General features: G+C 35.6%; 2 protein-coding genes and 1 non-coding gene across 4 annotated transcripts; 1 reads left to right on the forward strand and 2 right to left on the reverse strand.

Moving 5' to 3' along the window:
* Positions 1-5,835: 5,835 nt before the first annotated feature.
* Positions 5,836-5,916, reverse strand: LOC149816994 (small nucleolar RNA Z195/SNORD33/SNORD32 family). Its single transcript, XR_016427772.1, has one exon. It is a non-coding gene; the product is annotated as a small nucleolar RNA Z195/SNORD33/SNORD32 family (small nucleolar RNA).
* A 24,209-nt stretch (positions 5,917-30,125) lies between these two features.
* Positions 30,126-92,799, forward strand: LOC149816995 (nudix hydrolase 26, chloroplastic-like). 2 transcript variants are annotated; one of them, XM_089987572.1, is made up of 6 exons: positions 30,126-30,388; positions 45,151-45,201; positions 67,562-67,654; positions 78,833-78,927; positions 91,701-91,815; positions 92,056-92,799. In XM_089987572.1, the coding sequence occupies exons 1-6, from the start codon at positions 30,143-30,145 to the stop codon at positions 92,131-92,133; spliced, it is 678 nt and encodes a 225-aa protein (XP_089843698.1). In that variant the 5' UTR covers positions 30,126-30,142; the 3' UTR covers positions 92,134-92,799. The 2 variants fall into 2 exon arrangements, with proteins under 2 accessions (XP_089843698.1, XP_089843700.1); XM_089987574.1 differs by having other exon boundaries at positions 30,130-30,388; positions 91,678-91,815.
* A 1,767-nt stretch (positions 92,800-94,566) lies between these two features.
* Positions 94,567-111,250, reverse strand: LOC149816996 (uricase / urate oxidase / nodulin 35). Its single transcript, XM_089987913.1, has 8 exons — positions 110,972-111,250; positions 110,727-110,819; positions 108,549-108,624; positions 108,087-108,196; positions 96,526-96,617; positions 95,695-95,844; positions 95,535-95,613; positions 94,567-94,776 (listed from the first exon to the last, which is right to left on the reverse strand). The coding sequence occupies exons 1-8, from the start codon at positions 111,182-111,184 to the stop codon at positions 94,687-94,689; spliced, it is 903 nt and encodes a 300-aa protein (XP_089844039.1). The 5' UTR covers positions 111,185-111,250; the 3' UTR covers positions 94,567-94,686.
* Positions 111,251-144,179: the final 32,929 nt, after the last annotated feature.

A 144,179-nucleotide genomic window follows, 5' to 3' on the forward strand; every position in this document is an offset into this window, starting at 1 on the left:
GCTCAGAGAGAGAGTAGTGTCGATCATAACAGCCAATTCCATAATGGTGCTAGAGAACGTTTCAACATCGAAAATAATTGATCAACTACAATAAGATGTGGAGTTCGAGCAAAGGCTCAACAAACTTATACGGTATTTGAGTTCGATCGGCCACCATCCGCCAATTGGACCCAATCATTCGATAGTCTTCGTGGCAGACGAAATGACCCATGCAGTAGTGGGAGGCAGATCCAATGCCTCTCCCTCTTTCTGTTTGTTACTCACACTGGATGCCCCTCTACCCACCTCTTTCCTGGCAAGGCAGAGCCCACACTTCAGCATGATGCCACCTAAACAGAGCACATCGCACAAGACCAACCCACCAGCAGAGGGCACACTCTACTTCCCTCTACTTTTTCGACTGGCAAGAATGACCCACTGTCGGACTGTTGTGTAAAACCTATATATTTTAATGCTATAAATAAATAAATCAGCTTTATCTTCAAGTTAAAAGCATGTTTCTATCTTTTAAATGTCAATTATGGGTATTTTACATTCTCGAATACTTTTTTTTGGTTAATAAGGGTAAAATAGTTATTTTAAGAATTATTTTAAACAAAATATTTTTAAATATTGAAATTATCATGAAAACTAATGGTTTTAGTGAGTCACAACTCATCTGAGTGTTTTTTAGGTGTTTTGAACTTAACTACATAGTTTTTTGGTGGTTTTTGAAAGAAATTTTAATGATGGGTATTTTGGTCATAAAACAATTTATGAGAAATATTTTAATCAAATAAACTATTATTTTAGAAAGTATCAAAACCATTAACTATTTAGAGTTAGTATAATTATTTAATATGAATAAAATATAAAAAAATATTTAAAAATAATAATAGAATTTATTATGGACCCGAATCTCATATGGGTTTCAATCCAAAGCAGGGTTTTATGGATTTTAGAATAAGTAAAAAGATCTCTAACTATATATATATATATATATTATTTTTGAAATATAAAATACAATATATATGTAAATACTACATAGTATTAATTTTTTTTAAGGGTTCTAGACTTTTTCTTTCCCCCCTTTCACCAAGCTTTTTCTCCATCATGTCCGTCCTCATCGTCTTTGGATTCATTGACATCGTCTTGTCTGGCATGGTCGATTATGTCCTCGATCTCCAGGAGAGCCTCCTCCTGGCTCCCCCCTCAAGGGCAAGGTCGCTCGCAAGTATATTGTCGACATTAAAAAGGGGATGATCAGGATCAGGATGAAGATAGGCTTGACCCCTCTGCATCATCACCCTTTGTATCAGCCTTGGATCCATCTTCCTGTGGTGTGTCAAGAAATTGGGGTGGTTGGACTCCTTCTACATCTCGGTGATGTTCGTCACCACCGTTGGGTATGATCACTACAAGAAAAATGCAGATTAGCGATGGATGCTTTTTGTCGCTAACGTGTTTAGCGACAGATTCGCAACGGAAAGCGTTCGTCGCATAATCCTAGTCGCTAAAATATGATAGAATTTATCTGTCGCTAATTAGTGATGGATTAGCAACGAACATGGTTCGTCGCTAATCCTTTGCTAAATAAGGAGTGATTTGGTTTTGCGAAAGAATGTATTTCGTTGATAAATTTAACGACGAATATGTATCTGTCGCTAATGTTCATCGCCAATTTAGCGAGGGATTCGCGATGGATTAAATTTCATCGCAAAATATTGACTGATTTAAATTGGCGACAGATATTAGCTATGGATAATATCTGTCGCAAATGTTAAAAAATATATATATATTTTTTAAATATGAATATCAAGAAAAAATTCTCGTTATACAATTTATATAATCTGTGTATAAAAAACAAAGTACACATAAAAAATACATATACAAAGCAGGTGAAACAAATTTAACACAAGTTATAAGTTAAACAAATTTAACAACCCAGTATAGTCTTTGCAAAGTTTTAATTAGTTACAAGTACGTGAAACAAATTAAACACATGAATTCAATCCTCGTCAAGATTCGGGGCATCATTCTCTTCATTGTCTCGATCCGCCCCTCCACCAGTTCCTCTACGCTGATCATCTCCAGCATTCTATAAAAGAACCAAGACCTTAGTATTGATAAACAAAATATAATGAAATAAATTATATGCAATGCACCTAATCTAATGCAATCAAAGTAAATGACTGAATGACACACAGACTAACAATAAAGTGAAGGACAATAACAGAATTCAGATATGTGTTCTAAGGCTGACAAAACAAAATCATAGTGATTCAATCATGCAAATATGTGTTCTAAGATTGTCAAAAAAATGTCACAGTGATTCACGCATGCATATAATGTTTATAAGGGTGTCAAATAAATGTGTTATGTATCACAATCATGCATATATGTGTTATAAGGCAGTCAAAAAACTTTCATAGTGATGAAATCATGCTTACATGTGTCCTAAGGTTGTCAAAAAACTTTCATAGTGATTCAATCATGCACATATGTGTTCTAAGGCAGTAAAAAAAATTCATAGTGATTCAATCATGCATATATGTGTTTTACGTTAGTAAAACAATTTCATAGTAACAAAATCATGCTTATATGTGTTCTAAGGTTGTCAAAAACTTTCATAGTGATTCAATCATGCATATATGTGTTATAGGGTAGTCAAAAAACTTTCATAGTGATGAAATCATGCTTATATATGTTCTAAGGTTGTCAAAAAACTTTCATAGTGATTCAATCATGCATATATGTGTTCTAAAGGTGTCAAAAAAATTCATAGAGATTTAATCATGCATATATGTATTCAATCATGCATATACTAGCTTGAAATCTAACGATATGAAACAAATTACATGAATCTTTATACCTATGTAAACACCCCAAATTTTCTACCTTCAGTCACAAACCCTTTCCTTTTGCCACTGTGACCCACTCTCTACCGCCTTCAGGGAACCAGTTGGTCGACATCTGAGTCAGGGTTGTTCATAGCCCAAATTTTACAACAAATTTCAATACTTCATCCTACAATCAAGATTCAATCATCATTTTGGCTTAATCACAATTATCAGTTCTCATCCTCAGATGAGAATTTCATATTCTTTGTATCTGCCAGGGGTTTGGGATTTCAAGTCCCTTATCCAAAGTTTACATTTTATGTGTCATTGCATATCACTGCATGCATTCGGCATATCATCTCATATCATTTCATGGCATTGCATCTCATTTTCGAGATCCAGCACTCCTGTTTTTCAAAATCTTTAATCTAGATTCGATTTTAAAACTTTTCTTTCAAAATCAATTCCAAATACCTAGGTTTTTAAATCAACATTTCGTCATTTGTTAACCCCCAGGATCTTGTATTCTTTTATTTCAAAATATTTTCTATACAAAATGATCTGGATTCATTTTAAAATCAATTTTTAATTGATTTAAGTTCTCAAATGAGACCCATCTAGGTAGTGTTGCTTCTCGATTCTTTAATTCTTCACATTTCTCAACTTTTCAGAGTCCTAGTCGGATCAGGACTCTATCTTTTTACCTTTTAAACCTTTTTCAAAATTTTATTTTAGTTTTAAATCATAGGTAGTCTTATTCCTTATCTATTCTTGTCATTTTGGCCAAAATCTCAGAGTTTCAATCAGATTAAGACTCTTTTTCAGAGTTTCGGTCGGATTAGGACTCTACTTTTCACCCCTATTTTTATCACTTATTTTGAGAAAAACTTTCATTTTGGCCAAAATTTTAGAGTTTCAATCGAATTAGGACTCTACCCCAGAGTCTTAATCGAATCAGGACTCTATCCTGATTTCAATTTTTTATTTCTTTTTCACTTGTTTTCAAAAGTCCTTTTTAAAATCTCGTCAATTGCTTCTCAAAAAACCAAAAATTCTTAAAGTTTTAGTCGAATTAGGACCCTTCCTCAGAGTCCTAGTCGGATCAGGATTCTGAACCCGACTTCAATTTCTATCTTATTTTTGTCTGCTTTCTAAAATTCTCTCATTTGTTTTCTAGAAAACCCTAAATTTTAAGAGTTTTAGTCTAATTAAGACTCGATCTCATAATCCCAGCTGGATCAAAACTCTAATTTTGATTTCAGTTTTCATCTTGTTTTCACCTATTTTTGCGAAAAGCTCTCAAAATCTTCTTGTCTGTTTTCAGAAAAATCAAAATTTCAAGAGTTTCAGTTGAACTAGAACTCTAACTCTAACTCTAACTTTGTTTTTCAGTTCATTTTATCAAATTCTAAGAAAACCTTTTAAAATTCCTTTATTTATTTTTCAAAAATGCCAAAAAGCTAGAGTTTCAGTCCGATCAGGACTCTGCCCCAGAGTCCTAATCCAGTTAGGACTCTATTCTAATTTTTGTTTCTACTTCCATTTTCATTCTTTCTACTTGTTTTTCAAAAATTAGTCTGTTTTGCAGAGTTTCAGTTGATTTAGGACTCTATTTCAGAGTTTTCAGTTGAGTTAGGACTCTATTTTGCAGAGTTCCCACCAGCTGTTTTTATTGTTGCAGTCTTCATATTGTGCAGCATGTCGGCAAATCGATTGGAAGCCACCTTCTGCCACACTACCCTCACATCCTTCTCCTCGTTCGCAGTCGCGAAGCGATGCGAAACCTATAAATACTTTCAGAAAGTTAACACACATGACTATAAAAAAAATTAAATATGAAACACATTAGTTATGATAAACTATTACATACCATGAATGAGGACAATAATTTCTCCAACACCTCATTCGGGTATTCTTTCCATTGAGCGACCAGTCATGTAAGATGCTAAAGTAGTGACTTCCTAATTTCTTGTATTGTATTAGGAATGGCAGTGGACTAGGGCGGGGGTGGGGGACAAGGTCTCCACTCCCGCCCCGTTTCAAAATTTTAACCTTCATCCCCGGTCCATCCCTGTGGTGGGGGAGACTTTGGACCTCCACCCTCGCCCCGTCTCAAAATAATAATACTTGTCCCCACCCCCGCCCCGCCCCACCCTGTCCCCGCCACACCCCACCTCGTCTGTCCCCGTCTATATGAAGATTGCATTTTCCTTGCCATATTCAATAAAAAAATATGCAATGTCCAAAAATATTTGCTTCTTTGTTTGATCAAGTCCATCATAACTTATTTTTAAACTCTAATGAATATCTTTATGTTGATTCTTTAAGGTCTTCAAGATGCTTTCCCATTCCTCTATATTGTTCTTATCAAAAAACAATGAGCCCAATACTTCAAGTGTTAATGGTAGCCCACCGGTACTCTGCACAACTTTCTTAGATAATTTTTTCAAAAAAGTGAATTTATTTTTAATCAAACGCTACAAAATTTGCTAATTGAGAGTAGATAACAAATTTTAAATAATGTGAACATAACTTTATGAAAGCTTTTTAAGATTTTCAGTGAAAAACAACCCACAAAAAACCAGAACTTCATTACTTGAAAATTTGTATATTTATGTCAAGAAAAAGTTGATCTAACAAACTATGCAGATTTGGTTGAAGCAATTAACTGAAAAAGCAAAACAGTAATAGTTCCACCATAATATGAACCTAGAACAAATAAAAATCAGATAAAAAAAAAATTTATGTGCAACCTCAGCCAAAAGATGGTGAATGGTTAATGAATAATCATTGTCACGCTCAATAACAGAATTTGATATCATCATTGATTACACCAACATAAAAAATCAGACAAAAAAACTTTAGGTCGCAGTTGGTTGCACACATTTATCATACCAACAAATAGAAATCTTGATCCAATGCAATTTTAAAGAAAATGGGTGCACCCAGATAGACCCTTCAAAATCCCACAGAAGCAAAAAAAACATATTAATGCAGAGAGAGAGAGAGAGAGAGAGAGAGATCAGATGGTAGTGCATGTTATAGATTCATCACTTTGTTACAAATTTGATTGGGTTTAACCATCATCACATCTCCTCAATTCAGTACCCCAAATTGAAAAAGGATTTAATGTACGAAATGAAGAAACTCGCACAAAGAAATAGAAAAGGGTGAAACAAAAAAAGAGTGAGATACGGTAATCCTTTCAAATGTACAGAACTCAGAGCTAGATTTTCTACTTCTACAGAACAAAAAGGGCTTCTGGCTGCAGCTTCTCAAAGATGCTATAAAAGAAGAAAACAAAAATTTACCTTATCTCGCTCCTTTGGGCGGCGACGATCAGTAGAGATGCTACAGTATTTTGTCTAATAAGATTTAGGGTTAGGGTTAGTAAGTTAGTAGTATATATAAACATGGTTGTTTTGTAATTTTATTAATGAACTTAGGGTATTTTAGTAATATTATTAATGGGGGTGGGGATGGGGCGAGGCGGGGGAAAGTGTAAGTCCATCCCGGCCTCCATTCCCGTTTCATTTCCTTCATCCTCGGTCCAAACGGGGCAAGGCGGGGCGAAGCCTCGTTGTCCTCCGGTCCACTATCATCCCTATATTGTATGGCTCGAACCTCACGCTGCACATCCCTATATTGTATGGCTCAAACCTCGCGCTGTACATGAATTAATACACATTAATAATCGACTGTCGATATACACTATTTATAAGATAAGTATTGGACAAGTGACAATAAAATACTTACGGTCGACTATCGATATATACTATTTGAATGAGTCATCGTGTGTCAGATTCAGAAGACCCTGCATCCGACGTTGTCGCGTGATGTGTATGAGTAGCTGGTGTAGGTGGGTCATGTGTAGGCGAAACATCAGCTACAGAACAATGAATTAGAAATTCACATAATGCATATTTAAACTAATCAAGTATATAATTATTTAAATGATATACCTATCGAAGCATTATGTTTCATATATTTTCATGTTTCTTGATTAGGTTTAGGTTAGATATAGTCTAGAATAACGTGTTTCATGTTTTGTTTATTTCGATGTTCTTTAGATCAATCAAATAACAGTTTTTTCTTAGTAGCCGATATATCTTCTTGTATTGCATTATTGTTCTTTGTTAGAATAGCATAGATTGGAGTTAGGCATTTTCTTTTGTTAGTAAATAGTGAGTTTTGTTTTATGTTATTTCTTGAAATTTTCCTTTTCATAGATTATATTAGAAATAGTTAGGTTTATGCAATTATCGTTTTTCTTTTAGTGTGCTTAAGTTAGTCGAATTTTTAATATGGTGTTTTTCTTAGCTTTAATTCACGTTGAAGTTTGTTTTTTTATCAAAAAGAATAGTTTGATTTGTTGTCCTTATTAGTAGTCAACGTTAGTTTTAATTCAGAAAAATTATTTTTAGTAATTAGTTTAGATAATAATCATTTTAGATTAATTCTCGTTTACTTAAGTAGATTAATTGCTAACTGGATCTTGTTAAGCAGTAATTTGTTTTTATCAGCAATTTTAAATTTTGTTAACTCCCATTTTTCAGTACTTAGATTAGGCTTAGTTCTGTATTTAATGTTAGAATAGAGACATGTAATTAGATTTAATTAGCTTATAAAATTTAACTAGCCGGTTTAGTCTTTATTTCACTTATTGGTTTTACTAGATTAAAGTAGATTACTTTCTCAAAGCGCGTCCTACTGTAGCTAACATCCAAGTTTACTTAGTCAACTTAGTTTTATTTAATTCATGAAATCCTAGTTTAGATTAGTTTTGTTTGCATAGTTTAGATTAGTTAATCAAAAGCTAACCGATTCTTGTTTCTTTAGTTTAGTAATTAGGTAACATTAGTTAAATCTTTATGTTATTGCACTAGAGCTTTGTCAAGTAAGTTTGTTCTTATTTTGAATTACTGTATAGCAAGTAGGTAGTTAGTTGTTAATTTTTTTAGTTAGTGTGCTAATGGTTAAGTCTTGAAATTTGGTTAGTCATTCTCTCATAATTCTTGATTTGTTGTTAGTAATTTGTTATTAGTTCTTGAATTATAGTTAGTTAGCTTGTTTTGCTATTTTGTCTTTTAGTGTTAGTTCTTTCAAGTTTGTTATTAGCTAGTTCATGTTCATAGTTAGTTTTTGTTTTTAGTTTAGTTTAAAAAAATAACTAGCAAATTTAAATGAGAATCAGCATTATCGGCACATCCAAATTTCTTTTTCTCTATAACAGCTGATTGATTGCTTGTATAGGAATCTTGGACAGACCTTACACAGGTCAGCGTAATGGCCAAGTCAAAATATGAGTTTGCAAACTTGTTTTTTAGAGAACCAACACAATAAGACAGTCGGTTAGTCATGAAAAAATTAACCTAGACATAACTAAACCCGATCTATCCACCAAGTGTGAGTTGACATATTGGTTCAGAGCTACATATGCATACAACAAATCTGAACTGAAACTGAGTATGTACACTAGTTGCAGAACTGCCTGAGTAAAGGTAGCACTTCTGGACCAAATCTATCTACGTGAGAATAAATTAACAAATTTCTTCAGATCTGCCTATGTAAATGCAACAGATCTGATTCAGATCTGTCCTCAAGATAAGCAAAGCAATCATACCCTTACAGCATCACAGACGCATGCTATATGCATATACATTCAACTCATAAACAGTCTTAAAAACTCCTAAGAATCAAAACAGAATTTTAACCAATTATATATCGATGTCAAGACCTATTTTGGACAACCTAACGATGTCCAATATATTTTTGATATAACACGATCTTGAAATAACTTGACTATTAAGCATTGAAAGTACTGTAAAGAAATAAAATATCGTTGTTATGCTCCTTAGCAAAAAAATGGCTCTACTATTCTTATACAGCCAACCGATTTTCATCATATGCAAAATGTCTAACAATCGATTTTAGAAATAGTCATATCAACAACTATAAAAAAAAAATATGCTGGAATCTTGTAACAGGTTTGGTTTTGATTAGATATGATCCAATTCAGACCTCAATGGGTCATCCATGGTTAGCCCCATATATATATATATATATATATATATATATATATATATATATATATATATGTTAGGACCTGTGATAGGCCTGGTTTGGGTCAGATTCGACCCCAAACCAGCACCACAATGGAGCCAGCAAAAACTGTATATACACATATTCAAGCTATGTGCGTAAATAAAAACAAAGTCTCATGAAAGATAAATATATGCATATATATGTTTATCATGCTAAAATAGAAAAATAAAATCGACAAGAATATTAAATATATATTTGTAAACACCTCAAATTTTCCAGGTCCGTTCAAAACACCCTCCTTTCACAGATGCCAACTCCCTGCAGGGCAACGTACGAGTCTCACCCCTAGGTTTAACTCAGTCTAGAGGTCAGTTTACCCCCATTTTGTTAATAAAATTATCATTTTACCCTTGAGTCCCCTTAGCTCTTCGTGAGTCAGACATAGCCAAACTCATCTTAAGTTCAGAAGAGTTAGAATGTCAATCATTTCTAGCTCCCTTGAGCTCATGAGAAAAAGTGTCAGTCCATTTGGGCTAAATTTAGTTCATTTCAGGCGAAATGAGCTCATTTTCAGCTCAACTTTCACCCAATTATCCCCTAATGAGTTAAATCTAGTAGATTCTATCCTTATGGTCTAATTTGAGTTTATCAGAAGATTAAATGGTATAGTCCTAAGTCACTGCTCACAGTCATGGACCTTTATTTTAGCTCATTTTAGCTCAATTCAGTCCAAATTGAGTTAACCCCAATCAGTTCAGATAGTGTTTTAGCTCCGAATTTAGTTCACCTCAGTATAACTGACTTCTAATTCAGTCTATTTCAATTCTATTCAGTTCAAACCAGTCTAGTACCGTGTTGCGTTGCCCCTGTAGGGCAAAAACAAAAATAATAATAATTTCTTCATAATATCATTTTTATCAATTTTCAAACTGGGACAAGTCCCAATTTGGACTCGAATCAATTCCTTTATCTGATATTTTATCAGTATCCGAGATTCAATCCACATTTTAATTTGGATATTAGATCCAATGTCGGATCTGATGTCAATTTTCTATCATGGACCTGGATTCTTCATTCAATTCATTCTATTATCCATATTCAGAGTCCAATTTACCTTTTGAACCCAGAATATCTTATTAGATATCCAAGATCCAATTAATCATTTTAGATCTATTTCCATATGGATCCACCTTCTGATCTATTTAGAAGGATAAAGTGGATCAAATTTCTGAACTCAGACTCAGATCCATTTCTTTGTCTAATATCTGAGACACAGTTTCACTTCTTGGATTCTGATCCAAATCCAAGATCCAATTCTATTTTTGGGCTTGATCCAATATCCAAATCCAAATTTCATCATGAGCCTGGATATTTATTTCAATTCATTTTATAAATCCATATTCAAAGTTCGATTATTATTTTCGAACTAATTTCTTTTGTTTTTATCTTTTATCGAGATTCAGATCTACTTTATTCAAAATTTCGGATCCAGCTTCAAAATCCATTTTTTATTCATTTTTCAAAATCAATCCTTGAATTTCAAATCCAAATTCATCATTTTTACAAAATCTTTTGAAAATTAGTTTGGATGTAATGTATAACTCGATTTGGATTTTGAAGAAAAATCAAGAAAAACAAAATGGATCTTAGATCCAGTCAAGATCAATTAAATTCAAAAATCAAAATTCTCTTTTTAATTTCTTTCATTTTCACTTTCTCTTTTAAATCCTCTCATTTGTTAGCTTTCTAAATCAAAAAGAAAAAAAATATTTTTTTTCTAAAGGGGGCACCACTTGGCATTTTCTCTCAATTCCAAAAATGATTTTCAATTTAAACTCTTTTCTTTAGTTTAAACACCTTGTTTTTCACTTGGTTTTAACTTTCCCCTTTGTTTTTAAACAAATCTACATGTGCACACACATGAAGTGGTGCCACATGTCATTATTTTTCTAAAAAAACAAAAATGCCCCAAGGGTAGGGTTGGAATTTTCATAAAATTCCAACCCTAAACCCTAATTTCTGCCTATAAAAAGGCTCAAGGGGTTGGGGGGCAAGTCCCAATGAGTCCAGCCCTCTCTCTCTTCCCTTTCCCTTTTCCTTCTTTCTTCAATTCTTCTTCTTCTCTCCTTTTTTTCTCCTCTAGTTGCCGCCCCCTTGGTGCCTCCTTCTCCATTAGAATTGAAGATCAATTACAGCAAAGAGGAAGATCACCTCCATCAACAGGTATACCTCCTCCTCTTCTTCTTCTCATTTCATTTTTTTTGTTGCTTTGGTTGATCATTTTGTTGTATTTTCATTTTAGTCATCATGAAGATGAAATTTGATCTTCTATAGATCATTTTTTTCTTCAATCAGCTATATCAATTGTTCAATGCCTTGTTTTTTTTATTTTTGCTTTGTTAATTCTGTATTAGATGTTATTTTACTGTTTTCTTTCTTCTAAAATTCAAAAATATTTCATCTAAGCTTTATTTTTCATTTTATGCATTGATAGATTAAATGCTTTCATTCTCTTTTCTATCCTGCATGCATTTTGATTGTAGATTTATGCTAGCATATTAAATTTGAATATTTTCCTTGCATTTTTTATCTAAATTTTTTATGGGTGATTCATGACTGTATCTCCATGAATCTGTGAATTTTTAATGATTTTTGGGGATATGTGAACCCACTTTAAAAATTGAGAATCAGACCCCTATCATTCTGCACCGTCAGGATTTTAGTAGAATCATGACCGACTTGCCGGAATGATTTCTCCCTAACCGAAGATGATCTCTATGATCCCTAAATGGTGGTGTCTCTAGAATTGAATTTAGTTTATTCATGCCAAATTTTCGCAATTTCTATGATCATTTCATACCTGATTTTGATCGAAAACCACAACCTAGTCACTCTGTGTCATTTTAATTGCTCACGCTTTAGTCCATTTTGTCAAAGTCATATCTTCCTAATGAAAGATAATTTTCTAGATCTGTAAAAGGAGTTTTATTCATTTGCATGTCTAATTCATCCCTGAAAATGTCAGTAATTTCTATGGTCGATTTCTATTTTATTTTTATTTAAAATTGAAACCCTATCTGTCTGCAACCTTAGGCGTTGATCGGGTCCAAGATCAACTTGTTGCAGTCATATCTTCCTAATGGAAGATCATTTTCTAGATCTTTAAAAAGAAATTTCTTCCTTCAAATATGCATGCTAATTTTCATAAATTTTTATTCTCATTTTATATTTCATTTTAACAAAAAACTGGAACCCTATTGTTTTGTATTGTCAGACAGTGCTCAGATCTTGAGCCAACTTGCATGAATCAGATCTCCCTAATGAGGGATCAATTTTAAGATCTGTAAAAAGAGTTTTCTTTCTTTGCATGTTTATTTTATCTCTGCAAATTGTTAGCAATTTTCATACATCTTTTATATTTGATTTTGATCAAAAATCAAAACCCTGTTATTTTGCATCATTAAGCATTGCTTAGATCTCATCTTATTTTGTCTTAATCAGATCTCTCTAACCAGAAATGGTTTTTAAGATCTGTAAATAAGGTTTTCTTTCATTATGTGTCTAGTTTATCCTTGTTGATTTTTATAAATTTTCATTCTCATTTGCTATTTCAGTTCTGTTAAAAGCCAATACTGGTTATAGAACTTCATTTTTGTAACAAGTTCATTTCTAAAGATAGAACAGTGACTTACCAATGTCACCATTCCCAACCCAAATTTGATTTTCCATTTCTGTAAATTATAGTAGTTTTTTTATTGTGTTAAGCAAGTTCTCCCACAAATTTGAGTGAAATTGAGTCAGTTTAGCCTTTAAAATACCTAAATTACAAAAACCAGACTCTTAAAATTCAATCTCCTCTTTCTAAAATTAATTCTCCAATTCAGGTTTTCTTGTAAATATTGATTCTGCAAATTCTTGTTTTAATTTCATAAAAAAAAACTAATTCAGGTTTTCTTGAATTTTTCAATTCTAGATTATTTCTAGAATTGTTAGGGGTCTACATATCAATTTTCATAAATTTCTATGGTCATTTAATATTTCATTCATTGCATTTTTCAAAACTAGTTTTCTAAAAGTTATAATTTTGCTAAAATAGGGGTAAATTAGACCTTTTTGCATTTAATTTCTCAAATTTCAAATATTATTTCTATGATTTAAAACTTTGATAATGTTTTTAATCACATTAATGAGCTCCCCAACCAATTTCATAAATTTTTGAGCTTCTATGTGATAAATATTTCAAAATACATTTCAGAAAACCCTAAATTTTAAGGCCATAGTCTTAAAATTAGGGGTATTTTGATCATTTTGCCCTATTTTCAAAATTTATTTTTTAAAATAGGTTTATTTTAATAGTTTATTATATCATGCATTCATATTTTACTTTATTTTATGATTTTAATTTTACGAAAGGCATGAAAAAGGCTCATTTGTGAAAAATATCCTTCAAATTTTGGATATTGTTGGATAAATCCAGAAAAGCCTACATTTTCTATTAGGTGTTTGCTAATTTTGCAGGAAAAACTCAAGATGATGTTCTTCTTTATTTTCTTTTCATTTTCTCATTTCATTATTCAATTATTCAATGTAAATTATAATAAATATCAAAAATAGTAAAAAAAATTCTTTCTGCATTAGCAAAATTGTATTTATTTTTGAATATTAAACTGCTAGGGCTTGGCATACGTATTTTCCAATTCCACGGTGGCAAAAACATGAATGACACATTCACCTTCTTCTAAGAATTTAATAAACTTAATAAAATTCGTATTTGTGGCCATAGTTAGAATACAAATAAAATTCAGATTTATTAATTTCTTTTAAGTTGCAATAAGTCTACATCCTTAGGCTATTTTAAAAAACTATTGCATATTTTAAAGTTTTCCAAGATATTTTCAAAAAAATGTATTTAAAACATATTTGTGGCCATAGTCATGGATATCTGGCAAATTCATTTTTATTTTTATAAAAATACAATTTCAATTTTGATTTCAATTTTGATTTCAATTTTGATTTCAATTTCAAAATTCAACTTCAAACTCCCATTTCAATTACAATTTCAAATTCAAATTCAAATTCAAATTCAAATTCAAATTCAAATTCAAATTCAAATTCAATTTCAAATTCAATTTCAAATTCAATTTCAAATTCAATTTCAAATTCAAATTCAAATTCAAATTCAATTTCAATTTCAATTTCAATTTCAATTTCAATTTCAATTTCAAATTCAAATTCAAATTCAAAATTCAATTTCAAACTCCGATTTTGATTTCAAATCCATATTCAATTTCAAGGCAATTTCAATTTTGATTTTAATTTCAATTTCAAATTTTAATTTCAATTTCAATTTCAATTTCAATTTCAATTTCAATTTGAATTTCAAATTCAAATTCAATTTCAATTGTAAATTTCAATTTCAATTTCAACTCTAATCTCAGTCTCAATTTCAACTTTAATTTCAATTTCAATTTCAATTTCAATTTCAATTTCAATTTCAATTTCAATTTCAATTTCAATTTCAATTTCAATTTCAATTTCAATTTCAATTTCAATGTCAATTTCAATTTCAATTTCAATTTCAATTTCAATTTCAATTTCAACTTTCAAATTTCAAAACAAACATCTCATTTTTCAAGCATTTTTTAAAAATTTAAATTTTCCAAAACCCCTTTAATTTCATAATATTTTCCAAGTGATTTTTAAAGTATTTTTAAATTGGTTTTAAATCATTTTCAAAATCATCTCAAAATAATTTCAAGTCATTTTCTAAATGATTTTCGAAATATTTTCAAAGTTAATTTTAAAATCATGTCAAAATGATTTCAGGATATTTTCCAAATAATTTTTCAAACACTTTTCAAAATAATTTCGAAATCATTTCAAATTATTGTCCAAATATTTTCAAAGTATTTTTGAATTAATTTTGAAATCATTTCAATTCAATTTTCAAATATTTTCAAAGTAACTTCGAAATCATTTCAAAGTAATTTTTCAAAGTATTTCCAAAATAATTTTTTGAAATCACTTGGAGTTCGATTTAAAGCATTTTAAAGCAAATCTCAATCTCAAAACCATTATAAGCATGCATCAAGATTTTTCTTGAAAATTTCTTAAAAATCACAACATTTTCATTTCTGCATTCTAGGATTTAGAATAATTTCTTAGGCATTTTAAGCAAAGCAAGGCATAAAGTTTAATCATTGGTTCAATTACCCCTGGTAAAGACGCCAGGAACAGTTGAACCTCGTACTGATAGGCGGATCCTATTTCTTAGCTTTTCTCGCAAATTTTCAAAACGAATGCATATTCATATACAAAAGTTTCTTTTTAAAAGAAATTTTTACAACAATCATAGTATCTTATATACATATTCATAAGGTCAAGTAGACTTGCAAAAGTTTCTTTCTAAAAGAATTTTTTTGCAACAATCATAGTATCTTATATACATATTCATATACACAAATAGGAAAAGTTGTTAAGATGTATTACATATGTATTTAGTTCCACAATAAGAAAAGTCTACTACTATCGAGATCACACGTATTTTTAGAAGTAGATGCTTTAAGGAAATCAACATAAAAATAAAAAATCATCACTCTATATAAGAATATATATATATATATATATATATATCATTTTTTAAGCAGATTTTCCTTTTCCCCATGAAATATCTTTGCATAAATCGAGTTATACTTATTTCTTCATTGTTCGAACCTAGAGAAAAACCCATACTTTCAATTGAAAATAGAAAAAAGACCAAAAAATATTCGTCAAATAATTTGAATGGAAGATAATCTCTTATCCTTCTTCTTTCCTTTTTCTTTTCCTTTTCTTTCTTCTCTCTCTCTCTCTCCCTCTATCTCTCTTTAGAATAACGATTCTAGTGGAAGAGAAAAACTCAATTCTTATATAAGTTTTCTCTAGATTTATTTCTACTTTATCTCTTCTTAACATATAATTTTACTTAATTTTAACTATTGCATTGACTTTAAAGTTTTAAATTGGTTGGTCTTGGATTTCAAATTTGGATCTGAATCCATATCCAAAATCCATATGGATCGCAACCTGTATCAAATCCTAATTAATATGGGTCTTAGATTGGGTTCAAATCCATATCAACTTGGATCAAACAAATCGAATCTAATCTGATCCGATCTAGAAAATGGTAAAATAGAGGCGAGTTATTTCTGAATAAATACAATTTTTCGGCCAACCACAACCTGAATTTAGAAAAATGAAATATCAATATTCTTAGAATTATGAGACACATCTAATGATATACTACCTAAATTTTGGCTGAATTTCACTTGAATTTTGCTCAATTTTGGATGATTTTAAAGGTAAAAAACAAAAAGTTTTACAAGTATTATTTTCCTCATTTTGTTCTTGTCAATGGGTCTTGGGCCATGCCCAGACTCAACTGACGTCATCTAAAAATGAAGATTTCTATCAACTTACAAAATACTTAACCAAATTTTTAGAAATTTTAGAATTTAAAATTATAGAAAAATACATGATATTACAATTTGTAATATGCAATGTGTGTTGAAAGCATGTGTAAAATGATTATCTGCCTAAATGATTGGTTATAAAACAAATAAAACATGTTTATGTATATTGATTCAGTCTACCTGTGTTGGTATTCTCTACCAGGCTTTTGATCATGCATATATTTTGCATTGTTATTCATCTTATTTCATGTATGATTCAATTAAAAATCGCTTTAAAAATTTATTTTTATTGCTAGTTTTGAGAAACCGCATTTAAATTGAATTTATCGAAAAATTACGTATTTCAAAGCTTACCCTACATTTTTAGTGTTTTTATTAGTTTTAGATTTTCTTAATTGTATTTTATTTAGGTTAGGTTTGAATTAACCAATATTAATTAGTTTAGAAAGTTGTGTTTTTTAGAAAAACACATTTTCCATAAGAGACCCTGTTTTAGAAATTATTGAAAATCTTTAAACACTTTTTGAAAAGTCGGCTTTAACCTAATTAGAGCATTATAAATACATCTTTTACAGCAAGAGGAGACATTTTTCCATATTGGAAAACATGCCCCTTGCTTCTTGCCTCCCTCTTCTCTCTCTCGCTTACTCTCTCTCACTCTCTCTCACTCTTTTGCCATTTTTTTCTCTACTATTCTCCTTTTCTTCTTATTCTCCCTCTTTTTCTTCATGCTTCGAACCCTTTCGTCATCGGCGGCTTCTTCTTCATCGGGGCAGTGTGGATGCAGACAGATTGACCACCTTCTCTTCTCAACCCATTCATCGGAAGCGATCTACGATGTTATCTTCTTTTTCTCTCTTTTTCATCGTAAATCTAGATTTTTCATTGCATTAATCATTGCATAGCATATAGTTTTAGTTGTTCATAGCATCTGCCTATTTCATCTAATTTATTTTATGTTTTGCATCTGGAAAAAAAAAATCAATGAAGTATAGTTTAACATCTAGCATTTTAGTTGTTCTTATTAGTCATTTTTTTTAGTAGGTTTTATTTACTGCATGCTATTATTTTTTTATTCAGTCTATAGTTGCTTCATGAGTAATTCAGTGTCTTACCTCATTCAGTCTATGCAATTTTTATTCTTATCATATAGTTTTTTTTTTACTTTGTAGCTTCTTAGTAATAGCCGATTCAATCAACGGTTTCTTTAGTTTTGTCCTTAGCCTCTTTCAAGCAAGGGTTATAGTTTTTAAGTTTCTTTGCAGCAGCGTTTCTTTAGTTGTTTTGAATCAACTTTAGTTATTAGTTTACTAGTTGTCATTTTTTGTAGCCTAGCTAATCAGACGTTTCTTTTTTTGTACCTTATTAGTTAAGCCCATTAGTCATGTATCCCATACGGTATTTCAATTAACATAGTTATTTCCTTAAGTTATTTCTCTGCAACAATCATTGATTTCATTTAGTTGTTTTTTTTAGTTCTTATCTCAGTGGTTACTTTATTAGTTTACCTCATTAGTTGTTTACCTTAGACAGTCTTTGTGTTGCATATAGTCTGCAGAGTATTGCATTCGATTTTCATAGATGATGGGTAGTTTGCTTTGACATTTTTACTGAATAGTTAGTATTATAATATGATGGGTAGATTAAGCATTATGTTATTTAGTTAAATTAATATTTTTAGTCAATGTTTGCCTCTAGTTACTATATTCATATATGTTGCTAATTAATTAGATTTTTACGTACATGGTATAGTATTTAGTGGGTAGTGCATTCAGCCTGCATGTGTTTACATTAACCTTAGTTTAATTAGCTTAATTTATCTCTTCTTAAGTTATTTATTCCAATCAACATGTCACCTAATTTAGGTATTCAGAATTTCCTTTAGTTTGTCTCATAAGTAGTCAACTTTAATTAGATTATTAAATAATCAATTCTAGTCCATGTTTAGTTAGATCATCTATCGTTAATTAGATTATTATTTGATTAGTTCATAAAAGTAGATTGAATTCATGTTAGTTGATTTTAGAGTTAGCAATTTTTATTTAGCATGCATATTTAATTAGTAAGATAACCAATTTTATTTGTATTGCTTCATTTGATTTGCATCATAGTTTAGGTTACTTTTATATTTCAATTTTATTTATTAGTTTACATTCATAAACCGTATAGCAGCATATCTCATGTTCATTTAGTTCAATTGGTTATTAGTTGGTTTCTTGAATCAGTTTGTTGCAATTTAGTTCTTGATTGTTAGTTAGGTGCTTTTGCTATTTTGTCTTCTAGTGTTAGGTTGTTATATTAGTTTGTTCATAGTTAGTTCATGTTTTTAGTTTATTTTCAGTTAGTTGAATCTTGTTTTTGCTAAATTTTTTAGTCATTAGTTAGTGAATTCTTGTTTAGGTCGATTTATACTGCTTTGTTTCTTGTTTTTGTTTTGCAAGGAAGAGTTGAAAACTGCGGTAAAACCCTTTTCGTGTCCTCAAAGTACCCTCTGAGGTCCCCTCAAGCCCTCAGAAGTGCTCTCGAGGAGCCCTCAGAGGACAGAAGAAAACATGCATTACCTATTCCATTAGAAAAGGGATACAAGGGGACAAAGACTCAAGAACTAAAGACCCTCCTTTTAGTTTTTGATTAAGATTTTAATTCTTTTATTTATTAATTGAGTTTGTAATAATGTCACTAATTATTGTTTAAAGTCCTCTGTAGAGGGTTACACTCTCTTCCTTATTAATTCAATTAATTAATTTTTTTTTGACAATAAAGAGTAGTTAGATTGTGTGTTGAATATGGAGTATTTCTCATTCCCTGAGTTAGACCCGAACTCCACCACTCGTGTGAACCGGTTTTTATTATTTGGTGTCTGACTTTAACACCTATTTTCCTTAAAAATATTATTTTGAAATTTATTTTCATAAAACTCACACCAGCTTTCACGAGTCTGACCCTTTTTATGGGTTTTCAGGTAAAGTATGATGTATAGCTGCAGAGCGGATGTGGGATGTTGTGGTGACATCGATAACTAGTATTTTTCTTTTCTAAGGATAATTTTGAAAAAAACATTTATTGTTATTTTAGACTAAAAATACTCTGATATAAATTTTAAATTATTGAGACTGAATTAAACTTTAATAGTGAGTGTTATTCATACTTTAATTCAGTTGTAATGATTGTTGGTTATGTAACCTGCCCATAATGTTTAACAAAAAGAAGGTTGTTTTCATTTATTAAAAAAAAATCATGAATTATTTTTGAGTTAAAATTTTAGGGCATTACAATGACCCAAGGTGGGTACAGGAACGTCATGGTCGCTCATTGGTGGAGATGACGGAAGGCCCAAAGCAAGACATGATGAGAGGTGATGCGAAGCGTGCCCCCCTCCTAGAACAACAGACACACAAGTTGGAAGGCGGGAAATTTGTCTCTCCACCTGACAGTAATGATGGGTGAGTAGGAGATCTCTTATCAGAAATGGGTTATGAGTGGTTCCTCCTGAATTTAGCTTCCCTCTAAAAGGTTGTGTGAGCCTTACTCTCCAACTCTAGTTGGCCCTAAACCAAAACTACCTCCCTGTTTTCCTAATCTCTCTCAAGCCTTGTCCACTCCTTATCGACCCTACAATCTGAGTTAAGACTCAAATCTATCTTCACTGAACCCAAACACTACTACCAGACCTAGACAACTTCCAAAAGGTTCTCAGAAAGGGTATGTTGGCACATAGTACCAAGATCTCGCAAGCATCCTTCATACATTTAAGAAGAAGGGTTATTCTTCCAGACGCAAACCATCAACAGAAGACATGATCGGCCTGCAAGAGTTGAAGATTCAATCTCTAAGCATGGTTCAACAATGAAGTGAATCTCAACCATCAAAAAATTAGACTTCGATCAATGCATCAGAAATGGTTATGATAGAAGAAGTTGTTAATAAGATTCAAGGTGTAGTATGAGAGAACCAGACCATGGCTTCTTGAAGGAACCCATTCCCCCTCCAGTCTGATTGATAAAGATAATCACATGAAAATTTGTACTCTAGCTACAACATGAATGATCCCACAGAACAAGTTCTGAAAGTTCTTAAGAACTCTTCAACTGAAACAACAGTGAGATGGAGAAAACTAGAAGGTCAACACAATGGACAAGACATTCCTCATTTAGTAAGGATTAATGTTAAACAACCATAGTACAACTCTAATTTTGTAATGACCCAAAATTTAACCCAAATTTTTGAGGATTTTTTTTATACTAGCAAAAATATTTAATGTAAACCAGTTAAGCATCTCAGGTACGTCATAGAAAAATCAAAGCAAATGCCATCCATTTTATTTCTAATAACAAATAATAATAAACCAAGTATTCTAAATATTCTAATAATAGAATTAAAACTAACTAATCTATTTCTAAACATCCCAAGAACATAAATAACTCATGTATCATGACCCGTACATCATCCCACAACCGCTCTGATTTTTTTATTGTTCTCTTAAAAAATGGTAAAGTAATTGAATCAGACTACAACCAGTCTAAGTAGGATAATACTATGATTATGTAGATGTATTTTGTAACAAGCATGTGCACGGTAATTGAATTTTCAATGAAAAGCATAGTTGAGATAAAGCATGACATATTTAAACAAGTAACAAAGAACCAATCAATTGCATATCATATTTTTTATTCATAAACTAGCATAAAATGAATAATACATGTTCAAGCATAGAATCTCATAATTTTTCATATGATTGAAAAACATAAAAAGTTTAATTTAAGTTTTTCTTGAATTATCCTGCAGGTACTCACAAGTCAAGGCAACCGTAACAGAAGAAAACATTTGGGGGTTTATTATGTTTGGTGTTTTATTTACCCGAATGTCTAGCTGAAACTGAAATCTTAAGGGAGCGGTTAAATAACCGAGATAACTTCTCGAAAGCCAAACAATAGGATGCATCCCTAACTTCTGTAAAAGAACTTTGAGCTACCACCTAAGATAATTTAGTAGTCTAGGTCCCCTAACTCTGGGGAGTGGGGACCAACGACCCATTATCGCTCGAAGCAAAATAATACATGTCATCGGAGTTATGTACCACTTACTCTCTCCAAGGTAAGCTCGAGTCTGAGTGGTTTGCTTATCTTTATAATTTTATTACCAGATTTTTTCAGGGTTTCACAACTCTAAACCCAGTAACTCAAAGACACTGGGGTTCGCAACAATTATAAATCATACTAAAATAGTAGTATATTCTCAATCATTCATACCTTAGATAGGTATGTTACCAATTTTATCCATTTAATAGTGCAGTCCCACCCAAAGTGCTCTCATACCTTTAAACCAGATAAGCACAAATGCCCCAGTACCTTTAAACTAGTGAGGCATAAATTATTGTATTTTAATGTACTTGTGTATTCACGTTAAACTCGAGGATCAATGTGAAACCCTCTATACCCTAGCTTGGCAACTCATGTGTCAGCATCAAACCAACCCGCGGGTTCGATTATTAATTCATTATTTAAGAATTGTGGGTACATTACATGTTCAAGAGAATCACATAACAGTAGATGTAAATCCTCATATTGTTATTCATTTTATCAAGCATAATTTTATGATTACTCAATCTTGAACCTAACACTATATATGAATAGGGTAGAGATAGTCATTCCTTTGTATTAAAAAAATGATAAACAATTAAATAATTTCAGAAACAGACAATACATAGTTCAAATATGCAGATTCAAAGATTTTCATATTAAACCTATATTCGAGATACTTTTCCAAAGCACTTTCAACTATATAATGAAAATAAAATATGAACCATGCATAAAGCAACAGGAGAATTGGCTTGCATATGACCTTGAATAAACCATGAATATGGCCAAGATAAACATGTTCACCTCTGAATATGTTTCACAAATGAATTAAGAGCACAATTGCATGGTAAAGATGCTTTCTACAAACAATATGATATACTTGAAACTTTTCTATAGTTAGCAGTCAAATCTCAGACAAATTTCCTCTTGTACAATAACTGATTACTACAACTATCACACTTTATCGTTTATCTTGAATCCACAATGGACCAATTCATGAAAACTTGAAAATAAATCGATAGAGTGTGATTGCATGCAATAAACAATTTCAGTAAACCATCTTTATTTATATCCTACATGAATCATCTGTATGCAATTAGATGGGATCTTTTAGTCAAAAATAAATTATATTTTCTTTACTACATCATATTAATCATTGACAATTGTATATCAGAACTTAGAACTAGTAGTTCAATAAGAGGTGATTAGATGCAGAAGCATAATTTAAACTGTAGGTTTTATACTTCCATAGATTTTAGAATCTCAGTTTTCCAGATGATGAAAAGTTGTACTGAAAAAAAATCTGGATTCTCTACGTGGTGTGCATCTCTTGGGTTTTTAGTGAGATTTGCTGGAGATTTCTCATAGAATTTAGGCCAAAGTGAGATTGAGCTACCCATCATGCATGAAGTTATCACAAGCTCTATCAAAACTATTTCATTATTTGTTAGAGACCGAACTATCCACCAAAATTGGTTATACCAATTTTAACCAACTTCAGCGAGAAACACCAACAAAGCCAGGAATCTTGTCAAGTGCATATCAATTGAAAACAATAAACAAGAACCCTACTGTTACCGATCCCCAAATCCCCTCTATATATCATTTTTAGGGTACTCATGCAAATCGTATGTCATCAAACAAATAACGCATTTCCAGAGATTTTAAATGATTCAGATCGTTTCCAACAATATTTACATATATAAAAAATTTAAAGAATTTTTCAAAAAGGGCCACATAATACAGTAAAATTTTTAATGCCAAAGTACACAGATCAGGCAACCCACAAATTGAATGTGAATACTAGATAAAGTATTTTCTTGATCTAAGCAGGTAACACCGATATGTTTTTATGACACCTCTAAAAAAAATCCACAAAGAAAACACAGAACAAACATATTTGAAGTTTTGATCAGTTTATTTATGCATATTATTCTTTGAATTTAACATTAAAAGATAAATTGGCAGTTCATCAAGTTCCATCGTGGTTCCAGTTAACATGATTTAGAAATATACATATATGCGCACATAGATTTTATTTAAAACGAAATACAAAAACAAAACAAAATTCTATTCTGCCTCACTTCACAACATTACATTACACAGACCGAAATTTATTTCAGAGAGTTTAATACATATTTCCAAGTTAAATCACACTGATCAAATAACCTGTATATTATAACACACGCAAAACAGGGATTAACCTCTTTCAGGTAATATAAATCAGAACATATTTTTTTTCATTAAAACGAAATACAAAAACAAAACAAAAATCTATTTTGTTGCACTTCACAATATTAGATTACGCCGACCAAAATTTCTATATATCCAGAATACTATAGCATGTGTCAAAGCAAAACACGTAAAGCATGGTTTACAAAGTTTGCTTTCACACTAATCGGTCACACCAGAAAAATGAGTTTTGGTATTGACAGATTAACATCCAAATGAATCCCTTATTTTTATCTCTACCTAAATCCCATTCCTTTTTTTTATTTGGGTTTAACAACAAGACATTGCATGCTTGAACAAGGCACACTTGCAAACATCACAGCGAATTCTACCTATGAATCGCAAATCCTTGATTTTTTTGTCGATTTTTCCCTTCTAGCTGCCATGACTCCAAGCAATCGTCACACTGGATCGTGTAAAGGAGAGAGAGAGAGAGGATGAGGGTAGGTCTTAAAGAGACGAGGGAGAGAGAGTTGGAGGAAAATGGGTAATTTCAAGTAAATTACCCTGGATCCATAAATAAAATTTTAATTGGACCATATGCTTCCAATATACAATCTTCATTAAAATATCAAAATTTTGATGTCCAAAATCGAAATAAGGTAATTTGGATCCAGACCTTTCTGACATAATTTTTTTAGATTCAAACATTTGGTAAAATACTAGGGACCCAAATAAACTACCATGGACTCTATATGAAGTTTTTCCCATTTAAAATCCGACTAAAAGTTCTTGGATCCACAAAATGTGCATAGGATCCAATATTAAATCTGACTATGATACCAAGGTTCTGATACAATTGACTCAAATATATTATTAGATATCCAATTAAGATGTTCGGGATCCAAGATTGAATGATCGAATAGGATATTAGAGATTTGACATTGAAGATCCAACTAGGATATTCGTGATCCAAATAAGAATAAAGAATAAAACAATGAGAATATCCTCATATCGACTTATGAATATAAAATTCAAATTTATTTAGCCGATAAAATTCACAAGTGTTACATTCTTTCTCCATAAAAAGAATTTCGTCCTCTAAATTCTCATTCAAGGGCCACTTGAAAAAACTGGGTACTTTTCTCTTATGCTGGCCTCAGGTTCCCATGTGCTTTCGTCGATATCATGATGTTGTCATCTAATCATGATGAAAGGGATGGTCTTGGTTCTCAGCACTCATTCACTTCGCTCAAAAATTTTCACCGACTTTTCTTCAACAGTTAGGTCTTCCCGTATATCCACATCTTCGTACTGAATGACATGGGATGGTTCGTGGATATAATTTATCATCATAGACACATGAAAAACATTATAGATCTATGCGTACTAAGAAGGTAGAGCTACTCGATAGGTTGTTTCACCAACATGCCTGAAAGTGAAGTAAAAACGCAGTCTATCATGTAATGCTATCATTCACTTTCCTTATTCTCAAAATAAACATGCTCATGTCCAACTTATGACTAATACGTGCATGATTTCAATTATAAATTTATGTCATTTATCAGAACATTTATGCACTTTGCATTAAAAAATCATAATGGAACATGTCCTATTTCGACCCTTCCTGTGTGTCACACACACATGCACCTCACGTGCATCAACTAAGCCCTTGGCTTGTATCAGCAGGTCAAATCACATGACCAAACATAAATATATATATTTTTATTCACATGTAAGAAATTCATATGCAATAATCATGCAAAACCTTAAAAGTCACTACATGTTCACAATATATAATTATGCACGTTAAAGAAGTTATCATAAAAAATCTAATTAACTATTTATCTTGCTTATTCAAACCCATCTGGTATAATAGAGGGTATAAACATTTATAAACAATCATATGAGTATTTATTATTCTATATATTTTTTATTGCCCTCCTATGACTTAACTAGTTCTTTTTTTGAACAATTCAACACAGCAAAACAATGGTTGGGAGAACAGACCCATGGTCCCAAGTCTTGGCCTAAGCTAAACCAAAATCGTCGGCAAAAAAAGAATGGTCATGCATCCCTAACTCTAACTTAAAGAAAACATATCAAGCATTTAAAGGTAAAGACATGATATATTATTCATCAATCGTTAAGTGAGAGATAAGGGAACAACGTCCTATGAGTCATTCATTTCAATCATTCGAACATAAATCATTTCATTACTTAATATTCTATTCAACTTTAACTCACATAATAAAGCATAATCTATATGCATTCAAGCCATATAAGTCATCGCATAAATAAATAAATAAATAAATATATATATATATGTATATATATATATGACATTTAAATCATTGCATCATTTTTATATGCATTCATAATTCTTATAAAAAAAAAGTCAAGTCACATTTGACCATTCTAGCGTGAAACACACGCACATAGCTTCTAAGTAATTTAGTTAGGTATTCATAATACACATCAATCATGATACATATGTATGATATATTTACTCAGACAATCATAATGCAATCAATTGCAATAAAACTATATAGGTGTGATGTATTATTTACCTAATAAGTCAAAACTAGTCATTTGTAGGCATATTGTGTCATTCACCTATATGCTAACATAAGTATCACAATCATAACCTCATATTAAGATCTAGGATCTGATTTTCATATATGAGTTCAGTATATAATCATGCTACAACAAAAAAGCAAAATCTACAGATTCATAATTGGCTATTTCAATCAACTTAGAAAATTATCGCAATTCATCATATATAAAGAAGTATAATATTTTAGAATGTGAACATTTTTAAATTCTGTCATTTCATTTCGATTATGTACTTGCATATAGTTTAGAACTTTAAATTTTTACATAACACTTCAGTTATCTTAAAACATGATACATTTTATGATGCAATGCTATGGTAGACTTGGTACACACTGATTCACGATCCAGGATCCAAACGGATCCAAATGCACGCGGAAGCTTATACGATGTAGAGTCTGAACAAAACTCTGGAAAAATAGATTTTCGGGACCTGTGCACTCTGCTTCGACAAAAGTGGTCCAAACAAAAGTCGTGCACAACTCGCACAACTTTCCAACGAATCCAGACATACTAGATTTGGGGCAGGAACGTCCACTCTACGGACTCGACACCAGAACTACTAAACAAGTCCAACTCAGATTATCGTATTTCAGAGACAGATTATTTGAAGCAAATTTTGACCCCTCAATCATTGGCATTTGCAAAAACTCACAACTGACGAAATGAAGGTCAGATTTAAACCTTTCCATAACACTAAAGATTGTAATTTTTAGAATTTTCTACAATCCTTTACAAATTTTTGAATTTCAAAATGATATGAATTATTGTCACATAAATTAAACAATACAGAAATTCGACAGTAACAGAAAAGATCAATATTTTCGGGGAATAAATAAATCTATTCAACAAAATCTAAAAACATAAAAAATGCAGATTTAGATCTTAGCTTTTTATATAATAAAAAAATATTTAAATTTCATTTAATCAATCTTCAAATATCGCGAAAATACCAAACACAACTACGTTGGTTCTGTAGCAAAAATGTCACAGGGGACTTTTATCAGTTCGATGACTTGACAACAAAAAATGAAGGCCTAAACCAACGAATTTAAAAAACTTTCAACTACAAAGTGGTAGGAAATTATCTTAGCTTTTTAAAAAGCCAAAGAACGCGAAAAATTGTTTAGAAACGAATCCTACACGAATGTTTTATCAGGGATGTTTCTGACGAACTGAGACAACGTTTTCACAGAGTTTTCTTGTAACAACGAATTCTAAAACACACAAAGTATTTCAGGGATTATCTTGATTAAGCAAACCAACTTTTACATAAAAATAATATTCATGCATTCAAAAACAGAATAATAAACGGATCACGATTACCATCAAATGAAAGAGCAACTAAAGTTTCATATGTTAAAAGAAACAAACAAGAATAACCAATGATTTATCTGGCTTGAAAATAGAAGTGGCCATCGTTGGGAAGCAACCGACACCACGAGGAACACGACGAAAAAAAAATGAATTTTCAGCCACCATGCACAAGGTTGGCAACACATCAATGGTAATCTTCACAAGAGCACCTTCCACGCAAAAACAAAGTTCATTTTTTTTTCGCACCAAGATAGCTTTCTTTCTAGCACCAACCACACCAAAACTCAATTTTTTTTTCTCTAGAACCAACCACACCACCAATTTCGAAAATAAAGAAGACCCCCTAACTCTTTGGTTGACCTCCCCTAATTAAGGGCTTGGTGCTTGGGAAGGGCCACATTAAAGAGGCAATGTGCCTTCCCAAGCCTTGCCCCAAAACAATATTGACTAGGCTATTTTTAGCCAATGAAAAATAAATGGTCCAACAACCATATTTTTGACTTTGGACTGGTCAACACATATTTGAATGGTGTTTAAGATGGACCACACAAATGTGGCGCCACCTAGGACCCTTTCTTGAAAGCGGGCCTGGATCTGGAACGTGCAATAAAATAGACCCTGCACCAAAACACATTAGAGAAGCAAATTTTACGAAAAAAAAATTATCCATATTGCCCGTACACCCTCTATTACCACAAAAAAGATCCTACAGGGCACCAGAACAATCCGAATCCGTAAAATCCGGCTCTTAAAAAAATAAAAATAAAAATATGTTTAATGTGATTCCTCACATGCCAAAATAGAATCGAAATAATACAAATGCAATCTCTGAGAAAGATGCAAAATATCTCAAAAATTGAAACATGATAATCCAAATGTGTATGGGTTGGCAGAGATCCAATTGGACCTTAATAGTCTTGCATGATTGGATCGGCCTCAGATCGCATCTTGGATTGGATCTTTGAAATTGAATTTGGATCCAATGTCTTCAAATCTCGGATCTTCAGGATGCTATGTATCATTTTATCTTTCACATTTCTTTTTTCACGTGTGAGAATTCTTAGAGTAATAAATTCAATCAAGTTGTGTTTATAAATGATTCTGTACTGGATATGATACTGAGAGACTAATATGCACTCGTACTTGCGCTCAAGTGGGCCGTCTAGTATTTAGAACGGTTGAGATATAACCATACATGATTTTGTTGGCATATTATTTTCTAGAATCATGTGAATTATTTATATAAATAAACTTTTTAAATTTTTTCTAAAAATTTAAGGTTTGAAAAAGTCTTAAAAGGTTAGATTTTTAAAGCACGTTAGAAATTTTGTTGATACAGTTGGCAAAAATTGCTCATGAAAGCTTATAATAGTCATGGAAAGACCATTCCCTGATTGTTTTCTTTACGGGGAAGATTGCTAAAATTTGTATGCAGTTTTACATATCAATGAATTGGTAGGGGTCTAAAAAAAGAAAAGAAAAGAAAAGAAAAGAAAAGAAAAGAAAAAGATAAGTAGAAGTTCAATTTCCATTTGTCTTCATCTTTTCTAAACCGAGCTATCAAATGGTCATGTTTGAGTCAGTTTATGTTTAGATTAAATAGAACTGTTTGGGTTGGATATAAAAGAAATACCATATATACAATTTCTAGTATAAATTAGATTCATAAATAAATAACATGTAATCATTTGGCTCAAATATGAAAACCGAGTCAAGCACAAACGGATTGGGGTCTACATTCACCATATTCAAGAACTACCTAGTTTTTGGAACAAGTTGAGATTTTAGACCTAACTTGAATGCATTAAGACAGGGTCGAGTCAGGTTTAATCGGTTTGGGATATCATGCCGGTTTGGGTATACCCAACCTAGTTACACCCGTAGCTATAAGCAAAACTGATCAAGATTTCTCACTGTTAAGAGATTGAGTTTAATCACGTTGTTTAACCAGATTGTAGGTTCCAATGGATCTAATTTAGTCAAATCTCTGTTTCAAACCCAATGCATTACATGTATTGGATTTTACAAATAGGATTCAACCATAGATACTTCTATCTGTGTTTGGACTCAGATGACAGATCCATATTTCTATTGGATCAATTTGGATCCAATTCAAATCCGATTCAACCACTCTTTTTTACATGAAATCCCATGTTTCCAACCTTTTGTTGTTGTATCATGTACGATCAATGTCACAAACGTTCGTGGACACGAGTACGACTCGCAAAGCTTGACTTTTTTTCTTGGAAAAGTCATGGAATTTTTTAATTTTAATCAATAAAAACTATTTTTTGATATTTAATAGTAAAAATAAGTTTTTTATTGCAAATAAAAATGAAAATAACATTAAAATTAATATCTGTATATGCCGGTGTTCGTATCGTCGTGTCTGCCCGTGCCACCAGGGACGTGGAGCACGATCGTGTCAATTTCTGGTCAGGATTCAGCCCAAACCACATTGGATTTAGTTGGATTTGGATCATGATTTGGATCTGTTGCATAATATTCGGATGCGACCCGCTTTCACCCCTGGCCCTGGAGCCAGCACGAGAGAGGAGTGGCGTTTTCGTAGTTTCAAGCTGACAGGTGGCTTGGAAATGTCAAAAGGACGTTACTGGACTCAAGAAAGGGGAGGTCGGTGGGAGGGATGGCCATTCTCTTGCGCATCCGCATCCCTTCCGACAGCTCCTCCCTTCTCCGTCATCTTCCCAAGGGCGTCTCCCGCCTGAAGTTTCCGACCTCGAAACCCGTCTCTTTTACGTCTTCTACCATTCTGCGAGCAGCTCGCGGAGCCTCTGCCTCTTCGTCGTCTCCTTCCCCGTCGATGGAGGCTCCGCCCGACGGTTACAGGAACAACGTGGGAATCTGCCTCGTGAATCCTTCTAACCGAAAGGTGAGAATTTTCCTATTGTCTGTCGGATTTTCTAGGGTCTCCTTCGCGATCGATTGCTTTCCTAGGGGGTTCTCGTACGCACGGAGCGTAGGATCGAGTTGAGAGAACCGGTGTGCCTAGGGCTTCCTTCTGATGCCTAAAGCGAGGGAAAGCTATTATCGGACGATCTCCTCCTCTAATTCCTGGCGAAAATATGTGTGCGTGTTCTGGGGAATTTGATCTCTTCCACTAATTCCTCTAATTCCAAAAGACCATCGCTGTGGCCCTGTCCGTTTCTGTTTGAATGCTACATAACTTCAAAATTGCGTGTTATCGAACCGGATACATTTGTTCATATGTGCAAGGACATTAATGAGGTGGATCGTGATTGATTGTATCTAGTTTTGGGTAAATATTCATTTGTGGACAGGATCCAGTTAAATAGATTACAACCTTAACTGTTATAGGCTTGCTATGAAGCTACTATGTCTAAGCCCCTTTGAATTATGTGGCAACTGGGCAAAGTGCCTTGATTTAAAGAACAAAAAATCATTTCATGTGTCCAAGCAAGACTCTTTGCCTTTTTTTTTTAAACTAATTTATTATCTCTTTGATGGGTGCCTTCTTGTTTATAAGACAACACTGGGGTTGATTGAAGAATGGTCCCTTGTTGGTTTATATCTGAGTAGAATATTCTAGTTGTAGATTTCATATCCAGCTTTGGCCTAGATTTTGTGGGATGAAACTTCTAACTTTGATACTAGATGTAAGTCTGGATTTAATTGGACTCAATTGCAAATGTTTCAGATCTATTGAAGGTTTGGATATTGAAACTATGACTGACTCCCTTATAAATTGGTTTTGAGCTTAATAAAGTGAGCCTCATTGCAATTGGATCGGATCTGCAAAATTTGAATACTCGATATTATCAGAGTCTGGTCTTAAAAAGTTCATGCTTGGGATCTAACCCAAGATCCAGATTTCTTGAATTTTACATGTAAAGCATATAAAAGAAAAGAAAGATTGTTATCGAACTTGGTTCTTTGTATCCATGCTTGGACTTAGAAATGGTCCAGCTGAGCGTAGGTCAAAGTGGACCTAAGATTAGGGCCTCAAATTTGGATCTGAATCTGTTACTACCCAGGTCCTCATTTTAGTTGATCTAAATTTGATGTTTTATAACATATCTAGTACTTTAATGTTCATATGCTTTTGATGGAAAAGGTAAATGAGTAATGGGTAGTCATTACTAGGTTTGGATCTAAATCTGGTCATATATACCAATTAAAGAATGTCTTTAGGACTTGTATTTTATTCTAGGGACCTAAGCAAGTGGCACATTTGCTGATTGAAGTTCTGTTTGACATGCTCTTTTTAATCTAGTTGTTTGTCATTGTGTAAATGCCGAGAAAAGTGAGAGCAAACTGCAATATTGTCACTGCATGTAGATCATATGCATAAAACACATAAATGATCTATTAGACTAGAACCCAGTTAAAATTCTTAATTGGAGATGAACAATATGAAAGAAACATTTTATATCCTTGGCATTAAAAAGACTAGAGGTAAACCTCTAAGTTGCTAACTTTGACTCAGGAAAATGTTGTGTATGAGACTTGGATAAACTTTATTGTGGGTGTTGTAAATGATGTCAAAGTAACGTTGTTTCACAATAACACAGTGAAAATAAATTCTCTGATTCCTTAAAGAGGCCAAAGTTTAAGATCTAAACAAGTTGGAACATCTTGAATGTTCTGGTGTGACTTTTATTGGTCATATAAGCGGCTGTAAGTCATCATCAGGTACACTTTTCTCCTTGGGGGAGATTGTATTTTGAGAACATATTTTTATAGCTTTACATATATAGGAGGTTAAATGCACCATGTAGACCTTTGGGGTTGAATAACCCAATTTATAAAGATCTGGATCCGGATATAAACAAGAAAGGTATATTGAGATAATTAGGTAGTGATTAACCTGGTGAGTGTTGACAAGGTTGTGTTGGAAATAGACACTAAGGCTCTGTTTGAAAGATGGTGTTGGAGATGAGATGAGAGGGGTGATGGGAGTAGAGAAGAAAATGGGTTATGAGAGTGGAGTTGTCAACTACATCCTTGTGAGGATGTAGTTGAAAAAGGCCCATCTCCACTATTTTCTCTACTCCCATCACCCTTCCTATCTCCCAAAACCTGGCTTCCAAACATCAATGAGGGTAAATGGAGTAGGTAGTATTTATTAACTCCCCATCTCCCCTCTCATCTCTAGCTCCCAAACAAAGACTAAAGTCTACATGGAAATGAGTGCATTGGTGGAATGATAACTTATTGTTGGATAACAGGACCCATTGAAGGGTTAGATATGTTAATGGGACTTAAAGCATGTCATGGAGATTATAGGATTAAGCTAATATCATGATAAAAGTTACAATAAGCATGAACCCACATGATGATTGGTTGGTGACTGGGATACCATCTGGATAAAGCTGATTTGAGTGTGAATAATCCCATGGTGCTAGCTATGCGATTGATCATGATCAGCTTCAAAGTCTAATGGCATGAATCTGGCATACATCATGCAGGCCATTAACGTAGGTTTATGGTCAAGTGAATATTGGTCATGATATAACGATTAACGACCACTTTGTAGAAATATTCTCTTATGAATGGTGTATTATGCTAAATTATTTATGAACATTATAGATAGTTACAAACAAACAATTTTGATAAGTCAGCCAACCTCATGACGTCAGTATAGAAATAAGCTTGGACGTGATTAACCCTCATGACAAGAATCACACAAAAGAGTGGGAATGAAATATCACCGTGTATGATATGATTCAAAAAATGAAATTATTGTATATATTCCTTCTAGCAATATGATTGTGCATTCACTAACAAGGAGAATTCCTGAGAAATTATTTGTAAAGCATATTGGTTTCATGAAAATCAGATATCTGAGGAAAAGATAAACAAGAGAGGATGGAGAAATTCAGGAACACGTTGATGAGGGAGACCTTCGTTTTATAGATAAGGAGGCAAAAATGAAAGATGATCTTCATGACCTTTGTGAGGAGGTGTTTTGGAAGCAAAAGTCTTGGGTTCATTCGCTTGCAGAATGGGACAAGAACACACATTTTTTTCATGCGAAGTTTAAGTAAAATCTTATGTTGAATGCTTAGTTGTCAAAAGCGGCGCCTAGGCTACCTAGGTGGGCTAGGCGCAAGGCCACTGCCTAGGCTTATGCGTCTAGGCGGTAGGGCTTTCTTTTTCCACCTAGGTCCTGCCTAAGTTGCCTAGGCAGCGCCTAGGCCGTAGAGACATTGTTGTCATTTTTTTTTAATGTTTTATGTCTCCTTTATTTCTTTTTTCTTCTTTCTCACTCTAAAAGCTTTCTTTTTTGTTCTCTCATTTTCTTCTTTTTTGTTTTTCTTTTTTACCTTCTTATTTTTTTCTTCTCTTTTTATTCTTCCTCCTTTCACCCCTCTGCCTTCTCTTTTTCTTCCTCTTCTTCTTCTTTCTTTTTCCCCTGTTTTTTGTTTTCATTTTTCTTCTTCTTCCTCCTCCCTCCCCTCCATTCTCTTCTTTTTTTTCTTCCTCTTCTTTATTTTTTCTTCCTTTTTCTCTCTTTTTTCCTTCTTTCTTATTTTTGTTGTTTACATGTTTGCCTGTGTTTTTGACACACACATATATAAATTCTTTTTTTTTCAGTTTATATATATATATATATATATATCCTGTCCCCTTTTTCTTTACGTCACCATTAAGACCATCCAAATATCAAAGTTTTCGGTGTTTTATGCTCAGTTTGAACCATTAGATGTGTTTATCAATACTTATTTATTAAGAACCTTATTTATTAAGAAACAAACTTTGTTTCAAATTGATTTAATGTAAAAATGTGATCATTTTATCATGAAATTCTAATACAATATCAACCGATGATGTTTTTACCTCTTTAAAATACACATTTGAGCATAAGTATGCTTAATCAATTACATGTTTTCTATTCACTAACAATCATAAACACATCTAACGGTTTATATCTAAAACATCTAAAAACTATGATTTTTGGAGGGTCCTAATAGTGGCCTAACGAAACAGGGGCAGGATAATCCCCATTCTCTCTCTCTCTCTATATATATGTATATGTTTTATGTTTAATTTTATGTAATTTCATGAATTTTGTGACATGTTATACTGAATTGCACACTTCATCCATAATTACAATAATATGTTGTTACTAAATTTAACTATTTATTATAATATTTTTGCTTTTGTTGATATTTTATTTTTTGGTCCCGACTAGTCCTTTTAGGGATCTTTCACCTAGGCTCCGAATGGGGCTTTTGACAACTAAGGTTGAATGGTATCCAGATCCTTCAAAAGTATAATAGAGAATTTTGTTATAACCGAGGTGATGCCATTAAAGAAGCTACTGATTTTTACACATTTGTTTTCAAAGGAACCTTGTCAGGTGGATTCTTTCAGTCGTGTGAGCTACCCTCAGGTGACGTTGAGTGAGAACCAGGACCTTCTTAAGCCGGTTTCTAATGAAGAGGTGAAACATGCGGTGTTTGAGCTTAAAGGTGATAGCTCACCGGGGCATGATGGTTTTTCAGGTATGTTTTTTCATGCCTTTTGGGAAGTTGTTAAAAAGGATGTTTAGAAAGACCATCATTAATTTTTTTGAGACTGGTAGATTGTTGAGACAGATCCATTCTACTCTCTCATACCAAAAGTGGTTGAGGCTATGAGGCTTACAAATTTTTTGACCTATAAGCCTCTGTAATTTTATTTACAAAGTTATCACCAAGGTCATTGTAAACCGAATGAGGCCCATCTTATAGAAACTCATCTCTCATAATCAGTGGGCATTTTTGAAGGGTCGGAACATTGAAGAGAGCATTCTTGTTGCTCATGAATTGTTTGACACTACGAGTCATAACAAAAAAATCCAATTTCTTGTTCAAGATCGATCTGGTTAAGGTGTCTGACAGTGTTGATTGGGATTTTCTGAGGTCCTCCCTATGATGGTTTGGCTTTGATGAGCGCTGGATTGACAGGATTATGATGTGTGTTTCTTCCTCGAGTTTTTCTATTCTTATTAATGGCCATCCCGGTCCAGTGTTTTTCAGTTCCAGGGGCATACGACAAGGGGATCCCATGTCCTCGTATCTGTTTTTGATTGTGATGGAATGTCTTACTAGACGCCTTCAAGAAGAGGAAGCTAATGGCAATATTGTCCCTGTGGTAGTGAATGGTTTCACTTGGAGTCATAGTTTTTATGTTGATGACTCCTTATTTTTTGTTAGGGACAAAGGAAGATCAGTGGAGAATTTTATTCAAGTGATGGGTGAGTTTGAAGAGGTGTCTGGGCCAAGAGTTAGTAAGGAGAAATCCATTATTATTCCTTTTTCGTATTCATAATTCTCGGATCCATCAAGTCAAAAATCTATGTCAGTGGCAACAAGATGAGCTTCCCTTTAATTACTTAGGACTACCATTTTTTCAAGGTGGTCTCCAGTCATTGTAGTTCCTTGTTTTTTAAATTTCAGAAAAAAATTAGACTCTTGGAGTGGCAATCTTCTTTCCTTGGCGGGTAGAGTTAATTTCAGTTTTGGCATCTCTTCCAGTATATTGGATGATGTGTTATCTCTTAAATTGTAATTCATAAGACAATGTATTTTATATACATATTTTATATATATAAAAGAATATACATATACATATATATGTACATGTATCCATCTACTTATATATATAAAATATATATTTCTTTAGTTGTAGGGGTATTTTAGTCATTTCTACATTTACTCATATTCATGTTTTTGAATATGATTGTAATTCCTCCTTTTTATTTTTTCTTATTTTTGTAATTTTTTTCATTTCTTATTTTTGTTCTTTTATGTAATATTTCTGTACACAGTCAGTGGCTGACTGTGTACAGTTTACAATAGTCAGCCACTGAGTGTTGTACACAGTTTAAAAGGTAGACATTGGGCTAATTCCCAACGTCTCTAATAAGAGCCGTTGGGAATAGCCCAATGTCTCTTTTAAGCCCTTATAAATAAGGGCTATGTGAGCCCATTCAAGGAAAGTATTACATTAAGGAGTTGTCTCTTGAAGCTTATAAACACTGTGCATTTATTGCACTTCTTTTGTGGTGTAAAGCTTATAAACACTGTGCATTTATTGCACTTCTTTTGTTGTGTAAAGCTTATAAACGCCGTGCATTTATTTTGTGTCTTTAGTATTTAAAGTATCAAGTTATTTGAAAACTTGATTGTTTGCAAGGATTATTCACATGGTAGCAAGGTTGGAGAAAGAAAGATCGTGTGGATTCTCACTTTTTGAGTGCCTCAAAAAGCATGCCTTCGATTTTTTGGTGATTTGAGTGGATCCTCTTGTTCATCCAATATTTTAGAAGACTCTTCTATCAAGAAAGGTCTAAAAATCCTTTGTGGTACATATTCTTTTTCATTATCTCTCCTTTCTAGTGGGTAAAAAAAACTCTCATTTTTCTCTCGGCTTCAAACTTAATGGGACCAACTATCACGCCGGAAACATGAAGGCTCATATTAAAGGAAAATGACTTTGGGGCTATGTCCAAGGCTAGATTCCTGAACCGGAGCCAAAGATAACCTTGATGGAGAAAGGAGAAATAAAAATCCTTGAAGGCGAAGAAAGAGCCAAGGCTCTTGAAGACTACACCAAAAAGCATGAAGAATGAGAGATGAGGAATTTTAAAATCCTCTCATGAATTTTCTCATCCGTAGAAACAAGAATTAACACCAATATTATCAAGTTTAAGAAGGCTTCTCAAGCGTGGGAGTACCTTGAGAAGATGTACACCTCTAGGGACTTATCCCATAAATATTACCTCCAAAAGAGGGCGCTAACTCTTCATCAATGAGAGATGACTATAAGGGAGTCTTTTGCTGAACTCTCTTCTATTTGGGATGAGCTTGCTATGCTCGAACCCAAGTAGAGTGGAGAAGCCATAGAGCTTCGTCATAAACAATTGGAAGAAGATAGATTTTTTAATTTTTTGAATCTGCCTAATTCGAACAAATCCAGCCTTCTCTTTTATCCGCCTTTCCCTCTCTCTTGAAGATGTAATTACTAAACTGAGTGGGGAAGAGACTCGTATGGGTATAAGCAAGAACAACCCAAGTGTTCTAGCTACACCTTCCAATAATGAAGAAAATGAAGGAGTTAATGCCGTCTCATGACCGGGGAGCAACTTAAGGACCTACAAGCCTCTTCACTTCAAGAATCAAAACTCAATTGGTCAAGGAGGGAAGAAGGACTATAGCAAGCTTTTATGCCATTTTTGTAAGGAACCGGAGCATATCAAGCCTATTTGCCCAAAGTGAAAAAAGTTACTTGCCATGGCTACTACATCCCAACCTCAAAGGGAAGAGTGCTCGTCATCTTCAAATGGAGCTCTCTCATTGCAAAAAATTGTGGATGCACTTAAACCTCTTCTAAAATGGGCTATTTCTGGAGCCACCATGTCAACCTCTTCTCTTCCCGGTAAGACCTCTTGGCTTTTAGATTCGGGTGCTTCTTTTCACATTACCCCAAGTTTTAGTTTTTTTTTCGAATACTCAAAAAATCCCTCTCCATCTTTTGTTTCAACCGCGGATGAAACATCTCTTGAATTAAAAAGAATAGAAAATTTTAAAAAACAAGGGTTCTTTATTCCAAAAATTAGATTTATACCCAAATTAAACTTAAATTTGCTTTTCGTTTCTCAACTCTCGGATCATGGGTGTGATATAAAGTTTTCATCTAACAAAGGTTGGATACAGGATCGCCGGTCCGGGAGATTGATTGGGGAAGGCTGTAGGAAGGGCGATTTATACTATGTCGATTCCCTTTAAATTCCAAAGAACCCGTTTTGTAATGTTGTCCAACAAAAGGGTATTAATGTGTGGCACAAGAGACTTGGACATCCAAATATTGCAAAAATTTCTCATTTACCTTTTTGTTAAAAGTCTATGTAAAAGTGATTTCAGTTGTAACGACTGTATTCTTGGGAAAATGAAAAAATGCCTTTTTGCCAAAGATCTATGTTTACAACAAGACCTTTTGAAATTATCCATTCGGATGTATGGGGACCGACACCCATCCTATCAAAAGGAGGCTTTGCATATTATATTATTTTTGTTGACGACTACACGAGATATTGTTGGATTTATTTTCTTAAACATAAATATGAAGTTTTCTCGATTTTTAAAACCTATCATATGATGATTAAAAATCAATTCAATGAGAATCTAAAAATTTTTAGTACCGACTCTGGTGGAGAATACCTTTCAAGTGAATTAAAAAATTATCTTAAAAGTCATGGTATTCTTGACCAAAGATCTTGTCCGAAAATCCCTCAACAAAATGGATTAGCTGAAAGGAAGCATAGACATATAATAGAGACAACTCGAATATTACTTGTTTCTCAAAACATCCCAAAAGGTTTTTGGGCTGATAAATCGGCTACCTTCTAAAAACTTGAACAATATCTCGCTTTTTGAAAAATTGTATACCAAAGAACCCGACTATAGTCGGTTGAGAATTTTCGGTTGTAAATGCTTCGTTCTTACTGACAAGAACGACAAGCTTTCACCAAAAGCCATTGCCTGTGCTTTTCTTGGATATTTCGAAACCCAAAAAGGGTTTCATTGTTATGATATTAAGAATGACAAGCTATATGTTTCTAGAAATGTGAGTTTTCTGGAAAATGTTAATGGTTTTGAAAGGAGTGAACCTTTTGAAGAAAACATAGATTACTCTTTTTTATTTGAAATGTTAGCACATGATGATAGTGATGACAATTTCATTCATAATGACGTCAATGATAAAGAAGATGGCTCTTCCCATCCACCTATCTCTCAACATAGAAATGAAGGAGCATTGAGAGATCCTATAACATATACCCATAGAGATAGAAACAATTTTAGGAGTGCAATTGAAAAATTCAGTGAACCTAGTGGGTCCAATTCAACAAATGATGAAAACCTACGAAGAACTGAGAGAAATAGAAAGATGCCTTCTAAGTTTATTTCATATGATTCGTTTACTCCTAAATATAGAACCTGCCTTAGCGCCATTCATTCCTATATAGGACCCAGAAACTTCTAAGAAACCAAAAAGAATGATGAATGGCTGAAAGCAATGGAATGTGGGCTTTCGACTCTCAACAAGGCAAAGACTTGTGAGTTTCAAGATCTTCCTAAGGGTAAGAAAGCAATAGGGTGTAGATGAGTATTTAAGGTAAAAACTAAGAGTGATGGATCTTTTGAGAGATATAATGCTCAATTAGTTGTAAAGGGATATAGTCAAAAATACGAGATTGACTATGAAAAAACTTTTGCCCCTGTGGCTCGAATGGTCACTGTTCGATGTCTTATTACCGTTGCCTCAATCAACAAATGAAACATCTATCAAATAGATGTTAAAAACGCCTTCCTAAATGGTGATGTGAATGAAAATGTATATATGGATGCTCCACCAGGAATGGAGACTCCCAAAGGAAAAGTGCTTCGCTTTCGAAAAACATTTTATGGTTTAAAACAAGCCTCCAAGGCTTGGTATGATAGATTTAACTCCGTAATGTTAAAAACTGGTTTTTCTTTCTGTTTCACTGACACTGCCTTATTTGTTATTATTTGTTAGAAAAACCAATACAGGGATTGTCATTCTGCTCTTATATGTGAATGATATGCTTATAACCGGAAGTGATTCTAAAGGGGTTAAAGAATAAAATCAATTTTGAAGGATATGTTTGAAATGTCTGATTTGGGATTTCTAACTTATTTTTTGGGTATTGAAATAACATACTCTCATAGAGAGTATTTTTTATTTCAAACTAAGCTTGCCTATGAGATTATTGACATGTTAGGTATTACAGATGATAAGGTTTGTGAAACTCCTGTTATAGTAGGAGCAAAAATGAAGATTGATGATATTATTTCTCTCTCCGATCCCACCCTCTACAGACAGCTTGTGGGATCTTTGATGTATTTGAGTACTACTAGACAAGATATCTCTCATGCAGTTTATATTGCAAGTCAGTTCCAACATACACCAACATCAGTTCACATGAGTGCCATCTTGCGAATTGTGAGATACATAAAGGGCACACTAAACAAGGGAGTATTCTTATCCTTTTCTTCTGAATTAAAATTAATTGCTCATACTGACTCTGACTGGGGAGGTGACCCAAATAACCGTCACTCCACCACTAGTTTTTGTGTGTTTTTAGGAGACTCGCTGATTTAATGGAGATGTAAGAAGCAACAAAAAGTGTCTCTATCCTCAACAAAAGCTGAATATCGTGCCAGGACGACTACAACAACAACAACTACGCCTTCATCCCAAAACAAATTTGTGGTCGACGATATGAAAAAAAAAATCATTCTGGGTCTTTCACATGAATCCTTCTCCTCCAATCATTTCTATCCAATGCCATGTCCTCGAGGTTCAAAGCATTCATATCCTTTCCTATCATCTCCATCCAAGTCTTCCTAGGCCTACCTAGACCTCTTTTAACTAATATATTTTTTCATTTCTCCATCCTTCTAACTGAAGCATCATTAGGCCTTCGTCGAATATGTCTAAACCATCGTAAACGATTCTCTCTCATCTTATTTTCAATGGGTGCAACGCCTACCTTCTTTTGTATCTCCTCGTTCCGAATCTTATCTTTTATTGTATTTCTACACATCCATCTGAGCATACGCATCTCAGCTACACTCATTTTTTGAATATGATGTCTCTTGGCAGCCCAACATTCCGTACCATATAGCAAAGCGGGCCTAATAGTCGTCCTATAAAACTTTCCCTTCAACCGCAATGACATTCTACGATCGCACAACACTCCTGTTGCACTTTTTCATTTCATCCACCCAACCTTTATCCTATGATTTACATCTCCATCAATTTCTCCATACTTTTGAATGATAAATTCCAAATATTTGAAACAATCATCCGCGGGTATTTCTTGCTCACCAAGCTTCACTACACTCCCATCACTACTTCGTTGCTTACTAAACTGACATTCCAAATGTAAAGAATAGTGGAGACGCGGGGAACGATGAAAATTGTATGGATTCATCAACTATTAGAAGACATGAGAATCTCAATAGAAGGGCCCACCAAGTTATGCTGTGATAACAAGAGTGCAATATACATTGCAAAAAATCATACTTTTCATGAGTGAACTAAACACATTGAGATGAACTGTCACTATGTTCGGGAAGCGTATCTGAAAGGAGTTATAGATCTTCCATATGTAACTTCAGAATATCAGTTGACAGATTTCTTCACTAAAGCTTTGTGTGCTCCGCGGTTCAATTTTCTTCTTGGCAACTTTCGGTCATCTTGCCCTAAGTTTGAGGGGGGGGGTGTTAAATTGTAATTCATAAGACAATGTATTATATATATATATATTTTATATATATAAAAGAAGATACACATACATATATATGTACATGTATCCATCTACTTCTATATATAAAATATATATTTCTTTAGTTGTAGGGGTATTTTAGTCATTTCTACATTTTGCACATATTCATGTTTTTGAATATGATTGTAATTCCTCCTTTTTATTTTTTCTTATTTGTGTAATTTTTTTCATTTCTTAATATTTCTATAACTGACTGTGTACTGTATACAACAGTCAGCCCCTGAGTGTTGTACACAGTTTAAAAGGTAGCCGTTGGGCTAATTCCCAATGTCTCTAATAAGAGCCGTTGGGCTATTCCCAACGTCTCTTTTAAGCCCTTATAAATAAGGGCTATGTGAGCCCATTGAAGGAAAGTATTACAGTAAGGAGTTGTCTCCCTTAGCTTATAAACACTGTGCATTTATTGCACTTTAAACACTGTGCATTTATTGCACTTCTTTTGTTGTGTAAAGCTTATAAACACTGCATTTATTTTGTGTCTTGAGTATTTGAAGTATCAAGTTATTTGAAAACTTGATTGTTTGCAAGGATTATTCACATTATCTGCTCCCCAAATCTATTGTGAACAAAATGGAAATAACCATGAGGCCATTTTTATGGTGTGGTTCTAATTCTCACCAACAAAATAGGATTCATCTACTTAAATGGGAAGATGCGTGCAAACCACGTCAAGAGGGGGGATTTGATATTAAGTGGCCTTAGGAGGTGAATCTTGCTCTCTTAGCTAAAGGAGCTTAGAAAATTGCGTGTGCCACCGGCACATCTGGATCTCCAAGCATTTCCCAAGAGCAGCATTCACTCTTATGCTCATTGTAGAGAAGAAGCTTCTTACGATGGACAGGTTGCAACATATGGATTTATGCGATGGCCAATAGGTATGCTTTGTGCCTTGAAGTGGAAGAAACTGTTGAACATTTATTTTTATAAAGCAAAGTGGCTTGCAGGGTGTGGGCGCACGTGACCAGAATTTTTGGCATTCACTGGAAGATGAAGCAATCATTAAAGCATTGGGCTCAACTTAGACTTCCTCAAAAACAGATTAGACAGAACTGGCTCCTTGCATTTCAATTAGTGGTGCGATTTATTTGGGAGGCGTGGAATAAGATCTTTTTTAGGAATGAGTAGGTTTTGATGGAGACTCATGTTGAAGGAATTTATTTAAAATTTGTGAGCAATTGCTATCGCTTTTGCATAAGTCGATGCATTCTATCAGTCTTCGTTGGCTCTATGCAAATTGGTGGCATCCTCCTCCAGCAGGATGGATTCAGTTATGTCTTTAGTAGGTTCAAACATTTCTGGCGTGTGGGTTATACCTTGAGGAATGAAGAAGGTTTTTTTTATGAAGGCGGGATGGCTTTGTAGGCAGGCTGGTGTCTCTACTCGGGAATGGAATTGGTGGAAGGAGATCCTGGAAGGAGTTCACGTTGAATGTGTAATTGTGGAGAGTTCTAGGAAAGATGTGGTTCGAGTGGCGAATAATGCGTTGGAAGGTAGAATTAATGATCATATTATAAACTCCTACATAGTGGAATTTTTCTTGAGATTTAAGCGTTTCAAATGTGCCTGGACTTCAGAAGAATGCATCTATACCTTGGTGCACCTGGCGAAACTTGGGGTCCTGGTTAGTGACCATTGTTGTAAGGATAAACCTCTTGACTGGTATCCCTTTGTAATATAAGGAACACTCTTGATTTTTTGATGTAACTGGTAGGGGTCTGCCTAATCCCCAAAAAATAAAAATCAGATATCTGAATTTGTGAAAGTATCATGATGGAAAAATCAGTGTAGATGAAAATACCCTCATGATGTCATGATGGAAAAGCTACTGGGAACTGGAATAACCCTTACGCCAATTGTATGATAAATAGTGGGAATATAATTTAATGAACTTTACGGATTAGTGGGAGATGTTGGTAACATAGCCTATGAATCAACACTTTATGGAAGGAGGTCCTCCATTTCTCATAATGTGTTGGGGGCTACTTTAATTCAAAAAGCTGTTTTAAGAATCTAAAACCCCTATCACTTACCCCCTAACACTTGACAAATTTAGTGATCTAACTGTTCTAGAAATGAAAGAGTAGGCCTTTTTCCTTGTGAATTTAAGCATGGACAAACCTGATTCTATAAATAGAGGTGGCTTGTGAAAGAAAATATATGCACTCGTAAAAAGAATGTAGAGAAAGCTGAAAACTATCTTGCTATTCTTCCTATTTCGCTCCCTGAATCACCAGTAGAAAATTGCTAGGGGGTTTTAAATTTGAGCTTAAAACTGTTTTTGAATTAAGGTAGCTGCCAACATGTTATGGAATGCAGATCCACCTTTTATAACATATTGCTTCATATGCACACTTTACCATCCTCTCCCACGGTTCCATCATAATATCGTGAAGGTATTTTCTTTTATACAGATTATCTATCACGATACTTTTAAAAATTCAGACATACAAATAATTCTTTTTTTTTCACATTTTGGTTGGATATGCCTTCATGATGTCATGATGGAAAAGCTCTTGGGGACATGAATAACCATTATAGAGTATATCACAAATAGGGGAGCAGAATTTAACATAGCTCATGGAGTAGTAGGAGATGCTGCTCACATTTGCCTATGAAGCTCCACGTTATAGAAGGTGCACTCACCTTACGGAACATGTTGGGGGCTACTTTAAGCCAAAGTTTAGAATTCCCTAATAATTTTCTAAAACCTACAAAATCCTAATTAAGATAACCATTTGTGAAATGAAAGATAAAGACCATTTTTCCTAGCGATTGTTAGGCATGGAGAAACCCATCTCTATAAGTAGAGATGGTCTGTAAAGGAAATATACAAGCATACATAAAAAGAAAAATATGCGAAATACATAAAGAACTGAAGAATATCCTATTGTTCAGTGAGAATTTCTAGTCTCATGATCGATTCCTCCTCTTCCATTCCTCTAACTACCATTGCCATCTCTCTCTCTCTCTCTCCCCCAATGCTTAGGTACCTTCAATTTTTTTTTCCATGGGATCCTTCTTTTTTCTTCTCTTCGATAAAGATTTTCCTGTGAATTAGAAGTTGAATATTGTCAAAATCCATTCGACTTTATTTTCTAGTGCTTTTAATTTATCCTCTTGAATAGTTTCTTTTTCATTTTTTTCATTTTTTTTGTCCAGTAATGGGAAATTGATACAAGAATTTGTGTATTTCTTTGGGAACTAGTAAACTCTGTTCACTCTTTCTGTTTAGAGGCTATAGAATTGTTGCTTTTATCACCATCTCTTGTATAAGACTGTTTGCACTAATCTAAATGGTGGTTTGGTGAACATAGATCTTTGCGGCATCAAGGCTGGATGTTCCCGGGGCTTGGCAGATGCCTCAGGTATTAAAAGATCTGTTTACTCAAGGTTTCTAGCTATATCATTTGCGAATATGGTTTTGTTTTTTGAAGATTTTTGCAAACTGCTTGCTTGAAGCATTTGGCATGTTGGTTGCAATATGAAAGTCCTAGTGGGAATCAGCTGGCATTATCCAAAACTTGAATGTTACAAATCATGAACGGTTTTCTTTTCGGAGGTGGTTGGCTTTGGATTGTATCTTCTACGTGTTTCTATGGATATAGAAAGTGGCCGTACATGTCAGGAACTCCTATGCCTGGGAGAGCCAGTTTAATTACTAGCGTATCATGTGAAGAGTGCCATCATGATGGTTTGGCAGTCTAGACTCTAGACCCTACAGTGAAACCATGACTTTTGACGAGTAACTAGTGAGAACATTCATTGGAATTAGATTTTAAATTTTTAGCTCAGTTTGGATGTTACAGTGTGGGTCATTTCTCAACATCTATCTTATTCTGCAGCTCTGATTATCTGGTACTGCATATCTTGTCCTGTCTATGTTTTTATAGTTGTGGCATGTTCTCCCCTCCCTCTCTCATGATCTTATGTTGAGCACCGGGTGTATGTGGGAATGGCAGCATGTAATTTTTGAAATTGCAAGCAATTTGCGGAAAAATGCATAAAGATCTGGACTGCAGCAGTGCAGATGAAGTCAGTAAGTTCATCATTCTGCCAAGGTCTCAGGACATTGGGAAGTACTTCAATGTACATGGGATAGTAAGATGTGGCTGTTGGCATGTGGGACTGAGTTATTCTTGTCTACATTAACAGTCAGAACTATGTGTTTGACTTGTGATTTCCTCTTGACTTAGTTTTCCCTGACTGTGATTAAGCATTGCTCCTCGTTTGCTTCTAGGTTCATTTTGTAATTAACATGCATACCCTTCATGATATGCTTCATATTTCTAGAGTGTACACCAAGTGGTTTTAAAGCTCTATGGCGTTTGAACTTTTAATGAAAAATTTGCATCTTCATGCTTTTGAATGTTAATAGTCCATATGATGCATAAAGAACTGCATCCAAAAGGATCAAAATCCAATTAGAAGAATCTTTCAGAAGTATATCACAGTTATAATCTTCAATGTAAAAAATTTCCTCTTGGAATTAGTTGTTTCATATTTTAGAAAGGCAACAATAAAGGCTCTTCTTGTCACTCACCTAACTGTTTCCTCTTCCATTGTTGCATCCTAACTTCCTTTGAAGTTGAAGATAGAAACTCATAAAAGCAAAAGACTATCTAATTCAAGATTAATCTTTCTTTGAGAAGAGAGTTGCATGATAGAGTACGCCTCAATCTGTCTAAAATACAAAACCCTACAGGATTGCATATTTATCCTATATGCACATGTATCCAAATAAATTGGCAAAAACAGATAAAGTTTCAGATTCTGATATATGTAGATGTCATCTGCACACTTGGTAACTATGTTACATAGGTGCGGGTGCGAGGATGCGACACTTTAAAAAAACTTGGGTGCGGGGGTGTGGGAGGGTATATATATATTAATATATATGTTTTTTAATATATATATATATATGTAATTTTTTTATATTTTAACATATATATAACCTACCTATCCATAAAGCAAGCTCCCAATTGAAAAATCTGTTTTTCACCAGAAATAATAAAAATTAGGATCCAAATTCAGATGCAGAAAATTCATATCGAATCAGGATCCGATTAGTTAATCGGGTATGTAGCCTAATCGGGTTGCCAATGGATTCAGCCATTCAACAATAAAATAATTGCTTGAAATTAAAGCAAACTTCTCCCCATTTATTGTAGAAATTCATTCCAATGCAGTCTTCACTTTTTTTATTAATGCATTTATGACAAAGCTCTATAAAAAGTATAAAAGAATGTACATGGCTCAGAAGCTGTGTAAAAACAGTAAAAGAAAATATGTACAACTTAGAGCATTTAATACAACAACAACAACAACTACGCCTTCATCCCAAAACAATTGGGGTCGGCGATATGAACCAAAAAAGAAAATCATTCTGGGTCTTCCACATGAATCCTTCTCCTCCAATCATTTCTATCCAATGCCATGTCCTCGGTGAGGTTCAAAGCATTCATATCCTTTTCTATCACCTCCATCCATGTCTTCTTAGGCCTACCCCGACCTCTTTTAACTAATATATTTTCTCATTTCTCCATCCTTCTAACTGGAGCATCATTAGGCCTTCGTCGAATATGTCCAAACCACCGTAAACGATTCTCTCTCATCTTATTTTCAATAGGTGCAACACCTACCTTCTTACGTATCTCCTCGTTCTGAATCTTATCTTTTATTATATTTCTACACATCCATCTGAGCATACGCATCTCAGCTACACTCATTTTTTGAATATGATGTCTCTTGGTAGCCCAACATTCCGTATCATATAGTAAAGTGGGCCTAATGGTCATCCTATAAAACTTTCCCTTCAACCGCAATGACATTCTACGATCGCACAACACTCCAGTTGCACTCTTCCATTTCATCCACCCAACCTTTATCCTATGATTTACATCTCCATCAATTTCTCCATACTTTTGAATGATAAATTCCAAATATTTGAAACAATCATCCACCGATATTTCTTGCTCACCAAGCTTCACTACACTCCCATCACTACTCCGTTGCTTACTAAATCGACATTCCATGTATTCTGTCTTACTCTTACTCAACTTAAAACCTCTTGCTTCCAATGTCTGTCTCCATAATTCTAACTTAGCATTAACCCCAGCTCTAGACTCATCAATCAAAACAATGTTATAGGAAAATTGTTTGTCACCCCTCCACAAGTGCGGACATTGGTTACTACTCCTTCGTACATATCTTTAATTATACTAATGTACTTGAGAGAAACACCTTTCTTCATCATTGTCCACCAGAGAACGTCCTTAGGTACGCTATCATATGCCTTCTCCAAATCAATAAAAACCATATGCAAATCTTTGTTCCTCTCTCTATTTCTCTCAATAAGTTGTCTAAGAAGATGTATAGCTTCCATAGTTGATCTTCCAGGCATAAAACCAAATTGATTCTCCGATATCATGAGAACCTTCTTAAGTTTCATAGTATGACTCATGAGTTTTATACCACGATAGTTTGCGCAATCTTGTGTATCATCCTTATTCTTATATAGAGGCACCAAAGTACTCTTTCTCCACTCATTAGGCATCTTATTTGTCCGCCAAATCTTGTTAAAAAGATTTGTCAACCATTCTAAACCTTTCTCTCCCAAGCATTTTCAAGCCTCGATAGGTATACCATCTGGGCCAACTGCCCTTCTTGATTTCATTTTCTTCAAAGCCTCTGCAATTTCTTTCTTTTGAATCTTGCGCATGAAGTCACGATTCATCTCATGAAAAGGAATGGAGAAGTCTCCAAGATCCTCAACATAACTTTCATTAAATAGCTTATCAAAATAATCTTTCCATCTCTCCTTAATCTCCTCATCTTTGACTAAAACCCTTTGTGTTTCATCTTTGATACATCTAACCATACCCAGATCCCTCGATTTCCTATCTTTCATCTTTGCAAGCCTATAAATATCCTTCTCGCCCTCTTTGGTATCCAACTTGTCATAAACCTCCTTATATACCTTATCCCTCGCGTTCTGAACTATTTTTTTAGCTTCCTTCTTTGTTATCATATACTTCTCCAAATTCTCATTATCACGACTCTTACTTAGATTTCTATAACACTCTCTTTTAACCTTAATAGCTAATTTGACATCCTCGTTCCACCACAATGTATCCTTACCTAGCGGTGCACCGCCTTTAGACTCACCCAATACCTCCTTAGCCATCTTTCTCATGCCACCCGCTATCTTATTCCATATTGATTCTGAATCCTCCTCGAGACACCAATCAACTTTCTTAACTACCCGCTCTACAAACATTCCTTGTTTAGCTCATTTCAGTGCTCACCACTTAATTCTAGGATCTATCCTATGTCTATCCCTTTGCGGTATTGTCTAACTCTAAGATTTAAAATTAAGACTTTATGTTGTGTAGCTACAGTTTCTCCCGGTATAACCTTACAATCGATGCAACAACTCCTATCTCTCTTTCTAAGTAGGAAAAAATCTATCTGATTCGTATTAACCCCACTTTTAAATGTTACTAGGTGAGACTCACTCTTTCTAAATCAAGTGTTTGCTAAGATCATATCATAGGACAAACCAAAATCTAAAATCCTTTCTCCACTTTCGTTTCTTTCTCCTATACCATAGCCTCCATGGATACTCTCAAATCCATCCCTACTAATGCCTACATGCCCATTAAGGTCACCGTCGATGAAAAGCCTTTCTCCATAAGATATCCCTTGTACTACTCCATTTAAATCTTCCCAAAATTGACGCTCAATGGAATCATCTAAACCTACTTGAGGTGCATAAACACTAATAATATTAATAATATCCGTACCTAATACTAATTTAATAAGTAAAATCCTATCACCCTTCCTACGAACCTCAACTACATTATCTATAAACTCACGACTCATAACAATCCCTACTCCATTCTTATTCCTATTTATTCCTGTATACCAAATCTTATATCCCCAAGGTTTTATCACTTTTGCTTTCTCACCTACCCATTGTAAAAGTATATTCAACAAGATACTTTAGTCGATAACGCAACAACCTTAAGGATAAATGTGTGAACATACACACCCAAGAACACTTGTGCACAACAAGCACAACACACCGAATCACAAATGTGCACTTGCACCCATAAGTTTCATAAACACTAAAGAGGTTGGGCTATAATCCCAAATCCCTTAACTAAATACAAGAGGAGCTGCCCATATATATAGGGCTTGGAGGAGGCCTTGGGAGGGGCTCCACATAGTAGTTGGAGCCCCTCCAACGGTCACAAATGTGACCGTTGGAGGGGTCCAACGACTAGTGGGTTGGGCCCCTCCCAATGCTAGTACAAGCATTAAATGCGAAAAATAAAAAAGAATAAAGAAAAAGAAAAAAGAAAATAATTACAAAAACATATTCTTGAAAAAGAATATGTGTAAAATTCCTAAACTACCCTTACTAGGAATATATATTATATATATATAATTGGTAAATACATATACATATATTATATATATGTATATGTATTACCTTATATATATAAAATATATATGCGAAATTACAAGTTTGATTACATAATTTAACACCCCCCCTCAAACTTAGGGCAAGATGACCGAAAGTTTGCCAAGAAGAAAGTTGAACCGTGGGGCGCACAGTGCTTTAGTAAAGAAGTCTGCCAACTGATATTCGGACGTGACATAGGGAAGATCAATAACTCCTCGGAGATATGCTTCACGAACATAGTGACAGTCCATTTCGATGTGTTTAGTCCGCTCATGAAAGGTGTGATTCTTTGCAATGTAGATTGCACTCTTGTTGTCGCAGCATAGCTTGGTGGGTCCTTCAATTTTGATCCCCATGTCTTCTAGCAGTTGGTGAATCCAAACAATCTCCATGGTAGTAGTTGCCATGGCCCGGTATTCAGCTTCAGTTGAGGAGAGCGACACCTTTTGTTGTTTCTTGCATCTCCACGAGATTAGTGAGTCTCCTAAGAACACACAAAAACTAGTGGTGGAGTGACAGTTATTTGGGTCACCTCCCCAATCTGAGTCAGTATAAGCAATCAATTTTAAGTCAGAAGAAGAGGACAAAAAAACTCCCTTATTTAGAGTACCCTTTATGTATCTTACGACCCGTAAGATGGCACTCATGTGAACGGATGTAGGAGCATGCTGGAACTGACTTGCAGTGTGGACTGCATGGGATATATCTGGTCTGGTAATACTCAGATACATCAAAGATCCTACAAGCTGTCTGTAGGGTGTCGGATCCAAAAGGGGAACCCCATCATCAATTTTCATCTTTGCTCCTACAACCGCAGGAGTTTCACAAAGCTTTTCATCTGTAATACCTGACCTGTCAATGATCTCAGAAGCAAGCTTAGTTTGAGATAAGAAATATCCTCTAAGAGAGTATGCTACTTCAATTCCCCAAAAATAAGTCAGAAAACCCAAGTCAGACATTTCAAATTTATCTTTTAAGATAGATTTTATACTCTTAACCCCGTTAGAATCACTCCCAGTGATGAGCATGTCATCAACATACAGAAGTAAAGTTACAATCCCTGCATTGGATTTTCTAACAAATAGAGCAGTGTCAGTAAAGCAAGAGGAAAAACCATTTTCAATTATAACAGAGTTAAATCTATCATACCAAGCCTTGGGGGCTTGCTTTAGACCATAGAGTGTTTTCTGAAGACGAAGCACCTTTCCCTTAGGAGTCTCCATTCCAGGAGGAGCATCCATGTAAACTTCTTCGCTTAAGTCGCCATTTAAAAAGGCATTTTTCACATCCATTTGATAGATGTTCCATTTGTTGATAGAGGCAACGGTTATAAGACATCGAACGATGACCATACGAGCTACAGGAGCAAAAGTTTCTTTATAGTCAATACCATATTCTTGACTATATCCTTTTGCAACCAAGCGAGCTTTGTACCTTTCAAGGGATCCATCACTTTTAGTTTTTACTTTAAAAACCCATCGGCACCCTATTGTTTTCTTGCCTTCAGGAAGATTTTGAAATTCCCAGGTTTTGGCTCTTCTTAGGGACTCAAGTTCATTGTCCATGGCACTAATCCATTCAGGGGACTTTCGTGCTTCTTCAAAATTTCTCGGTTCGGTATAAGAGTGGATGGCACTAAGGCAGGCTCTATATCTTGGTGAAAAAGAGTCATAGGAAATGAACCTAGAAGGAGGCCTTGTACTTCTCTCAGTTCTACAAGGGATCACTTCATTCTGAGAGGTACTGAAACTGGCATCATTATATCTGTCAAGAGCACTCCTAAAGTTGTTTTGATCTCTATGAGAGTAGGTGATAGGATCTCTAGGTAATTCAATAGGTTGATGTGACGAAGGTGGTAAGGAGATGTTTTCCTCGGTTTCAAATTCATTTGTGTTACTTTGATCTGACTCATTATCACTAGTTTCATCGTCCTTGTTTAGTAAGTCAAATAAAAAGGAATAATCCATATTTTCATTATGGGGGTCACAACGTTCAAATCCACTAATATTTTCCAAGAAACTTACGTTTCTGGAAACATACAATTTATCACTTTTGATATCATAACAACGAAACCCTTTTTGGGTTTCAGAATAGCCAAGAAAGGCACAAGGAATGGCTTTAGGAGAAAGTTTGTCATTCTTATCAGTGAGAACAAAACATTTACACCCAAAGACCCTTAACCTGCTATAATCAGGTTCCTTATCATACAGTTTTTCAAAAGGGGAAATTTTGTTTAAATATTTCGATGGTAGTCGGTTTATGAGATAGACAGAAGTAAGGGCTGCCTCAGCCCAAAGATTTTTTGGAATGTTTTGAGAAATGAGCAAAGTCCTAGTTGTTTCAATGATGTGCCTGTGCTTTCGTTCGGCTAACCTATTTTGTTGAGGGGTTTTCAGACAAGATTTTTGGTGAAGAATACCAAAATTTTCAAGATAACTTTTAAATTCATTTGAGAGGTATTCTCCTCCAGAGTCAGACCTAAAGATTTTCAAACATCCATTGAATTGATTTGAAATCATCATGTAAAAATTTTTAAAGGTTGAAAAAACTTCATGTTTATGTTTAAGGAAATAGATCCAACAAAACCTAGTATAGTCATCCACAAAGATCACATAATATGAAAATCCTCCTTTTGACATTACCGGAGCCGGTCCCCATACATCAGAATGGACAATTTCAAATGGTTTTGTCGTAAACATGGATCTTTGAGGAAAAGGCAAACATTTCATTTTCCCAAGAATGCATTCATTACACAAAAAATCACTTTTACAAAGATGTTTAACAAAAGGCAAATAGGAGATTTTAACTATATTGGGATGACCCAATCTCTTATGCCATACATGAATATCTTTGTTTTGAACGACGTTGCAAAATTGACTCTTGGGAACTTGAAGAAAATCAACGTAGTAGAGGTCTCCTCTTCTAGAGCCTTCCCCAATCAATCTCCCGGACTGGCGATCCTGTATCCAACACTTATTAGAAGAAAATTTTATATCGCAACCATGGTCCGAGAGTTGGGAAACGGAAAGAAGATTTAGGTTAAGGTTTGAAATAAAACGAATTTTTGGAACAAAGAAGTCTTGTTTTTCAAAATTCCCTATTCCTTTAATCTCAAGAGATGTTCCGTCCGCGGTTGATACAAAGGATGGAAAAGAGTTTTTAGAAAAATTTGAAAGAGAGCAATAGCTAGGGGTCATGTGAAAGGATGCTCCGGAATCTAAAAGCCAAGATGTCTTACCAAGGGAAGGAGATGACATAGCGGCTCCGGAAGTGCCTCCCTTGAGAAGAGGTTGTAGAGCTTCTACGATTTGTTGAAGAGAAAAAGACTCACTTGATGAGGAAGGGCGTTCTTCAATTTGAGATGCCATAGCCGTTGCAATCAATTTCTTCCATTTAGGACACAAAGGTTTGATATGTCCGGGTTCTTTACAATGATAGCAAGTCACTTTGTTATAGTCTCTTTTACCATACCGATCATTTCCTCCTTGACCTTGATTCTTGAAATGAGGAGGTCTATAGGTCCTCATGTTATTTCCCGGTCTTGACACGGCATTAGCCATTTCACCGTCTTCTTGAGTAGAGGAAGTAACAAGAATGCTAGGATTATTTTTGCCAATCCCCATACGGGTTTCTTCACCACTTAGCTTGGTGATAACATCTTCAAGAGAGGGGGATGTGAAGGCGGAGAGAAGAGAGGACCGAACTTGTTCAAATTCGGGTCTGAGGCCATTCAAAAAATTAAAGAACCGATCTTCTTCAAGTTGTTTGTGCCTTAATTCGATTGCCTCACCACTCCATTTAGGTTCAAGATGGCAAGCTCATCCCAAATGGAGGATAATTCGGCTAAGTACTCCCGAATGGTCATGTCATTTTGTTGGAGAGTCAAAGCCCTCTTTTGGAGAAAGTACTTGTGGGATAGATCTCTTGAGGTGTACATTTTCTCAAGATATATCTAAGCTTCGGAGGCCCTTTTAAATTTGATGATATTGGCGTTTATCTTGGTTTCAACGGATGAAAATATCCAAGATAAGATCTTGAAGTTCTTCATTTCCCAATCATCATGTTTCTTGGAATACTCTTCAAGAGCCTTTTGTCTTTCATCCCCTTCAAGGATCTTAATATCCGCTCCTTCAATAATGGTAATTTTGGGTTCCGGTTCCGGTATGGATCCATGAACGTAACCCCAAAGCCCCTTTCCCTTAATATGAGCTTCCATATTACCGGCCCAAACATGATAGTTTGAGCCATTAAGCTTAAACCCAAGGGAGAAATGGGAGTCTTTTTCGCCCATTAGAGAGGAAAGAATGCAAGGGATAGTACGTACCTTAATTACTTTTCGCGTCTTTCTTGACAAGAGAGGAGCCTAAAATATTGCTCGAAGAAGGTGATCCTTTTTTATTTCAAAAAACTTGAAGGCACGCTTTTCGAGGAATGCAAGAGGAGGCGAATCATAATTCTTCTTCTTCAACGAGGCTCTGATACCATGTAAAAGTATCTTCAACAAGATACTTTAGTCGATAACGCAACAACCTTAAGGATAAATGTGTGAACATACACACCCAAGAACACTTGTGCACAACAAGCACAACACACCGAATCACAAATGTGCACTTGCACCCATAAGTTTCATAAACACTAAAGAGGTTGGGCTATAATCCCAAATCCCTTAACTAAATACAAGAGGAGCTGCCCATGTATATAGGGCTTGGAGGAGGCCTTGGGAGGGGCTCCACATAGTCGTTGGAGCCCCTCCAACGGTCACAAATGTGACCGTTGGAGGGGTCCAACGACTAGTGGGTTGGGCCCCTCCCAATGCTAGTACAAGCATTAAATGCGAAAAATAAAAAAGAATAAAGAAAAAAAAAGAAAATAATTACAAAAACATATTCTTGAAAAAGAATATGTGTAAAATTCCTAAATTACCCTTACTAGGAATATATATATTTTATATATATAATTGGTAAATACATATACATATATTATATATATGTATATGTATTACCTTATATATATAAAATATATATGCGAAATTACAAGTTTGATTACATAATTTAACACCCATTTGGTCTCTTGTAGACATAAAATATCAATCTTTCTCCTATACATAACATCTACTAACTCTACCAGCTTACCAGTTAAAGACCCTATGTTCCAAGTGGCTAACCGAATTTTATGGTCTTGGACTAACTTCTTTACCCCCACCCGTCCAACAAAGTAAGGGAACCCTTGCCTATTTGACACCACACCCGGGTGCCGGTGTGACACGTCGTTTCCGGGCGACGACCTAGCAACCCTTGCCCATTTATCACTGCCTCCGGGCCTATAGAGTACAGCGCGTCGTTCAGTAAGGAACGCCCCAACGAAATTCTCACTCAGAGCATTTAATGCACAATATTTTTGGCTGACACTCAGACAAAACTTTAAATATTTTTAATGTGAATAATCTTTTATAACTCTTTGTAAAAATATAAAAGAATGTCATTAGCTCAACTTTTTATGGCAAAGCTTTGTAAAAATTAAAAACAGTAAAATAATGTATGTGGCTCAAAACATTTAATGCACAGGTTTCAAAAACTTTGTAAAATAAGCAGCTGACGCTGGGATAAAATTTTAAATATTTTTAAATAATCTTGGATGCGGGTTGACCGCACCCAGGGTTGTGTTGACCGCACCATTGCGGCGGCCTCTATACCGAGTCCCTATGACATAGCTTAGTAACATGCATAATTGATTATTAATTCCCTGTTATGTGAAAGTTACAATGACTTACCATTGTGTTCAGAAACCACTTGTTAACAACCCAATGACAGAGGATCATGTTTCTATTGTGTGAAAAAGCAGTTGGAGCGTAGATGTCATTGGCACTGTAAAGTTGACCATGGTCAGTAGGTTTTCATTCTTAGCTTGAGCCCAAACTATGCATCATCTAGTATCAGATACCAACTTTATAATTATAAAAAAGAGGTTGAATGAGAGAGTTGTGTACTTCAGTGAACTGTAAATAGGCTAAAGTAGCAACTTTTTTGGATGCACTTTTTATGTAGTTAATATCCCACTTAGGCTACCTAGGCAAAATCATACCGCCTAGGAGTGCTTAGGTGCCTAGGCCAAGGTTGCCAAATTAGGAATCAGAATCGGGAAACGATACGGGAAGCAGAAGTGAGAAGCGAGCAAGAAATGAGGAATAAAAAAGAAAGCCATATGAGAATTAAATGAGAATCAAAATGGAAGCCATATGAGAATTGAATGAGAATATAAATGGAATGCAAATAAAAACTAAAATAAAAATGACTTCTTAAATTTCATGATTTTTAAGGGTAATAATTATTTTTTTGTCGAAATCTAAAAAAGATTACTACTAATTAAGAGAAAGCACATGAGAAGTGAGTAGGAAGTGTGAGAGAAAGCACATAAAAAACATGAAAAGAAACGCGAGATAACACAAAAGACGCATGGATAGGGCTGGTAAACGAACCGAGCAACTTGTGGCTTGACTTGGTTCAGCTCGTCTCAAACTCGTTCATGTTCGATTAGTTTGTATGGTGAGCCGAACACGAGCTCATTCGTTATACATAGCCGAGTTGAACGCAAACAAGGGGTGTTCGTCTCGGCTGAACTCATATAAGCTCGTTTAGATAGCTTGTGTAGAATTTATTGCACAATAAATGTCAAAAAGGCATGCTAGCTCAATTTGGTTGTTGGACTTGCTTGCGGGTTGAAAGTTTCATTCCTGTTATGAACCCTTTCAATTTTTTTTTATTTAGGCAAGCCAACTCGTGAAATGAAATGGGGATCTTCGAAACACGAGCTTTGATTAACAAGCGCAAGTGTCAAGAATGACACTAAAGAATAACCCTTAAAAAGGGTATAACTGGAAACAAAATAAAAATAAAAATGTATTCTTTATTGATATGAAAAACCAATTGCTTAAGAAGCATTGGAGTGAAATACAAGAGGGGCTGCACCCCTTTATATACACAGCTGAAAGAGGACTCAATAGAGCTGTTGGGCACAGTCCAACAGCTCTATTTAGAGCTGTTGGAATGTGTCAGTCCAACAGCTCTATTGCTAGTCAAGTCTGGACAGGACTTGACTAGCAACAGTCATTCTAGTTCAAACTGAACTAGATGACATAAAGACAAAAAATAAAAATAAAGGAAAAAAAATACAGAAAAGAAAGAAATTAAAAATGTATTTATATATATATATAATAATATAATATTATTATATATACATATATGTACAGTTTTACATTTTAACACTCCCCCTCAAACTTACGGTACAATGAGCGAAAGTTTGTCTAAGAGAAAGTGAAATCGGGGAGCAGCGAGAGGCTTTGTAAAGAGGTCTGCTAACTGATATTCTGAAGTGACATATGGCAGATCAATTATCCCGTGTAGATATTCCTCTCTGACGTAGTGACAATCCATTTCGATGTGTTTGGTGCGTTCGTGGAATGTTCTGTTACTGGCAATGTAGATCGCACTTTTGTTGTCACAACACATTTGTGAAGCCTTTGTTGCTTCAACTCCCATGTCAGCAAGCAGTCGTCGGAGCCAAACTACTTCCATGGTCGTGGTTGCCATGGCTCTGTATTCAGCTTCGGTGGATGAGAGAGATACCTTCTGCTGCTTTTTACACCTCCACGAGATTAATGATTCCCCTAAAAAGACACAAAAGCCAGTGGTTGAGTGTCTGTTATTGGGATCACCTCCCCAATCAGCATCAGTATATGCAATTAAATCAAGAGAAGAGGAGGAAGATAAGAAAAGTCCTCGTGAAAGAGAGGACTTGATGTATCTGATAATACGCATGACTGCTCCCATATGAACAGAAGTAGGAACATGTTGAAATTGACTTGCTGTATGAACAGCATGTGCTATATCTGGTCTGGTAATGGATAGATAGGAAAGTGCCCCGACAAGCTGTCTGTAAGGAGTAGGGTCTGCAAGAAGTTCTCCATCATCAATCTTCATTTTAACATTAACAACTTCTGGAGTGTCAACTTTCTTATCATCAGTAATACCAGACCTGAAAACAATATCAAAAGCAAATTTAGTCTGAGATAATAAATATCCTCTAGGAGAATAAGCAACTTCAATGCCTAAAAAATATCTCAACAAGCCCAAATCAGTCATTTCAAAATGAGATTTAAGAAGTGTTTTGATTGTTTCAACTCCCTGTTTATCGCTTCCGGTGATGATCATATCATCCACATAGAGAAGAAGCACAATGATCCCTGCATCAGAATTCTTAATAAACAAAGCAGTGTCAGTTAAACAGAATTGAAAACCAATATCAATCATAACACGACTAAACCTATCATACCAAGCTTTTGGTGCTTGTTTAAGTCCATAAAGAGCTTTTTCTAAGCGAAGGACTTTACCCTTAGGAATACTTAGACCAGGAGGGGGTTCCATATATACTTCTTCAACTAGCTTTCCATTTAAAAAAGCATTTTTGACATCCATTTGAAAAATAGACCATTTTTTGATAGAAGCTAAGGCAATTAAGGTTCGGACAGTAGTCATACGAGCCACCGGAGCAAAGGTTTCTTCATAATCAATCCCATATTCTTGGGCATAACCTTTGGCTACTAAACGGGCTTTATATCTTTCAAGAGTACCATCACTCTTGGTTTTAATTTTATAAACCCATCGACATCCTATAGTTTTCTTCCCTGGAGGAAGATCTTGAATATTCCATGTAGAAGCCTTTTCAAGTGCATCTAATTCAACTTTCATGGCTTCTATCCATTTGATATCATTTTTTGCTTGAAAATATGTGGATGGTTCTTCATATGAGTGAATTAATGCAATAACTGCCCTATATGTGGGTGAGAAAGACTCGTATGATACAAACTTTTCTGGAGGCCTCGAGATTCGGGATGATTGTCTAGTTGGAATGTTAGAATATTTCTCAAGTGCACATGGAGTATTAGACTCTTGTCGCCTGGAATATTGAATACTAGTATCTCTATGAACTTCTTCATTTTCAACATTAAGATCAATAATTCTTGGATCATCATCAAAGTTACAATCAAGGTCATATTCATCAGATGTTGATGTTAGATCTAGCAAAAAGGAGTACTCAGTGACGTCTTTTAATTTTCTAAAATCAAAGAAGCTCTCCTTTTCAAGAAAGGAAACATTTCTAGACACATATAGTTTATTATTTTTGAAGTCAAAACATCTATAACCTTTCTGGTTTTCAGCATATCCTAAAAAGGCACAAGGAATCGCACGAGGGGAAAGTTTATCATTTTTGTCAGTAAATATGAAACATTTGCACCCAAATATTCTTAATCTAGAGTAGTCTGGAGAAATGTTCATAAGTTTTTCAATGGGAGTGATATTTTGTAACGAAGAAGATGGCATCCTATTAATGAGATAGGTGGCAGTTAATGCAGCTTCTGCCCAAAAGTCTTTAGGGACTTGATTTGCTATTAATAAAGTTCTAGTGGTTTCTATAATATGGCGATGTTTTCGTTCTGCCAGTCCATTTTGTTGAGGTGTATAAGGACAAGATCTTTGGTGTGTGATGCCATGCAATTTAAGATAATTTTGAAAATCTGTGGATAAAAACTCTCCCCCTGAATCTGTGCGAAAAATAGTAATATCATTTTGAAATTTGTTTTTAACCATATTATGAAAAGTTTGAAAGTATGAAAATACTTCAGACTTATGTTTGAGAAAGTACATCCACGTATGTCGGGAGAAATCATCGACAAAAATAACATAGTAAACAAATCCTCCTTTAGAAATTACTGGTGCAGGACCCCAAACATCCGAGTGTATTAATTCAAGTGGTCTTGAAGAGAAAAAGGTTCTGTTCTGAAATGGTAATCTTTTCATTTTGCCGAGAATACAATCTTTACAATCAAATGATTCAGAGTTACAAAATTTCCCTAGATTTGGAAAATGTTGGATTTTGGCTACATGTGGGTGACCAAGTCTCTTATGCCACAGTTCCAACTCTATTTTTTGAATATTATAACAAAAAGCTTTTTTCGGCATTTCCAAAAAATCCATGTAATAGAGTCCTCCTTCTCTATGGCCTTCCCCAATCAGCTTGCCTGACTGGCGATCCTGTACCCAACAACCATGAGAAGAAAAAGAAATATTACACCCATAATCAGAAATTTGAGATACAGATAAAAGATTTAAATTTAATTTGGGAACATGTCTAATTTCTGGAATAAAAATTTTTTTTGTTTTATAAATTTTTTCAAAATCTCCTATTCCTTCTATTTCAAGAGAAGTCCCATCAGCAGTAAAGACCTTTGACACACTTGTTTTATTTTTAACACATTTGGATAGACTTTGATTATTTGGGGTCATATGAAAAGATGCACCAGAGTCAAGAAGCCAAGAAATTTTACCTAAATCAGAAAAAGATGAGGCTGCTGCGCCGGTTGAAGCTTCAGATGAGGAAGAGGCACCTTTGATGAGAGGCTGAAGGATCTCCATTAGTTGGGCCAGGGAAACTGGTGCATCCTGATCTTTAGGCTCCGATCCAGCAATTGTAGCTCTTTTTTCTCTCAGCTCCTTAAGTTTGGGACATTGTGGCCTGTAGTGTCCCGGTTCATGACAGTGATGACAAATAACTTTCTTCTTATCATAGTCACCATTTTGTCGGTTAAAGTGAGGAGGCCTATATGATCGAACATGATTCCCTGGTCTAGACACGGCTAAAACGGAATCATCTTCAATTTTTAAAGAACCTTTCCGGAGACGATTTTCTTCCATTGTTAACTCTTCAATAGTTTCAACAATAGAAGGAATTTTTCCCCGGTGAAGTAGGGCCGATTTAGTGGTTTCAAATTCCGGCCTTAATCCAGTGATAAACTGGTAAAAATGTTCAACATCGAGTTGTTTCTGACGAAGCTCGATGTCTTCGGCACAATGCCACTTTGGTTCTAAAAGGGAAAGTTCTTCCAAAAGTTCGGACAACCCATTGTAATATTCACGAATAGTTTTGTCTCCTTGTGTCATCATTCGAACTTTTTCTTGGAGGTTGCACACGTGTGCAATATCTTTAAGGGAATACATATTCTTAAGGTATTCCCATGCCTTATCGGCATGATCAAATTTGGCAAGACTTGAGCATTTTTTAATGTCAACGCTATTGATAAGCCATGACATTATCTTCGCATGAGATATTCTCCATTCTTTCCATTTCTTCTCGTATGAGGCAATAGCCTTGATTTTCTCTTCTTCTGATAGAGGGACGTCTTTATCTCCCTCCTTTTTAGTAAGAGATAGTTTAGGTTCTGAATCGGAACCATCCACAATCCCCCATAAGCCTTTTCCCCATATATGGTGCTTCATGATTGAAGCCCATGTTACATAGTTCGTATCGCTTAATTTCATAGGCATGATGGTGACTTTATCATTGTCATCCATCGATTACAAGGAGAGAAAGAATAGGGATAGAAGAGAAACAAGAAGGAAAATGAGAAAGAAAAAAAAAAAAAAAACAATACAACAAAATGTGAAATCTTCTCCAACTTCTCTTCAAGTGGCGAACACTTTTGCAAACGGGCACGGAAACCGAGGCAGCTTTTCCTCAAGATTTAGTACTTCCGCGGCTCTGATACCATGAAATGAAATGGGGATCTTCGAAACACGAGCTTTGATTAACAAGCGCAAGTGTCAAGAATGACACTAAAGAATAACCCTTAAAAAGGGTATAACTGGAAACAAAATAAAAATAAAAATGTATTCTTTATTGATATGAAAAACCAATTGCTTAAGAAGCATTGGAGTGAAATACAAGAGGGGCTGCACCCCTTTATATACACAGCTGAAAGAGGACTCAATAGAGCTGTTGGGCACAGTCCAACAGCTCTATTTAGAGCTGTTGGAATGTGTCAGTCCAACAGCTCTATTGCTAGTCAAGTCTGGACAGGACTTGACTAGCAACAGTCATTCTAGTTCAAACTGAACTAGATGACATAAAGACAAAAAATAAAAATAAAGGAAAAAAAATACAGAAAAGAAAGAAATTAAAAATGTATTTATATATATATATAATAATATAATATTATTATATATACATATATGTACAGTTTTACATTTTAACAACTCGGATTCGGCTCGGGCCTATACGAGCTGAACTTGGATCGGCTCACACAAATCATATGAGCCGAGTCCGAACACTATATGGCTGGAAACGAGCCAAGCCCGAACAATCCCTGTTCGGTTCGTTCAGTTCGTTTACCAGCCCTACGCATGGATGAAGCATATGGAAAGCATAGGAGAAGCATGGGAGAATCGAGATTCCCATCAAGTTTCGAAAGTGAGGAATATCGTGCTTCCGAAGCAAGTTTTTGGGGAGCGCACTTCCCACTTATCTAAGAAGCTTCTTGTAACTCTTGCCTACTCTAGTACTTAGGTTTTGTTTGGGGGGGTTTTCCATTGTTGGTATTTTACATTTGTTTTCATAATATTTAAAAGATTATAATCACGTTCCGATTGCGCATTTTGAAATATTTAAGTTTTTAAACATTTTTTTTCTTATTTTTATGTTTTTATATATTTTTAAGTACTTTTATACTTTTGTGCATCTCTAAGTGACATATCTAAACAAATGTTTGTTTACATGGAGTTGAATGTTCAAAATGTAATTATGTTTCAATTGTTTAGATTCATTCAAAAATGAATTATTATTATTATTATTATTTTAAGTTTTGGTTGTTTAACTTCATAAACTGTATTGAATATGTAATTCTTTTATTATTTTTAAGAACTTGTAGCTTTTTAAAATTTTAGTTTTTTTTTTATCTCGACTAGGCCGACTAGTGTTGCCTAAGCACTGATTGGGCCTTTCAATGGGGCTGGCGCCTAGGTGCCGACTAGCGCATTTGACTACTTAGTGTATTTTAACTGTAACGACCCCAAATTGACCCTCAAAAAATGCGGATTTTTTTTTTTGAAAACAATTGCGGAAAACCTCCCAAGGACCTGCGACTTCGCATTACAAATTTAATATTCCCATTCCATCAACCATTCTAAACATAGAGTCAATTTAAAACTATGAATTGAACTTCATTTATTTAATCAAATAAGTAAAGAGAGTTCAAAAATTCAAAATCAACTCTATTCCATCCTGTGCACATTATAACCCGGGCCACCAAACCATAAACCGCGAGTCCTCCAGCCAGCCAGTCCCTCTCATCACTGAGCCTTAGTGCCTGAAAAACATTTTTAGAAAACGTGGTAAGAACCGAAGTCCTCGTACAAATTCTTCTAAAAATCCAACAGTTCAAGCAAGAATTCAACAATTTCATGCTAAATCAAACATAATTTAGTGATGTATGAAACTAATGTTAAACATTTAAAGATGCATGGATCAATGCAACATGTATGAATAACTTTTTAAGCTAATTATCAGAGTTGCTTTTGCATGCATGTTCCTATTTAATGCACACAAATTTCATTTTCACTTTCTTACCAACCCGCAGATACTTAAAACAGGTAAAATTCTCGAGGTTCAAGCCAGTTCCCAGTTGTAACTTAACACCGAATTTGTATTTTAATTATGGTCTCTTGCCATCTTAATTAGTTAAGAGTTATTTATATAAGAACAATTATGCAAATCATCATGCAATAACAAATTTGGGTCCTTGCCATATTAATTTAACAATGTAATTAATTCAGAAACCAACTTTACAGAAATCATTTTGCAATGCATAAACAATTCCACTAACTCATGAGCAATACATGCTCCTGGCTTCCATGAGTCCATCAATGGTTTACATGCAACCACTATTAAATTTAATAAATAATTCATGATATTGCAAAATTTCAGTGAACATAAATTACATACACACACACATATATATATATATATATATATACACACACACAAACTTATGTTCACGATACACAATATCAATGCATATTCATGGACAATGAATGAATGCGATCTCATCAGATTTATCACATCAGCCAAAAACCCAAAACTTTAAAACCGATCAGTTTCAGCATCTATTTATCTCAGACTTAAATAAATATCCAAAACCGATCAGATTTCACAATTTCAATAGAAATCAGATTTTTATCAGGTTAAATAAAAATGCAGATTATAAGAACTTTAAGAATATCAAATTTTCAAATTGATTTCCTATATGCATTGACTGCTGCACCAATGCACATCCACATCACATAGACGAATGCACATTTGATCAAGCACATATATATGTACATATCGGTATTGCAATCGAAAACTGGATTGTATACCGATCTGTATATATCTATGCACAATATTATGTACATAGAAAGCTTGTTGTCCCGCATATATATATATATATATATATATATATATATATATATATATATATATATATATATATATATATATATATATATATATATATAAATTTGTACAACAATCCGAAACCAGATTGCATAAAGAGCTGTATAGATACATGTGACAACAATATACATGCTATAACGTGCTTGAAGCTGCTGCACATAGGTGAGCAGCAATATGTATACCATAATTGCTGTTGCTATATATATATATATGTATATATATATATATATATATATATATATATATATATATATATATATATATATATATATATATATATATATATATATATATATATATATGCTTGCTGTTTTTGCACATATATGAGCAGCGACATGCTAACAGCATGCTTGCTGTCGCTGCACATATATGAGCAATGATACGCGGACAGCATGTTTGCTGCCGCTGCACAAGTATGAACAGCACAGTGACAGCGTCACTGTCGTGATATATATATATATATATATATATATATATATATATATATATATATATAGCGATATGACAGTTATCAACAAAACATGCTGATTCATTCACATGCCCAGTAAAAACAGCAAAACATATTGGTTTATTCACATGATCAGTATATAAGAAAACATACAATCTCATATGAATTTAAATCTGATCATGCAAAACAATGATAGCAGAAAATTAAATACAAAAACAACTACTGATTCAACTTTCAGGATCGTGGATCTGATTCAAGAAAAAAAAACGCATATCAGGGTAATAAATCTCAGAAACACGCAGCCTTAACAAGAAATCATGTCTATGCTATGGCTAAGAAAATCGATGTCTGGAATTAATGTCATATATATATAATGTAGATACTGTAATGAAAAGAGGCGGAAGCACCAATAGAGCGAAAGGCACTCTTTAAGAGTGACCACAAGTGCCAAGAACACAAGCACTAAAAGTGCACACACAAAACTCTCAAAAGTAGAAAATGACTTAAAGTCATAAGTTGGATATTATTGAAGAAAGGAAAAGAATGGTGAAAACCCAATACATTTACAAGGGGGAGCCTCCTCTATATATAGAGGAGGAGAGCATAAAGGAGGACCATAAAGGAGGCTCCCTTCTAGTCGTTGGAAGCCCCAACGGTCATAAATATGACTGTTGGGGCCCCAACGACTAGATAGGTGGGGCCCCTTATGGTCCTAAAAAGTAGAAACTGAAAAAGTAAAAAGGAAAAAGAAAAAGGGGAAAAAGAAAGAAAAAAGAAAAAAGTAAAAAAAGAAAAGGTACAAGTGGAATTACCAAAACACCCCTATCGGGTTTTTGGTTTATACAAAACAGAAAAAATATATTATGTATATATACATATATACGTATATATACTTATATATATATGAATGTATATATATAAGTATATGTATATATATATATATTTATATATACATAATTTAACAGATACACATACATATGCTGGAAGGGGAAAATCGAGTCAACCAAATATGATTCCGTATTTGTAAAAATTTATAAATCTGTATGAAAATATATAGATTTGATTTCACTTCAAATCCATACTTGATTTAATCCATGCTACTCTTCCTAATCATCGGAATAGAGAGAAGAACCTGTACCTTAATTGAAGATTTGCAAAAATCTTAGAGGAAGGAGACATTGAAGGCTTCTTCTTCTTCCTCTCTCTCTCCCTATTAACGTTTTTTTCTCTTTCCTTTATCTCTCTCTCTCTCTCTAAGTGACGATTTGAGAGAGAGAGAGTCTCTCTCTTATAATAGAGAGGTTTCTAGGGGGGGGGGAGGGGTGACAACCCCTTCTAGATGGGTAGGGGTACAATTCTACCCAAGGTAGAACTCTACCTCTACCTACCTCTTATATGGATTTATCTTATATTTTATTTTTTTATAAATTATCTTGTGGAAGTTTCTACGGCAGGGGGGGGGGGACCCCCTTCTAGATGAGATACAAGTAGGGTAGAGTTTAAAACTCTACCTTATTATTTCTTCTTTAAATACATATTTCACTTTTATGTTCTTAAAGTTTAAATTCATTTTTATTTTAAAAAGGTATGGATGGATTATGGGTCCGGGTTGGACCCATGATCTAAATCTGTATCCATTTCCAATTGGATATCAGCCCATTCATGGACACTAGTCAATATGGATCCTGAACTAGGTCCAGATCCATATTAACATCAATCCAAATATAAACGAAGCGGGTCGAGTCCGATCCAAATCGGAAAAGACCTAAAAATAGAGATGGTCAATTCAGAAAAATGCATTTTTTGAACCAACCGATATCCAAATTCGACAAATCAGATCTCCTACGAGATCTACGTTTTGAAAAAGATCTAACTATGGTCCAAAATCCATTTCGCTTGAAGTTAACCTGAATTTCGCTCGAATTTAAATGTTAAAATAAATAAATTTCACATATTTTACTTACCATATATGGATCTTGTCAATGGGCCCTGGACCATGTCCAGACCCATGTTGATGTCTGTCCATATTTAAATATTTTCCACAATTTTGACATATTAAATATAAATATAATATTTAAATTATATTTTTAGCTTAAAAATATGAGAAAAATTATGAGATATTACATTAACACATGAACACACATGCAGGGGCACTTACAAGACTTACCGCATTTGTACGTGGTACTGTCATAATCTCACTTTTGCTTGGCAATGCTCTTGCTTCCATCTAGTATGATTTCAGACAAGCTTAATTACCACAATGATGTCTACTGTTTGTTGCTCTCGTCTTGATTTCTTTTCGTACAGACTATTATGATTGATTTGGTATTTTTTCTATGACTCCATCACAGTTAAGAAATCAGAAATTCTTTCATGACCACTGTTTAATTGTTGTGTAAATCGTCTATTCTATTGTGCTTCATTGATTAGTGTATCATATATCCTTTTGGTTGCATAGAAGTGCTCACTTATGGTTTTGTCTCTTACACAGGGTGGTATTGATAATGATGAGGATCCTAGAACTGCTGCTATAAGAGAGTTGAGAGAAGAAACAGGTGTTGTTTCTGCTCAAATTCTTGCAGAGGTAATATTTTTTGGTAAATGCTTTTAAATTTTTTGACTTAGGCTATCTCCTCTTTTTACTGCTCTTTCTTCACACACAGAATGATGAGAACAATGGTTATCCTTTTGGAAGTTAAATTATGTGTGTTTTGGGTGCTATACATGAGCCAGCCCAAAGCTGAACTCAGGTTGTTCTAGCTCAGCTTGATTAACTAAAAGTCTTGCTTGGCTCCAAGTTCTAGGTGAGCTTGTGGAGACAAGCTTGAGCTCTGAGCTTGGAATATTATTTATCTAATTTTTGGAACTGTAAAGGAGGAGCAAAGATTGGGCTCAGGCCACCAACCTCTCTTGAAAGTATTGGTGATTAGCCAGAAAGCAGCAACATTTTTCCTGAAAAAGTTCATGAAAATGAATACTTGGCTTCAATTATCTCATATTTTTATTTGAATAATGATTCTTAACCCAGCTGTAAACTTAAAAAAAAAGGTCTTGACAACTGAGTGCTGCTGCAGACAATAAATGAAAGTTTTTCTCCAAAATCAATCTTCTTAGTTTCTAAAACATCTTTAAATTTTATACGGCCAATAACCAAAATAGCCAAAATTGTGATGCTGCTGTTGCAATGTTGTAATATTGTGTGTTTTTCTATAATATTAAATTTTGAAACTTCATAAAATTTGGCTAAGTGTTTTGTAAAGTCGATAGAAATCCTCTATTTTAGGTGGAGTCACCTGAGTCTGGGCTTGGCCCAGGATCCATTGACAAGACCTAAATGAGCCAATTAAGATTTGATAAAACTTTTTATTTTTAACTTTTAAAACCGAGCAAAATTCGGGTTAAATTCAAGTAAAATTTGAAGGAAAAATTCAAGTAATATATCATTAGATGCGTCTTGAAATTCTGAAAACATTGATATTTTGTTTTTTTGAATTCGGGCTACGGTTGACCCAAAAATCATATTTTTTTTAAATTACCCGCCTCGATGTGATCGGTTCTGAATTCTTCTTCATTGCAATTAACTGCTTATACTGATGTAGATTGGGTGGGTGATCACAATGATCGACACTCAACTACTGGTCTTTGTGTGTTTTTAGGCGAATCCTTGATTTCTTAGCGGTGCAAGAAACAACAAAAATTCTTTTTCATCAACTGAAGCTGAGTATAAAGCCATGACTACAACCACTATGAAAGTAATATGGCTAAGAAGACTGCTTCAAGACATGGGTGTTACGATTATGGGGCCATCACAACTATACTGCCACAATAAAAACTCTATTTACATCGCCAGCAACCGAACATTCCATAAATGAACAAAGCATATCGAGATGGATTGCCACTATGTACGAGCGGAATTTCTACACGACACCATTGATCTCCCATATGTATCCTCAGAATATCAGTTGACCGACTTCTTTACCAAATCTCTTGCTGCTCTCTGGTTTCATTTTCTCTTACACAAACTTTCGGTTGTCCAACCGTAAGTTTGAGGGAGAGTGTTAACATTGTAATCTCATACATGAGATGACTATATCACATGTAATCTTATTCTTTAGTTTAACTTCTTAGCCTAGTTAGAATTAGGCTAGTTAGAATAACTTTTATTTTCTGTTTTTATGACATTCAAATAGGCTTATGCCTTTATTGACTTTTCAGTCAATAAAGCATAAAGCATTTATTGGGAGACGTTGGACTCCCAACAACTCCAATTAGAGCCGTTGGGAGCCCAACGACTCCTCTCTTAGCTCTTTTCAGCCCTATAAATATGGGCTTTTACTTTTTGTATTTCATCACTTTTTTGTGTGGGTTTATCCCACTTTAATGAGATATATTTTTTCTCTCTTCATGTGTGCACTCTTTTGAATATTTCGGTTCTTGCGAGTGTGTTGAATGAACCTTTGTGTTAATTGAGAAAGATCTTTTGTGAGCTTCTTTTGAAGTTCCGGTTTGGGATTCTATTTCCTTTCATGCACAACGAGCCGAGCTAGCTCGGTAAAGCTCGTCTCGTCCCATAAATGAGCCGAGCTTGAACTGAGCTCTAAGGCTTGACCGAGCAAATGAGCCGACCTTGATCGGTCTATTGAGCTCGCTAAGGCTCGGTAGACTCGACTTATATCTTATAAAATATAAAATATAGAATATATATTAATTAAAAAATGCTCCCCAGCCTTGATCTCCCACCCTCCCTCGGGCCCCTCACCCTGCCTCAGCTCTCGAGTCGATCCCCTTCTGGGCCTTCCCTCTTTGTCTTTGTCTGAGACTCTTTTAGTTTGACTCTTCTCCCATCTCTCCCCGACTCCCCGTCTGAGACGAAGCTGAGCTCCCGTCTCTCCCTGTCTCCCTATCTCTCCCCGTCTCTGAGCTTCTCTCTCTCTCTCTCTCTCTCTCTCTCTCTCTCTCTTTCCCATCAAACTGAGCTCTCTTTGATTCTGAGGGGGTTTCTTCGCCGGAATCCCTCCCTCTGAAGCAGCGGTCGACCGACAACCACTGACCGAAACACCCCTTTCACTAGTGCCATCGAGGATTGCCACCACCACCCCTTTTGCCAAGGATTACCACCATCACTTCCGCCGATTCAGGTTTGTAACATTTCCTGTACATGTTATCCCTTATTAATCCTCTCTCTCTTTCTTTTTATCTGAGTTTGTACTGAGCCATGGATCAAGCCTGGGCCAACTCGGTTTGTTGTGCTCAGAAGTGTAGAATACTGAGTCACTGACACGGGCTTGGCTCAGGCTTGGCTCGGTTTAGGCTCAGACCGAACTCGAGCCGAGCCTGTACACCGGTTCATGAATCACCATAGGTTTAAACTAGCAGATCTCGGTCCGAACTGAGCTTAACGGACTGAGCTAAGCTCAGCCCGGGCTCGACACGAGCCGAGCCTGAACACCAGTGGTTCAAGCTCGGGCCGAGCCTGAGCACCATGATAAGTGGGCGAGCCGATCTTGAACATGCCAAGCTCGGCTCGTGTGCATCCTTATTAGTCGGTACCTTAATTAAAAAAAATAAAAAAAATATGCAACTGAAATGCTATAATTATTGACAAACATGTATGCAACATAAAATCAATCAACAATAAGCAAAAGATAAAGAAGAAACATGTCAAATATTCCAAAACCTACCCAATCAAAGAACCAAAAATATATTAGAATCAAAGAATCACACACACACACACACATATATATTGCATTTGTATTGCATTGGGAAAACTGTAACGCCCCAAAAATCCAGGACTTGTAACTTTTAGAATAATTTAGAAAGCTTGGAAATCATACAATTATCAGAGTTTAAATAGTACTTCAGCGGAAAATGATATTTTTAAAACAAGTTGATGGACCTTGAGTGCATTACAGCGTAAACTTTCCTTTGCCGAATTCCGTACAACTATTGAAATCATATGGTTTTAAAATGCAATTTCAATAATTAAGAATTTGTTTGTTGAAACCAAGAAGTTTACTAAAGCAGTTTTAGTAACTCAAGGTTTAATAAAAAGAGAAATTTTGAAATACACTTTATACCAAATTTACCAACATGTCCTCAGGAGCGAAACGTCAGGGAAAGAGCTCTATCTTGATCTCATCGCGCCATCGTGCCATCACAGAGTGTATCACCTATACATCATCTGCCCATAAAACGGGTCAGTTTCACTAAAAACTGGTAGGTGCACATACAAGACGATATAGAACATAGTTAAGCAAAATAATTTAATATGTAAAGTAGACAAGCAATTATATAGCAATTTAATTTCAACAGATTCATGGAGCAACTATCATGAGCAAAATGCTAAACTATTACAAGGATTTCACTAGCACAAGTAGGCTAATTATTATAAGCAAAACACTGCATAAGCAATTTAACTAGCAAAATACGATGCTACATCAACTACACACACAATTCCATAAGTATTGAAACCCGTTGCATGCTATAACTTTCATACGTGCATAACTCAACAAATTGTGTGATCGGATTTAAATTATATTTCGATATTAACTGTCCAAGTGGGTACGCACAAGGCACGACTCTAGAAACAACCTAGACTGATCCGGGGGTTTATTGTACTATGTATTTTAAGATAATCCGGATAGCTGACTGAGTCCGCACCTAAGGGGACGGTCAATGACCAAGAGAGAAATCCCCAAAGCAGCATAAACAATGGATGCATCCCGAACATGGAGAGCTACCACCTAGGATAATTATGGTAGTCCCCTTCCCCTAACTTCGATGACTAGGGAAGCCGAGTCTTTTGCTTGTAACTGCCATTAATGGCTTGTCCATCAAAGTTTTTGTACCTTCCCGTCCTCTCTCCTGACAGGAGTCAGTGGTTCGAATGAGTACATCAGGGGTAGTTAATTGAAGACCCATTCTACATACTCTGGTCTTTCGACCCAACTTGAGTATCTTGCCGGTGAAGGCGGAAATCATCACTTATTTAGGTGATCTCAGCATTTTGTTATTTGCACTCATCAAGGTTGCCACAACCTACTCATCCAATCATCGCAACGTAAGAAGGCACACTTGTCAAAAGTATGGTCATACTTGTCTAAAGTACGACTACGATGAAAGGGATATGATTTCACCAAAGAAACCCCAACAGATATTATCTGCAAACGAAGTAACACAACACCATTTGGCAATATAAGTCTTGAATTCATTTCAATAATATTTTTGCATATTTCATGATACAAGGTCGTCTCGGATCTCTCGTCCGATCAACAAGGTACTTAACACGTCGTGCATGACTAAAAGTACGCTACACCAAAAAGGGGGGTGCGTAGGCTTCTCAAAAGGAACACCCAACACACAACTTCATAATGATCAAAAGAATATATAAGTGCTCATTTGGCACGATTCATTCTTAAAAGCCATAATATCACATTGAGTCATTCACACAAGGCACATCACTATCAATCTTGCATCCAAAATTTATCTTAGTATCGACACGATTCGCACGACATGCGACACTAGATTGATAAATGAAGAATGAGTCCTTCAACAAAACCCCACTCATTCATAGGCTCATGCCCCTGATCGGGGTTATTCGAATTGGGTCGCAACTCAAATCGGGGTTATAAAATATTTCTTCCAAGTGTGTGGACCTGGGAGGGCCCAAATGTGACATCGCAATCCGACAGGACTTAAAACTTAACTTTGCAAAAGCTGTGCATTTTGAAGAGCACTGGGTTTGCAGAAGGAAACCCTCTTTAAAAGAACTATAACGCACAAGCGCAACTTCTAGTGTTTTGAAAACAACTGAAATTAGGTTAGGCACAAGACTACATTTATGTAAGTACATATTTACCATGAGTGTGAGCATATGCAGGTTATAACATGACGACAAGCAACTCTCGACTTGCGATGCCGCACATTGAGCGAAAAGCACATAAGTAACACACGAGGTACCAAAACCATACCTTGACCACTTAGATAGGCAAACACATAATGTCATAAGTAATACACGAGACACGAAGTCGTACCTCTCTCAAAGAAAACGTGCAGGCAAAAATATATGCAAGCAAACAAGAGCATAAGTATTGCACGAAGTACAAAACCACATCTCAAACTCATAAGCAACTATGCAAAATAATGATCGAAGAATGAAATTGTACATCGACCTATAGGAACGTACAAGTAAGTATATATGCAAGCAATTAAGGGTATAAGTATTGCAAAAAGTATGAAACCACACCTCAACCACATATGCAAATACGAAAATTAATACTCGAAGAGTAAAATCATACCTCGACTCATAAATATGCAGACAATAAAATATGCAACGCAAAAATAATATAAATCTAAGTACATCTAGCATGGACATCTTAATTATTTCAACTTAATTAGGTTCATCTATTGCCCTTTGTGCGACTTTACCCTACCTTAGGGAGTTGTGAGGTAGCGATCGTCTCCAAGCGTGGGTGACGACGACTTAGGATGTGGGGGCAAGCGTGATGTGTTGCACAAGCTGTGAAAAAAAGGTTAGCATTTTATAAAATAAATGAGAGGGGCAAGGCAGGTGTCCAGCCCCTGCTGGAACAACTAAGGGGTGTAGAGAGACAGGGCTCCCTGCCGAACAAGCCATCACAGGACAGGAGTTATGCCCTCCTGTCGAAAGGAAAGGTCGAGGCAGAACTGGGGCAAGCCCCCTGCTGGAGAACTGCCACAAAGGCGTGGAAACCCAAACAGAGGCAGGGACTTTGCCCCTTGCAGGAAGAATGATCTGAGGCAGGAGGGTGCTACCCTATGGCGAAAGACCCCAAAGGAGACAGAGTAGCGAATGGCAGGGGCCACAGCCCCTGCCTGACGAAAGCAAAGAATGGCAAGGGCCTTGGGCCATGCCTGATAAACACCCAATGGCAAGGGCCTCGGCCCTTGCCTGACAAAAACAACCAACGGCAGGGGCCTCGGCCCCTGCCTGACCATACAAAGGAAGGCAGGAGCCTCGGCCCTTGCCTGACGGACCGGTGATTGGCAGGGCCCCCGACCCCTGCCAACATAACAATGGCGAACGAGGGGAGAAAGGGCATGGCAGGGACCATCGCCCCCCCCTCTGCCATCCTACAGGTAGGCACAAAGGAAGTGGGAGGGCACGACAGGGCCGTGCGCCGCCTGTCGGCCTCTCCGACAAGCCCTCAAGGAAAGGGAAAAGAGGGAGGGCACACCAGGGGCCATGGGCCTCCTGCCGGCCTCCCGACGAAACGGCAGAGAGAGGAGATGGGACAGGGGGACGACCGACCTTCCGTTGGTCATCCGATAGCCCATAGGGGAGGGAGGGAGACAGCAGGGGCTCGTAGGCCGCCTGTTGGTCCTCCGATGGACACAGAAGGAGATTAGAAGAGGGGGAGGAGAAGGGGGAAAATGCATACCTTTCGAGGTCATCGACGGTGGTCGCAGCGGCGACGACGATCGGATTAGCAGGAGGAGGCGTCGGCCTGCAGACGAGAGAAGAAGGAGCGAGGGGAGGTGTCGGTCGGGGCTGCCGGCGAGGCTGTCGCCCATAGGGAACGAGGAGGGGGAGGGCGGTGTATCGATCCTCCCCTCCCGCAACACTCTTAAAGAGTTCGTGGAGGGCCGATAAACGAGGAAACCCTCAAGGGGTTTCCTTATCCTGCCGAGGGGTGGAGTGGCGCGGGTGAGGTGCGGCGCACAGGGGAGAGGATTTGTTTTTAAACAAATCCTCCCTCTGTGTCGGGTTTTAAAACTCTGCCGATAACGGGCCCGGGTCGGGTCCTGACCCGACCCGGCTCGGGTCCTGACCCGACCCGGCTCGGGTCCTGACCCGACCCGGCTCGGGTCCGATATATATATATATATATATATATATATATATATATATATATATATATATATATATATTTTAACGTGGGTTTTACAAAAATTCAAGTTGAGATTGGTGAATCCATCTGCACATTCATATAAAAAAATAATAAAATTGCATATGCATCCAAAAAAGAAACACATTAACATGTGGTTCATGATATAAGATTAGGTACATATAGGAGCTGACTTATAGAAAATTATGCATTTGATTACTATCATTGATATAGAAACATAAAAATATAGAATAACAATTAATTTTCCATATAACAGAATGTGCTTAAACAATAATCTAGGAAGAATAGGCAGAGCAGTCTTTTTAGTCAAAAGTGCTAGGCGGTGCCTAGTCGGTGGCAGGGTTACCGGAAGCGCCATACCATGTTGGGAAGCACGCTTCTCCGAAGCGTGAAACGGGGCACTTCCAAAACGTGCGGAGAAGCGCAAAAAAATTTTGAGAAGTGTGCTTGCCCCTCGCTTCCCTCCACTTTCCCTTATTTTTTTCATTTTTTTGGTCTTTTTTTTTATTTTTCTTACTTTTTTCTCTTTTGTGCTTCCCCCTCGGTTCTTAACTCACTTACCGTTTGCTTCCTAGGTCGCTTCCGAGACGATTCCTGATTCGTTTATAAGTCGTCCCGTGCTTCCCGCTTCCTAAAATTTTGGAAATGCCTTGCTTCCCACTCCCGCTTCCCCAACTGACAACTTTGGTCTGGGCACAAGTCTGATTAGACTAAATCAGACATGGGGTGCATATCTGGACTGATTTGATTAAATCAGACATCGGTCTAGGCACATGTTTGATTAGACTAAAACAGACATGGGTCCATATCTGGTCTGATTTGATTAAATCATACCTGGGTCTGAATACAGGTCTTATTAATCAGACATGGGTCCATATCTGGCCTGATTTGATTAAATCAAACCTGGGTCTGGGCACATGTCTGATTAGACTAAATCAGACATGGTCCAGATCTATGGCTGCATCCCTAATAGAATTGAGAATTCAAATCTGGGCAGCTGATTGGACCCAAACTGCCACTAGACACTCCCCGCAACTTGGCACCCAAGTTTTTTTAAAGTGTCGCATCGCTGCATCCGTCCTCTCCTCCACCTATTTGACATAAGCTAATTGTTTTTATTTCATTAATGTTAACTTAGAACTGTTAAAAATTATATATATATATATATATATATATATATATATATAGAGAGAGAGAGAGAGAGAGAGAGAGAGAGAGAGAGAGAGAGAGAGAGAGAGAGAGTCCGTGCTAAATGAAACATGCTGAATGAGTTTTTCAGGTTTTTTTCGTTTTATTTTAAAATTCTGACCGTACAGATGTGATCTATGTACTTGATTTTATAGGGATCAGCTCTTGAAGTGTTCGATTCCAACACATGGGTGGGTTTTTATAACGTTCCAAAAATCAATGGTCCAAAATCTTTGTAAATTTTCGAGGCTCCAAATATCATTTTTTTCATCGAAAACACATGATCCAGGTGTGGATTCTTCGTAAATTGACCATGCCCAACACGTTTATGGGGGTCAAAACTGTGAAAAAAAACAACAAAAGAGCAGAAAAACCCATTTAGCATGTTTCATTTAACATGGACCCATTTCTCTCTCTCTCTCTCTCTCTCTCTCTCTATATATATATATATATATATATATATATATATATACACCCTCCCCGCACCCAAGTTTTTTTAAAGTGCCCTATGTGACATAGGTTAGCTGAATTCAAACATTCCCAATTGCTAGTTTATTACTTTGAAAGTGCACCAAGAAGATTGCATTCAAATAATGCATGCAAGATGCATATATGAAATAGGCCATAGCTTTTCTATATATACAAGTGAAATAGCTAGCCGATGTGGAGTCTCAACGATTAGCTGAATTCAAACAAAAACTAAAAATGAGTTATACCCTAACACATAAGCTATCACATAAGGCATTTACACCTAGTGTGCACATATGCTACAACTTCACAAAAAAAGGAAAAAGAAAAATACATATAAATCTAAATACGATACATATATATACATGTATTAACAGTTATTTTATTTTAGAGAAGCATCATGCTGGTATTATTTACTGTCATATATTGTCTCCTTTGTGATAGAAAATTAGAAATATTTTACATTTTTATCAAGCTGATGAAAATGTGACTAAATGTCTGGTTTCTCTCAAGAGATTCACGGTCACTTATCCTCAAGTAGTGTGAGGTTTATTATTGTACTCTTTGGAAGGCATGAGCCAGTAATAGTATGCCTGTGTTATTCCTCGCCTTTTCTATGGAGTGGATCGCATAAGATTGATTCTTCTATTGAACTGTGACTTTTTTGTTTGTCTTACCTTTCTCTTCTGTTTTGTGTTATAGGTGATAACTGACAAGCATGTTACTGCTTTTGATTTCTTTAATGATTTATAAAAAGGAAATATTTGTCTTCATCATTCTATTTCTTTGAAGAAATAAGTGCATCAATCATCTTTTGTAGGGAGATGTGTATTTAATCCTTGATAGGCTTTTTACTTAATGCTTGATGGTCAATTATATAAAGCAGTAGCCAAAACAAGCCCATTCTTGCTGCATTGGTCCCAAGTTTTTCTAATAATGCTTTTATCCTCCAGTTCATTGGGGTCTTCTGTTTCACCTGGTCAACTGTCATTGTTGGGACCAGAGTTACCGGAAACTTCTTAGATAAGTGGGAAGCTCGCTTTGGAAGCCCGATACTCCTCGCTTCCGAAACTTGATTAGAATCTCGATTCTTTCACGCTTCTGTTATGCTTTCCACATGCTTCATCTATTTTTCTTATATGTTCTCTCAATTTACTTTTCATGTTTTTGTGTTCTCTCTTGCTTCTCAATAACTTCCATGTGCTTTCTCTAAATTGGCCGTCATCATTTTTAGATTTTGTTAAAAATTAAATTTTTATAATAAAAAATCATAAAATTTAAGAATAATCACTTTTATTTTTGTTTTTATTAGTGTTCCATTTCGATTTCCATGCAATTCTTATATTGCTTTTTCTATTCTTCGCTTCCCGCTTCCTATACATTTTAAAATGCATCGCTTCTCGCTTCTGCTTCTTGTATCGCTTCCCGCTTCCGCTTTCTAGTCTGGCAACAGTGGTTGGGAACTTGGGACACATCATATATTGCTATTAGGTGCTTCATAATGAAAAGGAAAAACCATATTACCAGAATCCCTTAGAGTAAGTAGGAACCCTGATTCCCAATCATGGGAATCCTTATTCATAGTATTAACTAGTGTTGTATCGTATCATATCATACGATACAATATGATAGGTATCGTTCCTTTGGGGAAAATGATACAATACATACCCATATCTCGATACGGGTGTGTATCGTACTTGTATCGGGTGTATCGTATGATACACCCCTGTATCTTTTTTTTTAATCGTATTTCATAAACTTGGTTATTTTGTTTTTGTTTATATAATATGAAAGTATTAGTCTTGTGGCATTGTTCTTGTGCGATATGCATGCAATATTATCTATGATTCTATATTAGTTGATGTTTGATGATGTCTTAAGTAGCTCACAGAGACATTAATGTGATTTTATGGTTGTATTTTGTGCAATTCATCATTATTTCATGTGTTATGATTTTTTTAGATTTTTTGTAATTTTTCTTGATTTTTTGGAAACTTTTTTATTAAAAATTTATGACACGTTTACCATACGATACAATACGATATGATACGATACAGTGTTACTTTGGGTCTGACCAATACGGGTAACGATACGATACTTACAACCTTGGTATTAACTAATGTAAGTGTATAATAGTTTTTCTTAAATTCAGTTGTTGTCGTATTGCCTTGTTCTGAAATAGGTTCTGATGCAGGTGTCTTATTGGTTAACTTATGCAGGTTCCTAACTGGTTAACTTATGATTTCCCTCCTGAAGTCAGAGAAAAACTCAATACTTTGTGGGGCACCAACTGGAAAGGTCAAGCGCAAAAATGGTAAGCAATTCATTTTTCATGTTACCAACAGTTCAGTGGTTGCTTCAGTTCATTCTTGGCACAAAATATTTCAGGGACATGGTTTTTAATCTTTAATATTCTCCCATCTTGCATATGTAGATCTCTGCGAGAATTTTGATATCATAGAATCCTTCTCTTCTCTCTTTTCACTTTTTCTTGGCTTTTTGCTGTTTTGCATATTGTACCTGTTGGAGAATGTTGTTGGGTGCACACGTGATGCATGCACACCTTTTCTCCCATTTTGTTGGTTAAATACAAAAATTTCATCTGATCTGATGAGAATGACTTTAGTTATTTGGTGCCTATCCTTGAGTTTTAACAGTTCTCTTATCAGTCACAAAGATTGCTGATATATTGAATTTATCATGTTGGATCCACAAAAGAATAAAACATGATAGATTGTGATAAATTCAAAATATCCTTTCTCAATATGTTTTGGTTTATCATGATTTGAACTTTATAATTTTTTTTTTCTATTTTATATAGCTTTTGAATTTTTTATTTTAAATATATCAAGATTTTTTGATATTTCCAAAAATTGTAATTTATCTTAAGGTTTTCCCTTGCTGAGAAAATCCTGATACCCAGATAGGTGACTATGCTTTCATCATATTGTGGTTTGTGTTGTACGTGCTTGTCAGTGCTTGTTTTGACTTATTTGTTAAGATTTCACATTTTTTTAATGTTTTTTCTCACTATTAGCATTCAATTTTATATTTCTATTTTTGTTTATAAAAAATTCAGTTTACATTCTACAGTTTTATGTTTCTTCGTTATTTTTCTGTAGTTTATTCTACTCTTTTGCAAATGCTTTTGGCTTCAAGATTAAATCCTGAAAAACTGTCACAATATTCTTCGCCAAGTCTTCCAAAAACCTGTGTAAGTTTTGAAGCAATCTTTGTGATTGCATTTTTTTTCATTTTCTTCCTTTATTTGATTCTTGAAAAGAACTGCTGGACAAAGCTATTGATGCAAAAGTTGCAGAGAAAAGGGGCTTTCTCTATTCTTACCATATTTTCAGACTAGGCAAAGTGGATGGTTAATGTGAAGACTGCTGCGTCCATCGGTTTGCGTGTCGTGCTGCACAAAGAAAATAGAGAAGAAAGAAAAGAATAGGAGATGAATTGAGGTTGTGCCCTAGCAAGGACGCCTCTCTTGAATATTTATTGAGAAAAATACAATAATACCCTTTTGGTATGAACTAATTTACAACACAAAGAAATATCCATAATACCCTCACATGTATTTCTAACAGCCCCCTTCAAACTGTGCATGGTTGCTGAACCCTTGCCACGGATAAACATCGGTTGAATCTCTTTACTTTCTACTTTTCCCACACAAAATGTTGATCAATTTCTATATGTTTTATTTTTTCATGCTGCACGGGATTGGTGGCAATGGCTACGACACTCCGGTTATCACAATAGAAAAGTGTGCGAGAGATCTTCTGGCATAGATTAATCAACAAGTGCCTAGTCCACAAAACTTCAGCTATGACAGCTACCATAACACAATATTCTGCTTTTGTACTGGACCAGGTAACAGTCTCCTGTTGCCGATTAGACCAAGAATGAGGTGCTATCCCAAAAAGACTGCATAACGTGTGACAGATCGCTGGGAATAAGGATCGGTGGCCCAATCCACATCTGAGTAAGCAAGGATAACAAGATCCAATCCATCATGAAGGCTAGGAGTGTGCCTCTTATAAACCAGCTCATCATTGATTGTGCCCTTCACATAACACATAATCCGTTTTTCTGCTTCCATGTGACTGTGCCGAGGAGACTGCATAAAATGAGAGACTTGATTGGTAGCAAATACCAAGTCAGGCCTCATAAAGGTATGATACTGGAGGGGGCTCCAAGGCCTCATAAAGGTATGATACTGGAGGGCTCCAACTAGACTCCTGAATTGTTCGGGATGAGACAGGAGAGGGTCCTGAGGGTCATTATCTACCAACTTAATGCTGACTACTGTGGGAGTAGGAACCAGTTTACATTCTGCCATCCCAAAGTGAGAAAGGATGTCTAGAGCACATTTTCGCTCAGATAGAACAAGAGAACGGCTTGTGTGATCAACCTCAATACCGAGAAAATACCTCAAGGAACCCAAGTTTGTCATATGGAACCGCTTACTAAGCATGAATTTCACCTTCGTAATTCTGGTTGGTTATGTGAAGTTGATATGAATATACAAATAAAGAATAATCACAATAGCTTCAAACAAAACCAAAGGATTGTACAACAACACTAAAAGTCTCAAACCACGCACGAGAGGCTTGTTTCAAACCATAGGTAGCCTTCTGTAAGCGAAGAACCGTGGTCTTGGGAACAACCTCAGGATACCCAGAGGGGTGTTCCATGAACACTTTTTTATGTAATGCACCATGTAGAAATACATTCTTTACATCCATCTGACTAAGGTTTCATCCATATATAGTGGTTAGAGAGAGAACCACATGAATAATACCCATGCACACAACATGACTAAATGTCTCATCAAAATCTAGGCCATGTTCTTGAGTATACCCTTTTTCCATGAGTCTTGCCTTGTACCGCTCAATGCTGCCATCGGCCTTATATTTAATTTTGTAGATCCAGTGACATCCAACAATATTCTTAACAGAACCCCAAACATCAGAATGTATCAACTGAAGAGGAAAGAAAGCTCTTTTATTAGAAATACCAAATGGGGGCTCATGGCTCTTACAGACTCGACACTGAACACAACATATTACGAACGATGGACTTATTCTTTAAAGGAATAAGCCCTTTATTACAAAAAATCTAAAGAAAAGCAGAATTATAATGACCCAATCACTTGTGCCACAGTAGGACATCATTATTAAGGACAACTTCATCTGACACTAGAATCTGAGACCGACCAATAGGAGCTTCATTGAGGACGTACAACCCTCCACATCTCTTTCTTTCAACGAGGCTCCACTCTGTGTGAATGTTCTTCACAAAAGAAGAAGAAAGGGAAATACAAGAGTTAAATTGATCAGAAAGTACACAGAAATAAGGTTTTGCCTAATATTTGGAACAAGGTATTAAAAAGATGAAAAGGACCATGAGGAATGTGGATGGTGGCGGTTCCAGTGTGGGTAATGGAATGTGCTTTTCCATCACCAATGACTTAACCTGCATCACCTGTGACATGATGTGTGGCTTTCGAATCTAAAAACCAAGCACTTAATTAAGAGTTCTGAGATGTCGAAGTGGCTGACCAAGTCGGCTGATCCGAACTTATAGGCCATGTGGGATTGACTGGATTTATGGGCTGCTGATTCTGTCCGGGTGTCCATGATGTACCATAGGGATTTCCAGCGCAATGCATGCCAATTTGAGAAAAGGATGTGCTCAATGAGTCCATGTTCTGATTATGTGATAGAGGAAAGGAAGAACCGGAACCAACAGTTGCATTGAACATAGCTGGTTGTGTGCCTCTTCCCCCATTCATATTGCTGGCCTGTGGTGCAAACTGGTGAAACCGAGCTGGATATGGAACTGTAGGAGGACGGTATTGTTAAAATGTAAACTGTAATATATATATATATATATTATTTAATATTATTATATTTTCTTTTATTATTTTCTTTTTCTATTTTTCTTTATTTTCTTTTTTAGCATCTAGTTTAATAGAAACTAGATATTTGATCCAGTCAAGTTCCTGTTGGAACTTGACTGTGCAAATAGCTGTTGGACTGTAGTCCAACAGCTATAATAAATGCTGTTGGACTATAGTCCAACAGCTATAATAATAAATGCTGTTGGACTGTAGTCCAACAGCTATATTAAGAGACGTTGGAATCCAACGTCTCTTTTGGAGAGCTCAAAATGAGCTCTCCTCTCTCCCACTTTTTTGTATATATAGGGGTGAACCCCTTCAATGTATATTACCATGCTTCTTAAGCATTTTGTTCATGAATAAAGTATTATTTATTTTTCAAATGTTCTTCCTTTTATACCCTTTCAAGGGTCATGCTTGTAGTGTCTCCAATAGACACTTGTTTGTGAGTTATTTGTGCATTTGTTGAAGACCACCATTTCATTACATGGTATCAGAGCTACGAAATCCTTAGATCTTGAAGTGCTTCCGCCTCGATTTCCGTGCCACATTTACAAAAGGTGTTTCATCACCTTGTTCTTGGCTCAAGAAGATTTGTTTGAAGAAAGGCGAACTTGTGCTACAAAAAATTTTGGTTTTGTATCCTCTCTTATTCCTTTGTCTACTCTTTTTCTTTTCTTTTTATTTTTCTCTCTCTCTCCTCCTATTTATTCCTCTCTTACCCTTGTAAAAGATGGATGACAATGATAAGATCACCATCATTCCTATGAAGCTAAATGATACTAACTATGTAATGTGGGCTTCGATTATGAAGCACCACATTTGGGGAAAAGGTTTATGGGGTATAGTGGATGGTTCCGATTTGAAACCTAAACTATCTCTTACCAAGAAAGAGGGTGATAAAGAGGTTCCTCTAACGGAAGAAGAGAAGAGTAAGGCATTAGCCACTTATGAAAAGAAATGGAAAGAATGGAGGATAGGGCATGCAAAAATTATGTCATGGCTCATCAATAGCATAAACATTAAAAAATGCTCTAGTCTAGCTAAGTTTGAGCATGCCGATAAGGCTTGGGAATACCTCAAAAACATGTATTCCCTTAAAGATATTGCACATGTATGCAATTTACAAGATAAAGTTCGGACAATGACTCAAAAAAATAAAACTATTCGAGAATATTATAATGAGTTGTCCGAACTTTGGGAAGAGTTGGCGCTTCTTGAGCCCAAATGGCATTGTGCTGAAGACATCGAGCTTCGCCAAAAGCAACTCGATATGGAACATTTCTATCAATTTGTGAATGGTCTAAGGCCGGAGTTTGAATCTACCAAATCGGCCCTTTTACATCGTGGAAAAATTCCTTCTATTGTTGATACTATAGAAGAGCCCACTATGGAGGAAAATAGACTTAGAAAAAGTACTCCAAAAGTTGATGATGACTCTGTTTTAGCTGTATCTAGACCGGGAAATCATACTCGTACTTACAAGCCGCCTCATTTTGGAAGGCAAAACGGCGACTTTGATAAAAAAAAGTTATTTGTCATCATTGTCATGAACCGGGGCACTATAGGCCTCAATGTCCAAAGTTAAAAAGAAGAGAAGAAAAAAGAGTTGCATCTGTTGAATCTGAGTCAAAAGATCAAGATGCACCTGTGTCTATGGCTCAACTGATGGAAATCCTTCAACCTCTTCTCAAAGGGGTATCCTCCTCAACCGAAGCCTCAACTGGAGCGGCAGTTGCATCTTTCTCCGGTCCAGGTAACTTTCCTTGACTTTTAGATTCTGGTGCTTCTTTTCATATGACCCCAAATGTTAATAGTCTATCCGAATGTCTTAAAAATAACTCAAGTGTGTCAAAGGTTTTTACAGCCGATGGCACATCTCTCGAAGTAAAAGGAATAGGATGTTTTGAAAATCTTCAAAAATCCAAAAGATTTTTTATCCCAGAAGTTAGATATATCCCTAAACTTAATTTAAATCTCTTATCTGTCTCGCAAATATCTGATTATGGATGTAATATCTCTTTCTCTTCTCATGGTTGTTGGGTACAGGATCGCCAGTCAGGGAAGCTGATTGGGGAAGGCCATAGAGAAGAAAGACTTTATTACATGGACTTTTTGGAATTACCCAAGAATGCATTTTGTTATAATATTCAGAAATTAGAATTGGATTTATGGCACAAAAGGCTTGGCCATCCTCATGTGTCTAAAATTCAATATTTTCCAAGTTTGGAAAAATTTTGTAATTCTGAAAATTTTTCTTGTAAAGACTGCATTCTTGGCAAAATGAAAAGGTTACCATTTCTTAGTAGAACTTTTGTTTCCTCACGACCACTTGAGTTAATACATTCGGATGTTTGGGGCCCCGCACCAGTTATTTCCAAAGGTGGTTATACATATTATGTCATTTTTGTTGATGACTTTTCTAGACATACTTGGATTTATTTTCTTAAACATAAATCTGATGTCTTTGCTAACTTCCAAATATTTCATAAAATGGTTAAAAATAAGTTTCAAAATGATATTTCTGTTTTTCGTACTGATTCAGGGGGAGAATTTATGTCCAACGAATTCAAAGACTATCTCAATTTACATGGTATTACACATCAAAGATCATGTCCACACACTCCACAACAGAATGGCCTAGCCGAACGCAAACATCGGCACATTATGGAAACTACTAGGACATTGCTAATTGCAAATCAAGTTCCAAAAAGTTTTTGGGCTGAAGCGGTCCTAACTGCAACCTACCTCATTAATAGGATGCCATCTTCCTCATTAAAGAATACAACTCCAATAGAAAAACTTGTTAATTTAACTCCAAATTATTCTAGATTAAGAGTCTTTGGATGCAAATGTTTTGTTTTCACCAACAGAAATGACAAACTCTCTCCTCGTGCAATCCCATGTGCCTTTTTAGGATATGCTGATAATCAAAAAGGCTACAGGTGTTTCGATTTTCAAAATGACAAATTATATGTATCAAGAAATGTATCTTTTTTGGAAAAAGAAAGCTTCTTTGAATTTGAAAAATCCAAGGATGTCACTGAATACTCGTTTTTAATTGATCCAACTTCAAAATCCAATGAATGTGATGTTGGATGTGACCTTGACAATGATCAAAGTCCTATTGTTGTTGAAAATGATGATAATGAAGAGCAAATCCATAGGGATGTTAGTCTACAATATTCAAGACGTAGAGAGCAAAATCTTCCATGTGCATTATAAAAATACTCTGAAGTCTCACCTAGAAGAACGTCTAGAATCTCTAAACCTCCAGAAAAATTTGTGTCTTATGAATCTTTTTCACCCACGTATAGGGCCACCATTACATTAATACAATCATATGTTGAACCATCATCCTATTCTCAAGCAAAAAATCATATAGAATGGATAGAAGCCATGAAAATAGAATTGGATGCACTAGAAAAGGCCAATACTTGATATTCCTCCGGGTAAGAAACCTATAGGTTGTAGGTGGGTATACAAAGTCAAAACCAAAAGTGATGGGACCCTGAAAAGATATAAGGCCCGTTTAGTAGCAAAAGGATATGCTCAAGAGTATGACATCGATTATGAAGAAACATTTGCTCCTGTGGCCCGTATGACCACTGTTAGAACTTTAATAGCCTTGGCCTCCATTAGAACATGGCCTATCTTTCAATTAGATGTCAAAAATGCTTTCTTGAATGGGAATCTCGTTGAAGAAGTATACATGGAAGCCCCACCTGGTATTAGTATCCCTAAGGGTAAAGCTCTTCGTCTAGAAAAAACTCTTTATGGTCTTAAACAGGCTCCAAAAGCCTGGTATGACCGATTTAGTCATGTTATGCTTGATATTGGTTTTCAACCTTGTTTAACTGACACTGCTTTGTTTGTTAAGAAATCTGATGCAAGCATCATTATTCTTCTTCTCTATGTGGACGATATAATCATCACGGATGCGACAAACAGGGAGTTGCAAATATCAAATCTCTTCTTAAAACTCACTTTGAAATGACTGACTTAGGTTTATTAAGATATTTTTTAGGCATTGAAGTTGCTTATTCCCCTCGGGGGTATTTGATATCTCAATCTAAATTTGCTCTTGATATCGTTTCCAGGTCTGGAATTACAGATGATAAGAAAGTAGACACTCCAGAAGTTGTCAATGTTAAAATGAAAATTGATGATGGAGAACTTCTTGATGATCCTACTCCTTATAGACAGCTTGTTGGAGCTCTTTCTTATTTTTCCATTACTAGGCCAGATACAACTCATGCGGTTCATACAGTCAGTCAGTTTCAGCATACTCCCACCTCCGTGCACATGGGAGCGATTTTGCGTATTATTACATACTTAAAATCCTCTTTTTCACGAGGACTCTTCTTGTCTGCTTCATTTTCATTAAATTTAATTGCATATACTGATGCTGACTGGGGAGGTGATCCCAATAATAGACATTCAACTACTGGTTTTTGTGTGTTCCTAGGTGAAACCTTAATTTCGTGGAGGTGCAAGAAGCAGCAGAAAGTCTCTTTTTCCTCCACCGAAGCTGAATACAGAGCCATGACAACCACCACTATGGAGGTTGTTTAGCTTAGACGATTGCTGGCGGATATGGGAGCTAAAGCAACGCAAGCTTCAAAGATGTGTTGTGACAACAAAAGTGCGATCTACATTGCAAGCAACCGGACATTCCATGAGCGCACTAAACACATTGAGATGGACTGTCACTATGTCAGAGAGGAATACTTACATGGAACCATTGATCTGCCATATGTTACATCAGAATATCAATTAGCAGACTTCTTCACCAAGCCTCTCGCTTCTCCCAGATTTCACTTCCTCTTAGACAAACTTTCGCTCATTGTACCGTAAGTTTGAGGGGGAGTGTTAAAATGTAAACTGTAATATATATATATATATTATTTAATATTATTATATTTTCTTTTATTATTTTCTTTTTCTATTTTTCTTTATTTTCTTTTTTAGCATCTAGTTTAATAGAAACTAGATATTTGATCCAGTCAAGTTCCTGTTGGAACTTGACTGTGCAAATAGCTGTTGGACTGTAGTCCAACAGCTATAATAAATGTTGTTGGACTATAGTCCAACAGCTATAATAATAAATGCTGTTGGACTGTAGTCCAACAGCTATATTAAGAGACGTTGGAATCCAACGTCTCTTTTGGAGAGCTCAAAATGAGCTCTCCTCTCTCCCACTTTTTTGTATATATAGGGGTGAACCCCTTCAATGTATATTACCATGCTTCTTAAGCATTTTGTTCATGAATAAAGTATTATTTATTTTTCAAGTGTTCTTCCTTTTATACCCTTTCAAGGGTCATGCTTGTAGTGTCTCCAATAGACACTTGTTTGTGAGTTATTTGTGCATTTGTTGAAGACCACCATTTCATTACAGGTATATGGGGACATACCTCCAATAACAATTGGAGCACGATTGTCCCCGCTTTCACACATCTTGCATGTGATATTCTAACAATTTTTACTTTGTATTGGTAGCATTAGGATTAGGAAGAAGCCCTGCCTTTCTGTTATCATATTGATTTCGGCCTCGTCCTCATCCACGATTTGAGGTGTCAGCCATCATTATCTCATGATTTGTATTAGAATCCTCTTTCTTTGCTGAGATGCCAAAATTTGATTCGAATTCAAGTAGCATGGACCTAAGCTTGTCGAAATTACCTCTTTTCTCAGAACCCTTATAAATCGCCTTGAACATATTGTATTCATTACCCAATCCATGAAGAGTCTGACTGTACATGTTACAGGGTTCCCTATGACTGCTAACTGATCCATGATATATTTCACTTGATCAAGAAAATCTATCACACTACTATTTCCTCCCTTCAATAATCCAAATTCAGCTTGAGATGATATACCTTAGGAGTGGAAATCTGCTCATACTATTTGTGCAATACATCCCAAAGCTCCTTTGTTGTTGGAGTGTGCAAAAGAACTTGTCTAGATAGAGTTGCCATGATAAACTCTACAACCATCTGATCACTTTTGAACCAAACAATATATGTTGGGGTTTTGACATAGATAATCTGATCGGAGTCACCATCTTTTGTTGTCTCTTTATTTTCCTTCGATTTTTCTTTGTTGGCTGGCACAAATTCCAAGGAGGCAATAGTGGATCTATCAAGGTGTCCCATCAGGTCATGACTGCAAATAAAGGGGATGATCTGCTTTTTCTAGCTTATGAAATTGGTTTCATCCAACTTATCAGTTGCAAGTTGGTTGAGAAAGGAGAAAGTGAATGACTGAGAAGAAGACATTGTTGTAATGAAATGGATTAAATCCAAAGAGACGTCACTTATGGACTTGCAAGAACACACTCAATCAAGAAAAACACTTGATTGAATAAGCCACACCACCCTCCCATACAAAATACTCTTCTAGAGAGTTAAGAATACAAAGGCCTTTGAGGCCTATTTATAATATAAGAGGCTACAAAGGGAGCAACCTAAACTAGCTGTTGGGCTTGTGACCGTTGGGAGCAGCTCCAACAGCTAGTTGGAGCTGCCCCATCATTACACAAAAAAGAAAAGTACAAAATAATAAAAAGAATAAAAAGGTGATCAACCCCTAATGGGTTGACGCCTATTATAGTGAAATGATCGAAATACCCCTGATGGGTATTTCAGTTTATATATCTATCTATCTTTCTGTAACGCCCCGAAATTTCTCAATTTGAAGAGTAAAGTTTCTCTGAAAGAATTCTCTTAAAACTTGAACTTTGCCTTTCTCAAAGCCTTTCAAAAGTATCTTTCTATTTTAAGAATCAAGTTTGTCAAATCCCAGACACGTTAGCTCGACAAACTAAAAGTGACAACAACGAAAGATAGTAGGAAGCTGAAAAGAGTGCTAAATCCGTAATTTCAAAATGTTACTGTACAATGAAAAACAGGAGGCCCAACCCCTATTAAAGCAAAAACCCAAAACTCAAAACCCTGCAACGACGATCAGAAATCTGGAAGAGTACAACCTCGAGCTACGTCGCATGCACCATTGACTGCCTGCCACCGATACTCATCACCTGCCCATAAAATGGGTCAGTGTCGTGAAAAAACTAGTAGGAGTGCAAAAGAATAAGAACAACTAACAACTCAAGTAACTAAGCATACTACAAGATCAACAATGAGAAGACACAATGTGATGCACAAGAAACTCACAAGTATGCTAGCACATGATACCACAAGTACGCAAAAACACCAGCTGCAGGATGAGCATGTTTAATTTAGTTATCACTTGTTAACCGGTCATGCGGGTACGTACATGACACACGAGCCGAAACAACCGAGACCAATCCGAGGGTGTATTATGCTATGTATTTTAAGATACCTCGGTTGACTGACTGAATCCTATCCTAAGGGGACGACTGGTGGTCGAGAGAGCAAGCCCCCAAAGGCCCAATAGAGATGCATCCAACTTCTGCAGAAGTGTTAGGCTATCTATTGCAGCCTCTTTCCCCTAACCTTCGATGACTGGGGAAACCGGGTCTTTTGCACGTATATAGCCATTAATGGCCTGTCCATCGGAGTTGGTACTTTTCGTCCTCTCTCTTTGCGAAGCTAGGTCGAATCGAGCGCGACAGAAGTTTCTTAACCGCCGCCTCATTTTTTATGCTCTGGTCCATGAGACTCAAACGAGCATCTTGCCTGTAAAGGCACATGTGAGGCCATTTATGTGTGTTCTGAAACCAATGCCCTTGCACGATTGAGGTCATATCTACCTCATGGTACTCATTGCACCGTGCCAATCATATTAGCGCTGCAATATTACCAAAACCCAATCATTTGCCCAAGACTCAGGAAACAGCATCCCTACGTGCAACAATGTTCTTTTCTCGAGTTAGGGAAAACCAATATCTCATTTCTTAACTCACTGCGGAGTTTGAACGTTGATACTTGCGCTCTTACGCTAGACTAAGCTCTGCTGTCAACCCTGCCAACCACAACAATGGTTGAGACTACTGCAATAAAAAGAAGAGTGACATTTGCTATATATATATATACTGCTGGTTTTTGTGTTTTCTTAGGTGACTATGATTTCTTGGAGATGCAAGAAGCAACACAAAGTATCATTGTCCTCAACAGAAGCAGAATATCGTGCTATGGCCACTACAACCATGGAGCTTGTGTGGTTAAGAAGTCTCTTCAGTGATATGGGCATAGTCATCTCTACTCCTTCGAAGATGTATTGTGACAACAAAAGCGCAATCTATATCGCAAGCAATCACAGCTTCCATGAACGTACTAAACACATCGAGATGGACTGCCACTACGTTCGTGATGAATACCTAAGAGGAACCATAGCACTGCCTTACGTTACTTCCGAGTACCAGTTGGCAGACTTCTTCACTAAAGCCCTTGCAGCTCCTCGTTTTATGTTCCTTCTCAGCAAGCTTTCGATTATATCCCCGTAAAGCTTGAGGGAGGGTGTTAAAATACATGTAATCAATATATATATATATATATATATATATATATATTCAATCATACCCGATAGGGGTATTTTAGTCATTTCATCGTACCCAATAGGGGTACTTGTTTTTCTCCTCTTTTTATTTTTTGCATTTATTTTATTTTTTTAACACCCTATCGGGTTAAATAGAGGTGAACCCCTTTGTATATTTTCATTTTTGAGAACTCCCTCTCTTTCAATAAAGAGGCATTTATATTTTGTGTTGTGTTGTCCCTTTGTGGACTTGGGTATTATCTCTTTTGTTTGTCCGTTGGTGGACATTGTAAGTGCTTATAGCACTATTTGTACTTCCGCACATCTCATTACAGATATATCCTCCCAATTTGGGGGTATCGTTCAGCTATTTGCAGAACGTCATATTTGGCAAGTCTCCGGCAGACTTACTAGCTTGCTCCTTGCTGGAGACTGAGGTCGGAGTTAAGAAATTCCATTTCTGGGCTGGGATCCCCCCAGATGCCCTGGACCTGTGATGTCCATTCTTTTTTGTAATTTTGTATATGCCTTAGTGCATCCTTTTTTGGCTGTATACCTTGTACAGGTTCTTAATAAATGGAAGGTGGTCATCCTCAGCGTTTCTCATCGTAAAAAAACATTTAACATATACATTTTTAATTTAGATATAGTTTTCATCTCCATGATTTTACTTGTCCAGTCATGTAAAATTTCCAGCAATACTTTTGAAACCCATGCAGGTTCCTTCTTAGATTCACTGGAAATGACGAAGAGATCAATCTTGCGGGTGACGGGACTGAAGCTGCAGAGTTTGCTGAGTGGTCTTGGATGCAGCCACAAGAAATAATTGATTGTGTAGGTTTAATTTCCTTTCTGTTTAATTGCTGCTGTTCTTAATAATTAACTCCGTAGATGGACATGGCCAGTCCCTGTGGAATGCAGAATAGGACCATGTAGACTCAGGCTGACTAGAATACACTTTGTTTAAGCTGGCTAGTCAGATTGAGTCACCAGTGTCAACGGCAAACATCTTAACATTATTACAATCCTTTGACAAACATTGCTTGACGTGAGAATTTGCAATTTCTTGAGCAGGCAGTGGGATTCAAGAAACCTGTTTATGAAGAAGTTCTAAGGTTTTTCGCCCCTTATATCTCTGGTGCTGCTGCATAAGATGTTAAACAAATCAAGTTCAATTCATGATTTAGATACCGAGGCATTTAAGAGTTGGCGTGGAGTTTTGATTCCCATGATGGTGTTCCCCACTTGGTTGCAAGGAAAGAAGGATCATGTATCATATTAGGACACTCAATTAAGAGCATGACATTGGTTGGAAGGCCTGAAAGAAATTTTTTATTTTGGTTTGTACCATTTGTCTCCATTTTGTTTGGTTGTTGAGTGAGATAGATGGATTTGCAGGACTCTTAAAATTCAGGCTTTACACAGCTTGTGGTTGCCGTTAGAGAGTGCAATATTTGCCATGTCAAAGTGGATAATGTGTGTGGCGTATTTTCCCTATCAACTTGGTCCAATCATGGTGGATGTGTTTACTATTCCCCTTGGCAGGAATGCCAAACAATGGGTCAGCAAGGTTACCGAAAGTGCCACCTTAGGTTGGGCGCTTCCAAAGCAGGAAACACTGCGGTTCCCCTGAAGAGCAGTGTGGTAAAACTTTCTTCTCATTCATGGGAAGTGTTGTTCCCTATGTAATAGAAAACACATTTCCTTGTTTCTCAAGGTATTTCTCACAGTTTTTTTCTTGCTTTTCTGTCACTTCTCTCTCGCATCCTGTCGATTTAAACTCATTTCTTATGTTTCACATTAGTATATTATTTTTTATATATCAAGTCTAATGTGCACTTCTACGTTATACTTACATCGATTGTTCGCTTTTATGTTGTTTCTTATTTGCTTTCATGTTTGCTTTTTATATGTTTTTCTTTGTCACTTCTCATACGCTTTCACAATCACATCAAAAATGTTTTTTGCTTCATGCTTCATTCTATTTTTGAACACTTGCTTCCCCGCTTCTTCTTCATGCATTGGTTCTCTTGGTAATTATGAACGTATGCAGTTTTTTTGGATTTTAAACCCGAAGACAACTGCAACCAGCATGAACACCTGGCCGCACTGGCTCAGTCTGTTATACTTATGGTTGTCCTGCTGGCAGCGTAGAACTCTGAGGCCAGGACCCCTGCCTCCAGGGCCTATGCTGGGTGTCTGCTTGTGTAGAGACTAGACCCCATGGGAATTGAACCTTGACCGCCCGTCTAGTGGCCAGGGCCCCACCCCACTACCCCAACTCCCCTTGGTCTGAGATGCATGCAGTTGCCCATTTGGTCATATAGCAAAAACTTAATGAATCTTGATCGGGAAGATACTACTTTGGAAGGTGCTGTATAGAAACCCTAGAAGTAGGGGTCCAATCCAAATGGGTGGTTCGCAATCCCAATTGAGCTCTTTTTTTTTTTTATCTTGGTGCACATCTTTTCCTTTTTTTAATTATATATCAGGAGAAACCCTCGATTTTTTGGGTTATCGAAAGGTGCAATGTTAACAGTGCCTTGTTCCTGTGCTCTCGGTTTTAAATTCCAATGATACTCCCTCCTCTTTGGCACATCTTAGCATAACATACACATGAATATTCGGATAGGTTTTGGGTTTTTGTGACTAGAATTTTTGGATTTGTATTTGATCATTGTTTTCTATCAGTGATTGGATCTGGATAAAATTCAATTTAGTTGTATTTTCAATATAAAACCATTACTTTCTATAATTTTTTTGACCGAACCTGGTATCATATAAATTTGGATATGGTTTTTTTTTTTAGAGAAAGATGAACCAGTAAAAAAATTTGGATGTGGATTTAACTTGCCTTTCTTTGACTTCTGCAAATCTGGGTTCAGATTTGAATCAGCTGTTTAAAATCAGATTCAGATTTTATGATCCATCACTTATCCAACTCGTTTGCTTGGAAAATAAATACGTGCATATTTTGGTAGTTACCACTCATTTATTTAGGAATGTCAATGGTGTGAGTTTGGTTTATATTTTGACCAACCAAAGTCATCCATTTTAATCAGATGATTCAGCAATACTTCTGGAGGATGAGATTTAGCAACTTTAGATTTAAATCTAGATCTGATTACGCTTGACAAGATTACAAAGCTGATCGAGCAACTTTATATTTAAATTTAAATAAGATATTAAAGGAAGGAGATGATTGGGACCTGAACTGCTAAGAGGCCATCAAACACGACTAAATTTGAGTCCTTGGCGTCAATGCTACATTTCTAAGGGGGCGTCAGTTTCATGCCCTTTCCTATGAAAGAAGCCCCTAGATGGGAAATAAATATCTTCATGAGAAATATGTGGTGGAATCAAAATAATAAATGCAAAAACCAGCATCTTTTCTGTCAAAATGGGTTTCCACCTCCCTCCATGGAAAAACACACTGTCTTGGGCGTCCCTATCAAGGGAAAGTAGCTTACATTGGATGGGGATCTAACAAACGACCCGGAGAGATTTGTCATATCCCTAACAGTTCGTTTTAAAGTTATAGATAAATCATTGGAAAAATAACTTTAACAAGTTAAATAATAAGAATTGCAAGCAAGAAGCAAATGCATAACTTGTTTTCCACAAAGTTTTAGACATGACATGGAATCACAGGAACTTCTCAACTGAAATCGGGCACTTTGGCGTGCAATTCATCAAACATAGCATCTAAATCTTTGAAGACACTTGACGCCTACTCAAGCTGGCTTCAATCGTTCCATGTGGCTCGTCAATAGGTGTATAAACATCATGATCAAACTGCAAAGAATACATTTGTTTCCAAGTCAGAACTCATTGTAAGCAGTTTTAGTTGATGGCAGCTGAGTCGAGAAAAACTTGTCTAAATAAAAATTACACAAGATTTTCCAGATAACTATTCAAGTTGCCCCATCTTCCGCTGACCAAGTAGACCAACAACAATATGTAATGCAACACAGGCGTAAATCCAACTGGAATATCATATGTTGCACTAAAAAAAATGATTCACAAAATGAGCTTCAAAATGATTACAAATATATACAGAAAGTAACGCAAGATCAGTACATGAAGATGCAAGTAAAACATTCTTTTTATTGATCTATTCAGGAATGTTTGCTAATCTGCAAAGAAAGGTGGTTAAAAAGCTATATCTTGAGAAGCACCTGGAGACCGGATGGGTAAGCCCCCACTATTTGCATTAAACCTAGTTTAGAAGGCACTTGAATAGATTGGTTGAAAAGCCAGCTAATTCCACTTCCAGTGGACATCTAAATTATGTTCACCAAGTGAAAGAAAAAGGCAGCGTAGATTTTCATCATTATAGTATGAAATTTAACATCTAGAGAAAGCTAGAATTATTGCTGACATTTTTCATACTCACTAATGCCAGCATAGCACCTAAAGGTCAAAGCATTTGGACTTCAAAGAAGACCCAAGCATCTTAAAAGATTTCTATATCTCAAGTACATCCCCCTGGAATTATAATTTTCACATTTTCTCATTAGAGATTTTAGGGAAATTTGAGCAACAAATCTCACCTGGACCATGTTAGGCAAATTTACAGGCAAGAAGTGGAGATTTGGCATGTTCAGATTGATGGATTCTATCTGAGGGAACCTGAAATCCAAAAAGTTTGAGAGCATAATTTGGATGTGCAAAGCAATATGCCTATGAAAAATTATGTGATTGCTAAAAGACCTGCCAAGAACAGCTCGGGCAATGCAATAGAGAGTATTTTGAACCGATGGGCTGTACACTCCCACATTTGGCGAGCCAAAAAAAGTATCAACGAGTACTTTCTTTATATCCAAATAACACCTTGTGAAACAGGCTGGTTTTACAGAGTACCTGCAGATATCAAATCCTCTCAAATTAATATCGCAAAGCTTGTGAAACAGGCCGCATGAGCATCCAAAAGGATAGAATATGGAAAAAAAATTTAGAATTTATAAACAAGGTGTGCATATATAGAAAATTCTTGCCAGAACAAATTCCTCCCCCCCCCCCCCCCCCCCCCCCGACACACACACACACACAAAAAAAAAGCAGCATAAATGGACACATGATCAAAGCGTTTTTAATGGTAAACAAAAAGACAATCTTCTACTCTGTGGTGCAGGTCCAAAGCATCAATTTCATAAATTGATGGCTGTCAGCATTTGGGGCAGGGTGGGGATTCGGTTTGGGAAGGAGAGGAGCTATCATTACTCATGAATAGATCCAAGGGCTACACTTTTGTTGATCAGAAGCATCAGGTTTTGGAATAAGTGCTTCAGAATGAGTGAGCAGTCAGGTTAGACCTTAACCCCTAATCACTTTAAATCATTTCACCAGCAAAAATATGATTCCAGCCGACTTGGTTACATTTCAAAAATGCAAGGGCGAAGAAAGGGCACAAAGTCCAGGCAGTTGCTTCACATGGGAGTTGACGTCAAGAGGATGAAGAGTAAACAATACAATTCAAATAAGGTTCCACATAGATGCATGCACATATAGAGATTCTGAAAGATCTAGAATAGGATGGCATACCTCCACTGAGCATTGACCTCTGTAGCAAATAGTCTCTCTCTTGTCTCCTTCAGTAATGTATATCTATCATGTACATATCCTTCAAAACCTGACTGGTCAAGATGAAATGACAATGTAAGTATGAAACTAATAAAAGGTAGATGCAGTGTTGTGAAAAGCGCACCTCAAGGCACAAAAAGCATGCCTTGCCGCAAGGTGATGGCCCTTGAGCCTTGAGACGTGCGTCTCATAGTCTATGAGGCGTGCACCTCATGGGGAGGCACATGCCTCACAATGTTTGGGTCAAATGGGAGAAGCCCCTATTTGACCTAAATTAGGAGAGGGCCTGACTGTTTAGGGCACACTCCCCTCGTCTCTCGCTCTCCCTCTGCCGAAAGGAAGAAGAAGAAGGTACTCTCTCTCTCTCTCTCTCTCTAAATGGTTTATGTGAATTTTTCCCCTTCAAGAAAATGAACCTTGTTGTAATCAAGTCATGTTTACCTTCAGTTTCATGGAGATGCAATTTGCATAAACCTTTATGACCTGAGATTGGTTCATGTTTAGTTGGTACACAATTTGGATCATTTATAGAGTTTTCAAATTTTTTGTAGCACATGAATTCTTTTCTGCAAATATTTATCAAATATTTCACTATAGGGAAAAGATGTATATGATCCATTAACGGATAATGGCATATGATTTACACAATAATGTGGTGATATGCTTTTATTGTTGCAGTTGATTTCTGTTTTCCTTCCCCTCCCCTCCCCCCCCCCCCCCCCCCAAATGTAGTTAAAGGTGTATCTATTCAATAAATTGCTAGTCTTCAAATCCGGAGTTAGCTTGCTCTTCGTAAATGTATTAGAAATTGGAATTTGGGTTGTGAATGTTAAAAAAGTGTGAAACAACATAGGCTTTCTTTTCTTTTAAAGGAATTTTCAGATCATGTGATCTGAAGAAGGCAATTCGTTTGTACTGATGTGATTTGATCACTTGCTTGTGTAACATATGTTGGTTCTTATTGAGTATGAATCTGAATCTGAATTCATTGGATTATACAAAGCATTGACTCAAGTTTTTTTTTTTTATTTTAAATTTTTTTTTTATGTTATCTACTAAGAATGGCTACTTGAGGATTTAGTAATTCATTGATTTGTTTATCTACCTCCTTATTCGTGCTTTATATGTAATTGTAATTAATTGTTTGTTTTTATAACTCTTTATTTATGCTTTATATGTAAATTGTAATGGATTCTTTATTTTTAGAACTCTGAGTTTTTATAGTCTTTTCTTATGAGTCCTGATAACTATATACAATTTTAATTTGCATTGTTGCAGTTGAGAACAATGGGAAGAGAGGATGAGACCATGAAACTAAAGTTCCAAACCCTACTAAGGATAAAAAGCTCATAGGCATGTAATATGCAACTATTGTTAGAGAGAGACTACATGTGGCATTTCAAGGTTGAAACATCATTTAAATGACATAAGAAATAGTGTAATTTCATGCAATAGGGTTCCAGATGATGTGCAAAGTTTTTTTTTCAGAATTATCCAAGGAATCATACGGAAATGAAACAAGAAAAGGGGCAAAGTAAGTTAAAAATTGGTAGGAGTGTTTATTTTGGTTCAACATCATCAACAATCGATAATGTGAATGTTACTGAATCAAGTAGTATGGCAAAAACAAGTACGACTGGTCTCATGAACCAATTTGTGCACAAAGAAGCATTCAAAAGGGATAAGAAAAAAGACGTATACCGTGCCATTGAGAGGTTTTTTTATGTCAATGCCCTATCATTTAATCTTTATAATAGCTAATATTTTGGTTTAATGCTAGAAGTTGTTACAAATTATGGGCGAGGGTTCAAACCATGAGATTAAAAGGTAGATTTTGAAGGATGAAGTAGAGTTTAATCAAGAAATGTTAAAAAAGTTAAAAAAAGAATAACCCAAAGTTGGTTGTAGCATTATAACAGATGGTTGGACAAATGGCAAGAGAAGAAATTTAATTAATTTTCTTGTGAATAACTCCTCAAGAACATTATTTTTTAAGTTTATTGACAACAATAACATGAAAAAAACTGTTGAAAATTTATATAAGTTGTTTGAAGTTGTTAAAGAAGTTCGTAAAAGAATGTACTGCAATTTATTACAGATAATGCACCAAATTATGTGACACCTGAAAATATGTTAAGAACAAGTAAAACATTTGTTTGGACACCACGTGTGGTGAATTGCTCGGATTTGATGTTTGAACATATTAAAAATATATCATTTTTTAAATATATAAATAGAAAAGACAAAGAAAATCACAAGATACTTGTATAGTCATGTATGAATATTAAATTTGGTGAGAAAGTTCACAAAAAAGAGAGAGCTTCTACGTCTAATCATCACTCGTTTTTGCCACATTATATATCACACTTCATAGTATTGGATGCTATAAGAAATAGTTGAAGTTAATGTTCTTGTCTTCAACTTTGAAATCTAATTACTATAAAAAGCTCGATGTTAAGAATATTGTTCATATTGTTATTAATGATCATAATTTTTGGGCTGACATATCATATGCAATTAAAGCTACGCTGACTCTCATGAAAGTATTGCGATAAGTGGATGTGAATAAGCCTGCTATGAGATTTTTGTACGAAGCAATCGATAGAGTAAAGGCGAAAATTGCTTCGAATCTTGGTAATGTTGAAAGAAAATATAAACCTATTTGAGATATCATTGCCAAACGATGAGACTTACAACTTCATAATCCTTGGCATGTAGTTGCTGTTAAAATATGGTATACCTTGCATATATATATATATATTCATATATATATAGAAAGATACATATACATATATTTATCTCATATATATATATATGTATATATATATCTCAAACCTGATAAGGGTATTTATGTAAATCCATATGTTTTACGCATATTCTCATTTGAGAATATGTTATAATTTATTTTTCTATTTTTCTTTTTGTCTTTTTCCTTTTTTTCTTTTTGTCCCTTCTTACCTTTTCATAGTGTTCATTTTATTTGAATTCTAATTTTTCATTCCACCAAATTTCTTATTTAGTTTTTTTTCATGGATTTCTATTTTAGACTTCAAATCTAATTGAGATCCAAACCAAATTAGGTAAACCATTGTAAATTCAATCTCAAATAACTTCAAATTTAAATTCAATTTCAACTAAGATTCAAATTAATGGGTAATTTAAATTTGAATTAACATTACAACTTAATTCTAATTTAGATAAAAATTTGAATAAAAATCCAATTCTAAATCAAGATTCATTTAAAACAATATTCGAGATCTATTTATTAGATTCAAATTAAATCTAAATTCAATTTGAATTCAAATTTCAAATCAAAATTTAAATTTGATAAAACTTCAAATTCAAATGCACACTCAAAATCAATCCAAATTAAATTGAAACTCAAATTTAATTCAAAATTAACTCTAAAATTAAATTCAAATTAAGTCCAACTTAAATCCAGACTAATTTCAGTTAAAAAATCAAAACCCGATTCAAAAATAAAATTCCAACTTGAAATTCATCCCAAATCCAATTTGGGGTTCAAATTGTAATTAAATCCCAACTTAAACTCAAACAATATTTTTAACATTAAATTCATAATTATCCCTAATAAAATTATCAAAAATCCGTGAGGTTTATACATAATGGTTATCATATTTTCAGATTTCATGTTATGGTGACTATATATATAAGTACAAAACCTGTGTAGCTGGAGAGAGAGAGAGAGAGAGAGAGAGAGAGAGAGAGAGAGAGAGAGAGAGAGAGAGAGAGAGAGAGAGAGAGAGAGAGAGCATGGCATGGCATTTGAATCATACAAGGAGACCCAAACTTTCCAAACAATTACTTTTCTAACCGTTGGAGGGGCTCCAACATGTGTATTGGAGCCCCCCCATGACTCCAAATCATTATAAATAGGGGTGAACCCCTTTAGGTTTTTCATTGCTTTTGTAAAGCCCCTCTTGGGATCTCATATATTGAAGTTCATATTTTTTCATGCTTTTGTGCATGTGTATCCGTGCCATGTGCACTTGTGAGTGTTCTCCTTTGTGCCTTTGTGCACTCTTTGTTTTTCTTGTATTGTGTTGATACACAAAATCTCTTTTTATAGAGATTTTCACATGGTATCAGAGCGAGGTTGTTTGGAGAAAGAAATTGGTGCGGTTCTTCACAATATCAAGTGCCTCAAAAAGAGTGCCTTCAACATTTTGGTGATTGGAGTGAAGATTCTTCTTCATTCAATATTTTAGAAGATTACTACAAGTAAGATTTAAAATCTTATTGTGGTACATATTCTTTTCTCTCATCTTACCTCTCTAATAGGTGAAAAAGACTCAATTCTCTCTTGGTTTCAAACTAAATGACTCAAATTATTACATGTGGGCCGGAAATATGGAAGCTCACATCAAAGAGAAAGGGCTTTGGGGTTATATTCAAGGCTCGATTCCGGAACCGGAGCCTAAAATCACTTTGATTAAAGAAGGGGAAATCAAAATTCTTGAGGAAGATGAAAGAACTAAGGCTCTTGAGGAGTATAGTAGGAAACATGAGGAGTGGAAAATGAAGAACTTCAAGATCTTGTCTTGTATCTTTTCCTCCGTTGAGACAAGAATCAACGCCAACATTATAAAGTTTAAAAAAGCTTCTCAAGCGTGGGAGTACCTTGAGAAGATGTATACTTAAAGAGACTTGTCCCATAAGTATTATCTCCAAAAGAGGGCGCTAACCCTTTTTCAAGGAGAAATGACTATAAGAGAGTATTTTGCCGAACTCATTTTCATTTGAGATGAGCTTGCCATGCTTGAACCCAAGTGGAGTGGAGAAGACATAGAGCTTCGTCACAAGCAATTAGAAGAAGATCGATTTTTGAACTTTTGAATGGGCTAAAGCCGATGTTTGAACAAATAAGATCCTCTCTCCTATCCGCTTTCACCTCTCCCTCTCTTGAAGATGTTATAACTAAATTAAGTGAAGAGGAAACTCGTATGGGGATTAACAAGCAAAATCCTAGTGTGCTTGCAATGCCTACAAATCAAGAGGAGTCTGATGGTGTTAATGCCGTTTCTAGGCCCGGTAACAATTTGAGGACATATAAACCTCCAAATTTTAAGAACCAAAATCAAGGTGGTCAAGGTGGAAGAAGAGACTATAGCAAAATTTTGTGCCACTTTTGCAAAGAACCGGGTCATATCAAATCGGTTTGCCCGAAATGGAAGAAACTTCTAGCAATGGCAACTACATCTCAACCACCAAAAGAGAAATCCTCAAATAGAGCTCTATCTCTCAATCAAATTGTGGAGGCTCTTCAACCTCTTCTTAAGAGAGCTATTTTCGGTGCCGCTATATCCACTCCTTCTCCTCCAGGTAAAACCTCTTGGTTCTTAGATTCGAGTGCATCATTTCATATGACCCCAAACATTTCTTCTCTCTCTGAATATTCTAAAAGTGTGTCACCTTCTTTTGTTTCAACCGCGGATGGTACTTCTCTTGAAATTAAGGGAATTGAAAATTTTGAAACCCAAAACTTCTTTATTCCTAAAATTAGACTTATACCAAAATTGAATTTAAACTTGCTTTCCGTTTCTCAACTCACGGACTTTGGGTGTGACATTCAATTCTCATCTAATAAATGTTTAATACAGAATCACCGATCCGTGAGATTGATTAGGGAAGGCTCTAGGAAGAGAGACTTGTACTATGTGGACTCTCTTCAAATTCCTAAAAACACTTTTTTGTAATGTGGCCCAACATAAAGACAAATGTTTGGCACAAGAGACTTAGTCATCCCAACATTACCAAGTTATCTTATTTGCATTTTGTTAAAGATCTTTGTAAAAATACTTTCTCTTGTAATGATTGCATTCTTGGAAAAATGAGAAGTATGCCTTTTGGACAAAAAACTATGTTTAGTACTAAACCTTTTGAAATTATTCATTTGGATGTTTGGGGACCGGCACCTGTTATATTCAAAGGAGGTTTTGCCTACTATGTGATTTTTGTGGATGATTTTTCGCGGTATTGTTGGATATATTTTCTCAAACATAAGCATGAAGACTTTTCATGTTTTAAATCATATCATATGATGATCAAAAATCAATTTAATAGTAATTTAAAGATATTTAGGACCGATTCTGGAGGTGAATATCTCTTAAATGAGTTTAAGCAATATCTTAAAGATTGTGGCATTGTCCAACAAAGATCGTGTCCTAAGACCCAACAACAAAATGATTTGGCCGAAATGAAGCATAGGCATATCATTGAAACCACTAGAACCGTTCTTATTTCTCAAAGTATTCCAATTTTTTTTTGGGCTGAGGCGACCCTTGCTTCCGTTTATCTTATTAACCGTCTTCCATCAAAAAATTTAGATATAATTTCTCTTTTTGAGATTCTATATGAAAAAGAACCCGATTACAATAGATTGAGAGTTTTTGGTTGTAAGTGCTTTGTTCTTACAAATAAAAATGATAAACTCTCACCAAAAGCCATTTCTTGTGCTGTTCTTGGCTATTCCGAAACCCAAAAATGATTTCGTTGTTACGACTCTAAGAATGATAAATTATATGTCTCAAGGAATGTAACTTTTTTGAAAAATGATAGTGGTTTTGAAAAGAATGAAACTCATTTAGAAAATGCCGACTATTCTTTTCTTTTTGACTTATTATCTAAGGATGATGATATCTCTAGTGATAATGAATCAACCTATAACAATGACAATAAAGTGGTTGTGATCAACAATAATTCTAACCCTTCTACCTCTTAAGAAGAAAATGTATCTAGAGACCCTATCACCTATTCTCGTAGAGATAGAAGCACATTTAGAAGTGCTATTGAGCAATATAGTGAACCTAGTAAATCTATTTCCACTCATGATTCAAATCCTAGGACAACTAAAAGGACTAGAAGGACTCCCTCCAGATTCGTATCCTTTGATTCCTTCTCTCCTAAATATCGAGCTTGCTTAAGTAGTGCCATTCACTCATATTTTGAACCAAATTTTTTTGAAGAAGCCAAACGGTGTATTGAATGGAGAGAAGCCATGGAGAGTGAACTTCAAGCTCTTAGGAAAGCTAACACGTGGGAATTTCAAACGCTTTCCAGTAGAAAGAAAACTATAGGATGCCGATGGATGTTCAAAGTCAAGACCAAGAGTGATGGTTCTTTTGAGAGGTATAAAGCTCGTCTAGTAGCTAAAGGGTATAGTCAAGAATACGGCATTGACTATGAAGAGACATTTGCTCCAGTAGCTTATATGGTTACTGTCAGATGTCTTATCATCATTGCTTCAATTCGAAAATGAAATATTTATCAAATGGATATCAAAAATACATTTTTAAATGGAGACCTTAATGGAGAAGTTTATATGGATGCTCCACCAGGTATGAAAATCCCTAAAAATAAAGTTCTCCGTCTTCGTAAAACTCTTTATGGCTTGAAACAAGCTCCCAAGGCTTGACACGATAGGTTTAACAATGTAATGACTGAAAATAGTTTTTCTTCATGTTATACTGATACTGCATTATTTGTTAAGAAATCTGATGCAGGAATTGTTATCTTATTGTTATATGTTGATGACATGTTGATAATAGGAGATGATACTAAAAGAATCAAAAGTATTAAATCTATTTTGACTTCGAAATTTAAGATGTCAGACTTAGGTTTTTTGACATATTTTTTGGGTATTGAGGTTGCTTATTCTCACAGAGGTTATTTTTTGTCTCAAGCTAAACTTGCTTGTGAGATTCTTGACAGATCAGGCATCACAGATGATAAGGTATGTGAAACTCCTGAAATAGTGAGTTCGAAGATGAAGATTGATGATGGCATTCTTCTAAAAGATCCCATACCTTACAGGCAATTGGTTGGATCCCTAACATATCTCAGCATTATTAGGCTTGATATTTTTCATGCAGTACATGTTGCCAGTCAATTTCAACATACGCCTACCACCGTTCACATGAGTGCCATCCTTCGCATCATCAGATACATAAAAGGTACAGTAAACAAGGGAGTATTTTTATCTTCCTCTTCTGAATTAAGTTTAATTGCTTATACTGACTCTGATTAGGGAGGTGACCCAAATAACCGTCACTTCACCACTGATTTTTGTATTTTTCTAGGTGAGTCATTAATTTCTTGGAGATGCACAAAATAGCAGAAGGTATCACTTTCATTCACTCAAGCTGAGTGTAGAGCCATGGCATCTACCACCATGGAAATAGTTTGGATTCGCAGCTTGCTGAAGGATATGAATGTTCAAGTTCAAAGGCCCACAAAGTTATGTTGTGATAATAAGAGTGCAATCTACATTGCCAAAAATCACATATTTCATGAGCGCACGAAACATATCGAGATAGACCGCCACTATGTTCGTGAAGAATATTTAAGAAGAACCATTGACCTTCCTTATGTTACATCAGAATATCAACTGACAGACTTCTTCACCAATGCGCTGTGCTCTCAAAGATTTAACTTCCTTCTTGGCAAACTTTCGGTTGTGTCACCCTAAGTTTGAGGGGGGTGTTAAAATATGATGTATCTTGTATATATATATATATTCATATATATATATAAATATATATCTCAAACCCGATAAGGGTATTTATGTAAATCCACATGTTTTACGCATATTCTCATTTGAGAATATGTTGTAATTTATTTTCCTATTTTTCTTTGTCTTTTTCCGTTTTTCCTTTTTGTCCCTTTTTACTTTTTCATAAAGTGTACCATGGGGGTCCCCAATACACAAGTTGGAAGCACCCTCCAACGGTTACTTTTCTAACCGTTGGAGGGGCTCCAACATGTGTATTGGAACCCCCCCCCCCCCCATGACTCCAAATCATTATAAATAGGGGTGAACCCCTTTAGGTTTTTCATTGCTTTTGTAAAGCCCCTCTTGGGATCTCATATATTGAAGTTCATATTTTTTCATGCTTTTGTGCATGTGTATCCGTGCCTTTGTGCACTTGTGAGTGTTCTCCTTTGTGCCTTTGTGCACTCTTTGTTTTTCTTGTACCGTGTTGATACACAAAATCTCTTTTTATATAGATTTTCACAGTTGCCTATTATTTAAATCCTCAATTTCATTATGTTGAAAACTTCACCCCAGATGGAGAAGTTATGAGTAATTTTTATTATTGTGCTCAAAAAATAGTTTATAATGCAAATGTTTGATTAAAAATTATAACACAAATCGATGCATTTAAAAGGCCAAAGGGGTTATTTGGTAGAGAGGCAACCGTTACAACAAAGAAACTAAAAAGTCACGGTAAGTCTACAATTATGTTGTTATTTGTTAATAAATATAATATTATTTTAATATTTTATTTTTTGTTAATTATGAAATTTTTATTATTTTTATCATTATTTTATTATTTTATTTAAATGTAGTTGATTGGTGAAGTTCATTTGGGCATGAACATCCTGAACTAATGAATTTTGCAATTCAAATTCTAAGTTTGACGTGTAGTGCATCTCTGAGCGAAATTAGAGTACCTTCTCATTAGTATGTGACTTTATATTTTGTTTTTTTAATATATTTATATAAGTTTAATTATTTTATAATTGATTATCAAAGATTTAAAATTATACGTGCTTTCAAAACTAAAGAATAAACTTGAAAATGAGAAGATTAATACATTGGTTTTTATCATATACAATAATGAAGTTAAGAGAGAAATATGAGGAGAAAGGCTACCAAATACCCACTATGTCTAGATCACATAGACTCAGATGATGAGAGGATTGTTGAAAAGGAGGATCTACTATTTCCTAACATTCTTAATTGGTTGGACCTGAACTTCAACATAAACACCATTGAGCATATGCCTATTGAAGAAGCCGCTTCACATTATGGTTCACAACATGCTTCTAAGCCAGACAATACTGCAAGGTCATCAAGAGCTCTAGGTAAAGCTATATTCATTTTACCTTGTTATGAATATAAATGTATTTTTTTAATTATATGCAATAAGTACTTAATATAAGATTTTTTATTAAAGAAAAAAAAATGACGAAGGATGCCGATGAAGAAAGTGCAGATGATAAAGAGATAAACAATGAGGATGAAGGAGAACCTGTTTATATGGATTCCTCAGATGATGACATTGAAAGCTTGGATATTGATGATGATGAGACATAAGAAAACTCGAGGACATAATTCATATCATATGACTATGGCCATTTATATGTTTTTTGGGTCCTTCATTTGCACTTGTGAATGTTGTAATACTCTCATTTTGGGGAGCTTTGGACAAATACATTAACATTTGGTTGTTAATACTAATATGCATTATATGATGATGACATGATGTTGAAAAATTTGATTGTTAGTGATTTTGTTACTTAATTTTTTATTGAAAGCTCATATTTTATTTGTTAGATACTTACATAGATCAAGTTGTTGCATTACATTAATGTTATTTTTACATGTTAATCTCATATTTTTTGGTATTTACTTGATATTTTTTATTTTTTATTGGTTGTTGCTTCATCAATAAAGCATTTCTTTTATTTATTTGTATTTTAGATATTTTTCTAAACTTTTTTTTAAGTTTTCAAAAATATATTTTTGAGGCTTACGCTTTACGACCTCGAGGCTTATGCCTCACTTCATTTTTGGTGGAGTGCTTCACTACACCTCAACGCTTTTCACAACATTGATAACATGACCACAAAAGCAAGCATACAAGTAGAATCTATATAGCTAGCACATATTTCAAATAAGCCCCTTGTTAGAGCTTGTTTTTTAAGAGAGAGAGAGAGAGAGAGAGAGAGAGAGAGAGAGAGAGAGAGAGAGAGAGAGGACGGGAAGCAAAAAAGGGAAGAGGAGAAGCAAGAAAGGAAGGGAGAAGAGGAAGAAACAGGGAAGGAAGAGAAGAAGCGAGAGGAAAAGAGAAAGGGAGAAAGAAGAAGATGCAAAGAGGGAGAAAGAGAAATCGAGCACTGCAGGTCCTCTCTTTTAAGGTCCCTTTGTCAGTTTTCTTTATCTTTTGTATTTTATTTAATTTGCTTGAATGTTTAATTTAAAAGAATTCCTATATTTTCCAGAGTTTTTCTTGAGAAAAACTACTTTTTGAAAAAGAAACTCCTCAAAAAAACCATTCCAAGAAATAACCGAGAACAATACTGTCCAAAATTAGAAGTTTGTTTTATTGTCCCAATAAAATAAAGCCATGAAATTTTGTCTTTAAGAACCATGAGTTGTTTGTAGCAGGAATTTTCTACTGCAGGAGCAACATGTAAAGGAACAAAAAAGTATCCATGAACTAGAATTTCCTTTCGTACAAATAGGTCAGACCGACATACATGTGCATGCTTGAGTTGCAGGTCAGAATTCACTGGATGCAGAGAATTAGGTCCCTATAGAAAGGATATGTGAACAATGGGCCATTTGAAGGCCTAGTCATTTTTCCCTTCATCAGATTCAAGCACTCTATATCAAAGTTTTGCATTAGGTGAAAACGTCAATATCTGAGTGCATAATGCAGATGGTCAAAGTTGAAATTCAGAATGTGTATAGACAGAAAAAAGCAAAGACATACCTTAGTTGTCTTTAACAGAGCCAATCCTTCAATCCCTGATGTAACCTGACACAAACCACCTTTCTTTACCACTACTTCTGTAGTGTGCTTCTCAGACCCAAGTTTAAATCCTACGACCAAGATGTTGGAACAAAATCCAGGCAAAATAAACATCTAGATAAGAGAAATTAAATCTACAACTTATAGAAAATTCATAAGGCAAATAACTCGATGATGACCCATCTAACTGGTGTCCAACAGAAAATGTGTCCAAACTTTGTAATTGGCTTAATCAATGGGTAAAATCCACTTGAAAAACTACATATATACTAATGTGCTAGGCTCAATATCTAGCTTAATGCATGAAAGACATTAACATGGATAACAAAGTATTGTGAACCAAGACATGGCATCTAGAAGATGCAGAGAAAGCTGTGACAGAAGAAATAGTTCACCATCTCAGAAGATGCACAGAAAACAAACCATGTTTATGCAGTTGTCCATCTATGATGATGCGCTCCCATGGCTTCTCAACTATCTTGATGATTGCACATGTGACCTACAAGAATTGTCATGCACATGATACATCAGGGATCAAAAGAAAATACCAAGTAAACATAAGAAAATCCACAGTAAATCTCATGGAGTTTCAACTCTTTAACTGTAGTAGATCTAAGAAAAAAAATTTAGATAGGCGTTTCAAACATCTAAAAGTACTAAAAGCATCTACCACAGCCAGAAGAAAATTAAGAGCCCATCCAACAGATTGAGCTCATTTACAAAAAGCAAAACAGCACCGCCAGAATCAAGCACAAGATATAGAAAAGGTAATAAGTAGATGAACTAAATTTTTTTTTAAAAGTTGCTTGAAGTATCATTTCAGCCTATGCCACAAATGGAAGTTCAAAACATGAATGATGTTTAAGCTAGTATGGCCTACATAGATATACAGAAATAAGGGAAGGTAGCACAGCATACATGCATATGCAGAGCGAAAGAGAAAGAAAGGTGTTCAAGGAAGGAAAAAAATAACACAAGCACTCATTTTCTCAAGAAAATCAATCTACTGCTTTCTGTGATGAATTCCTTCATATATATATATATATATATCACTGTCACCGATATATTGAAAATATCACGATATTATCAGCTAATATATATATATATATATATGTATATATATATATATATATCACTGTCACCGATATATTGAAAATATCACGATATTATCAGCTATTTTATAGCCAATAATATCGGGAATATATCACAGTATTTTCAAAATATAGCCAGAGACAAAATATCGTGATAATATCACAATATTTTTGGGAAAAAACTCTTTTTTTTATTTTAAGTTTGCATTTCCTATTTTTTGTTTCTTTTATATTTTAAAACCTTTAAAACATGTTTCTTTATATTTTTGGAAGAAAAATAATGCAAAACTTATTATTTTTTTAGCCTTTTTGTTGTTATTTATATGTTTTCAAAATTTTAAACTCCCGAGATATTCCTGAGATTTATCAACTTTTAAATATCTCTCGGATAAATACCCGTGACGAGAAATTAGCTTCAGGTGACTATGATATATATATATATATATATATATATATATATATAGTAGCCCGATAAAAACAGTGGACAGGCTACTCATCAAACAACCGTCAAACGAGCATTTGTTGATTTTCAATGATCTAAGGTCATTAGTGGCGGTCGTGCATGTAACATGTTAAAAAAATGTGTAAGACACTGATCCACACGGGATCAGCGGCGGAGAAGCGTCCACAGTGGACACTTTGTGTGTCCACTGTTAGTGGCTTCTCTCTCTCTCTCTCTATATATATATATATATATATATATGGTGCTATTGAAGGCATGGAACTATTGAGCTGGAAATCATATGTTCAAGTTTCATTGACTCAATCTGACCACATAGATGTGTTCAACATGGTTTGTTTAATAAGGATAAAAAAAATGGATCATGTTAGCCCTAAAAATATGTTTTTTTGAGTTATCAAATTTTAGTGCACTGTGGGCCGTTGATTTTTTTAAGCCCCTGCTTATATTTCACAATCACATGATTCAAAACTCATTTTGTACTAAACAAACATTGTAGATCACATCTATAAGGTTCAATTTACAAAAAAAAAAGGTTCTAAAAAATATGAAAAGGGGTGATTTGCACTGAATAGTTTTGTGCATATATATAGTAAATTCCAGAAATTAAGGTAATTTAATTGAATTATTAACCAGGTTCTAAATATGATCCCTTAAATTACTTACACACTGCAGCTAAATACTCCTATAGAGAGCGCAAATTTTATAACCTAATGCACCCTGATTGCAATCATGCGTTGGATCTTGCTCCATTGCACCAACATGTCCCTTATAATGTTCTTCAAAATTCATGCCACCAACAAACATCAAGCACCATGCGTCACCCTCCACAAATGCCTCAACTACAAACAACGCCACTCTCTCTCACCCTTTGCTGGCCCTTTGCGGACCACCAATCCCCATTATGAAATTCACACAAACAGTAATAAAACAAAAAGCAGCATTAGAAAACAACTTAGAAAAATGACTATAATCAATCAGATTACATCTTCATCGTAGAAAGAAAACCACAAAAAAAATAAAAAAAGTCATTGTAAAAAGCAATCTTACATGCGAATACGTCCTCATAAAATGCTCCCCGAGTCGAATTGCGAATTCTTCCGCGGAGACGATCTCTGAGCACTCCTTAGCTTTAACATAAACCTACTTTTCACATGATTTAGTCACAAATTCACCACTATAAAGACCATGGTCCAAAGAAACTAGTCGGGAATCAACACCAACAACAAAGGGAAGGCAAAAACTGAGTTGGGGAATTGGGTTATGGGGAGAGAAACCCCCCACGAGAGCTTTACCGTGTTCTTCATGGAATCAGTGGCGACGATATTGGAGTTATCGTCCCCAAAGTAAGACTCCTTGCAGTCTGAGAGGAGGAGGACGGCAACGTTCCACTCGGCCATGGATTGGTGGCCATCTCTGCTCCTCCAAACCCTCGCAACCCTGACCCTCGACTTCCCGTGCCTCTGCTCCAGATTGAAACCTCCCTCTGATCCAAATCTCTCCCCCATCTTCAACTTCGGTCTCTCTTTCCCTCCCTCTCTCTCTGTGTGTGTGTGTGTGTGGAGTCTGATTCAAATGACAAAGAGAGCTATTTGTAGGACATGAGGGTAAGGGAGAGAAAGAGTCAGGTACAGAGAGAGATGGTGGGGGTGATGAGTTTGATCCAATCGCATGCATCATCGTCTGTCAGAAATGTCAACTGCTGGAAAAGAGAAATCTCCAGTTTACCCTTTATAGGACCCACCCTCTCCTCTCCTTCCCCTGCCTGTTTGGACCCTACTGGGGTCCGGTGAGAAGAATCTGGTTATAACTTTTTTTTTTGAAAGGCAAGCTGGGGTTAGTCCGACCCATCAGTTATTATTCAATCGAAACACTGGGGTTTGAACCTGCAACGTCCACACCACAAGGAGACTTGCACTGACAGCTCCTACCAACTAAGCTGAGCCTCTGTTGGTAAGAATCTGGTTATAATTGGACTAACTTGGGTTGGCCCAATTGGACATAGTTTATGCCTGACTGAATTGGGTGTATATCCTCGTTACTTTTTGGAAAATATGGATTGCATGATTGGATTTGAATATGGATCAAGATAGAAAAGTATTGGGATTTGAATATGGATCAAGCATTACGGTTTAGGGCCTGTTTGAGTGCCATGGATCTCAAATCTATATAATGCCAAGAATGCAAGTGAACAAACAGCAAACGTTTGGTTCCCTAAAGAAATGATGAATCCTTGGATCTCAAGTCCAAATTTGAGATCTGAGCAATCAAACACACCAGTGTTTGGATGAAACCACTTATCCATGTGAACAGGTAATGTGATTTCTCAGCTTATCTCGTTTACCTGGGTAAGCGGGTGCACCCAAACACCTGCATTTGAGTCCTTCAGATATCAGATCCCAAGTATTGTGACTAAAGATCGCAGATTAAAGATATGAGAATCTCTAGTTTGATCCCCACCATCAGCCAGCCAGTCTGTGGATTTAAGGTTTTTTTGCAATGTGCGTATAGCTCGATATCTATAGTATGGCCAGAAAATTGATAGGATACTAACCTGAATCAGCTATTTTTTAATAAATATAAAATAGCTTAAAATTAATTTTTTAGTATTATTTTAATTATTTTAACAGGTGTCACTGATTTAAAAACGATACACTTGAGTATCGGTATCGGTATCCGCTTCGATGCACCTGGATCGTAGGCCAAACGATACAGGTCCGATTCTGATACTGACAACTTTTTTTGGCCTAAAGTCAGGATCTCGAATCCTCTGCTCTGAGATCCACCATTTATATAAAGGTCGGATCAAGGCGTGAGTTCCACATCTTGATCCTTGTGTCTGATCATCTACTCAAAGTTCTAAGGTAGTCAAATGCACCCTAAGAAACTAACCATGCTGGCTTGGTAAGTCTAGGCAGGTCCATACTTGGTTTTGTTGGGCTGGCCTTGAGGCTCATTACCATACGCATTGGATCTGAATCCCATGAACTGGGGTTTGGATTTGGATCCAGTTTTTCAATTCCAATATGTCCTTTTATCCTTAGGATATCATTTACTTGATGCATACTTCAGGCAATGGATCCAGGTCCATTTAGAAACCAACAAAGGTCGAACCCATTGAATAAAAACTGTCACTGGAAAGCCATCAGGGGCCAGGAGGGATCTAAGTTTACCCGTATCCAGCTACGAGGTATCTAAGTGGGACCTGGCCCGAATACCAAATTGTTTAATACTATATAAAAGTTCTAAGGGCAAACTCCAAGCGTTTTCCGTTGTTTATTTGTTTTTATTATTTAATTTTCTAATGTAATAAACCATCCAACAACAGTTTGTGCAATAAGGTGTGCTTCTTCTCTTTTTTGCTTAATAAATACCATCAAGTGCACTTGGGGACAAAGTGTGGGCCTGTTTGGTTGTCATGTCATTGGTTACAAATTTTTTTTTCATAGGCAGGCTGGGGTTAAGCAGATCCCTACCAGTTATACAACGACACGAGGTGACATGCACTAGCTTCTCCTACCAAACAGGCTGAGCCCAGTTGGTATTGGCTACAAAATTCATGAAGTAGGAACCATGCATTTGATAGAGACCACGGTGCAGGTCCACCTTACACTGCCCCAATATGGCCAAACTACTTTTTGGTTGTCTTCATGATACGAAGGAAGGAGTTTAATCAAACTAATCTCGTGCTTAGCAGTCTGAGCTCAAACCTATTTTGAGCTTTGCTCCTATATGGACCAGAGCCAAATTTGAGCTTGGCTGAGATCACTAACTTGTTTGCAGTTCAAGGTGGCGCCAAACGTGGTATATTAGTAGGTGGCCATTGTAGCAGTTGTTGAGGGGCAGAGCCGGACCTGTCAAGAGGCCAATGAGACTTGGGCCTCAGGGCCCCTGGGCCAAAAAAAATTTAGGGGCCCATTTTTAATAGGGATTCCATTTTTAGTGGAGACCAAAAACAAAAAAAAAAATTTAGGGCCCCAAAAAAATTGGAGGCGCTGCCCTCGAACTCCTACTATTAATAAGGAGCTCAAAAAATTCTGAGGCGCTGTCCTCAAACTCCTACTATTAATAAGGGGCTCAAAAAATTGCGAGGCGCTGCCCCCAAACTCCTACTATTAATAGGGTGCCTATTTTTAGGGAGCCCATTTTTAATAAGGGCTCAAAAAATTTCGAGGCCCTGCCCCAGAACTCCTGCTATTAATAGGGGGCCCATTTTTTCCCTCCGCCTCAAGCTCCATAAAACACAGGTACGACCTTGTTGAGGGGCATGAAACCCTCAACGAAACTTAAAAGACAGGGAGGGCTTATAAGGTGCAATCACATTGCACACTTTAAGTGCATCGCCGCACCCGACTGCCCTCCGTCTCTGAAATAAGGCATGTCAGCAGTGGGGCTCAACAGAAGATGGAGGGTGAATAAGGTGCAGCGGCACCTTAAAGTGTGCAATGTGATTGCACCTGATCTGCAGTCGAGGATAGGGCACACCTTTTAATTTTAAAATAGGGATTCTACAGTTTTATTATGTGGCAGGATAAAGTGTGCAATGTGATTGCACCTGATCTGCAGTCGAGGATAGGGCACACCTTTTAATTTTAAAATAGGGATTCTACAGTTTTATTATGTGGCAGGATAAGTTCTCTCCTACCAACCCTTTGGGGGGTTTTTGTCCTTTCGTGAGAAAATAAACAAGAAAATTACTTACTCCCTCTGACTCCTCCTACACTCCTGCCACATGACATCAGGGACACTCATTTTTTGATTGGGTCACTAGGATTGCCAACCATTGGCATTGGGGGGTGTAACTGGGACAGGTATACTAAGACTCAAACTGATGTGGGAACCAATCATTTACAGACAAACCTGATCTTAATAAAGTCATGAGTGCAGATCATCATCATCAAGCCTTGTAAGAAAACTAGACCTATTTCAGAAATGGTTAGGTTCCTGGGTAAGAAAAATATAGATCCAAAGTTATTTGTAATGGTTCTATGCAATCTATACCCGGATCACAGCCTAGCTTGTAACTGAGCTCATTTTATATCTGACCCAAACCCTAACTATTTAATAAGGCATCCTATGGCACATGAATGGCCTGAGCATGCACATTTAATTAAGGCATGACATGGTAGATTGATGGGGTGCATTCCTCTGCACGTCCATTTAACAAATGCCATCCTATGTGTCATTTATGGGATGCCATTTCGGAAGGATAAGTGGATAAGCTTCCCTGTAGTGATCCATGGAGAATTTGTCTTTTTCTTACACGACAAATATCATCACTTTCCAAACCTGCAAAAGATGTTAAGATTTTAGTTTGCGGAACCCTCCGCTTGTGTTGTCCTAGTCAGCCACCATTTTGGATTTTGATCAGATCTGATCTATTTCATAACTTGTTGGACAGTTTCCAAAGCCATTCGTAACACCTATCAATTATGCATGGGATCCGGAGCCCATCATTTTGTGGGTGCTCATAGTGGTTACTGGGTTCCACAATGGATCTACAAGATCCAACAAATTTTAGGGCAATTCAAGATCCAATTTCTCATTAACAGGGTGACATTGTCGATGCTTATGTATACCTCAATTTTGACTGAATTATTTTATGCCTCATTCAGTGTTTTTTTTTTCACTTTAATTATATTTTTGATATTCAAAATGACATCCTCAAAGTTTTTATCGAAAAGACCAAACAAACTAAAATATTTCAGTTTTTAAACAAGGTAAAATCACCCGAAGGGGTTTGGCATAGTGGAGGTGGGGCCTTGGGTGCTAGATGGGCAGTCAAGGTTTGACTGCCATGGGCGTCACCCTGTGTAGCATAGCCCCCGGGGGCAAGGGTCCTAGCCTCAAAGTTTTAAATTGCTGGCACGACGACCGTAAGTATGGCAGGTTGATCCAGTGTGACCAGATCTTCGTGTCTGGTGTGGTTTCTTTGGATTATAAATTCAAAAAAAAAAAAAAGACAAAAATCAGGTCAATTTAATATTGCAATCAAAAGTTAGGATAAAAACAAGGTAACTTATCTAGTCAAAATCCCGTTTCTTCACATATCCTATTTTGAGTGCATTTTTTTACTATTAAAATAATTGAATTTAACTTTGTACCAAAAAACAATTTAAATTTGAGGATGTTAACTTTTAAACACATCAAAAAATTACCTCAATCTAACATCCAATTAATAAGATATGACCAAAACAAGTTAACTCACAGTCTCAGTTTGTCATTAACGACAAGCTGATTATCATTAGCAATATGAAGGTTGTCATCAACAATCATAGAATTATTGTCAGAAACAGATGAATTATCATTAGCAGTGACCAAATGATACACTTGTCGTAAAAAAAGACCCAATTGTTGTGATAGGTATACCTAAGAGGTACACTTCTCGTTAGGATGCCACTTGTCAATGAATCATCGCCATCATAGTCTTATAGCCATTTACTATTGATTCATATGGGGATTAGAGATAAGCCTCTAAAAACTCTCCCTTTCTATCCCAAGTTATTGAAACTTCCATCCAATGAACCTAGCCTTGATTTAGAAATCCCAGAAACTCATCCTGATCTCAGAAACCTTAGCCCCTAAGAAAGATAACTCTAGTGAATCAGAAAGAGACCTCAATCAACAAATAAGATGTCGCCATGTCACTTAAAGACATATCTGAATCCTTGAACCCCAAATCCATTTTAAAATCTATAAATAAGGATCATCTCTCCTTAACCCAACATCTAAAATCTAAAATATAAAATCTAAAATCTAGAAGCAAATGAACTTTGTTGCACCTACTATTCAACCTAGCTTTCTAGAGCCGACACCCAAACTCTACTAAAGTTGGTCCAGCATAGTTGAGCCCAGTTTAGGTTTAGATCCCCTGTCTCACTCAACCTACCAATCCCACATCTAGCCAGACTCTCTACATGCTCTTTTTTTGTCATAAGAAAGGGTTACCTAAGATCGATGTGAGATTCAATTTCTCTACATTTTTATTGCATTTATTTTATTATAAAAATATGGATTTTCCTAACCTCTAGCATATTTGTTTGTTTTGTGCTTTTTCAAGTCTTGATTATGGCTTACACCATCAACCTTACTTTATTTTAGGATCCATGTACAAGGTATGAGTCACTTTCAAGATAAAACCCAACAATTGAACATTTCAAAGTTCTTGGAGGGATGATCCTGCTACTTTAAGAACAAACACCTCTTGGGTCTCGAATTAAGATCCAACTTTAGAATTCAAATTTTTTTTTAGTCTACTCATATTTTACTTACAAATTTGGGGATCTACAAAATGGTGATCATAGTGGGACCACTCATATAAATGTTGAAATTGAAATTTCTGGGATTTAATGTTGCAAAGTTAGTCTTTTGTCGTTTTATTGTGTGTTTTTGGATCTTAGATCCACTATGATCCCAAGATCCATCTTTTGCTTTATTTTTTTGTTTTGACTCTGCTCTATTGACACTCTATATCCACAAGTCATATCATCACATTATAAGAGTTGTTAGAAAGTAGACATCCATGACTATGTTTTTCATTTTTTGTACAACTTCGGATTATGCTTTTCAGGCCTCAAAAGATATACGAGAATCGAGCAAATAATTGTTTTTTTTTGTTATTTTCTACTGATCAGTCTTTGCTTTTTAGGTCATATCTAAGTATCTATATTTCATAAATTAGTGTTTTTTATAGCTTTTGAAAAGCCGAGTTTTTGATCTAATTTTTTTTTTGTTTTGGATTGGAATTGAAAACCCCTCTAGGGTAATCATTTCCAGGTATAAAACCGAGGCAAAGTTTTGGTATGAAGTTGGTGATTGTTAGTCAGTTTGTTTCCTAGAGGACATATGTCTCTCACTGTTTATCAGACCAGGGCAATCTTGGTGTCATTGGAAATATGGTTTTCTTCTCTTTCTCTATTCTTATCACTATTTCTTTGAATTTCCAGTGCTGGTACCTGGAAAATAGTTTAGATTTGATAGAGAAACTACCCATGTGCTGTTTTTTCTAATATAGGTGCATTGTTGAGGTTGTATTTCAACATTCTTTTGTTGTTTTTCAGTGATTCTAGTGTCATTGGAAAGCTCTCAAAGTCTTCTTTTTCTATTATTTTGAGAGTTTTCTTGTATTCTACCATTTTCTAAGCCTAAAATTAGTATTAAAGACAAACTAATTCTAGACTACAAAAAATTTCTGGCAATTCCCTAACTTTTGGATCAAGATCAAATCTTTCTTTTCAGGCATCAGAATTCATCAATTCCAGTGCCATTAAATTGATGATTTCTTTGATATTATTTTCATTATTGGCGTGCTCTATTGTTATGCTTTATTAGGATCCGAATAGTTCCTTTGGAGAGGGTCTCTTTTGGACCCATTCCCGATCTTGTGAATTGTATTCTTACAAATTGAATCCTTTGATAAAATCGTTTTCTAAGAGAAAATAGTTTTTTGTTTTCAAAATCACTTAGTTTGAAAAAAAAATAGTGTCTTTCCTACTTTTCTTGGTAGAAACCCTAGCAAGATTGATTTCTTGCATGCTTTTAGTTAGAAAAATGAACTAGAAATCTTTGATGAAGTTTTTTCTATCATGTAAAATTTCTAGGAAAATATCAAAATCTCTAATAAGCTAGTCTTTCATCCTATTTGAGACCTTTTTTGCATCGTCTATGCTTTTCTCTTTAATTTATCCTTCTATTAGGACTTCTATTTAAAACCTTTTAATTCCTTATGTAGATTTAAAAAAACCCTTATCCTATCCTACTATTTGGATTTTCATATTCCCCTACTCATACTAGGAGTGTTAGCTCGGGTATATAGGTGATGAACCTTGAAAGCCAGATACCTTGATCATGCCTATCATGAGTGTTAGCTTGGGTATATCCATGAAAGGTCCATAAGAAGTAACCCCCTATCTAGTAAAACCCTGTGAAGCATTTGAGGAGACCTAAAAAAACCTAGTTTTTAAAAATTTAATTTGTGTGATGAGCATCTTGTTTGGATTCATGCTTGTCATTAGAACCTAGACCAATGGCCAAGGATGCAAAGAAGGATTTTCACATAGAACCTCTGAAGAATCGTAGCCAATTGAAGCTCGGACAAAGTTTTTATAACATTGATCCAAACTTGCAATATGAGTCCCAAGTCCAAGAACTATCTAGGCATCTTACTAAGAAACTCAAGGCTGCCTTGGAACTCCAAAACCTAAAATTAGGGGATAATTTTAATCAAGGGATAGTGACACTCCTGCCCAAGGTGGATCCTTTTGACCAACTAGAAGGGGGAGAAACAAATTCGGATGAAGAAGAAGAAGAATTTCTATTAGACATCAGATAAGGGAAAATGGATAGTCCAAGTATCCACAAGTTTGCCTATGAGAACCTAGAAAATGAGAATGTTACTTTGAGGATAATAAAGGGAGAAATTCAAGAGAAGTTTATTAAAAATGAAACCAAGTTTAGGAATATCCAACAAACACAACAACATAAACAAAATGGCCAAAGTACTCATGCCAAACAAGTTCAACCCACCTATGTTATAGAGGTCATGATACCCACAACTCGGGCCCTAGATCCTCCACCCAATGAGTATGAAGAGAGGGTCTGAAACTTGAAAGAAGAGTTAAGGAACATGAACCGCCAGATGCAAAGTGACAAGGGTGAATTAAGAACTTCTGAGACGTGGTTTAGGCAGGGGTTCGCCGAATCCTCGAATGACCCATTTTCATCTACATACAATCTGGGTTGGCGAAACCACCATAATTTTTTATAGAGAAACCAACAAGCCTTAGTTCCAGTCCCTCCAACTCACTAGGTTAGGCCCAGTACTTTCACCCAGTTATATCAGAGGCCGAATTACCCTCAACCCTCTCCTACCTTTCCCATGGTTACCCCTCAGAAGAGAGCTTCACAATTGTCTTTTGAAGAAAAGATTCTTCAAGCATTGCAGGAGGTAAAAACCTCCATTCATAATGCTATGGAGAAATGTAACCAAATGCTCAACTCCCAAACCTATTCTATAGCCAAGCTTGTAACACATATGAGACAGTTAGTAGATGCATTAACGAGGAGAACCGATGGTAGTCTGCCGAGCCAACCTGTGGTGAATCCCAAGAGCAAGGAACTTATGACTTCTGATCTGAATATGCCATACCTCCATTGAGGAATAGGACAAAATATGAGCAGAGATTGTGTATCATATGTACATAGTAGGAATAAAATGTTATTTTATTTATTATTTGTTTTGATTTTTACTTGGATTTTTTGTTGTTGTCATGTAGGTCTACTTTATCATTTGATGCTTCAGTGTATGAGTTACAGGTTACTAGACACAAGATATAACTTCAGGAGCATACCATTGGCCAACAGAAAACTATGCATTTGTATATGCGTAGTGGTGGTACGAAGTCAAGGCAATTATCAGCTCAAGATGCCTTGCTCATAATCAGGTTGTATCTTTCTTTTCTCCCATATTTATTTTATTGTTATGTAGTGTGCATCTGCATTTGCAAGTTTGTATTTTTGTATGCCACTAGGGACAATGTCATTCAAGCATAGGGAGATGGTATTAGATGCACACTAAAAAAAAAAAATCTGTTCAGGTAGCTAAAACTCATAAAATTAGGCCTTTAAGAAACAAGTTTTTAGCATATATAATGTTTTTGACCTAATCTAACAATTTAAAAAATTTTAAGCTCCATGTGATTTTTTTTTTCTGAACTAATCTAAAAAGAGTAGTTATTTATGTAAATTTAAAAAAAAAGATAATATTTGAATGTAGAGTTGTTTTGAATCACAAGTATAAGTATGCAGAGTCTGTTTTTGAACAACTAAGCAAATGAAAAATATAAAATTATAAGAGCTCAAAAGAAAAAGTGCATACGTTTAGTTGTTGATGTCTTCACGATCCCCAATAGCTGAGCTTAAACACAAGTTGAAGTGTTTGAGTTTCATGACGAAAAGGATAACGAAGAAAATCACTTCTATGTCTAGTCAATATCTGTGACCTATTTGGTTCAAGCAAGTAAAGCCTGAAGGGTGTTTACACCTGATGCCCTAAAGCCATCTGGTTTGGGAGCCACCGGCTCGAATCGTTACATGAACTTCATAAAAAGCCTAATAGATATAGACATTGCACATGAAAAGAAGAAGACTATACGTAAATTATGAAAATGGAAGGTCCAGTGACTCAAGTAAGTAAGTCCGAGAGATACTCTGTATCTGGTACTCTAAGGTCGTCTGGCTTGGGAGTCATTGACCTAAAGCTCGTTACACGGGTCACAAAAACTGGAAATTTGAAATAGTGCTTAAGAAAAAATTGGAAAATATGAAAATTAAAAATCAAAAGAAAAAGAATGAGCTTAATGAAAAAATTCATTGCTTAGGAATAATTGTGAAAAACTATGCATAAAATATACAAGTGATGATAAATGAGCAACATGATAATACTTGATTTTCTGAGGAAAAACCATAGATAATTGTAATTTTTAGAAAAGTGAAAGGAAAAAGTTTTAGTATGGAGGCATAAAAATTCTAAATAAGTTATGAGAATGTAATTATATGAAATACTTGCTTAAACTAATTTCTTAGTTTCCTAATACTTTTTAAAAAATGATTTTTATTTCATGCATGACATGGATGTTTGTGGGTAGCATCACTGCCTTCATGAGACCTTACTCATTCACTGGGGTAACCTAGGGGTTTAAAGTGCTTGTTGTATGAGCTAAATGCAACCGTGATTCCTATAAAAGTGAGTTATAAATTTTATTTTATTTGTTCATTACATACATTGTTTATTTTTAGTTCTAAACATATTAATTTTCTTTATTAATTTGTTAAGGGACTAATAAACATTCAAGCATGGGGGTATTTGATAATGTATGAAATGCACATCATTTTCATATAAAATTCATGCATTTTTGTATAATTTCAAGGTTTAGAACTATTTAAAAAAAATATAAAAAAAAGGTAATTTATAATCAATAGTTTCATGCCTTCAATAACACTATATATATAATGGTTGGCAAGGCTAAAGCTAGGGATGCATTAGATTTTTTCTAATATCCGACCCAATTTGTTTCCATTTAGTTGCATTTGGTAAGTCAAAACCATATGGACATAATCTAAATGGTTTGTTTAGTAGAAAATGAGTTTTGAAACATGTGATTGTGCTGTGTAAGCGGGTGTTTTAAGGATTTCAAAAAACAATGACCTACAAATTTAATAAATTAGAAAATCATATTTTTAGATCGAAATCACAAAACAAAAGGTTTGATCGTTAGCAAAAAAACCCACACTGAACACATTTATGTGCCCAAATTGAGTCAATAAAGCTTAAACCTTTGATTTCTAGCTCAATAGTTATGTGGCTTTAATAGCACTAAATATTAACCCATATATATATATATATATATATATATATATATATATATATATATATATATATATATATATATATATGGGTTAATATTTAGTGCTATTGAAGACACCGAATTATTGAGTATAAATCATTTTTTTTCATATTCTTTAGATTTTTTATTAAATGAACCTTGATGTCAATTGTATTGATCTCTGAAGCTACACAACCTACGGAATTTAAAGAACCAAAAGGAGCATGATCTATGTCTTTTTTCAACCTATTCAATTGTCCCCTTAAGAATTCCTTTTTAGTTGGGGAACACATTAGATATGTTTACCTAAACCTGGAAGTCCTTAAGCAGATCTAACATTAGCACCAAGATGGTCTCTAAATAAGAAAGTAAATGCTTGAGCTTGAGAAACTTTCGGCAAAGTAGGCTCATAAAACTCACTAAGATAAGCGGCATTATTGAATCATATGAAACAACATGCAATGAAACCAAAAACATATAAAGCCGCTAAACTATAAGACAAGTAAGCTTCTTCAGGCCATACCATACAAATGCACGACGTGCCCATGCAGAGGGTTTATATATATATATATATTCTATGGTGATGCAGTACCATATACACGATTTTCATAGATCTAAGCTTTAAAAGAAAAATCTAACCTTTGGATAATGTTTAGCATGTTCTATTTATTACTTTCATGTATTAAATTTGACCGAAATAAGATGTTATATATTATTTTCTAAACCACTCTTATTTTCATGAATTGTGAGCCATTGATTTTTCATCATCTAAAAAATGAATTTTATAGCATATTAGACATGATAAAACCTTCCAAGATATTAAATAAACCATGCTAAACAGTTGGATTAGCTTCTTTGATGCTAGATTCAAACCAACCAGATTCAGAGTTTACCATTGATTCCGGAACTTGAACGAAAGTTGTTGCATGCGCTGGAGCAGGCAGGCGAGTCAAAGTATGGTACTAGACATCCGTACGGTTAGATCTACCGTTTGGGTAGCTGGATTCATACGGACAAGCGTGTGTACCACCTTTTATATATATATATATATATGATGGTTACCATGAACCACACGGCAGTACACACTCTTCAATATAGATCTCACCATTAAATGTTCAACTTAATTGCGTAAATGCATTTAACATTATTTATTTTTGTATCTTATGAGGCTTTATCATGTCTAATCTACCACAAGATTCTATTTTTACGATGATAAAAAATTGTGTACAAAATTCATGAAGATAAGGGTGGTTTAAAAATAGTATAATGCTCCAGTCAACTTTAACACAAGAAAATTATAAATATAGCTTACAAAATATGATCCAAAGGTTAGCTTTTGCCTCTAAATATTAAATCTATATAAATCAGGAGTGTATCTGAAAACATGCCATCAGGTACAACGGAACTTGATTGGAGATCACCTGAACCGAACTCATCAAACAATGACCATACCGGCTAGGTCGTCCCTCCTGCTGACCGTGCAAAACTGGGCAAAACTTATTAAATTGATAGCGCTGGCTCAATGTCTCATTCAGCCAACAGTACTTGGTCAGGGATTGTTCACATTTGACCTGAAAAGAGAAATGGGACAATCAAAACAAAAAAAGAAGTCTATGACCTGACCGGGCAAGTTATTTGGCCAATTCTAAATTCCAATCAGACCTTCCATGGGAGCTCCTAATGTTTGACAATACTAATAGGACTGCCTTATTTCTATCTAGGAGATCAATTAATAAGCTTCAAGGGGTTTTGCATAGTGGGAGGAGGCCTAATTGGTTGCTAGAGGGGTGGCCAGGGATCCATTTCCATGGGCATCAGCCCCTTGCATATAAGAATGGGCTTTGCTTGTGTTGAAGCAAAGTAAATCCCTGGGGGCAGCGACCATAAGTACTACAAGCATGTTTCTATTCTCGTGGTCCAACCTATTAGGACTCAACACATGATAACCCAATACCAATATGACACTGAAACTTGGGGGAGACTGAAGAAAAGTTGAGGCCCTAGGCATATTTCATTGAAAGACCATTGGTGTAAGTTTTATGAAATAAATTTTTAAAAAGATATTTTTGATAAAAATGTTTTGTGAAAGCCATACACCAATAATAAAAACTGGCTCACACTAAGGTGAGATTCGAGTTAAACTCAGAGAATAAGAGAAAACTTTGTATTTCACACAAATTATAAGATTTATTGCTTTAAAAATAAATAAATAAAAGTAACTAACTATTACAATGCGTTACCCTCTTGCATAGGGCTAAAAAAATAATAAATAGCCTTATTACAAACCCAAATTAAAAATAAATAAATAACCCTAAAGCTACAAGAAAAGAAAAAGAGGGTCTTCTTGCTTGAGCTCTAGTCCCTTAGTATTCAGTGCTTTTTTTGAATGATAGAGCAGATTGAATTTGATCTGTAGGCTCTTGTACTTGTTGCTTACTTGATAAGGGCTCTCTTGACAAGCTTTTTAAGGACCTTTGAGGGACCTCAAAGGGCTTTTCAAGAATACTTTTGAGGGCCTATCACACACACAAATGCTTTCCTGCAAAACAAAAACATAAAAACAAAACAAAACCAATAAAAGACTATACCAAAATCTAAGGTTAGTTACTTTAAAAACAAGAAACAAAAATCTAACAAACTCTAACTAACATGTACAAATAACTAACATGCAACAACTAAGTAACAATTAAATAACAAACTATATAACAAACTAACTAACTTGAATTCAAGAAAAAAAAACATAAATCTAACTAGACAACTTAACAAATAGTTGAATCTTACCTAAATGCAATTCAACTTAATCTAATTCTGATTAAACTACAAGAACGTGTATGCCAAATAAATTAATCAAAATTATTACTCTAATGAGTTCAAACTAAAACTAATGTAAACAATTAGTTAATGCTGAAATAGAAAAATTAAATAAATCAGCTGAATTGGAACACGCATACTGCAAATAAAATAATTAAACTAAAAAAAACAATAACAAAATAGCAAAGTCAGTGTCAATCACGTTGGCTGCGTGTTTGACGTTGGGTGCTAGAACTGTTAACGTAATACACAGAATAAAATGTAAACTAAACTAACTAAGTTTAATGCCTAAATTCTATAACAACCAGATTAAACAAAATATTAAATCTAATCTAAGACTGTAAAACAGGCTAATGAATTAACACAACAATTAATGAACATAACGTATTAACACAACAAATAAATTAATCAAAATTAGTAAGTTGTGATTAACAGCTGCAACATGGTCTGATGCGCACTCAATCAGATTCACGGTTGAATAAATGCTAAAAATGTGTCGAGTTTCAGCAATCGCCTTAATGTAAATCTCATGTACTCAGCAACTGCGGGAATCGAATCACACGCAAGGTGCATCATCGGATTAACGTGTTGCACTAAATCACGTATTCACTACTCGTGATTCAGCAGACCGGCGGGTTGCAGATCTACTAACATAACAACGCCAAACAATGAGAAACACCCATGGCTTATGACGTTTGATCTGCGTGTTCAAGGTAGTTTGATCAAAACAAATCACACATAAGTCTTGGTCGTTTTGCATGCAAATGATCAAGCTATGTTTTATTAATATGCACGAGTCTAATCAATCCCACGTGATTAGAGCTAATGATGCAAAAATCGTTTTCAGACCAAGAATCACAAGTTATGCTGTGGTTTTCTAAAAAAACTAAGATTAAACTAGAACAAGGCACACAAAATTATTTCTTTATGATGCATCTAATCTTAGTATCCAGGAAACAAAAAATAAAAATCAGATTATTCAATATGAGATAATGATGCTAAAAATAAAACATGATGCAGAAAATGAATCTAAACTAATCAAATCATATCAAGAGACGGGGGAGAAGAAACACATGTTACGATCCATTTCTGATGAAGGGGTTGAGAAAAAGAAGTGATCTTTCCTCCGAGTTGCACGTGCCTCCGACGATGAGGATAAGAAGTAGTCGACGAAAGCAAGGGTTAGAAGTAAGATGAAACAAAGATGAAAAGAAGAAATGAAGGAGAACCGGCCCAGATCAAAATGGGGGAAGAAAAAAGAGAGGGGGGAAGACAGAGGCTGCATTTTTCTCTAGAGGAAAAGATGCTCCCTTTGTTGAAAAAGAGGTTTTTATATTACAAAACTAGGTTAAAACTAAAATTCCTAAAAAGTTCAACTAAGTTTTTAAAATTCTAAAAACTACACTCCTTTAAAAAAGTGTTTCGTAAAAAAGACACTTCTAAATAAAATAGAAAATGTTAGTTGAAATTCTTAAACTAATTAAACTACAAACTAAAAAGTCTAAACTAATAAAAACACTAAAAAAATACATGGAAGGATTTAAATATGCAATTTTATCTTTATTTTGAATTTCAAAGCAGTTTCTCAAAAACATTGATAAGAATGAGTTTTTTAATACATTTTTTTGATGGATCATGCATAGAAATATATGTGTAAAATGTAGAATTTATGCATGATCAACCATATTTCTCTATATTTTTTTTCAACATGTAAAATATAAGCATTATATTTTCTTTTCATTTGAAGCCCTAGGTGGTGGTCTTAAATATCAATGAGGCCAACCGTCTCTGTTTGAAACCCAAAGCCTATATTGCCACCAAATACCATGTCGCTTGTTGTTCTAACTCAGGACAATTAAAATGTGATCACCTTTAAAAAGGCCTATCAAGATCCGAAGTGGCGCGATGCTAGGAAAAGCGAATATGTAATATCCAATAATTTTTTTTATTTTTTTAATTATGTAAAATCTAGATAATAGAATTTTTAATATATTATTCATGAATTTTGAGCATATGGTTGCATTTGTATCAAATCGAGAAGATGGGTTTTTCTTTCATCAAAATCCAAGTTATATTGAGTTCAGAGCGAGACCATGCAAGCTTTTGAGATATTTTGGGTATTTTAGAAGATTTTTGGGGGTATTTTAGACCCGAGGGGCATAGTCATCCAAGTCAGTGTTGAGTGGTGCAGTTAATTGATTGAAGGTCATAGTTGACCACGTTTCTATTGATCGATGACATGCTTGTTATTGTTTGTTTTGACCAAAGGGCTTGGATGGGCTTGAGGGACCCATGTGTAAGACCCACGAATTTTTTAAGAAAAACTTAATACATGATGGAATTTCAAAAGATATTTATGTGGAACTATGTATACGTATATGTAGGTACATGTATATATGTATGTGTGTGCATACTCGCATGCATAAATATATATACATCGCAATGAATATTTAATCCTTAAGTTTTATTTAATTGCACAAAGAATTACTTGAATTGCTCAATCAAGAATTTTAAATGCCTAAGTTCAAGGTATTCTAAGAAATTCTGACAAGGATGTGGGTTTCAAGAAAATTTTTAGGTTTTTATCGGAATTTAGAAAGGTTATTTTCAAAGACCAAAGTGTGATTTAAAAAGAAAAGGGATTTTTTGGAAATGAGCCGAATTGAAATTTAAAAAAAGTAAAAAGGGGTTTTATAAAAGTTTTGAGACCTTGGCATAGGGCCAACGTCACCCTAAGGAGCATGGGCGCACCCTAGAGTGCAGCCCACGCCATCCTGAGTAGCCTAGAAAGAAAAAAAATGTGTTTTTAAAATTTGAAAATCGCCTAAGGGAAGGGCGATAACATTTTTAAAAGACTTTTCTAAAGAAATTCAAAAGATAAAAGCCTATTGGGCGTGTGGGAGGCTAGAATGAGATATTACAAGTATGCCACCACCTAGAAGGGTGTGACATACATCTTGACCGTTCATTTTTGGATCTTAAATCCCAACCATCTGTTTCAAAACCATAAAATATATATACTTTTAAGAAAGAAGGAGAGAGAAGCCTAGGAGGGGCGATTTTGCTTCCTCTCTCTCTTTCTCTCATCCTCTCTTCTTCTCCATCCGTGGACCTCCTCCTTTCCACAACCTTTTGGTGTAGGGGTGGGTACCGATTGAAACTCCCCTCTACCCTCTAAACGAAAGAGGAACCGTTTCCTCCATTGAAAAAAATCCGTGGTGAGTTTTCATCCACTCTCACCTCAAGTGTTTCATTTTGGCTTTTTGTTCCTTTTCTTCTTCATGCATTGTTTTCGTTTTCTTCAACAAATGTCGACTGCATATGCTATATTTCCATGTTTTTGTTTTGATTGTTTCACATGATGGAGAATGTAGGGATGTGGGTGAGCGTAGGACTGAACCTTCCCTTGGTTCGGTCATACTTCCCCTCCCCTTTTCGTGCAGACTAGGTGCTTGACTCTTCCACCATGGGAGCCCCTTTCTGGCACCTCCTCATTACCTCTTGTTTTTCCTTTGTCATGGTGAATGGCAACCCTGGGTTCTGCCTGGATATGGCAGCTAACCCAGGGTTGTCCATGGTGGTGCAAGGGTGTGGCAGGGGGGGCTCAGACTGTCCCAAGCATGACAGCATAAACCCTGTCGGGTCGGCCTTTTGGTCGGACCACTGCTGGCCTGAACCAGCCCAAACCGAGCCACACCTGCCCCCGCTTCTTTCGAATGTCCTTGCTGATAGGGTGCCACAACACCCTGGGTTAGTCTAGATGACATAATGCCGTTCTGGGTTTGGGTGGTGCTAGCTGGCCCAGTCTAGCCACACCCCCTTTTTTCCTTCAGTTCAGGACTGCACGCGCCCTTTGGGTGTAGATGCAATCCTACTCGTTTCAGTCAGAGCCTGAACCCTCCTGCAACCGAGTGCACCATGCACTCAGTTGCAAGTCTGACTAGGCCAGGGACAGGATTGTGTAAGGCCTTGGCCAGTTAGCTGGCCATCCGATGGACTGAGCTAACTCAGTCTGTCCCAGCCCCATCGCAGGTCGACCGCATTTTCCCCTGCAGTCAAGCATGCGGGGTTTGCACTTGTGGCAGGGTCGTGCACTCGTGCTGCAGGCTGTGGTGGGTGCCCCGGGCACCGTCCCCGTTGGCTGGCAAGCAGGTCTGGACAAAACCAGACCAGCAGGTGCCGTGGGTTTCCCCTATCCATGGGAGCCGGCCTGCTGTAGCAGACCGGTTAGTGAGCCCAGTGGGTCACTGCTTCCAAGTGCCAAACCCGACACTCGGTCCGGGTCGTGCTACAAGCACCAGGGCAACGGTGATGTCCCACATGTTTTGCTTCACGTTGTCTTCCTGCCTTGCACAAGCATCGCGCATGTTTTAGTGCAGCAAAATATGCGGCCAGAAACCCTTGGACAACATGCTTGTCGCAAAAGTTTTCCCTCCTTAGTTGCAATCAGCGTGGCAACACATGTTGGGGGCTGCAAGTATGCGTTGGCAACACACCTTTGTTGGTGTCCGTGCGGCAAGTGAGTTGGATAGCAGCCCACGCTCGCCGCCTTTCCTTATCAAATTGCGTTAATATATGCGATAGCATGTTGTAGAATGAATTACAAGTCTATGCAAAAATTATGGTTGAGTGAGGCACATCAATGCCAATGCTTGAGTTGCGTTCTAGAGGTAAATTCATTGACAAAATAGCTCACAAACATAGTTCTCGCGAGATGCTAAGCGATTTGCCACATGTCACATGCACCTTCATATATCATGACACTTATACGAATTGATTTGCGCAAAATATTCTTCTAGCATGTGTGCCAAATGGATCAGAGCTTATTTTATGGCATTAGAGCACCATATGCACATGATCACACTATGGCTCAAAGAAACATGCTCATCCTCAAGTGTAGAAATAAATGATAGTATTTTTCCAACATGCTATGTTATAACTTAACTCATGTGCGTTTCACACTACACGAATGCGTATCGCTCTACGTACACTTGATGTGTTCCGATGTTTGGGACAAAGAACACCATGTTAGGGTAGCTACACATTTCCAAATTGTCATTGTGAACTCCAAAGAGTTGTGTTGGGTAATGTGCCTTCGTCCGTGAGTAAGCTCACATAGTGCTACGTAGCATATCCCATTGAATGTTAAAATGGTGTTATGTCGCCTTCACCGGTGAAGTGCTCTTCGTAGCTTGTTTATGCTAGAGCATGTGAATGGGTGGGCTAGATCTTTCTACGTTGTTCGTGTTGCCCTATGGGGAACACAGGGCCGGATGGGTCTAAATACCTCAGAATGAGGGAATGTTGCTATAAGTTTCACTGCCCGGTCGCCCATTTTACAAAACGGTTAGCATTTAAGAGCATGTATTGAAATCCGTTACCTATGCGAGTTTCCTTTGCGTACCCGAAGGAGTAAGCAAGATAGAACATAAACAGAAAATTGTCATATATTGACTCTGACTTACCAGTTACACTTGTTTCTTTATGTTAGAAATGTGTAGTTACATGTGCTTTCCTTCTTAGTACATATCGTGTTATACATTTCTACAGATGCCTTACTTTGGTTAAATGTTTTTAACCGTCTCATCATGATGCACATAGCTTTGTATCGCTACTCTTGCTAGTTTTCGTATTTGTCAGATAATGCACATATATGCTCACATGCACATATACATTGGTTGCATGTTTCTAATAGTTCCATTATCTTAGCCATAGTTCTGTTACATACTTTTGATTCATGTCATAATTGCTATCATGTTCATGCTTTCCTGAAAATGGTATATTGTGAATGGTTCATCTCACCAACTTGCAAGAGTACTGACCCCGTTTTATAGGGATACAAGTGATTGACAGGTTGAGTGATGGGGTTTGATGTGCTACGAGGATTGGATCCCACACTTTTAAACTTCTCACGATTCTGACAGTCGTTTTCGGAGAAATGTCTCATTTCTTTTTTAGAGACATTTTGTAAAGAAATAAATTATACGTCTTTCTGTCTTATTTTTTATACCAATGGCAATGCATTGTTTCTACTTGTTGATTCACCATGTAACTCGCTCATAATTTCCAATTGTCTTCTCTTATGGTTTTTTGCTTGCGCAATATTTCAAAAAAAAAAAAATTACTCTAAAAATCTAAAGATTTTGGAGCGTTACAGCTTTGATATCAAAGCGATGTTTTAGAAGTGTGGTTCAAGACTCTGCACGCATTGACCATCATACTATAAGTATGCCTAACTCAGTAGATTGAGTCGTTTGTTGCTTTAATTACTTTCTCCTGCATTATTAGATGAATATGTGTGTTTTATCGGTTGTCGTCGGATGCGAGACGCGGCCTGATGCTTAAAGCCTTATATGATTAGGTTCAAGGCATCGGGAGCCTGAATCAAGCAGTTCAGACTATCATGTGAAGCGTACAAGTGTTTGTGAATCAAGCACTTCCTTGTGCGAGATGTAAGATGAAACACATGGGGCAAATCTGTCCTCGTGAACTGAGTGTATGTGCCTATTATGGCCTGAGAGGACACTTAGAAATTGAGTGCCAGTTAAAGTTTGGTGTAGAGTTTCGGAAAGGTAATGCCGATACACTTGATGATGTGGTTTCCCCAAGCTAGTCTGTGCCAACTCCTGTGAGAGTTGAAGTCCTTGATCTAGACCCAGAGACTGTTTGCGTACTTCATCGAATTCTCCTCAGTACACACTAGCTTCACCTCCTTGTTCCACGTTACTGAAGAATCATAATGACTATCGAAACTATTACACCAATCATATTGAAGACGATGTTGTTTCGGTAAGAGTTGTCTGATGAGACTCTAAGTTAGTGTTTCCTTTTATTTCCCAACTATATTGGATGTGTTTGTAACCCTATCATGAATGAAGGGTATGTTTTTGGATGTGACCTTTCAGGCAGATTGCTAGAGCCTTGTCTGTGCCAATTGAACCTTGGAATTTTCCGTTGGAGAAAATTATAGATCTCCAGTTGTTCTTGGTGATAAGAACATGCATAAATATGTATACGCTTAGCAAATTGCTATTCAGTTGCCCCTGGTGGTAGTTGATGCCTAAGAGGGTCATGGACGGGGATAACATAATACCGAAACTTCTTGGTATTGTTTTTGAGAAGGCACTGTGGGAGTTCTTGTTCCCAACCACAGTCAGAGGGGATCATGATGTGCTAAGAAGGGTTGGCTCGGGTGGTGATTTCCGGTGATGCCAACATTGCCATTAGGGTGGTGATTCTCTAATGATGTCATTAGAGTGGTGATTCTCTAATGAAGTGGTGACTCTCTAACGATGCTATTAGGGTGATGATTCTCTAACGATGCTATTAGGGTGGTGATGCTCTAATGATGTTGCTAGGGTGATGATTCTTCAGCAATGCCATTAGGGTAGTGATTCTCTAACGATGCCATTAGGGTGGTAATTTTCTAATGATGCTGTTGAAGTGGTGATTCTTCAACGATGCCATTAGGGTGATGATTATCTAACAATGTCATTAGAGTGGTGATTTTCTAACAAAGTGGTTGAAGTGGTGACTCTTGATGGTGATTCTCTAACAATGCCATTAGAGTGGTGATTCCCTAATGATGTTGTTGAAGTGGTGATTCTTCAACGATGCCGTTAGGGTGGTGATTCTCTAACGATGTCATTAGAGTGATGATTCTCTAATGAAGTGGTTAAAGTAGTGACTCTTCAATGATGTCGTTAGGGTGGTGATTCTCTAACGATACCATTAGGATGGTGATTCTCTAATGATGTTGTTGAAGTGGTGATTCTTCAATGATGCTGTTAGAGTGGTGATCCTCTAACGATGTGTAAACACCCTAAAATTTTCAAGTCCATTCCGAACATTTCTTTTCGTAGATGCCAAACCCTTGCAGGGCAGCGTAGAGTCTCACCTCTAGGTTTACCCCAGTCTAGAGGTCAGTTTGCCCCCATTTTGATAATAAAATTATCATTTTACCCCTGACTCACCTTTACGCCTTTCATCTATCCAACTTAACCAAGCTCACTCTAAATTCAGAAAAGTTAGAATATCAGTCATTTCTTGTTCCACAGAGCTCACGATGAGCAGTGTCAATCTATTTTAGCTAAAATTAGTTCATTTCTCATAAAATAAACTCATTTTTAGCTCAAATTTCAGCCAAACTAGCCCTGAATCAGTCAAACCCAGTAGATCCTATCCTCAGGAATCTAACATAAGTGCATTAAGAGTTTGAATGGTCCAGTTCCAGTTCAAAATCACTTTTTTCACACTCGGTCCTACATTTCAACTTATTTTAGCTCGTTTGAGCTTGATTCAATCCAAATCGAGCTGACTCTAGCTGGTTGAGCTAGTATTTTAGCTTTGAATTTAGTTCACCTGAGTATAACTAGCTTTGGCTTCAGTTCATTCTAATCCGATCCAGTTCAAATTACTTTAGACCAGTCTAGTACCGTGTTTCTGCCCCTGTAGGGTGAAGACCCCAAAAAAATAAAATTACTCGGGACACTATTTCTAATAATTCTTGAACTGGGATAGACCCCAAATTCAAACTCAGATTAATGCCTTCATCCAATATTTTATCAATATCCGAGATCTGCTCCATTTCAATTTGGATATTAGATCCAATGTTGGATCTGGTGTCTAATTTCTTCTCGGACCTGGATTTTTCATCTGATTCATTCAGAGATCCATATCCAGAGTCCAATTTATTCATTTAACCTAGAATATCTCATCAGATATTTAGGATCCAATTAAGTCATTTCAGTCTGGATCCACCTTCTGATCTGTTCAGAAGTTTAATTTAATCAATTTTTGAACTTTGATTCGTCTAAACATCTCAGATTCAGTTTTCACTTCTTGGATTATGATCTAGATTTAAGATCTAATTTCATCCTCTAAGTTGGATTCAAGATCCCAAATCAATTTCATTATGAATTCAGGGCCTTTTCCATTTTCAATTCTTCAAAAATTCATAGTCAGGGTTTTATTTCCACTTCGAACCAATTTCCTTCAAATCGAGATCCAGATCCAGATCCAATCTTTTTCAAAACTTTTGATCCAGATCTTTTTTCAAAAACTCAATTTTTATTCTAATTTCAAAATCAATCTTTGAAAATTTGAATTCAAAACCACCATTTTGCAAAAATCCTTTGAAAATATACCATGGATCCTGTTCAAAATTCAGTTTGGATTTTGAAATGTCAAAACGGATCTAGATCCAATTTCAAAATCCAATTTTTATTCAAAATCAATTTGAGAATTTCAAGATTAAAATCAAAATCTAATTTTTATGCCCAACTTCAAAAATAATCTTTGAAATTCAGAACTCAAAATCACTATTTTTGTAAAATTTCTCAAAATTCAATCTGGATCCGGTTTTTACCCAATTTGGATTTCCTAAATCAAAATTGGATTTTTGAATTCAATTATTTTCAAAATTTCACTTTCATCTCTTATATTTTATTTCCCTTTTTATCTTAAATTCAAAATCAAAAGAAAAAATATTTGTTTTTTAAAGAGGGGCGCCACTTCACATTTTTGAAATTCAAAATAAAAATCATTTTTTGCAAAACTTTAAAAACCCTCTTGCCTTTAAAAACCCACATGAGCATCACCCACAAGATATTGCCATGTGTCAAATTTTTAAAAGAATGGCTATTTTGCCCATCTTTAAAACCCCAAAATGACTCACATGGGCACCCTCTTGCAAGAGGGGTGCCATGTGTCAATTTATTTCAAAAAGGGCCATTTTGCCCATTTAATAAAACAGGAAAAGACCCACATGAGTTTGGCGCCAACCCCATGTGAGCCCCCCCTTTGCCACATGGGCACCCATGTGCAAGATGGGTGCCATGTGTCAAACAATTCTAAAAAGGCATTTATGCCCATTTACAAAAAAGAAAAATGCCCACATGGGCTTGACTTTCTCCTTCTTGAGGTTTTTAGTCACATATCTAAAGTTTTGCAAAAGTCATTGCCATTCTCAAACTATAAATAGACCCCTTAGGGGTCTCTCTTCTCAACAAGTTGAAGAGTTGAGAAATTGAGAGAACAAAACAAAAGTTCTCTTTCCCATCTTTTCTTCTCACTCTCTCTCCTTCTTTTTCCCTTGGGGTGGACGAGTTTTCCAAAAAATAAAACTCTCCTCCTTTGCATTGGTGGCTCAAGCTTGGAGTGGTGGCTGGAGAAAGAAAGAAGAAGCCCAAGGTAGGCCCCTTCTCTCTCTCCCTTTCTTTTGATTTTTTTCTTTCTATTTTTTTAATTTCTAAAAAATCGCTCCCCTTTTTTTTTCTTCTTTCTTGCATTTTCTGGCAATTTCGTGTAATAACAATGTAGATCTAGTTTAATTTCATGTAAATTTCTATTTCTATGTTTTGATCAATTCAATTTGATATTTACTTTGTGTATTTTCATTTTAGCCATTTAGAATTAGGATTTGATCCTCAATAGATCAAATTCTACATTCTATGGGCCAAATTGATTTCAATTTATGTCCTAATGCTTTTGATTTCATTTTATATGCCTTCATTTATATTTTTATATCATTTTCATTATCATTAATGATCTAGAATGATAGATCACATGTTTTAATCATTGGATCAATTCAATTTTGAGGTTCTATTCCATTCAATTGTGTTGAGATGATATTTTTAATTCTGATCTATTTTTTCCTTCATCATTTTGCATATAATTAAGTCTTATTTTAATTTTTTTACCACATATTTATTAGTATATTTTCGGGATTCACACAAAAAATCAGATCATTCTGATTTGGTTTGATCCCTCAAACAAATCAGGATTGGTACCCTGTTGTTTAGCCTCGTCCAAATTTTTCCTAAAATTAGACCAACTTGTTAGAGTGATTTCTCCATAACCAAAGATGATCTTATAAATCTGTAAAGAGAGAAATCTTCATTATTGAGTCTAGTTTGTTCACACCAAATTTCATTTATTTCTATGGTGTTTTGATATATGATTTTAGCAAAAAACCATAACCTTGTTATACTGTGACACTTTTAGAGTTTGGTTTTTTACCCATTTTGATAGAGTTATATCTCCCTAATGGTAGATCATTTTTGACATCTTTAGAAACGATCTTCTTCATATGAATGTATAGTTTCTTAATGTAAATTGTCATCTGTTTTTATGAAATATTTCTATTTCTTTTGCATTTTAAGTCAAAACCGTATCTGTTTAAAATTTTAGGCATTATTCTGATTTAAAACTAACTTGTTGCATTCATATCTCCCTAATGGAAGATCATTTTTTAGATATGTAAATAGGACTTTTCTACTTATAATGTTTAGTTCATGCGCACCATTTTTTATAAATTTTCATTAAGTTTTATCTGTTATTCAGATCAAAAATAAAAAACCTATTGATATTTATTGTACGGGTTTTTATAGATTTTTAACCAACTTGATCAAATGAGATCTCCCCAATGGGAGATCACTTTCTAGATCTGTAAATTAGAAATCTTTCATGGTTTAATTAAGCAATGTCTCCCATAAATTTGGGAGTAATTCAATCAGTTTAGTCTCTAAAACTTGAAAATTACAGAAACTTGTCTATCAAAGCTCAATTTCCTGATTTTAAAATTTATTTCTCATTGTTTTAATCACATCTCGAGTTTCAAAAATGACTTTTGAGATCTGTAAACGAGAGATGCTTCCTTAAAATGTTAGAAATCCATGGAATTAATTTCCAGATCAATCAGAGTTGTTTTAGAGTTCTATTAATTCAAAATACTCTGACAAGGTCGATTTACATATCTTAATTTTGAAATATCTTGTTTTACTTAGATAAAAAAACCAAAATTTGGGTTTGACTTCAAACGTTTTTTGCATTTTTCAATTCTAGGATACTTTTAAGATTATTAGAAACCTTTAAATAAAATTTCATTAATTTCTAATATGTTTATTGATTTTTCTTTCATTTTTTAGGGCATAAAAAGGCTAAATTATAGATTTTTCTCAAATTTTCAATAATTGAAGAAACTCCATAAATGCCTACATTTATTTCTAACATGTTTTTTCATTTTGCAGGATTTTTTTTGTCTTTATTTTCAATCGATGTAAAGTCATTAAAGTATTACAATAATACATTAATAAGAATTTTATTTTATGCTTAGTTTAGAATGAATGCGCATATTAGTTTATTTTTTTCATTTTAACTTCTTGCATTTTTTTTTAATTTTCTTAAAAATACTGTGAAAACACAAATGACCCATGCACCATTTAATAAAGGATAAATAATGCTAAGTAAAGTTTATATTTACGGCTATAGTCAAAATATGAATAATACTTAAAATTATTATTTTTTATTAAAATACAAAAATTGACTTACACTCTTAAGTCAATTTAAAAAATCATCATATTTCACAAAAAATGCATTTTTCTCCTTTATTAGAATCCAAAATGAAGATTAATTCAGAATATATTTGTGGCCATAGTCATAAATATATGAAAATTTAATCTTGTTTTGATTCTATAAAGGCACAAAATTAATTTTATTCTTTATTAAAATTTAAATAAAGATTAAATTGGAATATGTTTGTATCCATAGTCATGAATATATTAAATTTTAATCTTGTTTTAATTATATTAAAGAATGAAGTTTGCTTTTTAAATTCAATTTCAAACAAATTCTTTTAATGCATTCATCATTTAATATAGAAATTGCATCATTTCTTTTCTCTTTTTCTAAAAATTCAAAAATTTCAAAGTATTTTCCATTTTTTTAAGCATTTTTCAAGTGATTTTTGAAATTCTTTTCTAATTTATTATCGAAACATTTTCAATTTTATTCTAAGTCATTTTCAAATTATTTTTAAGTTTATTTCAAACCATTTTCAAAGCATTTTCAATTTTAGTTAAAAACATTTTCAAGATAATTTCAAGTTTATTCCAATTCATTTTCAAAGTATTTTTAAACTTGTTCAAAATATTTTTTGAATTTTTGGATTTTCTAAAATCCTCCTTTTCAAAATAACTTTAACTTTCAATTTCAATTTTCCATTCCAATTCCAAAATTCGATTTTCAAATTTCAATTCCAATTTCAATCTAAACCTTAAATTTAAATTCTAATTTTTAAAATAAATCTCAAGTTTGATTTCGATTTTCAATTCTCAAAATTCAAAATAAATTCGTCTCAAGATTTCAATTTTCGATTTTTATTTCTAACTTTCTATTTCTCAAATTATAAAAATTCAAGTTTGAGTTTCATTTCAAATTTTCAAAGTATCAAATTCAATTTTTATTTCTTTCTAAATTCCAAATTTCAAATTTCAAATTTCAAGTTCAATTTTAGTTTCAATTCTCTATTTTTTTTTAAATTTCCAATTCTAAATTTCGAATTTCATTTTCAATTTCAATTTTCTATTCCATTTAAATTTCAAATTTTAAAATTCGAATTTCATTATCAAATTCAAATATCAATTTTAAATTTTTGTATTTTTCAAATTTCAATTCTTAATTTCGTTTCAATTCTCAATTTTTATTTCAAATTAAAATTTGAATTTCCAATTCTAATTTCCAATTTCATTTCCAAAATTTCAATTTCAATTTCAATTTCTAATTCCCAACTTCATTTTCAAATTCAATTATATTTTCAATTTCAGATTTAAATTTTTTGAAGTTTAATTTTAATTTCCAACTTCAAATCCAATTATGATTTTCAATTTCAATTCCAATTCTAAAGAGCAATTTCAAAATTCCAAGTTTGATTATGATTTCAATTCTAAATTCAAAAATCAAACTCCAAATTTGATTTTCCATCAATTCAGATTTCAAATTTCTTAACTTTGAATTAAATTTCAAATTTTCAATTCAAGTTCATTTCAAAATTCCAATTTCTCAAGGCAAAATTGACTTCTGAACTTCAAAGTCATTCCTTAAAGGATATTTTCAAATCCATTTCAAAACCACTTGAAAAATCCAAATTTCTGATGCATTTCCAAAAGCATACATATTTTCAAGTCCAAATTCACAGCACAGGCCTGATTCAATGTGCATTTAGGACTTGGAACAATTTTTTAGACAAGTTTTAGGCATAAATTTGATCCTTGGTTCAATTACCATTGGTAAAGGCGCTAGGAACGGTTGAACCTCGTATCGACGAGCAAATCCCGTCTCTCCATTTTTTTGCAAATTTCAAAACGGAGGCGAGTTATTTAAAAAATCTATTTTTAAAAGGTCAAGTGAGACCTTGCGAGAGTTTTTCTCTTTTCCCTAAAAAGGAAGAAAGAATTTTTTTTGCAATGATCACACGATGTCATTAGAGTGGCAATTTCATAATGAAGTGGTTGGAATGGTGATTCTTTAGCAATGCGATTAGGATGGTGATCTTCTAACGATGTCATTCGAGTGGTGGCTCTTTGTTTACGATATCAAAGTGGTGATTCTCTGGATAGAATATTAGAGTAGCAATTCTCTAACATTGGTCATCTAGAATGGTGATTTTCTGACGATAGCGGCCTTAAGTAGTGTCGCTTGGGGTCATTTGAAGAATATATTGAGATATTGCACCAATAAATGGTATTGTGGCACTGTTAGTATCGTGCATCATGTATTCTAGAATTTTGAAAGATTGCCAGGGCATATCGCTAAGTTCTGTTTGAAAAAGTCTACTGGAGATCTAGTTTATGCTGATTAGACTCCATCAAAGGAGAAGACATGACAACAACCGTGGAACCTGTCGAGATCATTGATCATCGAGATCAAGTTTTACGTACCAAAACCATTCTGTTGGTTGAAGTGTGTTGGCAACACCATGGCATCAAATAATGCACATGGGAGTCTGAAGCGAGTATGAGGGAAAACGATCCTGACCTTTTTGTTGTTTGATGTTTGTGATTTTGCGAATGAAATCCTTTTTAAGGAGGGTAGGATGTAAGACCTACAAATTTTTTAAGTAAAACTTAATACATGATGGAATTTCAAAAGATATTTATGTGGAACTATGTATATGTGTATGTAGGTACATGTATATGTGTATGTGTGTGTATACTCACATGTATAAATATATATACATCGCAATGAATATTTAATCCCTAAGTTTTATTTAATCGCATAAAGAATTACTTGAATTGCTTCATCAAGAATTTTAAATGCCTAAGTTCAAGGTATTCTAAGAAATTTTGACAAGGATGTAGGTTTTAAGAAAATTTTTAGTTTTTTATCGAAATTTAGAAAGGTTATTTCCAAAGACCAAAGTGTGATTTAAAAATAAAAGAGATTTTTGGAAATGAGCCAAATTAGAATTTAACAAAGTAAAAAGGGGTTTTATAAAATTTTTGAGACCTTGGCATAGGGTCAACATCACCCTAAGGAGCATGGGCGCACCCTAGAGTGCAGCTCACGCCATCTTGAGTAGCCTAGAAAGAAAAAAAATGTGTTTTTAAAACTTGAAAATCGCCTAAGGGAGGGACGATGGCATTTTTAAAAAACTTTTCTAAAGAAATTCAAAAGATAAAAGCCTATTGAGCGTGTGGGAGGCTAGAATGAGATATTACAAGTATGCCACCGCCTAGAAGGGTGTGACATACATCTTGACCATCCATTTTTGATCTTAAATCCCAACCATCTGTTTCAAAATCCTAAAATATAAATGCTTTTAAGAAAGGAGGAGAGAGAAGCCTAGGAGGGGCGATTTTGCTTCCTCTCTCTTTTTCTCTCACCCTCTCCTCTTCTCCATCCGTGGACCTCCTCCTTTCCTCAACCTTTTGGTGTAGGGGTGGGTACCGATTGGGACTCCCCTCTACTCTCTAAACAAAAGAGGAACCGTTTCCTATATTGAAAAAATCCGTGGTGAGTTTTTATCCACACTCACCTCAAGTTTTTCATTTTGGCTTTTTGTTCCTTTTCTTCTTCATGTATTGTTTTTGTTTTTTTCAACAAATGTTGACTGCATTTGCTCTATTTCCACGTTTTTGTTTTGATTGTTTCACATGATGGAGAATGTAGGGTTATGGGTGAGCGTAGGACTGAACCTCCCCTTGGTTCGACATACTTCCCCTCCCCTTTTTGTGTGGACTGGGTGCTTGACTCTTCCTCCTTGGGAGCCCCTTTCTGGCACCTCCTCATTCCCTCTCGTTTTTCCTTTGTCATGGTGAATGGAAACCCCGGGTTTTGCCCTGATATGGCATCTAACCCAAGGTTGTCCATGGTGGTGCAAGGGTGTGGCAGGGGGGGGGGGGGGGGGGCTCGAACTGGCCCAAGCACGACAGCATAAACCTTGATGGGTCGACCTTTTGGTTGGACCGCTGCTGGCCTAGACCAGCCCATGCCGAGCCACGCTTGCCCCCTCTTCTTTCGGATGTCCTTGCTGGCAGGGTGCCACAACACCCTGGGTTAGCCCAGGCGACACAATGTCATTCTGGGTTCGAGTGGTGCTAGCTGGCCCAGTCCAGCCGTACCCCCTTTTTCCCTTCGGTTTATGACTGCACGCACCCTTTGGGTGCAGGTGCAGTCCTACTCGTTCTAGCCGGAGCCTGAACCCTCTGCAACCGAGTGCACCCTACACTCAGTTGCAGGTCTGACTGGGCCTGGGCCAGGACCGTGTAAGGCCTAGGCAAATCAGCTAGCCATCCGACGGAATGAGCTAACTCAGTCAGTCCCAACCCCCACCGCAGGCTAGCTACATTTCCCCCTGCAGTCGGTCCTGCAGGGTTTGCACCTGTGGTAGGGTCATGCACCCATGCTGCAGGCTGTGGCGGGTGCCCCGGGCACCATCCTCGTTGGCTGGCAAGCAGGTCTGGACAGAACCTGACCTGCAGGTGTCGTGGGTTTCCCCTGTCCGTGGGAGCCAGCCTGCTGTAGCAAACCGATTATTGAGCCCAATGGGTCACTGTGCCCAAGTGCCAGACCCGACACTCGGTCCGGGTCGTGCTGCAAGCACCAAGGCAGCAGTGATGTCCCACGTGTTTTCCTTCACGTTGCTTTCATGCCTTGCACAAGCATCACACATGTTTTACCACAACAAAACATGCGACCGAAAACCCTTGGACAACATGCTTGTTGCAGACGTTTTCCCTCCTTAGTTGCCACCAGCGTGGCAGCATGTATTGGGGGTTGCAAGTATGTGTTGGCATCACGGCTTTGTTGGTGTCCGTGTGACAAGTGAGTTGGGTAGCAGCCCACGCTGGCCGCCTTTCCTTATCAAATTGCGTTAATATATGCGATAGCATGTTGTGGAATGAATTACGAGTGTATGTGAAAATTATGGTTGAGTGACACACATCAATGCCAGTGCTTGAGTTACATTCTATAGGTAAACTCATTGACAAAATAGCCCACAAACATAGTTCTCACGAGATGCTAAGCGATTTCCCACGTGTCACATGCACCCTCGCATATCATGACACTTATACGAATTGATTTGCATAAAATATTCTTCTAGCATGTGTGCCGAATGGATCAGAGCTTGTTTTATGGCATTAGGGCACCACATGCACATGATCACACTATGGCTCAAAGAAACATGCTCGTCCTCAAGTGTAGAAATAAATGATAGTATTTTTCCAACATGCTATGTAAGAACTCAACTCATGTGCATTTCACACTACACGAATGTGTATCGCTCTACGTACACTTGATGCGTCCTAATGTTTGGAACAAAGAACACTATGTTAGGGTAGCTACACATTTCCAAATTGTCATTGTGAACTCCAAGGAGTTGTGTTGGGCAATGTGCCCTCATCCATGAGTAAGCTCACGTAGTGCTACATAGCATACCCTATTGAATGTTAAAATGGTGTTACGTCGCCTTCACCGGCAAAGTGCTCTTCTTAGCTTATTTATGCTAGAGCATGTGAATGAGCGGGCTAGATCTTTGTATGTTGTTCGTGTTGCCTTACGGAGAACACAGGGCCGGATGAGCCTAAATACCTCAAAATGAGAAAATGTTGCTATAAGTTTCACTGCTCGATTGCCCTTTTTACAAAACAGTTAGCATTGAAGAGCGTGTATTAAAATCCGTTACCTATGCGAGTTTCCTTCGCATACCCGAAGGAGTAAGCAAGAAAGAACATAAATAAAAAACTACCACATACTGACTCTGACTTACCAATTACACTTGTCTCCTTATGTTAGAATTGTGCAGTTACATGCACTTTTCTTCTTAGTAGATATCTTGTTATACATTTCTAGAGATGTCTTACTTTGGTTACATGCATTCCGATGTTTGGGACAAAGAACACCATGTTAGGGTAGCTACACATTTCTAAATTGTCATTGTGAACTCCAAAGAATTGTGTTGGGTAATGTGCCCTCGCCCATGAGTAAGCTCACGTAGTGCTACGTAGCATGTCCCATTGAATGTTAAAATGGTGTTATGTCGCCTTCACCGGTGAAGTGCTCTTCTTAGCTTGTTTATGCTAGAGCACGTGAATGGGTGGGCTAGATCTTTCTACATTGTTCGTGTTGCCCTGTGGGGAACACAGGGCCGGATGGGTCTAAATACCTCATAATGAGGGAATGTTGCTATAAGTTTCACTGCCTAATCGCCCATTTTACAAAATAGTTTGTATTTAAGAGCATGTATTGAAATTCGTTACCTATGCGAGTTTCCTTTGCGTACCCGAAGGAGTAAGCAAGATAGAACATAAACAGAAAATTGTCACATATTGATTCTGACTTACCAGTTACACTTGTTTCTTTATGTTAGAAATGTGTAGTTACATGTGCTTTCCTTCTTAGTACATATCGTGTTATACATTTCTACAGATGCCTTACTTTGGTTAAATGTTTTTAACCGTCTCATCATGATGCACATAGCTTTGTATCGTTACTCTTGCTAGTTCTCGTATTTGTCAGATAATGCACATATATGCTCACATGCACATATAGTTCCATTATGTTAGCCATAGTTCTGTTACATACTTTTGATTCATGTCATAATTGCTATCATGTTCATGCTTTCCTAAAAATGGTATATTGTGAATGATTCATCTCACCAACTTGCAAGAGTACTGACCCTGTTTTATGGGGATACAAGTGATTGACAGGTTGAGTGATGGGGTTTGATGTGCTACGAGGATTGGATCCCACACTTTTAAACTTCTCACGATTCTGACAGTCATTTTCGGAGAAATGTCTCATTTCTTTTTTAGAGACATTTTGTAAAGAAATAAATTATACGTCTTTCTGTCTTATTTTTTATACCAATGGAAATGCGTTGTTTCTACTTGTTGATTCACCATGTAACTCGCTCATAATTTCCAATTGTCTTCTCTTATGGTTTTTTGCTTGCGCAATATTTCAAAAAAAAAATTACTCTAAAAATCTAAGGATTTTCCAAGTTGGGATTTTAGGGCGTTACACCATG

This window comes from Nuphar pumila, chromosome 14 (genome assembly GCF_984573655.1).
Source record: "Nuphar pumila chromosome 14, dmNupPumi1.hap1.1, whole genome shotgun sequence".
In the NCBI taxonomy this organism is placed as follows: domain Eukaryota; kingdom Viridiplantae; phylum Streptophyta; class Magnoliopsida; order Nymphaeales; family Nymphaeaceae; genus Nuphar; species Nuphar pumila.

Bases quoted from the DNA above. Each gene is read 5' to 3' on its own strand.
- LOC149816995 (XM_089987572.1), top strand. From the start codon at position 30,143: ATGGCCATTCTCTTGCGCATCCGCATCCCTTCCGACAGCTCCTCCCTT. The intron at 30,389-45,150 runs GTGAGAATTTTC...TGGTGAACATAG, and splicing joins TGAATCCTTCTAACCGAAAG to ATCTTTGCGGCATCAAGGCT. The intron at 45,202-67,561 runs GTATTAAAAGAT...TCTCTTACACAG, and splicing joins GGGCTTGGCAGATGCCTCAG to GGTGGTATTGATAATGATGA.
- LOC149816996 (XM_089987913.1), bottom strand. From the start codon at position 111,184: ATGGGGGAGAGATTTGGATCAGAGGGAGGTTTCAATCTGGAGCAGAGG. The intron at 95,614-95,694 runs GTCTTTTAGCAA...TTTGGATTTCAG, and splicing joins GCCCGAGCTGTTCTTGGCAG to GTTCCCTCAGATAGAATCCA. The intron at 94,777-95,534 runs GTGAGATTTGTT...TATTCTTTGCAG, and splicing joins ATTTGCCTAACATGGTCCAG to TTTGATCATGATGTTTATAC.